The sequence below is a fragment of the Fundulus heteroclitus genome, chromosome 5 (genome assembly GCF_011125445.2).
Source record: "Fundulus heteroclitus isolate FHET01 chromosome 5, MU-UCD_Fhet_4.1, whole genome shotgun sequence".
NCBI classification, from domain to species: domain Eukaryota; kingdom Metazoa; phylum Chordata; class Actinopteri; order Cyprinodontiformes; family Fundulidae; genus Fundulus; species Fundulus heteroclitus.
Window position 1 is genome coordinate 30,033,671 of NC_046365.1, and position 144,179 is coordinate 30,177,849.

General features: G+C 39.1%; 5 protein-coding genes and 1 long non-coding RNA gene across 9 annotated transcripts; 3 read left to right on the forward strand and 3 right to left on the reverse strand.

Annotated features, from left to right (window-relative positions):
- Positions 1-9,721: 9,721 nt before the first annotated feature.
- LOC118563204 lies at positions 9,722-11,034 on the reverse strand. The gene is made up of 6 exons (XR_004931098.1): positions 10,961-11,034; positions 10,728-10,850; positions 10,587-10,652; positions 10,244-10,332; positions 9,806-9,911; positions 9,722-9,734 (listed from the first exon to the last, which is right to left on the reverse strand). It is a non-coding gene; the product is annotated as an uncharacterized LOC118563204 (long non-coding RNA).
- A 6,381-nt stretch (positions 11,035-17,415) lies between these two features.
- On the forward strand, positions 17,416-29,874 carry LOC105921020 (85/88 kDa calcium-independent phospholipase A2). Its single transcript, XM_036137379.1, has 7 exons — positions 17,416-17,532; positions 24,979-25,100; positions 26,286-26,440; positions 26,535-26,586; positions 26,894-27,009; positions 27,177-27,250; positions 29,575-29,874. The coding sequence occupies exons 3-6, from the start codon at positions 26,345-26,347 to the stop codon at positions 27,222-27,224; spliced, it is 312 nt and encodes a 103-aa protein (XP_035993272.1). The 5' UTR covers positions 17,416-17,532; positions 24,979-25,100; positions 26,286-26,344; the 3' UTR covers positions 27,225-27,250; positions 29,575-29,874.
- Positions 29,875-34,679: 4,805 nt separating this feature from the next.
- LOC105924886 lies at positions 34,680-37,777 on the reverse strand. The gene is made up of 8 exons (XM_036136668.1): positions 37,712-37,777; positions 37,402-37,635; positions 37,222-37,326; positions 36,807-37,022; positions 36,316-36,657; positions 35,663-35,996; positions 35,509-35,566; positions 34,680-35,337 (listed from the first exon to the last, which is right to left on the reverse strand). The coding sequence occupies exons 2-8, from the start codon at positions 37,583-37,585 to the stop codon at positions 35,158-35,160; spliced, it is 1,419 nt and encodes a 472-aa protein (XP_035992561.1). The 5' UTR covers positions 37,586-37,635; positions 37,712-37,777; the 3' UTR covers positions 34,680-35,157.
- Positions 37,778-62,497: 24,720 nt separating this feature from the next.
- On the forward strand, positions 62,498-75,619 carry LOC105921022 (platelet-derived growth factor subunit A). Of its 2 annotated transcripts, none has more exons than XM_021313031.2 (6): positions 62,498-62,854; positions 63,137-63,233; positions 69,805-69,912; positions 70,000-70,193; positions 74,307-74,457; positions 75,097-75,619. In XM_021313031.2, the coding sequence occupies exons 1-6, from the start codon at positions 62,792-62,794 to the stop codon at positions 75,105-75,107; spliced, it is 624 nt and encodes a 207-aa protein (XP_021168706.2). In that variant the 5' UTR covers positions 62,498-62,791; the 3' UTR covers positions 75,108-75,619. The 2 variants fall into 2 exon arrangements, with proteins under 2 accessions (XP_021168706.2, XP_012712154.2); XM_012856700.3 differs by having other exon boundaries at positions 74,307-74,433.
- A 23,898-nt stretch (positions 75,620-99,517) lies between these two features.
- Positions 99,518-107,901, forward strand: LOC105921024 (dnaJ homolog subfamily A member 3, mitochondrial). Of its 3 annotated transcripts, none has more exons than XM_036137380.1 (12): positions 99,518-99,792; positions 100,864-101,000; positions 101,130-101,213; positions 101,329-101,538; positions 103,218-103,370; positions 103,461-103,608; positions 103,813-103,877; positions 104,613-104,741; positions 104,924-105,039; positions 105,845-105,939; positions 106,952-107,083; positions 107,211-107,901. In XM_036137380.1, exons 1-11 carry the CDS (start codon positions 99,555-99,557, stop codon positions 107,068-107,070), a joined length of 1,494 nt encoding a protein of 497 aa, XP_035993273.1. In that variant the 5' UTR covers positions 99,518-99,554; the 3' UTR covers positions 107,071-107,083; positions 107,211-107,901. The 3 variants fall into 3 exon arrangements, with proteins under 3 accessions (XP_035993273.1, XP_035993274.1, XP_035993275.1); XM_036137381.1 differs by having other exon boundaries at positions 106,955-107,083; XM_036137382.1 differs by having other exon boundaries at positions 99,518-99,762.
- A 163-nt stretch (positions 107,902-108,064) lies between these two features.
- tmem187 (transmembrane protein 187) lies at positions 108,065-109,299 on the reverse strand. Its single transcript, XM_012856702.3, has one exon. It carries the CDS (start codon positions 109,182-109,184, stop codon positions 108,399-108,401), a length of 786 nt encoding a protein of 261 aa, XP_012712156.2. The 5' UTR covers positions 109,185-109,299; the 3' UTR covers positions 108,065-108,398.
- Between the last annotated feature and the right edge of the window lie 34,880 nt (positions 109,300-144,179).

The window sequence follows — 144,179 nt, forward strand, 5'->3', positions numbered from 1 at the left end:
CCAGTTCAGTCTGAATGAGGTTTTTCACAAAGTTTATCATGGAGGTGCCCTCGGCTCCTTCCTTTATGCCGTAGATCCTTATATTATTACGGCGGGAGTGCCCCTCGAGTTCGGTTAATTTCGATTTCAGTTGGAGTTAAGTTTTCTGCATTTGGTTTAAAACTTCGTTTACTTCCGTATTGAATGTCTCCACCTCTCCTACCCGTTCCTCAGCTTCCCCCAGTCTCTGCGACACCGCTTCAATTTTCTTCACGGTCTCCTCCATCTTCAGATTAATATCCGTTCTCATTTCGCCAAGTTGTTTTTTAATGTCCTCTTGAATATTACTCCGGAAGTCTGAAAACTGTTGAGAAATATTGTTCTCCAGCTCAGATGTAGCACTACCCATGGCTTCACCTATAACGTTACGGATGGAGGCTAATGAGACCGTCTCGCCTAGCATAGCCTCGTCGCTGCCACCCGTGTTTTCCATGTCAGTGTCCTTTTTTTTGCTCCTTAACGACATACTTGGGCCCCGTTCGTCTCCCCCCGACATTAGTATCAACTATTGAAATTTTGCTAAGCAAATCTCCTGGGATGTATGGGGGTTTATGGCAGTTTGGTCAGGAGAGAAGTTTTCACGCAGCCATCGCCACCCTCGTGCCGCCGGAAGTCCCCGATTTAGGGTGTCCTGATCGGTCTGATTTGAAAATTGTGTTGTTAAATCTGTTCCTTACCCAGTGCAGCTGTTTGAAGAATCCACCCTGACCTCTGGCCTTTGGTGTCTTTAGAGGCCTACCTCAGCACGGACGAGGAAATCCCTCAGGTTTTTATTTCTTTTGTAGGCCGCAATTATCCTGTGGTTTGGTAGCAAAGATGTGTCAGATTGGAATTTAGTGAAATTCTGTTTGACACCATGAACAAAGCGTCCTGCTGAGGAGGAGAATTGAGTGATCAGGGGGATCATCGGTGATGAATCGGGGGGCTCTTCCTGCATGCTCTCAGGAAGGATCTGGAATATCCTCTCTTATAAAGCGCTGAAAAGAGCGTCCTAGCTGCCTCCTCAAAGTCTGATTTTTGTGTGCAAATTCTGTGAAATCGGAAGAGCTGGGATTTAATAAGGCCCGCATATGTGTGTTTTGGATGGTAACTGGTTTTGAATAAAAGAGCATGTGTGTCTGTGGGTTTAAAGAAAACCTTTAAATCTAATTTATGTGTTGTATCAAATTGTTCTCCTTTGTATGTGGTGGTGTCCAGGAAGTCGACCGCTTTAACGCTGGTGGTGGACTTAACCTTGATGGATGGATTGTAAGTGTTTAGGTGATGGAGGAATTCTTGAGATTCTGCTTCCGAATGGGTCCAGACTCCCCAGATGTCATCCAGGTACCTGTAGTAATGCAGGGGGGCCTTCCTGCAAGACTTCAGGGCCCCGGCCTCCCACTCGGCCATGAAGATGTTTGCGTAGGCTGGTGCAAACTTTTTGCCCATGGCAGTACCCTTGATTTGGAGGAAAAATTGGCCATCGAATATAAAGTCATTTCTTTTTAAATTAATCTCTAACAATTGAATGAGTTCTCTGTCTGGCCTCCTCGAATTGGGATATTTTAAAAATGTTTTTAATGCAGCCAATTCCTTCATCTATATCGATATTTGTGTACAAACTGTCGATGTCAATGGTAAATAGAATAGAGTCCTGAGGTAACGAGATTGATTTGATTTTTTCCACAAAATCATAGGTGTCTTTGATATAACTTTGGTGCCGAATTGAGAGGGGATACAAATAATAATCAATAAACTCCGCTGTGTGATATGATTCACTATTACAGTCGGAAACTATAGGCCTCCCAGGAGGGATCTGAAATGGTTTGCTCCTCTTTTCAGGTTCCTTATGGATCTTAGGGAGCAGATAGAACCTCCTTGCCCTGGGTTCAGAGGAGCCACGCAGGTAAGATTTCTGCTTTGCATTAATGAATTTCTTTTTGTGCAGGGTCTCCAGGATTTTATCAATTAGTGGGGGTGTATCTATATAAATAGGGGTGTCTAATTTCTTATAATATGTCTAATTATATAACTGTTTGTATCCCTCCCACAGATATTGCTCTCTGTCCATAACAATGGCGCTGCCTTTATCAGCAGGTTTAATCACAATCTCATTATTGTTCATCAGTTCTTTAAGAGCTTTAGTTTCTTCTATGGTTAGGTTAGGTATAGTTTTAATAAATTTAAATTCTTTATCCAAATATTTCAGGTCTTGGGAAATCAATTTCTCCACCTCAGGAGGGAGAGAGTTAATTGGAGGAGACCAGTCTGACTCCGGCATAAAAGGTAAGTATTCATTTTTATTATTATCAACATCATCTTTATAATAAATGGCCAATTTAACCCTTCTGTGGTATTTCTGCAGGTCATACCTCATTAATGTTTTAATTTTCTCCCTGTTGTTGTTACCCTGGGTGGGAATAAATGTTAAACCCCTGTTCAGAAGGGAACACTGTGCATCACTGAGGGCAAAGCTTTTAGACAGGTTACATACATTTTTATTTACAATATTGGAATGCCCCTCTTGCCTTTGCAGGCTCTCGGGGCCATCTAATTTAGCCACTCACTCCAGTGTTTAAGCATGCGGGTCGCGGTGGCCTTGGACCAGTGGACGTTGTCACCGGTAACCGTGAAGGCCTTCTTCTCCAGCGCAGGGATGTGGCAGTTACGCTGTGAGATGCGGCTGTTCATGTAGGTGAGGTTCACCTGTTCCTGGAGGGGTAGCTGTGGGGAGAAGTTAATGACAGGCACAAAGACCTCTGCATTAGAGCACGTGACCCTTGCTGCCCTCAGTGCTGCCCTCATCTCCTTCACAGCTCCCTTCTTGTCCCTCTGGGTCCTGTGGTTGATGCCCAGGGAGAGGATCATCCGTTCCACGTCCTCAGCCACCGGCGTCCTCTCCAGCAGGTGGGTCAGGTGCCTCCACTTGGCACCAGGGAAGCTGTCCACCTGCACGTCAGGTGCAGGTGGACATTAGAGTCCCCCACAACCACAAACTTTTTGTGCAGGCTTAGGGACCAGTCCCGGGTTTTATTTATTGTCCCTATGTGTTTGGCTGCAGCCATTACCTGAGCATCTGATGGAGCCGCGGGCTCACCGGTGGAGGAAACTGCGGCTGGGACTGAGGTCCACACCCTGGAGCCGAAAGTGAGTCTCCGCTGGGTGCTGATCTGCAGCCTCCGGTGCAGGGCAGTCGTCCTCGGTCCCAATAAAGACCCCCTCTTGAATTCTGCAGAGCTGGAGGTCTGCGACTGTGCAGGCTGTGGCTGCATCTGCAGCCTCCTGGCTGCTCAACTCCCCCTGGTGAACATCAGAGGTGCTGCAGAGGTCCCCGTCAGCTGTGGGGGACGCTGTCGTCCCAGGAGGAAGAGGAGGAGCCGTCTGCGGTGTCCCCGGAGCAGGGCAGGCTCTTCTGCATGAGCGGCAGGATCTCTGTTGGCGCTGAGGAAGAGGAGTGCCTTCATTAGTGGGTGGTGGAGGGGGTCGATCGCTGCTGGCGGGGTCCAGCCGCTGTGAGGAGGCGTCGCCATGGCCGCTGGGGTGGTCATCACGGGGCTGGGAGGTGCAGGAGGGTCGTGCGCCTCAGCGGATGGAGGAGATGAGCGCGGTGGAGGCTGTGAGTGGTGCGGTGATCCGTCCTGGTCCTCCTCGCTGTCCACATCATGGTCCCGCGGTTCCATCCGGTGTGCTGAGGGCGTGCTGGAGGAAGAGGAGGGAGGCGGCGATGGGGCGACGTGGGCGGCAGGGGAAGCAACAGGCAACCGCGAGGAGGATGATGGAGAAGCTGCCCTCTGCTCCTCCTCAACCAGGAACAACTGGACCTCAGCCGTCCCCAGGTTGAATCTCCTGCCCAGGTTCCACTGTGGCCATCTAACAGCCACTTCCAGCGGAGCCAGGAGGTCACCACCGATGCTCAGGAGCGTCTTCTTCTCCGCAGCGCGGACCTCCGCATAATGGTCCCTCAGGATGGTGATAGTGTTAAACGCCCAGTTCCTGGCGTTTCCCTGGATCAAATCGAGGGTTTTTTGGCTGGGATGAGCTGGCTTGATGGTGGAAGCCAGACTGTCCGTGATCCGCTGGAGGCCGGGCGGGTCACGGTCATCCCGCGACACATTGTTTAAATGATGTGTCGCCTTCAGCAGTCTGTGCAAGGCTCGGACCTTTTCGTTAAAGTTCGGGTCCACAGACTGCCGGTAATTATTACGGTATGAGCCGTAATTCTGTCCCCGGGGCACGTACCGGTTCCACTGCTGTCGCCGCTGCTGTTGCTGGTACCGCCCCCTCCGTGGTGCCGAGTTCCAGTTCTGGCTGCGGGAGCGTGGGCGGGGCTGCCGGTGTTACGTCAATCCGCGTTTCCCCATCAGATACGGGCCGTTTCTCAATTCACAAGAACGCGAGTCCGTACTCGCGTTCTCGTGAAGTCTGTTCTCGGTAAGAACACAGGAAGATCGGACTTGACGAGAACGCGAGCACGCAGCACGTATTGTGCATTGGAACAGAAGTATACTCGTGACGTCATCACAACCACAGCGCTTGAGCATTCCTTTAACGTTCAAAACTATTTATACACTACACCATCATATCTTATTGAAAACGTTTTTTATTTAAATTAATTTCTAAAAAGTATAAAAAATATCTAAAATAATTACAGAACTGTGGGTATAAAATCAGCAATAGCGTGAATTTCATGTGGGGAGTTGTAATTGTTGTAGTTGTAGAGGCGATTGAATCTTCTTTAAAAATCAGCACTTTGTAGAAGCAAAATGAGCGATACGAGCAATATTGCTGTTGCTTCGGTCGTTGGTCAGCTTTACCAGCAGGCTGAAGAGGAGGTGATGCAGTTGAGGAGGCAAATCTGAGCAAGGAGAAGATTGATGCGGCAGAGGAGGCTCAGAAGGCAGGCTTTGCTAACCCATCTATTGCCAACTGGTAGGCATTTTAAGATTGACAGCCTATTTCCTACTTTTATCTTTAAAAAAACATTGAGGATGGTATCAAAAACGTGATCAGGTTGAAATTGTGACTATTTTTCCTATATTAATAAAAATGAAGACCCAATTTTAACATTAGTAACAGTAGGGTTAAGCTACTTTATTGCACCTCCTGACTTTCACAGCACTGATCATTAAGAAAGGAAAAAAAAACATTTTTATGTCTGTCCACCTTTACAGTGATTAATCTATAAATTATGTGCAGTTAGTTCAGCCCATTTTTTCAGTGAAATGGTAAAAATACCAGAGAAGGGAAGCCATTTGTTACATTTACTATACATTTTACCTTTTCTTTCTTGAGAACTATAATAATCTGCATGTTAAACAGGTATAGTTTTATGCATAGAAAAGGTGACAAAAACAATTATGGTAACATTTGGCATTTTTTATTTACAGGAAGAAACAGAAACAAAATATGTGAGGATAAACACCTCTGTGCCGATCCTCCAAATATTTTTTAATGAAGGAGACCTGAAACTAGCTTTCTAGCTAAACAGGGCCACCATCGTCCTCCTCCTTCAGCTGCTGCCCATCCAGGAGGTCCATGGATGGCCACAGGAGATAGAGGTGCTGGTGACCCTCTGCTGGCTGGCCTGTGGTGCATCCTATAGGGAAACAGCTTGCCAGTAAGATCTCTTACCTTCTTGTCCTTAAATAGAGCCAGCAATGACACACAACTGATACATAGATTATATTAATTGGATAGAAGATTAAGACAAATCAGCATATTACCTAAATTACAAGTTAATTTTATATTTGGTACAGGTCTAGTGGAGGCACGCTACAACAGGCACCACGCCAAGGCTCATTAACATCACTGAGCGTTCCTTTGGTGGTCTGAAGACACGATGGCGTTTCATCTTAAGGGTGCTGGAGGTCCGCCCGACGTTTGCCCCAAAAGTAATCGCTGCCTGCTGCATCCTCCACAATATTAGTATAGAGGCAGGTGACCAGCTGGACGTGGAGGATGAGGAGGTGGACCCAGAGGAGGATATCCAGCGGCTGAAACCAGGGAGCTGCTCCAGCTGGCTGCATGTTTAAGTAAACATGACTACACCTGACCTAATGTAGATCAGTTCTAGTCATGTTCACATGCTGCTTCATTTCTTTTTTTCACCACCTGTGAAAAAACATTAAATAATCATTAAATAATTTCCATTCCAACTATTTTTAATTGTAAGTTTATAGGCATTGTCTATTTGTATAAGATCTTAATCTGAGTTATTTCTTTTTTTAAACCATGTTAGTAACTGTTAATAATTTGTTGAATATATTACACCTTCATTCTGTTCCAAAGATTAAACATTTGTATAAAATAAATGTCTGTTTTTTCATATACTATTATTGCTATTGTTTTCTTTCCCTCTTTCTCCTCTCAATTATTCATGTCCTGACTCAGAAGAAACTCACTTAGATAGGAAAAACATTTATAGAATGTATTTATTTATTTATTTTATATGCTGCTGTCGTCCTAGGGAGACATTTACAATTTATTCCAGCAAGTATTGAGTTAATAAAGCAACACACGTCAGTCAGATAAACACAAAATAAATAAATCATAACCAGCGGTATTATGCACACTACTTTTTTTAATTACGCACTAACTCTGTAAACAGGCCACATAGGGAAGCTTAAAAGTATAATGTTCTCGCCTCAAACGATCTTAAAACGTACTTTTGAACAACAACAGCAGCAGAAAAGGGAATTTTTTACTTACCGCTGTGAGCTCTGTTTGCGCTGTCTCAAATCAAGCTGCGGCCGCGGTGCATTCTGGGCAAGCGGTCAGTCTGAAGAACGCACAAGTCTGTTCTGATGCATGCTCGATAAAGAGGGCGGGCGAGAACAACATCCGGGGAATTCGGCGCGTTCTCGATTTATAGATAGATAGATAGCATAATGCTATATGAATTAAAAACAAGGCAATGCAATTTAATGCTCAATATTACCCATCAGATACCGTTTTCCCTGTTTTACAGTGGGGGAACGCTATCTGATGGCCATAAATCTCCCTTCAGATACCGTTTCCTCTGTCTTAAAGTGGGGGAACGCTATCTGATGGCCATATTTCACCCATCAGATACCGTTTCCCCTGTTTTAAAGTGGGGGAACGGTATCTGTTGGCCATAAATTTCACATCAGATAACGTTCCCCCTGTTTTACAGTGGGGGAACGGTATCTGATGGAGACATTTCACCCATCAGATAGCGTTCCCCCTGTTTTACAGTGGGGGAACGCTATCTGATGGCCATAAATCTCCCATCACATACCGTTTCCTGTTTTACAGTGGGGGAACACTATCTGATGGAGACATTTCACCCATCAGATAGCGTTCCCCCTGGGGGAACGGTATCTCCGTTCTTTCAAGAGCACTCCAGTGAACCTGGAAAGACTCACCAATACACCCACAAGGGTACAATACCTGAAACCCACAGTATTCCTCCTTCCCAGTGAAACCTACCTGCACCCTAGTGAGATCAGTTCCTCTCACCTTGCAGGTTTCAATTTTCCTGTAACCTCAAACTAACCATCTCTCTGTCATCTTCTCAGTGTGCATTCAAGCCTGTGAGCTCTTTTCTGAGCTCAGATCCTTACTCCCATTCCCTATTACTGTTTCAAAATAAACACAATTTATCTTATTTCTGTTCTCCTGTGGTTGTGTTCTGCATGTTGGTCAAGAACCTCACATTCACCATGTGACCATTGTTGTCGCCAATCTCATGTTTATTCTCCTTCTTTTCGAAATGAATGACCAGTTCAGTATCATTTTTAAGCATGATCTATATTTCCAACATAAGAAAAACAAAGGAACACAAACAGATAATTGTTAGGATAATATCAAAATTTAACAATGTATTAACTATTTACAAAAGTACAATATTTATTTAACATTAGTTTAAAACTGAACAGATAGTGTGAACATTTCTGTAACTGGTATAAACATAGGTTTTACAAGTGAAATTAAGAAATCATACAAACATGTTTATTTGAAAATGTAAAATAAATCAAATAATAAGTGCTGCACAGTACAAATGCAAAGCTATGAAAGAAAAGGTGTACTACTACGGTAATGTTTCATGTTTAGGCTCCTAACAGGCTTCACAAGTAAAAGTTGATGATGTGTCTGGACATCCCAAGCAAGCATGGTGAAACCACCTCGCGCACACATCACAGGATATTTGCAGAGCACAAAAGTTTAGATTCACTGTAATATTTCATGTGTCATGTTGACAGCATATATCAAGTTTGAAGTACAATTTTTCACATAATATTTTCAAATTTTAACACGTAAAAGTTTATAAATATCATTCTTGGGACATATATGGCAGATTAAGAGTATTTAATAATCTCAAATTCTATTCTAATTATAGTATTAATGGATACAGATTTCAAATGCAATTAAAATGACAGTGTCATTCTTAAGTTGCTATTATACCCCTACACTGTAGGATACCTTTGTTTTGCTCTTCCACCAGGGTCGCTATTCTTATTTGTAAATCTAAAACTTTTTTGAATTGATATGTAATAACGGGTGAATCACTAGAACTGAGTCATCCGTTTACTGTTTTATTCAAGCAAAAGAGATTCAATAAATGCACAACATCACAGTCTATTTAACTGCTTACTATGATACACCTTCAGGTCTTGTACATCTATAATGCTTGAACACAGACAAACATTGTTCTGTGCCAAGTCAAAAAATGCTTTGTGGGTCAACATATCCAAAAATATTTCAGAATCATCTGCCTTCTGTCCATTAACTCTAAATATATGTTGTTGTATTAAAACAAACATAGAAGTTGATGTTTGTGTTTTGTGCCATCTGACATAAGGTCAGTCTCACTAACTGACAATCCCAAAGAATGTCTTAATGTGTGGTTCAGTCACAAATGTGGGCTCAAATTGCCAGTAAAGCTTTGTGGAACTCCTTAGCCAGCACAGTCTGTAGACCATGAGCTACACATAGCTGTTTTCTTGTGCCTCTGATATCTTATTTAAATGTTTATTAATCGTATGTGTAATAGATTTTTTCATTGTAAATATTGATCCTAAAGTGTCAACATTTTCTAAAACACTATATTTGTAACTGTGTTTACCCAAATAATGGTCTTATTATCTTGGGAGTCATCCACCTCTTCATGTCCACAGATGCAGCAGATAGATGTCAAGTCATCTGTAAGGGTGAAAATGTTTAGAAAATAATTGACCACTTTGTGAACATTGGTACAGTCAAGACTGAAGTTGGGTATGTACTGAAGTCAATACACTGAGGTACAAATGTGTGCTTTTGTACACATTTGTAAAATTTTGTACAAATGTGTACAATACTCTTCAGCATTTCTTCCTGTTTGCTAAAATTAAACCTGTAGAGACTCAGACTGTTATAGCCTGATTTCAGAGTCTCGGATGGACTGGCGCTGGACACTGCAATCACTTTAGAGATCAGTTCTTTGGAATTCTTTACAAACGCAGCCATGTCAAGCTCCTCCATGCTGCTCTCCACGCTTGACAACAGCTTTCTGTTGGCCTCCATGCTATCGCCATAGCAACGCATCAGCATATGGGTGTGGTTAAACTGTAAAGCACAGATTTTTTTTTATATTTCTTATAAAAGCTACTTTTGTTAATCACCTGAGGCCTCCAAGAGAATGACTGCAATCTGCCAACGTAGTATTTCCACATCCTTGGGTCCAGCAGGAAAAACAGGCTGTTGTCTTTTTCAACAAACTGAAATACAAGCAACAAACACATAATGCAAGACATATCTCAGGATGATATAAGAGTAAATTTTTTAATACCTTTATGGCAAACACTCCACAGGAATTTGAGTCAGGTTGCAGGGGATGTGGAAGTGTGGTGCATTCCCATCTTGACACATTCATTCCCTGATTCCTCATAAAAGCTCTAAAGACATCAAGGTATTAGCACTTAGCTACTTTAAAAAAATGCTTTACTCCTGTTAAGTTCATGAAAAAGGGTGTGCTCACTTTGACATAAGTTTTTAAAAGAAAATTATTTTGATATTGCGTTCCTTTCCAACTTCCCACAAAGATAAGCATACATCATAGACATTTACTTGTGAATAGGATTTTGGCAATTAGAAAAATTTATTGTTATTGGCTTATATGATATTGAGTCACTGATATAAAATTAAGAAAATATAACAATTACGTCTTTCTCAACAAAAAACAGAAGAAGAATATAGTTTTCTTATAAAAATAAAATATAACGCATACCTTGATATATCTTGGCATTTCCTCAACTTCTGACTACCTTCCCCAAGCGAGTCCAGAAGAAGAGATTTTCTCTGTTTTGGATATATAATCTTGAAAGACAACAGCAGATATGATTAGTTTAACAGCCTTGTACTGCTGTAAAGTAACATGAATGTATGGTACTTGAATTGAAAAATTCAACACATATGATGTGGAGTCACATGTATTGAAAATTTAATCAAAGTTTCAATACACTTTAGATTGTATATTTAAACTTAGATTAAAAAGTTTAATTTTTATAAACTTAGATTAAAGCAAAGGGATTGGAGATGAAATGCATATTCAATGGTATGTAAACACTTACAACAGCAAACCAGTGATGGTTGTCATTAACAATGCCGTATAAAGTTTTGAAGTCTGTGGGATCCCACTGAAGGAATAGAAGTATTGATATCAGAATCTTGCCACCTTTCAAGGCTGCTGTCAGACATTTAAAACTACAAACCTTGAAGCGTGGAAATTTCTTATGCCACACATCAGTCATGGCAAAAGAGTCAATACACATGACTTTCTCAGCAGAGGATGTATTAAGTTTTTTCTCCAAAAGCTTCATGTAGGCATTGATCACCTGGATGAATGGATTGTTGCTTGTTAACCAGCTGAATAATTTGATTGTCATAATATCCATCCAGTGAAGTAAGATTTCATAGGGGGGTAGCTAGGACAATTATGTCTTACCTCGCTCTCCAGTTCCCTTCCTGGTGCTGTTCGACATATGTCCGAGTAAAATAATTTATTAGGACCTATTTTGGACAGAATTATACCTGCTGTAGTGCCATCCCAGGCTTTCCGAATATCTAAAATAAGACATGAAAGAATTATACTTTTACATCTGAAAGTCTTCTGATAAACATGCACATATTAGTTTCTTAAAAATGTGTACAAAAGCATACATTGTTCTACTTTCGCACAGCCAGATAGTGTTCTCACACCAGGATCCATAGCTGCTTCCATAAATTCAGAGGCAGAGTAAGGATCCACAACAGGTGGAATGGTGGAGGCAGGATCTTCTGCAGGCTGGGTGGTGACGTCTGGATCCACAACAGGTGGAATGGTGGAGGCAGGATCTTCTGCAGGCTGGGTGGTGACGTCTGGATCCACAACAGGTGGAATGGTGGAGGCAGGATCTTCTGCAGGCTGGGTGGTGACGTCTGGATCCACAACAGGTGGAATGTTGGTGATGTCCTGTTTTTCTGTTTTTTTAAAGTTATGTAGAATTTTGGGTTCTGATTCCAGGAATATTTTCAGTTGGTCTGTGCTGATTTTTGGCAAAAAAGCTGTTTTTGATTGGAGGTCTGCACTTTTGTTGTTTATTTTTACTATTGTATAAGGACCGGTCCAGTTTTGTTCCAACTTCCCACCCTTTCGCTGTTGGCTCCTTACATTTTTTCGTAAGACTCTGTCTCCAACCTTGAATAGTCCTGATGTGTCTGTTGCTGTTGACTTGTATTTGTTTTGAACTGTTTTGATGTTATGGTGTACTAATTTGAAGATTTCATCCCTTTTTTGGATGGACTCCAACACAGACTCCTCATCTAGACTCTCTTCAATTTTGCTGTCAATCTGAGTTGAAAAAAAAAAAAAAAAGCATATATATGAAGGATTCAGAGACATTTGCAAGGTGTCTACTGTGTAACATTAGATATGTTAGATATGAAAACATACCTGGGAGAGAAATATTTACAAAAAACTTTGATATGGTTTTAATCCCTAACTAAAATAATCAGAAAAACATTTCATGTGTTTAAAAACCAAATAAAATGAAAATGTTGGACGAACTTTGTACATGGAATGTGAATTATCTGAACTTTCACTTTATTTTTTACAAAACTGTATATTATAATTACTTTTTTGTTGACACTTTGGGTAGATAAACAGTGCATTGTATTATGAAAGAAAGACCACCACAGTTATCACTTTACTTCATTCAGAAATAATTTTGATTAAAGAGTTAAAAGTAAATGTGACCTAAAATATTTTCTTTAAATCTAGGACACTGAATGTAGTATATAATACTGAGCGATGAAGTCATGTCTCACCAGAATATTGTCTGGAACCTCGCATGGGAGCCGAGCCTCGGTTCCAAATAGGACAAAGAATGGTGAAAACTTTGTTGTTGATTGTTTTTTGGTTCTGAGACCAAACATCACAGCTCCAAATATTTGTCCCATGTGTTCGGCCTCTCTTTGACAAGTTTGCACAGTGATCTAAAAAGCAGAATGTTATAATTTGATAGCAAAAGTAACTGAATGAGAACCAATCCAGTAGCTACTAGCGCGAAAAGGGATTCCTCTCCTACAGGCAACTGAAGGAGAGACAAAGATCATGCTAACATGAACAATTTTTAACTTCAAAATAAATAATTGCATCAACAGTTTATGGAGAGGACTGTAAGGGTAGTTGATCTATTTTTTATGTAATAGCTGACATCTGCATATAACCACATTGCCAAAGAGGACACAGTCTGTACATAATGTTCATACAGAATATAAAAAAGCCTGCACTAAAGTAAAAAAGAAAAATAAGTAAGAGCAATAAAGTGATATTATAACAATTTAATTACCTTTGAATGGTCCCATTTAGTTTTTCATCTAAACCATTTGTTTGTGGGTGATACGGAGCACAAAGGCTCCGCTCAATGCCCAGAGTTCTGCATAGCTCTTTGTTCAGCTGATGGGAAAAAATAAGAAACAATTTAAAAGTTTTCCATTAACAATAAATAATTTTGATCAATAAATAAACATAACTAAATTTTGCTTAAAAAGATATTGCATCCCACACCAATACAGTTCACTATAAAGTATTTAGCAACACACCTCATTAACAAATTCCTTCCCTTGATCAGTGAGGATTCGCTTTGGAGCCCCAAAGCGATAAAAGAACTTAATAATGCACTGGGCAACATCAGCTGCTGACTTTGATGTCAAAGGATAAGCCTCCGGCCATTTAGTAAAATAATCAACCATCACGGCAATGTATTGATTATTATCATCGGTTTTCACAACCTTCCCAATAAGGTCCATACCAATGAGTTCAAATGGTTTACTCACCTAAAAAAGGAAAATAAAATACAGAATTACACATTTGAACAGGGATAATAAAAAAAAGTTCATGTTGTCTTTTTTAATTTATGTAAATTACTTCAATCGGGATTTGGCGTTTTTCCTGCTTTATTGTCAGCGCACCATGCTGGCACTCTGCACACTCTCTGACCTGAAGAACAAACCTTTGTTTTATTAAAATGAACATTATAAAAAATCTGTAATAAGCTAACAAAATACTTACATAATCTCAGACACTACATAGATTAATATGCAAATAAACATAGCTGTTAAAAAATTTCTTTGAAAAATGTCTTTTTTTAAAAATCTTATTGTTTGTTATTAAAACTACAAAGAACTACTTTCCGCTACAACCTATTGCATTATGTTGAACACCATTTTCTAACTTCTATATGTGTCGTATTAATGACAATGTACTCGTCTATGTGAAAAAGTAGTGTAAAAATTAAGTTAAATTTAAACATACTTAATCATACTTTTATTATGCATAATGACAAGTATATTTCAAGTATACTTAGAATTAGTTTACTTAAAGTGTGACATTTTAGAAATACTTATTTTGTGTTTAATGTGTTTAAGTTTGATGTAATTAGTATTTAAGCACTATTTAAAGCATACTTCAACTTAGTTTTTTCGGACACACTTCAGTAGAAGTAGAGTGTACTTTAAGTGTGCTGTTTTAAATGTACTTAAAACGCGATTTATTATTATATTTTCATTTTAGTATTTTTGTTATTGAATTAGATTTAAGAAATAATTTGAATGTATTTTAAGTATATTGTAAATACATATTTAACATATTAGTGGTGTGATTACAGTATGCTACAAATACCAACACATTCTCTAAACAAGTACACTTTGTAGTTAGTTAATATCTTTGATTATTCTGCTTTGCCACGTTCTACATTACATGCTTCACAAACATCAGTACTGAGAACATATCAGGTATCATAACGCAGAAAGGTCCATTTACAACACTTTAAAGGTGAAACTAATTACATTTTGCTTTCAATATATTACCATATCGGTAACACTCAATTTGAAGGGATGTGCATAATACTGACATGACACTATCATAAACACAACCCCTTTTCATTCAACTTTTAAAGCAAATTCTCATTAAGTGTCATTATTTACTGAATGACAGTTCAAGATATGTTCTTACCAGTTGTTATCTCATGTTTATGGCAGTATCATATCAGTCTTATGCACATCCCATCAACTAAAGTCTTAGAAAAACATATACAAATACAAATACTTTTTTTTCACCTGGGCTGTAAAGCAGTGTGCTATAGTAATAAACCTGTCATCATATTGTCATTGTGAGACTTGTTTTATATAAAAAAATACATACCCATTTTTCAATATCTTTGGTCATGCCAGGCCAGTAGAACCTCTTGGTGATCTCGTGTCTTGTTTTAACAATGCCACAGTGGGCACCGAAAGGACTGGCATGGAACTCTTTAAATATTTGTTCCGCTTCCTCTGTTAAGGTCACTACCTTGCGTTTTGAATCACCGCATCCTTTGCAGTAATACAAGACTCCATCTGTAGAAATATCACATGTTAAAACACACACAAGCACGTGCGCGCGCACACACACGCACCCACCACCACCACCACACGCACACACACATAGTGCCAGTTCTCCTGGCTAACTAGCAGATCAGCCAAAAGACGGTTTGCTGACAAATAAAGTTGAAATTTTAAAATAAAATTGGAAAGGTAACTAAGTCGATATACAAAGCTTGTCTCAATGCACAATAATTTGCCCTAATTTTTCGATAAATAATACTATTACTTTGACTACAATTTCAAGTTATATATTGGTAATGGGCTACTTGAAAAATGTTAATGGAAATGGTCTCAAAGAAGGTAGTTGTCTCAAATTAGGTCAGGAAAAGATTAAAGACTTTTTTCCCCGCTTGTGCATGCGAGGACTGAGGAAAACGTGGAGGACTATGGCAAACGATCCAAGTTTTACGGGTGTGGGTCGGTTGGACCTCATTTGTAAAAAAAAAAATTGATTTAATTTTTGAAAATGTAATTACCGTGAACTGCGAAGTCAACTGCCCGACGCCTTATCTTGTATTTTTGAGTTTTAGACGAGCCTTCAGGGTATCTTCCAAAGGATAGATATTGTAAAACATTGCCAAACATTAACGGGTCCATTTCTTGCAACTTTTCTCAATGTCGCGCAATTTTCGAAGAAATTGGTCACAAAGACAGTATGCAGCTGTGCCAGTGTCAATCGATGTGAATGCACGTGGTTAATTAACCAATTTACACGTGAGAAAGATTTTGACGCAATCGCACGTAGTTTCATTTGCCGCGCCCCAGGGGATTGACATGTAACAGCACCAGGACAATCCTAAACATTATTTGGAATCAGTCTAATCAACGTAATATCCAATGAAGAAAAACAATAAAAATATATATCTAAAAAGAACATTTTTAAAACTTTATATAATTCCATATGATGACATATATAAATAGTTTTATGTCAAGCGCTATACAGCCTCCATTATAGTAATACTCATAAAAACAAACTGATGCTGACCTGCTGAAAGTTTCAATTGTGCTGTGTTCTGCTACTCAAAGGCTAAAGCACACTTCATACGGTGATGGTAAAACATCAATTAGTTAGTTACTTTTGCTTGGGCCCCCAAATAAATTCCTTAAGAGTAAGCGCGAAAATGTTCATAGTTTGTAGCAAAGGTTGCGCAAGATTATTTTTTTGTTGTACGTAAAATAAAAAAATTAAAAAAATTGTAATTTATGGTTATCAAACAAAACCTGTTGTATTTCTCTGCGAGAAAATTTTTGAAATCAGGTAACATTCCACTAAATGATGTGATTAGAACACGGCAGAACTCTGATCCTGATCCCACACACACTTCCCCTTGGTGTGAGAAAAATCTCACTGAAGCGGATCAACTGCTGGACGCTCAAAGGCCTGGTCCGTTAAAGGGTAAGAACAATTTCTCTGACAGAAATTGTTCTTAGTATGATTAATAGCGATCTCCGGTATGTTCTATGTGCGTAGTTGAAGCTGTAACTTGGAACTGTCTGCGCGCCTAGATGCGGGGGGGGGGGGGGGGGGGGTTCGTTATCTAATGGGTAACGTTATCTGATGGGTGAAATATGTCCATCAGATAGTGTTCCCCCACTGTAAGACAGGGGGAACGCTATCTGATGGGTGATTTTAACATAGGGGGAACGCTATCTGATGGGTGAAATGTCTCCATCAGATACCGTTCCCCCACTGTAAAACAGGGGGAACGTTATCTGATGTGAAATTTATGGCCATCAGATAGCGTTCCCCCACTTTAAAACAGGGGAAACGGTATCTGAAAGGAGATTTATGGCCATCAGATAGCGTTCCCCCAATGTAAAACAGGGAAAACGGTATCTGATGGGTAATATTGAGCATTAAATTGCATTGCCCTGTTTTTAATTCATATAGCATTATGCTATCTATCTATCTATTATAATTACAATATATACAACATATTATAATTATAATATATACAACATATATATATTATAATTATAACTATAACATATATTATGTATAATTATAATATATATATATATATATATATATATATATATAACATATATTATGTATTATAATTATAATATATGTATAAAATATATATTATTTATTATAATCATAATATGTATAACATATATATTTATTATATTTATTATAATTATTAGTATTATTACTATTAGTTTCCCGCAAAAACGTGAAGAAAGTGTGACAACTTTGCCGAAACATGTTGTTTGAGCTTTCACAGTGTCCGTAGTTCCTCAGACAAGCGCGCCGAACAAGCGCGTGCTTTCTCAGTGCTCATCACGAGCACGCGCCTATTTTGCCGCGTGGGCGGGGCGGAGCGGCAAGAAGACGAAGGGGGAACCGTATCTGATGGGGAAACGCGGATTGACGTAACACCGGTGCGGCTGGTAGCGGTTCCGCGGTGGACGAAAGCTTCTGCTGCGGCTTGCAGGGCGGCCCCGGGTCACGGAAGCGTAGCTTCGCCTCCAGTGCTGCGGTGGAGGACGTCTCTGCGGCCGTGGCGTTCACGGTCTGCTGGCTGCCATCGGCGCTGTCTGCCCCGGCGGTGCTGGACGGTGGTCCACCCCTCGTCTGGATCCGGGTAGCGGTCCCAGGCCATCCCGAAGGTGAACTCATTAAATAAACTATATAATTACCTAGGCTGACTGTTACTGACTGCTATATAAGTTAATAAAAAAATTGATAAATGAGGACTCAGCTTCTTTTTCGGCTGTTTGCCGAAACAGTCCACGATTGGTCAGAAAAATAAACAATTTGATGGCCTGCGCAGTGACCACTACAGTCTGGACAACTGGTTCTGCTTGGACACTGCTGCTGCCATCTAGCGACCATTTCAGGGACTACAACAACAAGCACTTGTTGTAGTCCATTGCACCAAGATGTCGGAAAAACAGCCGTAAACATTCGCGACAATGTCGGAAACAATAGACTATGTACAGTATTTACAGACTTTACAATATTTACAAGTATGTACAATAAAAATAGGCTATGAGTCGCCCTTATGACATTTTTTGCTGTAGTGATGCACATTAAAAAGTGTATATATTAATTTATTTATGTATATTTGTACATTGTTTATTTATTTATTTAAATGTACAGTATTTATTTATTATAAAAATCCAGGCATAGGCTGGATCAATAGGGTTCAGGGTGAGGCCTTTAACAGGTGAAATTAGGTTTAGACAAGGACTCCTAGGTTGAGTTTAGGCATCCCAACCCTAGGAAGTTGGGTTTAGGCCAGTACCCCCTATGAAGTTAGGTTTAGGCAAGTACCCCCACTGAGGTTAGGGTTAGTGAAAGGCCCTTGGGTAGGGGCAACAGATGAGGGGTCAAAGTAAGACCTGCTGGGGGTAGAGGGTTGGTTTGAGGCATACCACAGAAGTTTAACCACAGGCTGGAGGAACCCACATTAAGAGGTAAGTGAGGGGAGATGATAATAACCCGTTCTTTTCTTCCTTTTGACAGGAGCTGGACCACCATGAAGGTCGTCCAAGAGGGGGAGGGTTAGGGTTAGGGTTAGGAAAGAAGGGACGAGCCTGTCCCCAAAGGGGAACAGGGGCTGCGCGGTCCTTCCTCCAAAACGTTCCCATACCTCACAACCTGCCAGCTGTCACCTGGCCACATATTTTATTTTTTTATTTTTTCTGTTGCACAATTTGCAGTCAGCTTTGTTATATAGCCAATAACGTGTTTTAGGTGTGTTTGTAGGAAATATTTGTATATATCAATCTGTTTTTTTATGTTTTTTTGTTTTTTCAGAAAAAAATGGATGAAAAAATTTTTTTTTAAAAATAAAAAATGCTTTCTTTTTTATGAAATTAATGTGTGCCAAATCCGCAACGTTTTGACCCCTCTCTTTTTTTTTATACATTTGGATTTTTAGTGTTTAACCAATATATCCACCTTCTTTTCCATTTTTCCTTTCAGTATCGGTCCATAATGGGTTGCTTTGAAGGCCTGAAATTCTGACTGAATGCCAATTGTGTTTAATGAAATGTATTATATTTGTGTTGCCAAATTTGTGTAGCTAATGTGTTTTTTGTTTCTCCAATATATTGCTTTCCACATTTTGAACAAATAATGATGTATACACAATTTTTTGATTGGGGATAAAATGTCTGTTTAATTTGGAATATTGTTTTATTTGTATGGTTTTTTACAAAATTTATATTTTTGAATATGTTTTCTAGTATTTTGGGCTTTGTTGTAGTGGTTCGAGCTTTGCTCTTACTAATATGTCTTTCAAATTTTTATTTCGCCTATATGCCAAGATAATGTTGAAATCTTTTAACAATTCATGTTGTTCAATGTGTTCTCGGTAGTTGTTTTTAATATGAGATTTATTTTTTTATTCAATGTGGAATAATGAATTACAATTGATTTGTTTTTGTGTCTTTTGTCCTTTTTCATTAAATGTTTTAAGACATTGTCATAAAAATGTCCTAGAATAACCTATATTTCTTAATGATTGAAAAAGAATTTTAACTCCATTCCTGAAATCTTTTTCTGTTGTACAAATCCTATGAAACCTAATTAGTTGTGATTTAACTAATCATTTGAAAGTATGTTTAGGGTGAAAACTTGTTTTGAATAAAAGTGCATGAGTGTCCCTTTCATTGAAGAAAACTTTGATATCAAGTTTCTGGTTTGTCATGAAATTTGCTCCCTTATATATTGTTGTGTCTAAAAAATCAATAGATTGTTTGTCAATAACATATTTTATTTTGATTGACGGGTCGTGTCCATTTAAAATTTCTACAAATTCTTCAAAGTCTTTTATGGTGAAAGTCCAAATACCTAAAATATCATCTAAATATCGTAGGTAGTGAAGAGGTTTCTTAAAAAAAATTTTAGTGCTTCCTTTTCCCAATTTGCCATGAAAATGTTTGCGTATGCTGGAGCAAATTTTTTACCCATAGCTGTTCCCTTTATTTGTAAAAAATAGTCCCCATTGAATTCAAAAACATTTCTTTTTAGATTTATTTCAAGTAATTCTAAAATTGCTTTGTCTGGTCTTTTGGAATCTGGGTATTGTATTAATATTTTTTTAACACATTCAATACCAGCCTCAATGTCAATGTTTGTATATAGACTGCCAATGTCCATTGAAAAGAAAAATTCATTGTGTGGAATTTTAAGTTGTTTGACCAAATTTATGAAATAAGTGTCTTTGATATGTGATGGGTGTTTGGTGGAAAGGGGGTTCACAAAATAATAAATAAATTCAGCAGTTTGATACGTTTCGCTACCACAGTGTGAAACAATTGGTCTCCCCGGTGGTTTTTTATATGGGATTGTCCATTTTTGTGGGTCTTTGTGAATTTTTGGTAAAAATTTAGAATCTCCTTGGTCTTGGTGTTGTCTCTCCTTTTAATGTATTTTTTTTGTTTTGCATTTATGAATTTTTCTTTGTGTAGTCTGTCCAAAATTTTATGAACTAGGGGGACTGTGTTTAAATATATGGGCTGTTTGAGTTTTTTATAATAATTTGTGTCATTTAATTGTCTGTTTACCTCTTTGATATATTGTTGTCTGTTTAAAATTACAACTGTACTTCCCTTGTCTGCTGGTTTTATGATTATGTGTTTGTTGTTAATCAGTTGTCTTAATGCTTTTACTTCTTGTTTTGATAAATTGTGTTTTTCTTTGTAGGGTCTGAATTCTTTTTTAATATCTTCATTGTCTTTATTTATCAATTTAGTGACTATTTGTGCTAATTTATCCAAAGTGGAGACCAATTAGACGGACCAATAAATGGTATTTGTTCTTCAAGATTAGTATATTTGTAATAAAATGCCAATTTGATTTTTCTATGATAATTTTGGATATCTAATTGGAGTTTTGTTTTGAAATTTTGTTCCTTATTAATTGTAGGGACAAAAGTCAAGCCCCGGTTCAAAATGTGCATCTGGGGTTTCGTTACCGTATTTTCCCGACTATAAGCCGCTACTTTTTCCCCACGCTTCGAACCATGCGGTTTATAATGTGGTGCGGCTTTTCTGTGGATTTTTCATAACCCGCCAGGGGGCGCTTTAGCAGAAAGTTAAAAAAAACGAGACGGTAGGGAAGTCAAAGTTGGAAATCAAAGAAGAAGATAGCGCTAATTTTTATTTAGCACTTGTAAGCAGCAGACACGACGGAGAATTTTATTCAAAACCATACCCACTCATCATGGAAACAGCACGAAGAAGTTCTTATGATGCCGCTTTTAAGTTGAAGGCCATCGATCTGGCAGTACAGGAAGGGAATAGAGCTGCCGCACGTAAACTTGACGTGAATGAATCCATGGTTCGGCGCTGGAGACGGCAGCGGGAAGAACTCATCCAATGTAAAAAAACCAGAAAGGCTTTCAGAGGACATAAAAGCAGGTGGCCTGAACTTGAAAATGTTCTTGAGGACTGGGTTAACACTCAGAGAGCAGGTGGCCGAGGTGTATCCACCGTGCAAATCCGCCTGAAAGCCAAATCAGTCGCCCGCGAAATGAATATTGAGGATTTCAACGGAGGACCGTCTTGGTGTTTCAGATTCATGAGAAGAAAGAACCTGTCCATTAGGGCGCGAACAACTCTCTGTCAGCAACTCCCCCCAGACTACCAGGAAAAAGTAGCAAATTTCCGACAATTTGTTAAAACAAAAATTGCGGAGAACGCCATAGGACCAGACGATATTATAAATATGGATGAAGTGCCATTAACATTTGATCTGCCGCTGACCAGGACCGTGAACAAGACAGGTGCGTCATCCATTATGGTGAAAACCACCGGTCATGAGAGAACTCATTTCACCTGCGTCCTGGGCTGCACCGGCTCTGGAAAGAAGCTTCCCCCGATGGTGATTTTTAAGCGCAAAACTATGCCGAAAGACCAACTCCCGAAGGACATAGTGGTTAAAGTCAACCAGAAAGGATGGATGGTTGAAAGTCTGATGAAGGACTGGTTAACGGAGTGCTACGGAAAGCGCCCAGGAGGATTTTTTCACCGTAAAAAGGCGCTTCTTGTTTTGGACAGTATGAGGGCCCACATCACCGACTCAGTGAAAGCTGTCATCAAGAGAACCAACTCAATTCCTGCTGTGATTCCTGGTGGCACGACAAAGTTTTTGCAACCTCTGGACATCAGTGTGAATCGAGCGTTTAAAGCAGCACTCCGGAGTGAATGGGAGGCTTGGATGACGAGCGGCGAAAAATCCTTCACAAAAACTGGCCGCATGCGAAGAGCATCATTTTCTGATGTCTGTCAGTGGATCCTAACAGCGTGGAGCAGCGTGAAGGAATCTACGATCACCAACGGGTTCCGAAAGGCCGGACTGCTGCGTGAAGAGGGCACCGCAGCTTCAGAGCCAGCTTCCCCCCGGGATGACAGCGACACGGAGAGCAACTCTGATATTCACACAGAGAAGGTATGTGAAGAAGCTCTTCTGATGCTGTTCAAGTCCGACACTGAAGAAGAAGACTTCAGTGGTTTCAGTGCGCAGGAGGACGATGAATAAATAAATCAATAACTTTTCTGTTCTGTTTGATCAGCACTTTTACTTTTGTGCTACAGTCTGTTCAGTTGTGTTCTGTTAAACGAGGTACCGGTAACCATTTCAGTTGTTATCAGCGGCTTTTACCCCGGTGCGGCTTTTATATGTACTTTTCTAGGTTTTTTTTAAAACTTAGTGGGTGCGGCTTATATAGAGGTGAGCTCTATAGTCGGGAAAATACGGTAATTTGAAATCTTTTGCCAGAACCATTACATTTTGAAAAGAAAAGGGCTGAGTCGCCCCATTCCCCTCCTTTTCCAGGTTTACAGGGCTGTGCAGTTTAAAACCCTCTCCCAATGCTCCATTTCTTTTGCCGTATTCCTTTGTCCAATGAATATGGTAATTTTCAGTTTTAAACTTTGATCAATCCAGTAGCGGAATGAATGACATATTTTTTTCAATGTGTGCGTTGAGAATTTGTAGCATCTCCTGTTCTTTTGTTTGAAGGTTTGAGGAAATGTTAATAAGGGGAATCCAGAGTTCCGCAAATGGAAATGCTCTTTTTGCTGTTCTGAGTGTTGATTGCATTTCTTTTACCGCTGTCTCCTTCGCCCTTTGTTCTCTACTGTTTATGCCAAATGAAAGTATGACTTTCTCCACCCCACTGTTTTTTATGACCGCTTTTTCCAAGATCGCTCGCGCATGGCGAAAATTTGCCCCTGAATAGCTCACTATTTGTAGATTTTGAATGGAATGATCTGGCATCCTCACGATGTTAGAATCTCCTATGATTAACCACTTTTCTTTCACTTCCAATTTCCACTTAGTCATCTTGTGGTCTGTCTGTGTTTGTTCACACTGAACATTTTTGTTGTTTGGGACAATGGACTCTGTCTTAGATCCCCTTCCTTGTCCTGGTCAGTAGTTTCTAGTGAGATATGTGGTTGTTCTTGACTGTCCTGTGTCAAAGGAGTTCTATCCTGAGAGCGGATCGGAGAAAGAGGAGGTGTCTCATCTTGATGTACATCTGTCATTTCCAGATCAAAAGAAATTTGGGGGAAAAAAGTATTTTTGGTTGAGAAAGTTGTTCCTCTTCAATTTTTAAGAGAGGGTGATCTTCCTATATTGTGCATGGGTTTTGTCCCATAAGTTGTGGTCTTTATCTCTGCTCCTTAGGAGTTTGGTCGTTTTGAGCAGTATCATGTGGCTTATTTGGTCCCTCTTTTTCATTCTCAGTCATTGTAGACACTGAAACCCTACAACCAGGTCTGTCTGAAATGGCTTCCACCATAACTCTATGGCGTAATCCTGCTTGTTTCTGTGTTTGTACAGTTTGTGTTTGTTCCGTATTGTGTATCTGTACAACTGTCTGATTTTTCAGTACATGTTGCTTGTTCTGTTGTTTGTGTGACTTCAATGTCTGTTTGTTCCAAAGAACATGGGTTAACTCCCCCGGGACGTTCCCGTGCTGTGAGCAAAACTTCTGCATGGTCAATGGAGTCTTGGCTGATTCGGGGAAGATTTTTCTTAGCCCATCTTGTAGCCACTCCAAAAGCCACTCTCCAATCCTCAGGAAGATCTTGCCTGAGATCTGTAAGAATATTGTTCAAAGTAGCTGTGTAGTGATCTTCCAAAATCACTATGGTGGTATGTCTCCAGTTTTTGGCATTACCCACTATCATTTCCATAGTATTTTCTGTAGGGAAAGCTGGCTTGATCATGGAAGATAGTGTATAAAACATCCGTGAGATCATTGCTGGATCATCTTTGTCAGGTCTCGGAGTCACACTCCGCAAGTGATGGACAGTTTTGATCAGAGAATAGAGCTTTCAAATTGTCTGCCCAAATTTTTGGTCAGCCGGTTTCTGATAAACCTGACGTCTGTCTGTGTTGTGTTGTTTGGGAAAAAAATCTAACTGATTGACTGGTGTTGTTCCCCCGAACCACCGATGCATACGTTCTGGTTTGGGGTCTGACAAAATTGGTGGAACGTGAAGGAGGAGGCACAGGCCGGTTAGGAAAGAAGGGACGAGCCTGTCCCCAAAAGGGAACAGGGGCTGCGCGGTCCTACCTCCAAAACGTTCCATCTGCTCCTGCACGAGGATGAGGACGCTCTCTGCGTCTTTTCCCATACCTCACAACCTGCCAGCTGTCATCTAGCCACATATTTTCTTTTTTTGTTGCACAATTTGCAGTCAGCTTTGTTATATAGTCAATGTGTTTTAGGTGTGTTTGTATGAAATATTTGTATATATCAATCTGTTTTTTTATTTTTTCATAAAAAATGGATGAAAAAAAAAATGAAAATATAAAAAAATGCTTTATTTTTTATGAAATTAATGTGTGCCAAATCCGCAACGTTTCGACCCCTCTGGGACTTCTTCAGGCAAGGGACACTAAAATAGAGAGGTCTGTTCACTTCGGCTGTCAGACTAACCCTAACATTTAGGGTTAGTCTGAATGTCCATCAACAACAGATCTCACTTAAGAGATCTGTTGTCATAATTAAACATGTCCTTCTTCTGTAGAATCTGCCAGCATTTAAACCTGTTTTCTCTTTTCTGTCTGTCTGGGGTCATGGTGACCAGTGTGCTAGCGGACAGACATCCAGGCGAGCTCCATATCTTCAGGAACTGTAAACCACCATCTCTGAAGAGGGAGCCCGCATACTCCACCTCCGCAACCTTCAAGTCTCTGACCATCCCACAGGGTACTCATTGGACTTTTAAAATGGCTTACCACTCTTGCGCAGACTTTTAACACCACTAGATGGTAGCAGAGTGAGCGGTTCTCCCACTGAATATGGTTTTGAAATCTTCTCCATCAAACCGCTCTCATGTTCTCAGTTCCTTGTAGCAAGGAAGCCAAGAATAGGATTGTTGCAAAACCCCAAAATTTCTGTGCCATGTTAAATGAACGGACAAGTCCAGTTGTGCTGTTTGAGTGCGAGCCGTGTTGTTGTTGCAGGATGGGAGGATGAGGAAGTGTTGGTAGTAGGATACACAGAGGAGCCGCCCACAAAGCGTAGGAAGGTTACAGACGAAGGTGTGTGGAGAAATAAGCACGAGAAAGTTGAGTTATGAAATCTTCCACAACGAAGACCCTAAAATGTTTTGAAATGTTACTCGTCTCGGTCATGATGTCAGTTTACTGACTTTTTAAACATCTGAGTTTTGCTTTTTACATCTGTAAACTAAATTGGTGTTACTCAAATGGTAATCTGTGTCTAAATAAGTTTATTCCTTTCCTCACACGTATCAAACTTGCAGGAAGTTGCTTCTGTTTGAGGTGACTTGTATAAAACTGTAACGCTGCTATAAGGTTGTTCAACACACTCATTTCACACCAATGAGTCCAGGTTGGATTACTAAAGACGTTTATGTAAATCTAAAATAGAGAAGTGGTATCATTATAAAGGAGGTTTTACAGTTTTGTTTCCTCTTATTTTTATGATTTTGTTAGGGTTAACTTTCTGCACTAAGAATACATCAGAGTACTCAACAGTTCCTAAATGTATTGTGTTCGGCGAGGCATCCATGCTGCACATTTATAATAATAACAACAATAATCCCAATGGGAAAAAAACATTAAAGCACTTTTTAAAATGGCCTGCTAGCCAAGAAGTCAAACTGCAGCAGTGAGATGTTGCACGATACTGTGATCGGCACGGTGCAACCTCCCCATCCCATCATGTTCTTTTGATCTCAGAGGAAACCCCGTTATGGCTGCTGAAACCACAAAAGTGGTTCTTTAGACCCTGTTACACGTTGACTGTTTCTGAGCTGTGGTAGCCGATGTACGAAGAGGACATTTCGTTATCTAGATCTACAGATTCATAAAAAAAACTATGCTGAACTTCTTTTGTCTTAATGTGATCTTTGTCTTTGTGTGTCAGAACAACTCGTCTGGAGAGCTGCCCGCTCCAGCGGTGCTGCCCCCACCTATTTCCGACCGATGGGCTGGTTCCTGGATGGAGGGCTGTTGACCAACAACCCGACACTCAACGCCATGACAGAAATCCACCAGTTTAACAAGTCTTTAAAGGCGGAGGTAGCGGAGTTGCCTGCTGTGTGTTGCTGACTGAGCTTTATGCGTAAAAACGTATTGAGCTGGACTACAGGTGCCTTTTTCTTGTCCCTCTCAGGGCCGTGAGATGGACGTCAAGAAGCTGGGTATAGTTGTTTCTCTGGGAACAGGTGGGTCAAACTGAAAACGGCAAAATATGTGGCTGAAGGCTCGCTTTGTGACGCTGAAACTTTTATTTGTATCCATCATGAATATCTGCAAATTATGATATTATTATTATATCTGATTTAGTAAGACCGTAGCTGCCTGTGCAGCAGCTGCTCTAGAGTGGGATGTACTTTTTTACATTATACAATTAAAGCTGAAAATCAGTTTTTGTTTTCAGGAAGGGAGACCTACTTTCACTTCCTTTTTAATAACCATAAAAACCTAGTTTTTGCGGTTTCATTTGTCATTTGTGCTCTTGTGTGTTTCCAGGTAAGCCCCCTCAGGAGGTGGTGACATCTGTGGATGTTTTCCGGCCCTCCAACCCTCTGGAGCTGGCCAAGACATTCGTAGGCTCCAAGGAGCTGGGCAAGATGTTGGTGGACTGTGTGAGTGCACCACTCTTTATGCTCATTTCTCATCTTCTTTTTGCTTTTAGGATTTTCTTCTTTACCTTCTTTTGAGACCAGTCATCTGATAGTGCGGTTAATTGATAACCAGAACCCTCTGAATAGTTTGTTCTTGTCCCTAATTTGAAATCTCTCTAAATGTGCAGCGTAGGGACTCTGGTAGATGGTGTCGATCATCTCACACCAGGCTCTAGCCCTGTCCACTGCGCAACCATCAAAGGTCAGCTGATCATGAATATGCTGATTTTCTTTTCTTTTTTTTTTTCTTGCATTACCGAGCTCCATCAGATGAAGGTTTAGGTTCTGTACTCAGGATAATTAGGCCGTGGGCCAGAATCTGTACGGTGACTTTTCGTATGAACTGTCAGGGGGCAACTTTCTTCCACCGGGAAAAGTTGCTACACATAGCAGTGATCTCAAAACACCAATGTTCCCACGTTTTCACTTGCACATTAATAAGTTATAGCCAATAAAAAATCTAAACTGTGGCGCTCCGGTCCAGGAGGTCACGTGATTCAATTTTTGCTGCTCAGCCAATCAGATCGCTGTATTGTCAGCTGAGCAAGTTTACTATGTCATCATGGCTGCGCCCGTAAGATGTTTGTATGCATCTGTTTCCAGACGAAGAAAGCCCAATAATAGCATTTTCTGGCGCCAGCTGGCAGAGATCTTGATGGCAAGAAAAAAGAAATAGCCCAGAACATCCATCCATCCATCCATCCATCCATCCATCCATCTTCTAACACGCTTATCCCTGCGTTCGTGAGGTGCCGGTCTCTATAATGGAATTTTTGTAGTAGCGTTATGTGTGAATGCAGTGTGACACATAGTTTGGACTATGTAGCAGCCAGAGTCTGTAACCCAAATCAAATTTCCCTTTTGGACAATAAAGTTAATCTATCTATCTATCTCCAGCTGTCAATGGGCAAGAGGCGTTGTATAAACTGGACAGGTCGCCAGTCCATCGCAGGGCAGAAATAGTCCAGACTTTTGCCCAATTTACTGTGATATCACCAAGACCTGCTGCGCCAGAATAGCACAGGTATTGTGCCAAACGACTTATCCCCGCCAGAATTTGTATCCCCTGCATCAGGAGTGCATTCAACTGGAAGAATGAATCCAGTCAACTCCGCCTCATCTAACCTATTAGGCGTGGAAATGAAGATGTTTTACTTTTCTTAACGAAATATAGCAATGGTGTCGTTACATTATCGTTCAGTTAGTGTGAAAAAAATGAAAATGTAACACTTGTTAGTGCGATCATAAAGGATTGCTAAGTCGGTTAAAACTCGATTGATCACTCTATATAACACGTTATGAGAAAGAAAACGGCTCTGTGGTCATTTCCACATGTGTCACGAAAATATTAGCTTTATGTCATTAGATTATCGCATGTCTGTCTGCTTAAACCAAAAATCCACCTTCCTGAGTTCATCACAGCCGTCTACTGGTTCTCTTTTTTCTTTTTCTTTTCTTTTTGACCCGCATGAATAGATCATATAGAGCGGATTTCACGTGTGATCAAATGAACACTGAATAAAGGTACTGCCAAAATTATCAGATTTAATAAGATTTTAATTGAACCAAGAACATATAGAGATATTAACCATATTAAGAAAAGGAGATATGTCGCTTTTAAAAATAGAACAATGTATTAGGAGTTTAAAAAAAATCTATTTCATTTTATTAGAATGTGATTTAAAATATTTAGACTTCACAAAGCTGGAGGTTAAAACTTTTATTGATTTCAAAAATACAATACAAAATTCTACAAATTCCGAAGGGGCCCATTGACAGCTGGAGATAGACACCGGCACCTCGCGAACCCAACGGGGATAAGCGTGTTAGAAAACGAATGATGGATGTTCTGGGCTTTTTCTTTTTTCTTGCCATCAAGATCTCTGCCAGCTGGTGCCAGAAAATGCTATTATTGGGCTTTCTTCGTCTGGAAACAGATGCATACAAACATCTTACGAGCGCAGCCATGATGAACTGGTGAACGCGCACAGCTGACAATACAGCGATCGGATTGGCTGAGCAGCAAAAATCGAATCACGTGACCTCTTGGACCGGAGCGCCACAGTTTAGATTTTTTTATTGGCTATAACTTATTAATGTGCAAGTGAAAACGTGGGAACATTGGTGTTTTGAGTTCACTGCTATGTGTAGCAACTTTTCCCGGTGCAAGAAAGTTGCCCCCTGACAGTTCATACGAAACTTCTTAAGGAAGCGTCCTACAGATTCTGGCCCACGGACTAAATAGCGATGATGATGTTGAATAAATTGCCCTCGATGTCCTTTGCTTTTAAGTGACACCTCACATGAGACTGCATTTCATAATTAGAAACATATTTTTTTTAAAGACTAACTTTAATGAAGTATAATAAAACCACAAGTAGATTATAGACATAAAAATAACTTGAGTTACAATTAAGCTGCAAATAAAAGGACTTAAACGACACTCTTGCTCCAAAGACTGACAGTTTTATCTGGATATGACAAGAATCTTGCAATTATGAATTTTTGTTGTCCTTTGTTGTGCAGACTGAGCCCCCAGCTCTCTCAGGAGGTGATGCTGGATGAAGTGAGCGACGAAGTTATGGTGAACATGCTGTGGGAAACTCAGATGTACCTGTTTGAAAAAAGAGAAGTCCTCCTGTCTCGTGCAAAAATGCTGCAGCGAGGCCGAAAAGAGAAGGAAACCATAAAGAGGGCCCACAAGCAAAGTCTAAAAATATTCAAGAGTCTACAAAAACTAGCACTGTTCAGAGAAAAATACACAGGAACTGTGGGGCTTCCTGAAGGGTCAGCGATAGTGAGAAATAAAACCACTGTTCTAACGTTTTTCTGACTCGTTACTTCCACAATTCTACTGACATGAATGCAAACGAAGAGACGTTTTAAACCTGACAGAAAACTTAACACTGATCTGTCAAGAAGAAAGACATGCATCATCATTTGACCTAATCACTGACCACGTTCTCCTCTTTACCAGGTTTACAGGTTTTCTATGAACTAATGAAGAGGCGTTTGTACTTTTGTTTGCGTGTGAATACACACAGAGGGTGAAATGTTCACCCAAACACTTAAAATGTTCACCCAAACACCTAAAACACACTCCTTATACTTTTTCCCTCCATACCAATATGATCAAAAGTGACTCTGTTATACCACTGGAGGTTTTCTAGACCATCCCACAGAGCAGCTGTGATCATTTACCAGTTCTGCCTTACGTGTCGGTAACCTTCTCTTTCCACATATTCCCCATTGTATTCACACATTTATAAGGTTATGCAATTAACTTTAGACAAATTATTAAAGCAACCTCCAGAGCGAAGACCAAACTTACTACCTGTTTCCAAATGTTTTTTGTCCTGATCGAACATATGTGAAGTAAAAACCTTTGCAGAAGTAAACTGACCTAAATGTAACAGAACGTAGAACTTGCAAAACATACAAGTATAACAAAGTCGAATAAGTGTTTTTTTTTTCTATCAAATAATGACGTAATTACTTATGTGCTAATAAATTATATTACTACTGACTTAAGTTGTGTTACTAACTGATTTTGTATTAAAATCTTTATTTTGTTAAGAGTTTTCTCTACATTTTGAAACCTGTGACCATAAAGGCATATCAATTGAATGGTTGGAGCACCAAACCACCCTATGGGATATGCTTCTCCATTTTCAGATGATGGATTGAACAGGATTCCCTGAGATGTTCAAAGCTTAGAATATGGTTTTATCACATAACCATGCTTTGACGAGCTCCACAACTTTATCGCCACGCTGTCATCTATGTTTCTTGGTCTTAATTATGTTTGTTCATTAATTTTCTCTAAGGAACCTCTGAGGTCTTCTCACAGAACAGCTAAGTTTATACTGACGTTAAATTACACTCATGTTGACTGTTATTTGCTAATTAGGTAACTTCTAAAGGCAATTGTTTGGACTGGATTTTATTTAGGAGTATCAGAGTAAATGGGTTAAATAGAAAAGTATGCAAAGCTTTTTAATATTTTTTATTTGCAAAAGAATTAAAAGCCAATATTTCATCATAATCAAGCACTATTTTATTTAGTATACTGCGCCATCCATAATGAGATGACAGCATTAAGTTACTCAGTAAAATTTGACAGTATCTTATAAATGATACCTACCTCTACAGTGATTATGTTACTGGAGACAATAATTATATTCAAGTAAGAAATATTGTACATATTGAACATATTGAAAATGTATTTTATCTTCTTTGATTAGCCTTAAAATGTCTGAAAGAGCCCCTTAAAGGAGAAGTCCGGTCAAAATCAGAATTTAAACTGCTGAAAGTACTTTAAATATAAAAGTACTACATACTGTGCAAAAAAATATACGTTTTTTTAATTATGAATAATTTTCATTTAATCATGTTTATGTGGAGGAATCCATCTTGGTCAAGAATAGTACTGTCACCTCCCATTTTTTGACGTCACTCGGCGGACCCGCAGTTGAGCAAGTTTCAACGCTCTGTTTGTCACGGCGCACTATTTTCCAACATGGTGACGACTGGTGCTCTGTACGAAGCAGAGAGCGATGAAGTACTTAGTGACAGTGATGAGAGTTCCGTGAAGCTATTATCATCTGATAGCGATATGGATTTTTTTAGAAGAGTTTCTTGACAGAAACCGGACTTTTGACGGAATCCAGCGTACCTATTTCCAGTGCAAACTCAGTCGGGTCCTACAGTATATATGTATACACGCGTGTGTGTGTGTGTGTGTGTGTGTGTGTGCGCGCTCTGCCGCAGCACGGCTTTGCCGGCGCTGCAGCGGAGCGCACACAACCACACACACACAGCGGAGGAGAGATCGCTGAAGTGACTTAAGTTATATATTGGCCCACTAGTAAAAAGGGCAGGTGGTCATTATTGTATAAATATTAAAATATAAGAGCGTTCCAGCACATGCTGGGGCGGAGGGATACCACATCACATGTGGTATCCCTCCGCCCCTCTGCTCGGTGACCATCCCCGCAAATTCTAAATAAAAAATTCTAAAATAAAAAATAACTTACCGAAAATCCTCGCTCTCGTGTCATGTTCAAAACATTCTTCTTTGAAATGGTCACTGCATATGACGTGTTTTCTCTCTGGCCAGAAGTTAGATGGCGAATCCGCTCTCTTCAAGTTGGCAATCCAGCACCGAGCCCGGTGGCTCATGATTTGGGAAGTTGAAATAAGCAATGTTTTTTTCTACTTTTACCAGATGTGTTGGAACATCCGATGGCCATGCACGTGGGCATTGTTGCTGTAACAATAGCTCTTTGGAATGTCAGCGGTGAAGTCCTCTGGAAATCCGAAAAAATTATTGATGATCGCAGCTGTGTAGAACGGCTCCTATTGACTTTGCATGGAAAGCGTAGAGAAATGCTGTCGCCGCTTCCGCTTTTCCACGCCCCAGGGTGTGATGTCAAACGCCCCTTACTGCCCAAATATGGGCAAATGTCAGCCCCCATACACAGTGATTCAGACGACAATTTATGTTTTTATTTTCTTATTGATTAAAGATAAGTTCATTAAATAACCACACACGTATTAGTTTTAGTTATAGCTAATGATACCCTGATTTTTCCTTGTTGACCGGACTTCCCCTTTAAAGGTCGCTGACAGAGAGTTAAATATGCAGCCAGTGTCCATTCAGTGTTTTCATCCCTGCGCTTGGTCAGGCTTCAAGACTCATTCAGTAAGTGCTAAACACGATCATTAATTAAAAAGACAATTGCACAAAATATTAGGTTTAATTCAGTATATTTGAATCTAACTTGTTTTGTACAGTTTCTGGATGTGCACAACACGTTGTGGCTTACTGTGAGAGACATCGCTATTTTCTGAGATCAGAAAGAAGCAACAAAAAACATCTTTGTTCAGCCTGTCTCAATATCCAAACATTTAGAAAATAAGGTTACCATTTATAAGTTACATAAATGTTAGCCCTCTATGGCATGATTTTTTATTTTTGGAGAAAGAAAATATTTCACCCTAGTTTTTGAGAGCGTGGGTATTCCTTATAACATATCAGTCATAACATGTGTCCCCCTCTGCCCCCCCTACCAGATTTTGCTTTGTTGCCTCAGGTCAACAACATGCTATAAGAGTACTAAAACCGCAAGTTTTTCTATATTTCCATATAAGTGAAATGAAGAACAAACAAGCCATAAATGCATTAGAAGAAGTTTTATTTCAACAAGGATCAGCAACAAATGGTTTATAAGTCACTGGGTTGGAGATTAGCTACAGTGTGTGTTTATGTTTATGAATATATGTGTTCCTGTGGGGAAGTTTGAATCGCTTTCTCTTTTCTTACAAAGCACAGTCTGTATTATTCTGCATGGAACCTCAAGAAGCAGTTGCTGGTGGATGTGAAACAGAGGTGGACATCACATTTTTGGCACTTGGCTTTAGGTGTACCTTTGCATCCTGGTACCTTGCATCTCTCTTTCTCTTCATCCATGACCATCCAGTGGGATGTGACGTACCAGATGCACATCGGGGACCGGAATGGGTGTAATGGGTCTTCTTCTCTTCTTTTCTTCATACTCCCCAGCAATTGTGGAACTGGTACGACCTCTCTTACGCTCCAGATTCTTGCCACTTCTGCACAAGCTTTCTGCAATATACGACTTGAACGTATAAAGCTTTATCTGTTCCTTTTTTGTCATGCCATTGGTGTTGCAGTCTCTCTTGTAGAGCAGCCAGGCAGTCACGATCATCATGCCAATAAAGTGGAACATCAGCCGGTGATACCACTTCTTCAACCTTATTTTGTTGCAGTACAGTGCAATGAGAGAGTCCAGCAGGTCCACCCCACCCATATTCTTATTGTACTCTCTCACCACAGCAGGACAGGGGACTTTGATTATTTTCTTTTGCTTGCCATCCCACCTATCAACCTTGGTGACTAGGTGTGCTCCATTGAAATTACTGAGAAGACTGACTGAACGCATGCAAGGATGTTTCTCCAACCTTGGCCGTCTTCAGTTCAAAAGATCCACGTCCAGCTTTCTTCAACTAAGCGTCACACATCAAGTTGACACCTGGTAATCTGTTGCTACGAACAGTACCAGGACAGTGAATTCCCTGCTGAGCAAGTGTGAGTATGAGAAGGACACGCGTGAACAAGTCGTCAAAGAACACCTTGTAGTTTTGCTGCTTGAGAATTGGCTGGGCCAGGCAAAGGACAACGTTGCCACTTGCTCCTACATCTGGCAGTTCAGGGTGTTAGACAACTCTACCTGTGTAGATCTCAAAATTGTGTGGGACACCATCAGAACTAACCAAGACAAGCATCTTGTAGCCCTATTTCTTTAGTTTTGATGGCAGGTATTGTTTCTGTCTATTTTTTATGAGTAATAGTAGATAGTACAGCAAAAAAAATATATTTTGGTCATGACTATGCATCTCTGCACTTCTCCATCCATGAGAATGTCATTGTTCAAACCAAAGTGGTCTAACTGCACAATGTTGCCCTGAGGCAATGAATGAAAAACTACCATTTTAGTAAATAAAGACAAAAAGTGCCTTTTCTCAATCAAATATGCTTATTCACATATTAATGTACATCACAGATATTATTTATACAAAGTTAAATAAATTTAAAAATGTTAAAAAAGTGAAATATATCTTAACTTCTGCTAGCAGTATGTCCAAGCCGGCTATGGTTCCAAAAAGGACTGTTTCACCCCCAGAGGAAAGGTCAAAGCCACGCCCACCTCAAATTTCATTGGTCACAGACTTATCACCAGACTTCTAAAGTAATATTTTATTAAAAAAAATTAAAGGGGCAGTGTGAGGGCAAAAATAGTGGTTTGTTGCCTGACGGCAACACCATGCCATATTTTCATATTTTAATTATCAAAGTGTGTTCCTGATTCATAATAGGCTTTAAATCCCAAAGCTGGGGCATTTTGAGCCTAACTCAGAAAAACAAAATCTTTAGCGTGGGGTAGTGAACAGTCGGTGGCAGTCACTAAAATATTTTTTGTAGTTTATCCGTAAAACTGTCCTTTCAATATGAACAAAATTTGAATATCTGTCACATTAAAAAACATTGTTAGACCTAAAATTGTTGTTTTGTCATCAATGTCTTATTTAATCTGAATTTGAGTTTGTTCCTATTTTGACCTCAGCATAGGGGGTATGCTCTTGTTCCTGGTGCTGTTGAATACTGGAGTAAAGAGGATTTGATTTTTCTATTGCTAATTGGCTGTAATGAAGTTCCTTTTCTGCTGGATGAGTTGAAATCTCTTCATACGTATGTCCCAGGTTTATCTGATGACAAAAAAAAAAAATGGTACATTTTTTAACAAAAGTAAAAATCTCATTGTTCTTAAAAAAGTGGTATTAATGCATAGTTAGGGTAAACTCTTATGTGAAAATGAACATCTTTATGTTAATGTGAGGATATGTGGATTTGGACAGAAGCAGAATTATGCACTTTACCTCATCTGTATTGTTGACGGATTCATTTGTAGAAGACTGATGAGAAGTTTTATATTTCCTGGTTGGTGAATTAGAAAAAAAAGACAAATAATGATTTTAAAGTTTATAGTGAGCATGGAATGTTGCTGATCAGACATAACAGTGTAATAATCACCATATCATGAAAACAATGAGAGGAATAAAAACCAGGAGAGCAGCAGAAGCTCCTGCAGCTGCTGCTCCCCAGTTTGCTGTTCTTCTCTGGACAGTCAGAGTCTTTGCAGCTGAGCTGATCGTTTCAACAGCACAGGAGTAGTTTCCTTCATCCTGACTGCTGACTGCATCTATAGTCAGCTGTTTGTTGTGTGTTTTTGTCAGACGCAGAGGCTGGCTGTTCAAGTACCAAATGTACTTTGTGTTTTCACTGAGAGGACAGCTGGTGCTGCAGGTTAATGTGACTCTCTGACCCTCAGTCACCTCTGCAGCAGGTCTCAGATCCACCCGCAGCTCTGGAAGAGAGTTGGATATGAATAAATAACATTTAGCAAGTAGTTCTGGTAAGATTGGATCTAGACATGAAACTGGAGTTAGGTTTAGTTATTCTATTATTAGATACATAGAGCGATAGGACCGGTTTATCTGTGCCTTGTTGAAGATGTTAACTGTTATTAATGAACAGTACAAATGTTGTTTAAAATGAAGATTTCAGACTTGGGTTTTAAAGTTTGTAACATTAACATTTTCACAACGTGAAGACGTTTGATCACATGGATTTTACTGAGAAAATGTTTGCTGAGAACCTGTTGCAGATAAAAATACATTATTTACCTGTTACGATCAGAGTAACTCCTGGATAAACATACTTTTCCAGGTCATAATCCTTTAGTTCCACTCTGAACTTGTATTCTCCTGAGTCCTTCGGATCCAGGTTGTTTAATCTGAGGATGTGTTTGTTCCCCATGTTATCCTGATACTTTACATCACCTTTATCCTCCACCAGCTGTTCGACTTCCTGCTTTGCATTTCTCTTCATTTTATACCAGCGTTTAGCCTGTACCTGCATGTTTTCAGGAAGTGAGTATTTGCTGGAGATGTTCACTGATGAACCTTTCAGGCCACAGATTCTCCTGCTCACATAGTTCACAGTCCAGCAGTTGGAACCATTAAGACCTGAAATATGGTGGAATGACAGATGAAAATTATTACTGCAAAGATTTAAAACAGGTTTAAAAATATATTTTCTCTGGGGTAAATTTCAATGATAATTTCACTTTTTAGCAATACATTAACATTAACTGCCTAAATTAATTCATACTCACAAACTTGATCAGAAAGCAGATAATCAGGATTCTTCACAGAACAGAAAAAAATCTCTATGGATGAGCTGGTAAATACAGTGGTTTGATCAGCTTTCTGTAGACCATCTTGTGTGTTTCTATACAACTGAAGGACTTGAAAGTCAGTCTGAGAACAGCTGGAGTTACAGATCATCTTGAAATGGTCAGGAGCTGAGTCCTTTGTTTCAACATAAAGTTCTGTTGGGAGATGAGGAACATTTTTCAGACATTTATCTCAACAACATAAAATGTGTTTAGTTTTATGATGATCAGAAAAAATATTGAATTTACAAAAAATAAAGATTTCAGATAGTTTGAGCAAAAAGTTCAAAGAGAATGAAAATTTGCTTCACAGAGATGAGAGTTGATGTAAAACAGCAGATTAATGTAACATCACCTGTAGGAAATGTGATGGAGCAGGGCTGCTCCTCTGACGTCTGGCTGTAGGAACACATTGTGCCTCCAGCGTAGGTCACACTGAAGCAGCTCCGTGTGACAGAATCTGAACAAAACCAGAGATCAGTGAGAGTCTCACCATTGGTGACATAAAATGATAAAAAGCTCTTCATCGTCTCACCCACTGAGACCTCAGGAGCTCTGATATCCTCGTAGCCTTTGATAGCACAGGAGTATCTGACTGCCGGATCACTGGTGACCAGTTCTTGGTACCAGGGGGACCAGTCCTCATAGAGGAACTCGCTGTTCTGGTACCAGATGATAGCTGCAGGGCTTTCAGTCCCATAACAGCTGGTTGAACACATCAGAGTTACTTTCTGTCCCTCTGTGGCAGGAAACACTTTTACCTGAAGGTCTGATAAAGTGTTAAATCTAAATTAATTCACAGCTTTTATTTACATGGTTACTGATTCTATATCCAGCATTTCTACCTGTAACCTGGAGCTGAATCCTGGTCTGAAGGCAGCTGTCTGTTTGAACTGATGTATCTTTTGGAGTGGTTTCACGGCAGCAGTAAAATTTCTCATCAAACTTTGTTACATCTCTGATTGTCAGAGTTAAGCCTGAAATGCTGAACTTCAAAGGATTTCCATCTGCAGAAACATCTTGATAATTAGCTCCATTATTATCGTTTGCTTTGTACCATTTCACGTTGGCAGCTGAAGCCGAGCAGCTCAGATTCACTGATGAACCTTTCAAAGCACAGATGCTGGTTGGATTCCCTTCGATACCTGAAGACAAAAGATTTGTTGAACTTAGATTTGCTTTGTGTGATAGTTTTTCTTAAATAAACTAACAAATTATCATCACACTGTCATAGTCAAGTCAGTCTCTGCCAGCAACACCTGATCAAGTCAGTCTATGCCTACATTGTCTGGTCAAGCCCGGTTCTGTGAACAACACCTACCAGCACTACCTGTTCAAGTCAATCTTCACCTGTATTGTCTGTAATGCCCAGTCCTGCCTGCCTGTCTTATTTGCCACCATTCACCTCTTTAAAATAAACTTTTAACACTACTCTGTTGGTTTGAACATCGGGTTTTCCACGTTCTGCATTAGATTAGTTTAAAATGTTTAACAAGTCCAATTTATGCTTCATCCGACAGGATAACAAAACCCACTTGAAAAAGGAGAGAAAAGTAGTTCTTCATACCTGAGACGTAGAGAATATAAACCATCAACACACATCCAGCTTCTGACAAGTAGAAAATCATTGTTATTGACGTCTGTTAAAAATAATAGTGTAGTTGATTTATTTCCCAGCCGTAGATTAGTGAAACATTGGTAAAAAAAAGTCTACGGAAGAACAGTTAAACTCAGCAGCAGTCTACTAAAGCTGATTCATGGCAATTTGTCTGACAACCAGACCACAGCTTCAGAGACGTGATAGTCACTTCCTTCTTTGTCATTTTCCCTTCACAGAGAAGAGACCTCTAGTGAAAAACCTGAGATGCTGCAACTATTACTGCTGTTACTGAGCTATCAATAAAGTTCAGACAACGTAAAAACATACTTTAATTGATTTATACTTAATAGCCTATTATGTTATTTTATGTTGCATTTCAGGTTGCACAAACAAACAATCAATCAGAAAGCCCAATTAAAATTGCCTAACTAAAATTTCAACATTAATGGGTTTTTGGTATCTTGGGGTATAATTTCAGAGGACTTGATTGTTATTTCTGATTATTTACACAATTTATTTCCATCCATCACTTTAAATCATGAGATTTGGCCACATTTTATTCACAAACCTCCAGAAACATCGGGTGTTTCTACAGTACTGAACTCTGTGGCTTTAAAAACATGAGATTCCCCTCACAGTGTTCCTCTGTGTCCTTTTAAATGGGTCCTGTTGTGTTTAAATTGAATCTGGACTCATTATGATGGAAGCTGAGATGTATTTGTTGTGAAATTATGAATTTGTAGACTTCTAGGAATGAGCAGTGGTCTAGCTGGCAGGTAGTGCTGCAGGTCGGCTCCATGTTCTCAGAATCTATGACCTCCCCAGAAAACACCTGCATGTCAACACCTCCGCCTTCAAGTCCCTCACCTTCCATTCAGGTAGATGGGCTGGAGGTGAGGGGGGTGTAGCCGTAGGGAAATAGACAGCACTCACTCCCAATGACAGTTAAGAGTTACTAATTGGCTCAGCAGTTAGGATTTAGCTGTTAGGAAGGAAGCCGGCGTACATGGAGAAACATTCAACCTGCATGTAGAAAGACTCTAGGCTGGGATTCAAACCTAGGACCTTACTGCTGTACGGCAACAGTAATGATAACTAGTGCACCACTGTCTACCACCATTAAACTCCCAGAGAGGAGTTATTGAAAATAAAGTTTCTACATTACTGTTTATGTCCTTGTTTATGTGGGCTTTTCAACAAGCAGGTGATCCCAACGTTGAGCAAGTATTGTGTTCTTCTTTCATCCTCACAGATGTGCCAAAAATATTCTGAATAAACATTCAAACTAAATTACTTCTGGATTTTTGTAATAATATTCATGATTTATTACAGTTGTCTACACAGTCTAAGAAATGTCTATAAATATTTTCTCTTGGGTTCACTCCCAGCAGACACACATCAAGGAGAACATCTCATCAGCTTTCTGATTGGCTGTTTACATTGCATCTGTTAACTTAAACTTGTATTGGATGTCATGAATTATTAAAAGATATTTGACACTAAATACTGGATGAGATTTGATTATCTGAAGGCTGAACGAACTTTAGTTTCTGCTCTGCAGGTCTGCTTGTTCCAACGTATAACTTGTCAGCAGTCAACTATCCGACAATCACATCTATGAGCATTTTTCAGCATTTCCTGTTTAATGTCATAAATGCAGTTTTTTTTCCAAGTCTTTGTGTTTGGGACGATATATTATCACGGTGATGATTTTACATAATTCATCCGTCAGTTTTGTAGATGTTCTGTTGACCACGTTTCTGTTGAGTAAAAGTGAGACACTGAGCTTCACGCAATGACTAAAGTGGTTTTATCTGATTTCCGTTCTTTATTTAGAGTCCTGTGATGGTTAACACCATGTCTGAGTTTAAACCTCACCTGCTGCCTGTCTGTGTTGAGTTCTCACAGTTTTTGTTTTCACTCATTATAATTTGTCCAAAGTGGTTAAATGTATGTAGCTTTTTATCAACATGATCTGTACTGCACACATCTCACTAAACTAGAAGATCATCAAAAATTCATTTCAGTAATTAATCTTAAAAGTCAAATTTGTGTATAGATTTGTTACACACAGAATGGTACATTTGAAGTTTTGCTTGCTGTTCCTTTTTCAGGATTATTGCTCACAACTAATGAGAACCCAAAAATGCAGGTTCTTACATAGGATAATTTAAAATATTTTATAAAGAATTACTGGCCTAAGTCTGTCCATTCAGTGTTCATTATATGTACTCTGTACTGTACGGCATGGAGGCTAGCAGCATGTAGCAGCTGGTCTACGTTGCTGGTTCCAGTGTCTCTCATCTTCCTGTTCACAGTACTTCCCGGTAGACAGCTGTGCTAAGTCTAGAATTGATAAACACAATGATACCAACACCAGCAGATGATGTGGCGGCCCAAATCATCACTGGCTGTGAAGACTTCACAGACCTTTAGCAATGTGGATTCTGTGACTTTGTGCTCTTCCTAAAACTTCTGGGATCTTGATTTCTTAATGAAATGTGAAATTATTTTCATTTGTAACGAGGACTTTTGACCACTGAGCGATGTCTTAGGTCTCGGGTTCAGGAGTGTCTACAAGAGAAGAAATGTTGGAGCCCACATCCTGGATTTTTCTGTCTGTGGTCACTGGAAGCTCTGACTCAAGCTATAGTCCACACCTTGTGACTCTCCTCCAAGCTGTTTAATGCATCTAAATTCTCTCAAGGTTTGATGTTTCTACAACACTTTTTCCTTTCACTCGACCGTTCTTTAAAAGCACTTGGACCCAGCACTCTTTGAACAGGCGGTTGCTTTACTAATGACCGTGTAGGGTCATAAAATAACATTTCTGTATCAAAATCCTTATCTTCCGTTAGTGCTATGAAAATAAAAAAATTCTAAAACATAAAAAATAGGTGTTTTTATTCGCTGTAAGCAACAGTCTACAGAATCAACTGAAATAAATACTTCAAATATGTCAGCATGTGGGTAATGAATCTATAAAATAAGGCTTTGACTTAAAAATTCTTAAAAGAAAAGAAACAACAGCAAAAAGACACTAAGTTAGAGGTGTACAAACACTTTTCCATGGAAGCTAAAAATGTCAAGTAAGAGTACTCAGGAGCAGTAAATATGAGCAAAAGAGCCACACTTTAGATATCCCTGCACTAAAGTCTTAATTCATTCACAATCAAAAATAAATAAATAAATAAAATTACCTTTAAAAGTCACAGTTACTTGGTGTTTTTGAATCATTAGATAAAATTGGGTTTTATCAAATGAAAGAGAAACTTCATGTCCACTTATTGATCTTTAAGGGAGTTCAGGTTCTAATCTAGAGGAGACATCACTCAGAACATAGATATTATAAGCAGAGATTCACCAATATGTTTTTTTTTAAAGAGAGTTATACATTATGTTCAGATTTCAACATGACACATGAACACATGGTTGGTTTATGGGATAAAACCCACCAACTGTGCTTATTCAAGTAACCAATGAAAGAAATATAACTACATACTATCACACAAGATCACTTTTAGCATGGAGTCGTCTTAGTTTCAAGGCTGAGGGTGACGTGAAGAACATGTTCCTCTTCTCACTACTGAAGTGGTTGGACGCTGGAGTGGAGCAGGTCGACGGAAGAACACTTAAACTTAGCAGCAGTCTACTAAAGCTGATTCATGGCAATCTGTTTGAAAAACAGACCACAGCTTCAGAGACGTCATAGTCACTTCCTTCTTTGTCATTTTCCCTTCACAGAGAAGAGACCTCTAGTGAAAAACCTGAGATGCTGCAACTATTACTGCTGGTACTGATCTAAGCTACAGTAAAGATCATACAACATAAAAACATCAACCATCAACCTCGTGGCTGATGTCTTGAGATGTAATAAGTACGGGATAGTGCCAGACGAGGCGTCCATTATCAGAAATTAATGGACTTTGTGGAAGCAGTCATCCGACACGAAATGGAGGATGGTTAATTTCTCTGCATCTTCCATTGATTTCTGATAATGGACACTTCGAAGGGCATTATCCCGCTTATACCATTGTCACTTCGGAAATATTAAATAAATTAATACTTAATTTTTTTCACAAGCAACATCTGAGAGAACTATTTAATCTGTCGTTTTTGACTATATGCCAAGATAACCAGCATCAGCTGTCTTACTGTTTTCAGCTAACGTTTGAACCTGTGCTAAAATTTAGACCAATCAGGCTATTTGACCAAAACTTTTTTTTATAGGTGTCCTATAACACTTTTTAACGGTCAACCAGCAGCTAGTCAGAATCGAGTATTCACCCATACCATTGGATACTTTTCATTTTTTTACTATAGATGTAGTCTATTCTGTGACATGCACCAGTTCCTCCTTCATCAATTCACCACAACATAAAGCAGTCCTCACCGTACTTCCTGGTTTTAGTTTAATCAGACCACAGGACATGTCTGCAAAGATAAGATTTTTGTCCTCGGTTACATGTGTAAACTATTATCCACTTTTTATATCGTTTTTAGAGTGGTAGCTTATTCTGCTTTCAGCCCATGCTTTTGCAGGACTCAGTTCATGGTGGATAACGGACGACTTTTCTTTCCTCTGGAGTCTGTATGCAGATCTTTCCTTAAAACTCGTTAATCTCAAGGACAACCAACCCGTTTGCTTTCTGAACTGTAGGATGACTAAATATTTCAGTGGTGTTTATACTTGGGTGTAATTGTCTAAACAAATTAACATAGTTATTTTAAAATTGTACCTAAGCATGAACCACACCTATGGAGATCCTCCACCACCTTCCTGATATCTTGACTGATTATTTAGATTTTTCCATGTATACAGGTGTGCCTCCAGTTAACCTATCAAAAGCTCTCAAAGCTCTGATATCATCATCTGGCATTCAGCAAACAGAAATTAGATTTATTGTCAGACAGCAAGGGGAAAAAGTTTAATGAATCTACAGTACAAGACCCATGCTCCGAGCTAAATGTGGGGGGGAAAAACTGCACATCATTTAAATAATCAGACGCTGTATCTGTGTGTGTGAAAAGCATATCAAGGTTACAGCCTGGCTCTGTGACTGTCCAGACAAAACATTGGTGAAGAGTTGGGAATCCATTGCCAGGAGGACAAGGTCAAGCTCTTTGTGTTTGATCTGAATTGTTTTAAAAGCGCATATGTGAGTCAAACATCAGGACACGTCTGAATCTGCATCAAATGCTTTTTAAAACTTGTTGACTGTAAAAGAGGAGGTTTGTAACTTGCGTTATAACAGTGACACCTAGGTGCAAAAAAAGCAGACACCCACACATTTTAAAGTGTCTTACTAGCTGCGAAGTTTAACCACCATGACTGATCAGCACTGAATGCTTCGTTCTGCCACGTTTCAAGAAAGTAAAGACCAGAAAAAACACGTCAGGACACAAGGAAACACCAATGAAAGACGAGGAGCAATCCCTGGTCAGACCCTGAAATCTAAGATGTACTCTGACTTACACTAGTTACTGGAAATGTGCAGTTACTGAGAGACTAAACTGTTGTTTTAAAGTCATTGGAGTGGATAAAGAAAGCACATTAATGTTTAACTAATAAAATCCCAAAAAATTTTAAACTGAATCCAGGTATTTGCAAAAATGCTTCACCGTTGTATATTTATTATTTTACTGAGACTCCTTTTATTAGTGATCAAATATATTGTACAATGGTGCTGATCCTTGTATCCAAGGCAATTGTATCTAATAAAGATACAATTGACTTTGACTGTTCTTTCAGCAGACAGAATTAGTGGATAAACCCTTTGAAGACATCGGTTCAACTGATCAAGTGAAGCAGTTGTGAAGAAACAGATCAGCTGACTTTACACACACTAAACAAATCAAAAAAATGGTTTGATTGAAACATGAGGGCATATTTAGGTTCTGATTCTGACACAGCAAAATTATTATAAATGCTTTGAGCTTTTATTGAGATAAAACCTCCAATACACATCCAAAAAATGACTGTGAAGTTGTAATGTTGAACATGTTTTTACTTTTATAAATTACCTGCAAGAAGCAATGTGAATCATTTTACCTGACCACAACAGACCAAAAGCAGCTTTCCCATTTTCTTAAAGGCATGTAAAGGTTTTCCATCACCATTAAGAATCGCATCCTGTTATGGATGGTGCAGAAAACCAGGATGAAATTATTTTTGAGAAAGCAGAATTATGATGAACCTCCAGAAGATGGAGACTTAGATTCACTTTCTTCACTAACTTCAGTTAAGCAAAGATTTGGAGTTATTCTCAAAGTGGAGAGAGAACATGTAGAAATAAATAAAGTGTGAGTATCAGATGATGCCAGACGTGCTTTTCTAAAACACAAAGAATGTAATTTAGATTTTTCTAGTAGGTAGGAGAACCAGTAGCCATTATAGAATCAGCAGTTCATCATTAGTTTGGCCTCTAGGTGACAGCAACACGCATATCTAAAAATAAAACAGACCATTTAACATATCGTCCAAAAGATCAGCAGTTACCTCTTCCTGTTTTGTCCTTTATCTTTTTGTATTTTGACTACTTGATGAATCAAATTACAGCATACAGACTGGTGAACTGTCTGCTTGAGAGCAAAATGTTACAATCATAATTGTTTATTTCATCAATAGAATTTTTTTATTGTCATTTTATTCCACTCAACTGTACAGGACAATAAGAAAAGAGTAGAAACTAATAGACAAAGTGGTAAGTTTATTTAAAACATATTGTAGTGTTTATTATCAAAGGGGTCTAGTCAGGAATCTTGAGGCTTAGGGTATACACAATGTCGGTTGACCTGGTTGCATGGTCTTTTTATATGCACAAAAGTGCTTTGTTTATTAACAAGTAGAGTAAAAACAAAGTGTAAAATACAGAAATAAAATATAACATGCCGACAGGGCTCATTAATGTAAATGCAATAACTTTATATGCAACCAGAGAGAACTACTGGTGTAGAAATTTATAGTCATAGTATGTGACTGTGCCTTTAACAATGGGTTGTAAAGTAAGTCCAATCACTGTATATAAAAAATTATCAGTGCCATTAGTCCTGTGTTTAATGTATCGGCACTAAATTATGTTTTATTACAACAGCTCCAACAGCTCCCTCTCACTCAAGCCAGGAATATTCAAGGCTGTAGCACAGATGACAAACCCTGGTGTTCCTATTGAGGGTAAACTGTATCATTGATCTGGTATAATAAATCAAATGTGACAAAAATAATGAGAATAAAAATTGTATAGAGTTTTTGTACTTTCTTCACATTCAGAACTTTGTATTTACTAACATTACTATGCTTTTAAACAATTTGGGAAAACCCATGTGATGATGATATGGCTTTGAAAGGTTTGAACTTGAGGCCAACATTGATGAATTGTAAAGCGACGCCTCAGACGCACTGATTCCTCGTGTTACTTTAAATTAACCTCCACAAAACTGGTTGTTTTATTTCATGCTTGGGTTCAATCCCCAGATCCCGAAAGTTGCCTTGCACTGCCAACGTTGCTGAACTTTTATAATCCATTTAAATTTAAAAGTACACAACTGAAAGTTTACTGCGTTTTTGCACCATTATTATTTTGCACTGCCAACATTGTACTTTTCAGATTAATGCCTTTTTTGCACCATTATCTTGCACTATAAACATTGTTGAGCATTCTTCTGCACACGTTTTTCTCCTGCACTGTTACATTCTTATCACTGCTGTACTCTATATTGTAATGTTATTTTTATTCCAATTGCAATCTCATTACATTGTCGTAAGTTGCATGCAACAAAAATTCGTTTTCTATGCACTCTGTGCATATTTGCTGTCTAAAATAATCCGAAGTATTTGGACGAATGCACACCAAAAGCTCCGATCTTCTTCATCCTGTAGAAAACCTGTTGGCAGAGCTGGAAAAATCTGTAGCTGATGATAAACTGAACCAGAGTGAGTAAACTCACCAAACCATTCAGTAGTGTATTTTAAAACCCTAACACAAAGCTGAAGCAGCATCAGTTTTCATGGCTTCCACATTTTAAGTTGATCCCATGCATATTCAGCCCTTCAAGCTGTGTCTTGTTCGGAGCTTGAGTTGAACTTTTCAAGCCTTCATCAGTTATATCGTGGTTGATAATGACGTCTGGTGAAAAGCAGAGCGCAGCCAGGTCGCAAGTCTGAACACAGGAGAGAATTTCTGTCTTACTGCTGCCACATGCTGGCGAACAGGTAATGACAAGACTTGTATAACTGACTCATAAACATACGCAGGGATGCTTCAGATGGGTTCTCCATGCCAAAATAAATGAAGTTTGGCAATGGTTTAGGATTTTTTAAACATGAAATTACAGGGATCATCCTGCCACATTAAATAAAAACCATTAGAGGTAGGTGTCAGGATCCCCAGGTGTTTGGATTCTGATTTTCTTCTGCATTTATATTTTGACTATTTCTTTGCTCATTGTGTTTCCCTCGATCGTGCTTTCTTTAGTTATTCCCTTATGCTTATTGTTCTTAGGTGTTTGAGTTTTGGAGTTTCTGTTTTTCCTCTTTATAATGTTCTATTTGCTCCCATCCGTTCATACGTTTGTGGATTAGTGGGTAATTTTGTTCTTCATTCTCTAAACATTTTGCGGTCTCAGCTGTTCCCCATCTCCTCCTGATTTCCTCCCCTACTATATATGCTCCCTGATTCTCTCTATTCCTCGCTGGTTTCTTTTGGTGACTTCATGCGTCCTGAATCTCTGTCGCTCTGCCAGGTCTTTTCCTGTTGCTCCTCCTTGTTGTTTGTTTTCCTGCTCGATTCTTTTTTGATATCAAAAACCCACACATTACCCAGTTTGTCTGCATTTGGGTCCTTCGTCAACCCACAAAATGACAGCAGGTTTATTTTACGGACGTTATGTTAACAGTGTATACACAGTCCTGACAGGGGAATATGATTGTACATTGCATGAGAAGCTGTGCACCACGATTCTTCTGCCTGACAGATTGTATCTTTTCAGTTTGTCTGCTTTTCTGCTGGCTGCTTCCTATGATATGTTTTCATTAATGTCAAGAAGAGTGTGCTCCCTGTTAAATTAATATTTTAAATATTTGTTTTCCTGAAACTCACGCTTGATTTTAGGTTCATGTGGTGCTTCTCACTAAAATTAAACTTAGGCTCCTCTCTTGTGAAACCAGCTGTGTTCTCGTGAGGCAGACACCCTCTTGTTTTTTTTTAAGACTTGATTTAAAATGTTTTTGATATAGTTGGGGTGGCTCAGGTTAACCAGGGTTATCTCAATAGTTGTAGAGCTAGAGGCTCCATCCCCCTGGAGGAATTACTGATAACGTCCTGTTGGTTGTCTGCCCTTGGTTTGTGTTCTGTCCATCTTTCCTCTCCATAGAAAGTACACCTGGTCCAGTGTTCCTGTGTTTAAATATGATAAGATAAGATAAGATAAGATAGACTTTATTGATCTCACAGTGGAGAAATTTAAGTGTCACTTCAGCTCAATAATCAAAAGAAGGTGCCAAAAGGAGGAAAAGGTGCATGAGGTATATACAGTACAGTGTGTCCACATATATACAGTGGATCGAGAAAAAATAAAATAAATAAAACAGAGATTTAAGATGACTTCTGTACATTTAAGGTGACTTATATGCATTTGGATTTGACGTTGTACATTAAAGTGGTACCAGGTAAAGAACAACAGTGAGGTAGTGAGATAACTATAACAGCTGAAGTCTCTTATTTAACAGGATTATTGCACAGGTTATTGCAGTTATAGTGCAGCATTGTAATGTGTACATTAAATTGTTAAATCAACAGCCACTCTCTCCAATGATCAGATTAAATTATGGCTCATGTAACTGAACTCAAAATGTTTTGGTGTATGTTTAATTTTAATTCCACCTCATGTATCCTGCTGCTCATTCCAATTGCATAAAGCGATTGTGATCCTCATTTAAAGTTGATACGACACTTCCTCTTTTATTTGGAAGCTATCGTTGCCTCCAGAGTGATACCATGATGTCACCTCACTGATACTGTGTGTGTGTGTGTGTGTGTGTGTGTGTGTGTGCGTGTGTGTGTCACCCAGAGGGGCAAAACACCACCTCCTCTGCTTCCGTCTGTTAGCCCTCTGCAGACAGCGCTGCATTGTATCTGAGCCAAAGTTAGCAGATCAGCAGCCCTTCACATCCTTCGCTCCCAAACTGGCCACAATGTGGGAGAAATCCTTCTTTTGGAGGAAGAGGACAGTCGGATTTCCTCTCTGTCCAGTTCCCAGTGTGGTGACACCTGCCGTGAGAGCTTTACTAATTGGCCTCCTGATCTTGTGAATCAGGAGGGAAAGAAGCTGAATCTTGTACGAGCCTTTGCTTATCTACCTCATTATTTATGTAACTGAGCTTATTTTTGCACTACATCATATGAGAAAGTATGTGCGGATTTGCTTGTTTTGGAGCATTTGTGGGTTATGCATGTGCTTTCAGTTTGCTTTCATGAGTTTGTGCGGTGCGTGTGGTCAGGAGGGGTCTACTAAAACTTCCTGATGATTCATCATTGGAAAACACAATTAACTCCCTCACTGCCTCCCAATTATTTCCGCAGAGGAAATTAAAGTCTCCCGAGTGAAACGATGAACAATCGAGGACCGACGAACGCAGCGCTCATATGTTCCACAGCGATGCCCACTTTACCGTTCTGGAGTCATAGCTCCCTTATGGATCAAAAAGCAGAGCCTCTTCTGTTTTTTTTTTCTCCTTGTTTTGTTATTTCTTTATGACTCAGACACAGCTGTGTTGATTGCCGTTATCAAAAACAATCAAATGGCTTGAAATGAAGGTGAAGGTGGCAGAATGGGAGGAAGTGGAAAGAGGAAAAGGTGTTGTCGTTCTAGCTGCGGCTGGAAAAGGGTCTGGCTCAAGACCCAAAACCAGACGGATAAAAAAACTAAACAGCTTTTTTACTTAAACTTAACATTAACTGGGTTTTTAACCGCCAGTAAATATTTAGCAGACCAGTATAAAAATTCTGCAGTGCCTTTATTCGTGAAAACCTAAATGACTGGTACAGCATTTTACTATCCTGTTCAATCTGGTTCTTAATCCTTTATGTATTTATTTTAACGATTTTTTATGATTGCTAATAAAGACAAAAAAAATATTCCACAGTCAGTAAAACCTTTCAGTCAAGGAGAAAAATACCAAACCTGGACTATTGTATAAACATGACAACATTCAATTCAGTTTGTTTATGTTGCACCAATTCACACCAAGCGTCATCTTGAGGCATTTTTACAACACAGTCAGTTTCAATTTATCTACAGAATCAAACAAACAGATACATTTATATTCAGCTGCATATCAATTAAAAAAGTTATAATTCATTGCAGTCAAGTTCAGTGTATTGTGCTGGTTGGTGAAATGTTTTAAAAAGTCATCAATGTTATTTAATTGTCTTTGTGTTGGTTATCACATTCCCTTCAAACAAATTTAGATAGTTAATGTTAATTTAATTAAGGAGATACTGGGTTCTTGTTATCTTATTCTTTGATATAGATCTATTTGGAGTAGCGACATTTTATTTTAATTATGTTTATTATTATCATTATGATTATTATTTTTTTGGTGATCAATGCCGTTAATTGTAAAATATGTATTAAATGTTGTGTAAATGTCCTTTGCATATAGTTTGTAATTTGATGTAATAAATTGTATTGCCACATGGAAGATTGGAGGACCCTAGGAAGAATAGCTTTTAGCTTATGCTGAAGCTAATGGGGATCCAAATAAAACAAACGAACAAACAAACATGTTGATCATTCAGGGTTGTTGGTTGTTGTCTTTAAAGGGCACATATCATGATTTTCAGTTCTTCCTTTTCACATTAAAATAATTCAGTTGTAGTCTTTATAAAGTGGAACTGCAACTGGTCTAAATTCCTCATTATTGTTGCCACACAGCTCCTCTTTTACCCCTGCTCCGAGGTGCGTCTGAAAGCAATTTTGAAGCAGTCTCTTTAAATCTAAAGGCGGCACTTCACAGCCCGCCCCCCTCCAGGTCGCAGAGTATTCCACTCCACCCTGTTCAGCCATTTTTGCATTATGCTGGGGCCAGCATAATTTCTGCACGAGTCTGAGCATACTCCAGCACCCCTAAACCACATGAAAAAAAGAGAGGGAAAGGAGTTTATTTTGCCGTTCTAAGTCTTAATAATATTGTCCAATCAGCTACTTGAATATCGCTGTGACGTTCAGCTGCCACGTCCAACCAGAAGCCACGCCCCTTGGAACGTCCCAGGCGCTCCATACGTAATCATGTTGAGTCTTTTTTTTTTTTCGGACACAGCAATTCATTACTATTGGCTCTGGGAGGGCTTGCCTCTGTTGCAGAACTAAATTTATTGTGTTTCAGAATTTAACTCATTAGCTGTACAAAAGTACAGAACAGTATGTACAATTCATGTCTAGTGGCTGAAAAAGAAACAAAATTAAACATTTCAACATAACAGTGTAAAGTTAGCTATCTGACTGTTATTCATTAGTAATTTACCAATTGAACGGGTCATCTTAGCATTCATAACATTTGACCCCAACTTTTGTTGTGCTCATCTTGGTTCCACTTCCTATTCTCCTAATGTTTAACCTGCGAGTTTTCCTCTGTTTTATTAAATCCTACAAATCATCTTGTTCCTCCAGAGTTTTTGTCTGTGTTTTGGTCCAGCACAAAAACACCCGCAGTAACAATAATATCAATAAAAACGTCAAAACATCCCATACAGTTTTCTCCTTCTACTGCCTCCTCTTTGATAACACCAATTGTCCAGTTGGTTGGTTTTCATCCCTTGGCTGTCCAAACATTACATATACAAACATTTCATAGAAAGAGACATCACCTTTTACATTAAATCAGACTAAACTTTTTTTTAAGTTCGAGGTCAGTTAAGATTACTAATACACAATTGGTTGAATGTAAGAATAAAAAGAGAGATATGTTTAGGTCATTTTGAATTGTTTCCTCAAATTTTTTCCTCAAATTCAGAAGTTTACGTACACTCATTCTAAAAAGCCTTTAAGCAATTTGGTAAAGCCCAGATGATGTCATGGCTTTGTAAGCTTCTAACAACTAAATTCACAACTGTGTTAAATCGAGCCGCAGCTGAATGCATAAAAATAATACAAATGCAAACAGAGGCAAACACCTTTATTTTTGGAGATGCCCTGTGATGTAATGAAATTTAAATGGAGGCGTTTGGTCATAATGACCATCCCAACTGTGCGGTGGGGGCATCATGCTGTGGGCTGCTTGCTGCAAGGGGGCCTGGTGCGCTTCATAAAATAGATGGCATCATGAATATAGAACATTATGTGGAAACATTTAAACAATAACTCAAGATGTCCGCCAGGAAAGTAAAGCTTGGGCACAAACGGGTTTCCCAAATGGACCAACAGATTAGTAACAAAGTGTCTTGTTGACAATAAGGTCAATGTTTTGGAATGAGCACAACAACCTGATCTCAGTCCCAAAGGAAATCGTAAAGTTCTGCTGCATGTTCCTCCTTTCCTCAAATGGATTCGATGGGACTGATAATGTGCAGAACATTATCAGTCTGGGTTGCCAGATCAGGTCTTAGAGAAAGCTCATGAAACAGAAAAAAAACATACTCAGGAGGGTTCTTTAAAATATTAGTGTGAAATATTGTCTATAATAACAAATTTTGTTTCTGCTGTTTTGGTTCTCTTAACAGAAGTCAGAGGCAGATTCAGTTGAACGTTATTGTGAAATATGTTCCTACAGAGAGGCCACGTTGTTGCAGGAAGAATCACACTAATGTCTGTTTTGATCCTCCATCCTGAGATTCACAGAAGGTTTTCTGGGCCACAAAGGCTTACAAAGGGATCATTGTTTAATGTTTTATTTATTTTTTTCAAAGGATTTACATCAATCCAAACCTAAAGATTAGTGAGACTTGAATGCACTTGGAGAATGCCAAGCCCTCCCTACACAATGTTGTATTGTTTCACATTAAGGAGATGAGCGCAAAGCCCATCATAGATACCTGGATATTTCCTTTTCAAACAGCACTAAACTGTAGGGGAGATTATCTTTTGTCAGTCTTATTCTTTCTCTCTTTTTGTCACCTAATATAATAAATATAGGGGCTGCAATTTTTGGAAAATCCTACTGGCAAAATAAACATTTTCTTAAAAGGGATTTGAAAGATATGGTTGCACTTGCAACCATTTTGAATGCGGTGAAACTTGGAATGGTCACATAAAGTACTGATTATTTATTTTTACTTGATTCAATTAATATCACACATGGTTTGTTCTTGCAAATCAACCATATTTCTGTTATATAGGAAGTGAGATCCAATCTTTTAGGTACCATTTGGTGGTCAACTTGGAATGTCCCTCTGGCAACCAGTTATTTTCATGATCAAACAGATTTATTTATATAAAACTAAAACGCATGGGAAGTGAGAGATTGTAATGCTGGAAAGAAAAACAAAAAGCATAACATTACACCCCAACATTGCCTCTTCAGTAAATATTACTGAAGGGGCAACCAAGGTATGTTTTCCACAATTTGTCACTTTACAGCCACACACAAAATTTTATTTTGTGATGTTTCATGACAGACCAAAACAAAATAATTTCTAATTGTGAACTTGGGGGAAAATTATACATTTCCAAATTGTTTTTATAAATGGAAATGTGAAAAGTGGGGTATTAAGCTGTGTTCAGCCCCTCTAATTCAATAGAACCACATGTAACAGCAATTACAGCCACCAGCCTTTCAGGGGGATGTCTCTAACACATTTCCATTTGACAAATAGCTGAAGTCCCGCCAGATTGGATTCTCAGTTTGATTTAGGTCGTTACTGGGACCTGAATATGCTTTGATATCAACCATTTAGTTACAGCTCAGATTGGATCATTATCAAAGGTGAGCAATAGTTTAAAATCCTTATCAGCCTCCAACAGGTTTTCTTCCAGCATGACCCTGGATTCAGCTCCAATCGCCTTCCCTGTCCCAGCTGAATAAAAGCAACCCCACCATGATACTGCCACCATCTTTCAGGTTGGAAGTGTTCATTGTGATGCGCAGAGTTACTTTTCCACCTCACATATTGTAGGTCTGAAAGTGATATTGTCATAAGGGGTCTGTGTGCAGGTTTGGGATGCTCTGTCTTCTCCATCTCCACTAATTAGAGGGCCTTCATAATTAGAGGGCGTCAGTTTGTCATCGCTTCCAGCGTGGTACCAGACCGTCTTCCAAGCCTCGATTTCCTTGTAAAAGTTCTCAGCTCGAGTGGATACTCACCCTCCTGTGTGTTTTTCCTTTTGCCCAGATCCTCTGGTTCTGACCCAAGCGTCTCAGTGCTGGCTCTGGATAACCCCGCTGCAGAGATGCGTCTCTGACCGGACTCAGCAGCTGCTTTCCAACAGCCTCTGAAGTGAATCCTCAGACGCTGGAGCTGCACCTGCATGTCCAACATCCGCCGTTACCCAGATTCCATCGTAGCCACGCCCAGTGACAGAAAGTCATGTCAGACCAGCACCAAGCCTGCCAGACTCAGTCCCCGTGGGTTCTCGCCCTTCCTTGGAGGAAACTACAGCTACCAACCATAAGCAAGCCTCCTTTCTCACATTTCCCCATCGGCTCTCTGTCGTTTCTTTGTTAACTTCTGTCTCTTCCTCCGCAGAGCAACCATCCCAGACCTGCAACCCAGTTCATCTTTTGCCTTAAATAAATAATTTGACTGATCCATTGATCAATTCTGTCTGTGGTTGTTGCCTAACTGAGTCTTTTAAAGCGGCATGACAGATATTTCAAGCTTATCTGACCTTCTTCAGCGCCTTCTTCCTCATGTTTACTGTGTTGGCTGCAAACAGGACCTTTGTTTGTTTTTTTACCGTTGGCTTTCTTCTTGCCAGTCTTCAGTTAAGGTCAGCTTTGGTTCCACCTGAGCTCTGGCCTACTGCAGCTCAGCCACTGTTACCATAGGTGCCTTTGCTGCTCTGGTTGACGTTCCTTCTTGTCCAGTCTGTCTGCTCCTCTTTTGGAGGATGGATTCAACAGAGCTCTGTGAACTGTTCAAAGCTTTATGTTCTAGCCCTAGCCCTGATCTAAACTTCTCCACAGCTTTCTCCCTGACCTGCCTGCTGTCTTCCTTGGTACTTCCTGACGTTTTTTTCGCCAATGTTCTCTAACTAAGCTCTCAGGCCTTCACAGAAAGGCTGGATTCACACTGTGATTACATGACATACAGCAGGTGGATCTTATTTACTAATCAGGTAACTTCTGAAGGCTTGTTTTATTTAAGGGTATCAGAACAAAGAGAACAGAATGTGAATGTACACCAACTTTTTCATCTTCCTATTTAGAAAAACTGTAAATAAAGAAACTGTTTGGTCCCTTTTTAATAATGAGCAGCTTTATATTGGTCTCTCATATAAAATACTAGTATATCTCTCTGAGGTTCGTGGCCGTAACATGAACGAATGAAATTCGGAAATAGTTCCCGAAGCATACAGCAAGTGAAAACAGCCTTTTGGTTTTACCGTCTGCAGCGAGAAACAAGGACTGCAGAAACAAAAGCCGGGCAGGAAGCACTCATTCAAGCAATGTTTGGTCTCACAGGTCTGATAAGACGGCAAGGTTGTGTCTGTCGCACAGCAGAAACATTCCTGAGGCCACTTCCCACATGGATGCTTTCTTCTATTTTAATGTTCACCTGTGCCTGTTATGTGAAAGTAATCTTTAGAACCCTTACTAATACGGTTATGCCTTATTATTTTTCAGATTTAATAAAGCCATGTCAGGAATATTAGATCACATTTTCTTTCAAAATAAATCTGTTGCGCACTGTAATCCACTCTGTGCCCAGTGCGCAGATTTCCATACCATCACTGGCATCTTAATCCAAATACATTTGTGATATTAAACATGTATAAATATTTATATTGTCATCATTAAAGGAATTAAAAAGCTTTGTGGCCGTAGAGGCCCTTTTCCGTTGAGAGCTTTCAAGTTTAGTTAGTAAATCGGACTCAGACTGGTGGGAGGTCCAGCGCTGACTGTGTGCCTCCTCCAGTTAAGCAGCCTTTCTGTCTTCATGACTCGGAGTTCATTCAGCACAAGGGCTCTGTGTTTTCACTTCCCCAAACAGAACTTCACATAAACCTTTTCTCAGAGCCTGGGATGAACAGACGGGTGGGTTGGTGGGTTGGGGGAGATGGCGGGAGGGGGGCGAAGCATGTAGGTAAATCCCAGCATGTTTTAGATGGTAATCCCACCATAAATCCCCACTTGGCTCATGACCAGACATTCATTCATGCTCTGCACAACTGGTTTTGGCAGGTGTCCAGCTGTGGACTAATTCTGGGTACAACAGCAAAATATGGCCAGACTTCTTCTTATGTTGGCTGAACAAGCGAGGGAGGGAAAGTTTCTTAAAGTGTTAATTTTTTTTTTTCTCTTCTGCCACCATAAAGAGATTTGGGGATAGCCCTCTAACCACCACAGTGCTCGTAAAAATGTTTTTTATGCTTTAGTGGATTAACTTTAATTCCCTCTGAGTTTCCTAAACACTCATTTTACCCAAATCTGCTGCAGCCTCCTCTTAAAAGTTGCCTGTAATTTTTATGTTTCTTCATCTTGCCTTCATTGAGAGAGCGAATGGAAAACGCTGACTCTGTCATGTGTACCGGCCAGCTGCTTGGTTCTTTTGCCTTGCAGCAAGAAACTCCAGCACCCCTACAACCATGCAAAGATAAGCAGGCATAGGCAATGGATGGAATGTGATGTGTACAGATAGATTTAATAAGGATACGCTTCTACTCTCTCGTATCAAAAACGTAAAGTAAAACAACAAACATGGGCTGGTATATGTGCATATTTCACTTTTTTGCTCTCATTATTATTATTTTTGTTTTTGCTTTCCCTTACATCTGAGTTTGACAAAATACATAAATTAGTTTTTTAAATCTTTGTTTTAGAAAGTCATATAAATTAAATTATCTTAGTTTTACTATTCCATTTCCATTAAAGTAAATTAGATAAATAAAACGGTGATACAATTTGTCTTAACTTTTGACTGGAAATAAACAAGTGTGAGAAAACCTGTCATAGCTGTCATAAGGCCCACCGATGAGAAAAAAGTCTGAAAATAAATTCATCTTATGTTTTACTTAAGTAGTCTGAAAGCGCAATAAAAAAATATAACCTTTAACTTTAGTAAATTAATTCAGTTGGGAAAAATCCCATGTTTAGCAGTAATTATTTGTCATAAAATGAACAGTGGCAAAACACCTCCTATTCCTGCTGTTCATGCTGATTATTTTGTTTCTGTTAAATAGTTTCTGTGCTGGTTTGGCCAGATGTTTTAGATCTATTTTAATTTCTATGCACCCAATTCTTGGTTGGAGCATTTTCTGCATGAAATACTGCATCAATGCGGTGCGGCATGCAGGAGGTCGGCCTATGAGCTGTTCAGGAAGTCTACGTTGCTTTAACAGCGGCCTTCAGGTCATCTGCATTGATGGATCTGGTGTCTTTCATCTTCCTCTTCACAAACTCAACAGATTTTCTGTGTGGTTGAGCTCAGATCACTGATGAAGAACGAATACCTAAATGTTAATTAAATTAAATGATTAACTAATTGTGGAAACTCTCAGCATTTATCTTGGTAAAAACAGAGTTTGTGACAGAGGCATTTAAAGATTTTTTGTTTGCCTAGAAGATGAGACAACCCGCATTAAAACACATTTCAACTGTAGCGTGACTCTGATGCCCAGTTTTCCTGTGCATCTTTTTGAAAAGCAATGTTATAAAATAAAAGGTTTTCACATCTGAAGGTCCTGTCTTATTTCTGATGCCAGGAGTCCTGCTGGCCCAAACAACATTGGTTGAACCAAAAACACTTGGAAGCACCGGACTTCAAAGAAGCTGCTGTTGAGAGGAAGTGACAGGGTCACAGCTCTGGCGATGCCATTCAAGATCCGTTTCGGTTCTGACCCATTTACCCTCCATCTTTCCGGTTCTTTGTCCTCCTCCTCTCCCTCTGTCTCTTTTTCTGTGTGTATTTTGCGCCGAAGCCTTTTATGGCTGCATGGAAGTTCAGCGACAGCGATGGACTTTTGTGTTGGTGGTATGAAGCTCTGTTGGACTAACTGGGTTTTAATTGGGGGAAAGTTTGGTCCAACAAAAGCTGGTATTTATCAAATAACTCTTCTTTCTTTCTTCTAAATCTGCCTCGTCTCGAATCTAACAAGCTTATCTCCTCACTACCATCATTGGCCAGGAGTTTTCTTCTTTTTATTCCCCTCATTAAAACTTGGATAATAATCAAAGTAAATGACTCCAAATGCCCAAATTAGGTTAAGTTCTTCTGTTATCAGACACGGTTAGTCAAAAACATACCCGAAATGTTTCCACGGCCTAAACGAGTGTGTGTGAGATCAGGGACAATGAAGCAGACAAGAACGAGAAGCACACAGAAGGGGTATAAATGTGTAAGTGCATGTTGGAAAGCTTGAGGCTGGGTTTTTAGATTCCAGCTTCTCTTTATAAAGCATCAGCTCAGAAAAAAGCCCTAAGCCCTTTATAATTTCTTCACGCCCTGACCAAAAGAACCACTGCTTTCCAATTCACTTATTCTCATTTGATACACAGTGTCAGAAGTAGTCTCTTTAATTAAATGACACATTCCAGCAAAGGATTTAATCTCTGTTCATTTAGAGCAAAGACCTGAAAGATAATCACTTTGATTTGGCATTAACAGCATGTGAGGAGATCATGCCGAGTTTGATCTTGTTGGCTCACTATAACGCTGATTAAATCCACAAAAGGTCATTAATACTAAGTGAATTGCTCCTTAAATAAGGTCAACACGAACAAGGCTGCAGGTCCAGACCTGGTGTCGGGTCAAACGCTAAAATCATGTGCTGGAGGTTTTCTGGACATCTTTAACCTCTCTCAGCAGCTCTCCATGGCCCCTTCCTGCCTGAAGTCCTCATCATTGTGCTCATTCCCAAGAAAACAAACATCACCTGCCTGAACGACTACCGTCCTGTTGCTCTGACCCCTGTCATCATAACGTGCTTTGAAAGGATCCTCCTAAAGTACATCAAAGAAGCCATCCATGCAGTTCGCCTACAGGGAGAATCGCTCTACAGAGGAAGCTGTCTCATTAGCACACAGCTCTGACTCATCTGCAGCATCCTAACACCTATGTTAGGATGCTATTTGTGAATTTCAGCTCAGCCTTGAACACCATGCTCCCAGACATGCTGTCCCTGAAGCTCCAAAACCGTGGATTATCTTCACCTGGATCAGTGGCTTCCTCACCAACTGGCCCCAGGTGGTGGAGATCAGGAAAGACACATCTGCCCCATTGATCCTCAGCACAGGCACGCCGCAAGGCTGTGTCCTCAGCCCTGCTCTCTTCACCCTACAACTGCTCTGCTATCCACCCAACAAACACGGTTGCGAAGTTCGCGGCAGTACCACTGTGGTGGGTCTCATATCTAACAATGATGAGACCTACTACAGAGATGAGGTGCATAATCTGACACAGTCGTGCTCCAGGAACAACCTGATCCTGAACACCAGCAAGTAGACTGCAGGAGGTCCAGGAAGACTGAACATGTTCTGCTTTGCATACAGGGCGAGGGGGTGCGGCATGTAGACGGCATAAAGTTCCTTGGCATTCACATCTGCTCTGACCTCTCCTGGACGGTGAACACCTCCCTCTTGGTGAAGAAGGCCCAACAACGACTCTTCTTCCTCAGTAAACTGAAATGGACTGGATTCTCCGCTAAGCTGTTAAAAAACTTTCATAGAGCTACAATAGAAATTGTTTTATGTATCAGTGTAACAATGTGGTAGGGGAGCTGAACAATGCACAAGAGGATGGATTTGGCACAGGCGGTGAGAACAGTAAGCACAGGGGATTGTGGGATGTCGTCTACAAGAGCTGAACACGGTTTATGCTGCACGAGTCCAGAAAAAAGCCTAGACACATTGCCACTTACCCCACTCCCCCAGGCAATGTACTTTTTGACCCACTTTCAAATGGTAAACACTTCAGAAGCATTAAATCCATAACTAATAGACTCAAAAACAGCTTATTTTCCAAAAGCTGTGATGGCTATTGGCCCATGCTAAGAAGTTGGTGGTCTGTTATGTGTTACAAACACACATTGGTTAATGCCTGGTTGCACACTTCAATTTCTCAGGGAAAGTCTGATTGCACAGTTCTGTAGCTGAAGGCTTAGAAACTATTGCGCATATTGAGGAGCGTTGATTGATTAATTCATGCAATAACACAGCAACTTATATCGTTCGCACAGAAACTGATATCAGACTTTCTTGACCCGTATACGAGTCTTTTCAGACCCTAAAGACTATTTGCATGCTTTAAGCTTCTCAGGAAGCATGCTGGTCAGTGCAATCATCAGATTTGATTTATTAAAAGAAAAAAGTGTGGAAATGTTACGCCTTGTGTCTCCGTGTTTTATGTTATATGTTATGAGCAAGTGTCTGTCTCAAAAAGAAAATTCACTATGGTAACATATGGTGACAATAAAGACTATTGATTCTAAAAAGATTCATTTTATCTAAAACACCTTTTCAAATTAATCTGTTCAGAGAAAAATCCTTATCATTATCGTATATTTATCTATCAGAATGTTGTTTCTGATTTCTGATCTCTGGCTTTGTCTGAGGTTGTTGCTTAATTATTATTTATATGTAGTTATATGTGTGTTCATTGATTGTTTCTATTAGCTAAAGGGGGAGGCAGGGTTTAACCAATATGTTTTAAGTCAAAATTATCACAAAGCATAAATATTAAACTATGTTTAGCATCTTATTTGAGCAAATATAGCAGCTGACATTAAGGACTGTACAAAACTTACATGTATATTACCTGGTGAATATAGATCTTTACCTTAACTCTGAGATTTCGGAAATGCTGCCAACGTGTTAATGTCTGGCAAGTTTTATGACAGAGTTTCATAGCTCAGTTTGATAAATCATGTTCAGCCTTACTGTCATTCTCTTAATGTCTTGCTCTGTTGCAGCCTGGATGAAATTCAAATGTTACCTTTAACACACATTCTAACACCTCTGGGCTTTCTCTGACTTAATTTTCAAATATTTTACAGACAGCAAGTACTGTAAGTAAATTTCCATGAACTACAGACATATTTAGCATTTTAAATCAAAAATGTGATCAAAATCAGGTTTCTTTTAAGTATTGTGTTCCAGGGTTGCATTATTTTACTTGGGACATAATTATGGGTTTTCTACTTGAGAAGTGGATTGGAAGAAATATATATATATATCCATCCATCCATTTTCTGATCCGCTTTATCCCTCATGGGGTCGCGGGGTGCTGGTGCCTATCTCCAGCGTACACTGGGTGAGAGGCGGGGTATATATATATATATATATATATATATATATATATATATATAATCCAGTTTTTCTGATCATGTTGGCTCCAGTGATTCCAACATTTGTAAACTTTTTGATGCTTTACTAAAAGTCTTTGCAACTTTGCCTGTTTGATGGATCATCGGAGCAAGAAATGAGAGCAGAGTTTTTATTCCTGTTCGCAGCCAGTGTTGTCGCAGCCTGACCAATCATTAATGAGCCTCATTTCACGGCAGGTAAATATCTTACACGGTCACTTATTTGTCTTACATGCACTCCTGCTTCACTCTCTCAATGTTTGGGTGTCTGTATTGTCACACATGCAAACCTGTTTCCAGATGTGTTATACGGGCTCTGAAAGAAATATAGACAAATTATTGAATAGGTCATGAATCAGATTCCATGTAATGAAAATCACTTCAGTAAATTAAAGTCATCAATCTGTTGGTTTTGTTTGTGCAGCTGTTGCTGAATAATGGTGTTTTAGTTCAACATTAAAGAATGGCGATATGGATTTTAAAACAAAGACCTTTTAAGTTTTCTTTACATCACAACATTACTTCTCTCATAGATTTATTTATTTTTTTTTTTTTTTGGGGGGGGGGGGTAGCTAAATGGGCTAAAATACAGTACTAAACCACAACATCTTAAAACAACTGAAGCAACACCAGCGACATGCTTATGTGTACAACCAAATGAATCATTATTTAAAACAGTTGCATTCAGATATTTTAGTATTCAACTTGGAATATATATATATATATATATATATATATATATATATATATATATATATATATATATATATATATATATTCATAGACACATTAATTGATAAGTTACAGAGGCCAGGGTCTGATTGTAGTGCATGCAAAAGGAAGAGAAAACGAGAAATGATGGATGGATGGATGGATGGATGGATGGACGGACGAGTGGGATGAATGGATCAAGGAAGAAAGGAAGGAAGGATAAGGAACCAAAGAATGACGCTGAATGGATGGACTTTAGATACAAAGTCTGGAGATGGAAACATTGTTTCCAAACTCTTATTTTCTTTTCCATCCATGAACCGGTCAAACAAAATGCAATGCCTGCCCAAATCTCTCCAATCTGGGACCCTGCTGGATCGATACTTGATCGGAAAGCTCAGCTGTAGCAGCCAAAAACTTGGAGGAGTCCAGGTTATTCGTTTCCACAAATGGTTATGGAAAGCGCGCTCACGACTGTGCTACGAGAACGCGCCGAGTTATATCCTGTTACTGAAGCATCCCATATTCATTCACCCCGGAGATCAGCCACGCTGGGAGCTCACTGCCAACTCCTCGGGGCTGCGCTGTGGATTTTCGGGCATTTTCCCCTTGTTTCATTCTGGCTGCCAAGTGTTTTGCATTTGGTGTGGCTCTTTCCACCAAAATGCTGAGAGGATCAAACGGTGCAGGTGGACCAAGTGTGTGAATTTGGACCGGATCCCGTTGTGAACAAAACTGGATTTGTAGATGCGTGTAAAAAAAAATATCTTGATGAAAGTATTTCTTCGCTTGCGTCAGCGCCTGCAAATCTGACGCAAAGATCTCCTGGAAATCTACTTTGCGTTAGTTAGGCTTATTTGCGTTATTTGCGTTTTTATACATTGCATTTATTTTCTTATAGGGATATCTCTTGGAATACTCAGGCTTTTATCGCCAAATGTGACTTTTATTGTTCATCAGGCCACACTCCACGTTTGATTTCTTTTAAGATCTTGAATATATATATTTAAATATTGAATTTAAATCGCCTTAACCAAAGTTTTGGAGGCAGCCTATTCTTCCGAGGGATGGTTCAAAGCTGTGAAGATCAGGGAGCGACAGTCCGGCTCCTGCACTGGAGTTTCGCCTCTGCGTGCTCATGCAGCGGATCTGAGAGGAGATGAAAGCCGCGGTCTACCACCTCCTGGCCGGCTATTTTTGCCTATTACGCACCGCTGCCGAGGTGAGCATTATGACCCGATTTACCAATTTACATGCAGCTTTTAGTCACCGTAAATCATCGTCGTTTTTTTCTTCGTTTGTTTCGATATAGTTGTGTTGGTTTGTCTTGCTTGTAACAAATTAAATCCAAGCTGCGTAAAGACGCACATTTACTGCTATAAGAGCGCAACAGAGGCTGCGTGGAGACTTTTAAGGACGCTCGATGTTTGCATGGTGAATATTTTTGTTCCAGTTTGCACTTGCATATTTTAATCTAAATTAATCTGTTAAAATGAATCACCAGGAGTCTCCTCTCCCTCGGGAGCTGCTGGAGCGGCTCTCTCGCAGCGAGATCCGCAGCATCAGCGACCTCCAGCGGCTGCTAGAAATAGACTCCGTAGGTAAAGCACTTTATTACAATTTATTACAGCACGTCTCCCTCTTCCAAATCTCAAACAGTTCTTAAAAAATTGGATATTCCGGGGTGTTTCAGCGTAAAATCCAGTTTAAATTATTTAAATCGTAATACGAACGAGACACGGGTTTTTGAGGCCATCCATCCTAAGCACACTTGTAGGCCTACAGAAAAAAAAAACTCCTGGGTTTTTCCCTTTTTCTAACCCAGTCCTGGTTTTATATTGATTGATCCTTTGTTGATTTATTAATACAACAGGGATGCTGTGAGTTTGATCCAACATACTGAGTAGGGTTTATTCTTCAAAATATGGGTCAAAGTAACTGCCTGACATTAATACCACCAAAAAGTGAACTGAAAAGAATAACACTTAAAATGGATCAAATCAGTAGCTTATATTCTGGTCTGAAGGAAACTAGCCGTTTTTAACATGGGCCACATGGGCAGTTATACAAGTTTCCTGATGCTTTTATGCATGTGTAGTATGTGGGGAGTTGGTCCACAGCACCATCTCTCTGGAGGAAACAAGATGCAAAGTGATTATATGTTCATTTGGACCTGAACAATATAAAAAACAGTTATAGATCTGATGCTGCTGATGTCATTTAAAGAGAGTAGATGGGCTACACAGGGACTGGTTGCACTGGACTAATGTACTGGTTTCATTGAATGGACCCACTGCTTCCAGTCCAATAGCAGCAAGATGCCAATTTAAACCAGTCTTCCAAATGTTCATGTTAGCTTTAAATCTGAATGGCAACGGTTCATCGGGACAGACTGAACTAATCGAGTGGAAAATGGATACTCCGGACTTCTACTTATAAACACTTGAATTTTAAAGTTATATAGCCATGTAATATGCTTAAAAAAGACCAAAAACCATTCAATCATGGTAAAATATGGTTATATACACCAAGCCTCCATCTTGATAGTATCTTGATGGTCCTTTTTAAGACAAACAATAATCCTCTCTCGGGCTTGATCAGACAATTATAAACAGAAGTGGCGACATCTAATGACAGTATCGCTCTCAAAATGCCGGTTTCCTTAATTTATAAATAACTTATAGATAGACAGACAGACAGACAGACAGACAGACAGACAGACAGACAGACAGATAGATTTTTTTCACTGGCTCTTGGACCATTCTTCAATGTTTCGCTGGGAAATGATAATAGCTGTTAGCCACTTCCTTTGTTTTAACCACTCCTGCACATGCGCAGTACTTCCGTTAATATTATAAATAAACACGGCAGGCTTTGTTTACTAACAAACTGAGCAAAAACAAAGCATGAAACACCAAATAAGAACTACTATGCCAGCAGGACATGATAATCTTTCATAAAAACATTGTAAGCAACCACAGTGATCTACTGATAAATAAAAAATAAATAAAAAAAGCCAAATAACGTTGCTATGTACCTTTAATACCAAAATTCAAGTCTGTTATTTAACATTGCATAAGATATTACCTGTGTACCGACTTGTTTGGTCAAATTATTTATCATAACAATTTGCTTTACATACTTAGGATAAAAGCCGATGTTAGCTTAAAGGCGCAACAACGTTCTCCAGAATTAAAATCCTTAACACAAACAACTGACATTAATATTATAATACAAGGGAAGCTGGCCATCTTTGCCAACATCTCTTATTTTATCCTGTAAAATAGGTCTTTTTTTATTGTTGTTTTTTTTGCAAATGATCATCTATGAAGAATGATAAGGCTTCCTCTTGCCGCTTCATAATCCAACATAGGTCATAGTTTTTTGACCCAATGTTTGGTAAAACTCCCTAACTTCTATCTGAATAAATACAAAGCTTGTGACAATAATTCCTAAGAAAAAATTTAAAAGACAATCAAGATGAATAACAATTTGCTATGTAATCATAGGGCCTTAACCGTAAATGTAGCATTTAAGTAGAGGTCACAAACACTGAGAGCAGTTTGACACCCTTATTTCTTCAGACAAGTTATTTCCCTGCCCCGGGGCACTGATGGTGAAGGTATCTGAATTGCTTCTCCTTCTTGAAGGAGGAACAATGAGAGGATAAGTATTTTAGGGTCTCAAATAGCTGGAGGACAAGGGAGGCCGTGCACACAGACAAAACCTTTCTGAGCTTCAAAAGCAGGGTTGGTGTTGTTGGCAAGCCTTGATAACAAAACTGAAATGTAATTAACATTTTCCCCTTGTTTTCAACTTTTAAACTTTGAACACCTATTCGTTAGCAAATAAAAAAGGACATTTTTTTAGAGATGGAATCTGCACTAGGCATGGGGTTTGCATAAAAGAGTGTGTGTTTCAGTGTGTTTTTGTTATGGGATTAAACCCTTCTTCATTGGCTCACTGTAGGGGTCCCACAAAGCTCCAGTCTTGGACCACTGTTGATTAAACTTTTTATTAACAGATTTTTTTTACACAGTAATTTAAAATCAACCCACATACCATGTTTTATTAGATTTTTTTTTTAAATAACAAGAATAAGATCTATTGTTGCTTAAATATAAAAAAATATATTGATAATTGTTATTATATAGGCCAGCAACTTTATCTACACAATCAATTAATTTTGACAAAGATAGAGTGTACACTGTTTTTTCCTTCTGCTTGTTTATAGATTATCACTGGGAGTATAACATGCTGATATTAGCTGGTTGATTTATGAAAGAAAAATGTGGTTGACTTTTTTCAGCAATGGTTGGGTTGCAGCCTGAGAAAAAACTGTCTAGGTTGATTAAAATTGCTTTAAAGTATAGAAACATTAAGTCTCAAACCTTAGCAGATTTGAAACCACAAGTTTTTAAAATCTTGATTTACCTTTTTACGTTCTAGACGTTCTCTAGAATTAAAGTCCTTAAGACAAACAACTGACATTAATATTATAATACAATGGAAAGTGGCCATCTTCACCAACATCTCTTATTTTATCCTGTAAAATAGGTCTTTTAATTAAAATTGCTTTAAAGTATAGAAACATTAAGTCTCAAACCTTTAGCGGTTTTGTAACCACGAGTTTTTAAAATCTTGGTTTACCTTTTTACAATAAGGGGCCAAGGCCCAGAAGAAAGAAATCCAAAATTAGTTTACTAGTTCCGACGTCTTAGGCACTTGGAGCTTGCATGTGGCCTTTGGGGTTCTGCCTTAAGACCTGCTCCTCAAAAGACTCTGAAGTATTATTTGCATGTGCTCCATGGCGGAATAAGACAACACTGAGCCATGTCATTACTGGGAGGCCTCCCCAGATGTTGCTAGAAGCAAAGCCTTCGTTTTTTGAAATCAATTTTTGGTTTCTTTTCAGCTTGTTAGCTGAAAAGAAACAGTTCGTTGTGCTCCTACCTGCAAGTAGGAGCACAAAGAACATCTACTTTATTTTCATGCAGTGAAATAGTAAATCACAGCTGATTTGGTTAGTGAGATGAGAGAAAAGGAGAAAATTGTAAAATAAAGCTCACCTTCGCAAGTACTTTGAAATGTTGTGCATCTTACAATGTTTTTTTTTTTCTTCTTCTTCTGAGACATAGCCAAATCTTTTTTTAATGTCTTTCGGTGAAGACCGGTGCCACCATTAATCCTGGCATCATTGAGATGCAAATTTAGAGTGTGACAGCTCCCCAGGCTCAGTGGGGGTCAAGTGGCTCACTTCATTATACTGTTGTCATGCTGCCCATTATTAGTTTGAGAGCAGGACTCGCTGCAAGGCTGCTGTGTTGCTATGTATAATTCATGCTGAAATTCCTGCATGTCAGGCCACAAGGAGGAGGGCCTTGCAGATGGAGAGATGGAGCGGGCCGAGTTGAACTTTGTTGTGTCAACCAGCACATTGTGTCAGGCGTGCACTTGTGAATGTGTGCACACAAAAAAAAAAAAATGCACTGTCACAGAAAGAGAAATGGCTGAACGTTTTAGGTCACAACCGCAAGGGGTTCTAAGCGACAGATTCTTTGTTAATGTACGTTTTCAAAATTGCTTTGAGGATGTTCTTTATGTGGAAATTATTACTTGCAAAATCAAAGTTTGCATAGTTGTAGGCCATGATTTTTCCTAACATGCTGTTTTGTATAAAATCATATCAATCAAATCAATTACATCTGTCACACAGATGTAATCGTTTTGATGGAATCAAAGCTTCCTACCTTTACTGCCCTAAAGTGGTCCCACAAGGCTCTGTTCTTGGACTGGTTGGGTTTACACTTTTTTTGACAATGATTTACTACTATTTACTATTTATAGACAAATATATGCAGATGACACATTTGTTTTAGCACTTGCAAAAATTATTCAAAGAACATCTTAAATGCAGGAATCTCAAGAGACTTAAACTTAGAATAGATCTGGTCTTGCAACAACAGCTCTGGAGCTAAAATAAACAAGAGAAAACGTTTAAATGTAGCAAAAGCAAGTTATGTTTTTAAAATACTAAATAGGACACACAAGTGAACGCATCCCAAATCAAAGTTAAAAACATATTCCATAAAAACTGACAATTCTGGCTAAAAAGAAGAGAGGAATTGGCGTTCCAGATCCAGGCAGGGATTCCAGAGCACTGAGGCCTGCATCTCATTCTGCATGACTAGAGAACCTGCTGCAAGCAAAGTGTTTTTGGGCAGTGATGAGCTGCATTATGTTAAGTGGAGTTCACCTGGGGTTAGGAGATTTAAAAGTAATTAGTCAAACTTTGAATTAATTTTTTTTATTAACAAGCAGCCAGTAAAAAGAAGCCAACAAAGGAAAAATGTGAGTTCTTGTGGGCATGCATGTGTGGGCTGGCTGCTGCATTTTGTACCTGTAATTTAATTTTAATTAAATTTTTTTGGCACAAGGCTAAAAATGTACTGCAGCATTTCATCTTATGAGGAATAAAAGCAAGAATATTTTTTTCCACAATCTTATTTTGATATGAACAGGATGGAAAATAGCTTCAAAATTGTTTATTAACTAGAGCTCAAGAGAAACCAAGAGTTTTTATAACAACGACTTTCGTTTCACCTGACTTGAATAAGGCACGCCTGTTGCTTCAGCAGATGATTAGTCTCACATGGATTAATGGATAGCAACAACTGTATCATCAGCAATAAAATGGAAAGAATTGTGCATTTCCTGATAATATCTCTGCCAGAGGGAACATGCATTGGGAGCAAAGAGTTGGAACTACAGCAGACGCCTGAGGGATACCAACATGTGCTATAGAAGGAGATTAGGAGGTAATATATCCTTGTATAAACTTTAATCTGTCAGATAAATCAGACTTGAAACAGCTCAGAGCAGCTGCACTCAGATCAAGCAAGCGATCAGGCCGTTATCAGTGGCCATAAGAGTTAGATTTCTAACTTTAACTACAGTTAAAGTCTTCAGAGGCCATTCATGATTACCATGCTGGTTATGTAAAACACAAGATTAAAAGAATCCAAAATTACAACAACCTGTGAAAGCTCTTTGTGGTTATTTTCTTTCCTACAAACCTATTTTTTTTTAAATTGCTCTCCCTAGAATGATAAAAACCAGTTTCAGTTCAGATTATTTATGTAGCACCAATTCACAACCAAAGGACATTTCAAAGCACTTTAGAGGTATTTTATATTTCTAATTATGTACAAATACACAATAAATCAAATTCACATCAATATAATTCAGTCAAAGAGCCTAATCTGTGTCACACAGTATAATGCGATCCTAAATGTGCCACAGTACACTGATTTATTCACTGTCACATAAAAAAGCAGAAGTTTCTCGATGCAATTCAAGCTGCAGACTATAGCCTGGAACTCAATGTGCATTGAACGGTCTGATGGTTCCAAAGGTAAACTAACACCAGAATCATAACTGTCTGATGTAATGTTTCTGATGGCCAAAATAGAATCAGTTTTTAGGACTATAATCCAGTGATTTAATTATAAGAGATCAGAAGGACGACAACTAGCCATCTATGTCAGTAATGAAGAGAAGTTTGCTGTTCTTTATTAGCTTAATGTTTCAAACAGAGACTCAGCAAAACATTTCCTCCTCTGCCGACCTCCGGGTGACCCGAAACAGCTCCAGATGCAGCGGGCCTGATCCTTTAAACTTAATTTAAAATCACCTTTACACCCCGACAGGTTGTTTTTCCTCTGATGAAATTCACATGGAGAAAACTCAGTAACTTGTCGACACATATAAACATCATAACTCGGTTAGAATAACCACGTTAGACCCCTGCTCTGATCAGGAGAAACTTAATGAATGTGTTTGGACCGAGTCGCTGAAAGCATTCGGCTTTTTCCCACATTTCGCTTATCATTCATTAACCCTTTGGTAAAAAAACAAAAACAAAAAAAAAAACCATTTATGCCTTGGTGGTTTTTCTTTGAATCTTATAAGACCGGTATAGTTGATATGAATGTACTCATTTTCATAACTCTTAAAGAATGAGTTTTAAAAAGTGCAGACTGGGGCAGGAGGGGGAAAAAACTGAAGTTTCTCAAAGGTCACTGGAGTTGTAAGATGAGCTTCAGTAGATGTGTTTCACCAAAGGATCTGTGCTCCTGACAGTACAATGTGTCCTATTTTGTCTCCATCCAGAGAATGAGGTGATTGAGGAGACCAAACACAGCCACCACAAGGACTTCTCTCACGTCGTACCTACTCACAAGAAAGCACATTCCCACACGAGACAAAAAAGAAGCACCGGTGAGACCCACTCAGATGGCTCGGTGTGCAAAATTGTTCTGTCTGTGAAAACTGTGTGAAAGCGTTGAACGTCTTTTCCCCCTGCAGTGGTGGAAGAAGCCGTGCCGGCCGTGTGCAAAGTGCGCACAACCATTTATGAAATCCCCAGGAGTCAGGTGGACCCCACTTCAGCCAACTTCATCATCTGGCCTCCCTGCGTGGAAGTGAAACGCTGCACAGGCTGCTGCAACACAAACAACATAAGGTGCCAGGCGGCGCGCAAACACCACCGCACTGTCAAGGTAAAAGAAAAAAAGTTAAATCCCTTCTCCCCGTGTGCATTACTACGGACATCCAGCTTTGATTCAGCTCTTCACGAAGATGCCAGTAAAAACATCTGGTATCCAGAATTCCTGCTCTGTACAAGATCAGCTCATACGATCCTTTAAAACCTTCCGCTCTGAACTTCAATTCGATTCAAGTCGATTCAGATTACAAATTACATGGATTTGAATCGTAATTCTGAGCAGCTTTAGAGATGACAACATTAAATCAGTAAAGTACATAAGGCAAAGTTCTGCCCACATTAATTGTGCATCCAAATACTGTATTCCACTACTACAGGGCTACAGCCGAAGGGAAACATGTGAGACTCTACATAGAAAGGGAGACTCACAAACAGTAGCCAACAATGAATATACGCATACACTGCAAAAACAGAACTAAAAATAAGTTAAAATTTGTACTTTATTTGAGCAGGTAAATAAGATAATCTGCCAATAAAATAAGATTTTTGCACTTAAAATAGGAACAACTCATCTCCATCGTCTTGTTTTAAGTGCAGTTTATCTAAATATCTTATTTTAGGGGTAAAAATACTTATTCCATTGGCAGATAATCTCATTTAGCTGCTCAAATCAAGGACAAATACACTCATTTAGAGAAAATTTTACTTATTTTTAGTTCTGTTTTTGCAGTAAATTCTTTGTAGACACTCATAATTTCTCTACTGACATGTAAAAAAGGATTTCTGCCGTTCATCTGGTGAACGGCAGACGAAGAAATGAACAATCTTACTGGGGGTAAACACTCCCAATCTGCCAAAACTAATTACTGTCATCACCTGAACCACTGTCTGTGTGTGTGTGTGTGTGTGTGTGTGTGTGTGTGTGTGTGTGTGTGTGTGTGTGTGCGTTTCAGTGAGATTATGAGTGTGTCTTGAGCTTCTGCCAGCACGTTTGTTTATGAATATGGTAGCTTTCAGACCAGGTTAACCAGGTGTTCAAACGGGCCCATTTAAAAATGTGTGGTTCAGGAAGAGAATCAATAGGTCATGTTTTGAACATACGTGGGAGATAAATCCAAATCTTTTTTGTTTTCTTTTGAACTACTTGATGAAAAAATTAGGCTGGAAGGCAGGTTTTGAGTGTTTGAGAGTAGCCAGAGGTTGAGCGAGACAAAGAAGAGAAGGAGAATTTTCTGTGCTTTGGAAGCCCAATCTCAGATGAAAGGACTCGTTCTTTGTCTGCTTACAGAGGAAATCAAAAATAAAGTCACTCACATGTGTTGAGATTCAGTGTTCGGAGGGTAAACGGTCACCACCGCATCCCCTCTCACACACAGCCGAAGGGAAAATGGGAGAACTCAGTTTGTCCACATGGAAGAAAAGCATAGGAGAAATATCTATCTATCTATCTATCTATCTATCTATCTATCTATCTATCTATCTATCTATCTATCTATCTATCTATCTATCTATCTATCTATCTATCTATCTATCTATCTATCTATCTATCTATCTATCTATCTATCTATCTATCTATCTATCTATCTATCTATCTATCTATCTATCTAGCTATCTATCTAGCTATCTATCTAGCTATCTATCTGTAACTCAAGTTCAAGGCTCAAAGTATTCTCAGATGACTTGTTCAAGCTTGATGAGATTGAACAACTTTCCTCTCCTGAGCTCAGACCTCTTTTTCTTCATGCAGTGATCTACTTTCAGACATTTCTTTCAATCTTAGATATTGAAATTCATTAGATCTTCAGTCAAACCCTTTTATTTTCATACCTAATTGCAAATAAAGTGTTGTTTTTTTTTGTCTAGAATCTTCAACAGATTTGTGCAACAAGTTAATAAATAGACAAAGACACAAAACAGAAACTTGGAATAAGTACAATCATGTGAAACGCACAATCTTTAACCGCCTGCCAGACTTTTTTACTAACAGCTCGGGGCAGAAAGCTGTGCAGCGTTTGATGTTGCTGCATGATTTGTTTGATAGCATCACTTCATACGGCTCCTGGAGAAGGTGTGAGGACTCCCTGGAAATGTTCAGAGCCTCGTTCCTGCTGATCCTGGACAGAGGCTACAGACCTCATCGCTGATTATCACGTGGTCTGCTATGTTTTCAAATAGAGCGCCCTGCTGAGAAGCAGTTTTTCTTATTTGCATGTCATCCTAAGACTTAAATAGCACATACTCGTACTCAATTGAAAAACCATTATAACTTAATTGAGCACATTTTCCTCTCTTTCAGACTTTCACTGTCTATGCTTGCAAAGCCTTGCAGGGTCCTGGGTTGGGTGTCTCGGTCTACACAATCGCTTTGACATTTAGTAACATTTTAGATGACATTCAGACATCTCTAATTCGTTCTGGCAACTCCAGACAGACGTACACTGTGCTACTGAAGATAAACTACATAAATACTAAACAAGCACAAGCCTGCCAATGTAAACTTTAAACAGCAATTATTTTTTTTCTTCTCTTCTTTACAAAGATCAATTTTTTTTATCTATCTAAACCTTGAGGGTGTTGTGCAAGTTTTAATTCCTGCCCTTAATTTCATATTTGGTTCCAACACTTAAAAAAAGAAAAAGATTAGCAATAAAGGAGCAACATCATTATCCGCTCTGCTGCTGCCGTAGGCGGTGGTGGGCGTCTTGCATTAATGCTGCTCGGGGCGAGCCCCTCCTTCAGCTGGCCAAGGCTCAGCTCACTACGCTTTTGACATGTCATAAATTCTTCATACCGTTCTCAATAATCAACGAAAAATCCCTATTACAGCTGCATGGACCTACCACAGGCTGCAGCTTGAGCCCCGATGACAAAACAGGCATTTTGTAGACTAGAAACACAGTTTGCCGATGCAGCTTTTCAACTTTGCCTCGGAATCCTGCAGCTTCCAACTTGTTTTTTTTTTTTTTTCTTTCTGTTTTTAAGGCCATTCTCTGCGAAATACCAGGGCTTACCTTTCAACAGCGTCTCTCTCCTGCACAGCTTCTCACCGCAGCTGAACCTTTTTTTGTCCCTCCTCCAAGCCTCAGCTCGGCTGCTTGCGAATTTGTTCAGACTTGAAACGGAGATGCTTTAGCGATCAGACCTAAAGCTCCAGCAATTTGGGGATGTGAGGATGAAGCGGGCATGTTTTATGCAACTGCTGCATAACTAGATTAACGTGCACACGTGTTGAGGAGCCACTGTTTCAGCTGCCGTGCTGAGACATTAACTGTGGTGTCTGTGTTTTTGTTGGCACTGAAATCAAGCCTCTTGTCCTCGCGAATGCAATTCATTGATCCAAGCAAGAGGAGGCACACCCGTCTGCTTACACCGTGTTGTGTGTTTTAAAAGAGTTAAGGCTCATTTGTAAGTTCAGGAAGTGTCTCTAGGTAACGTGTTTTAGTTCAGGTCAGAATCCTAACATGTAAATAGCAGAAATGATGATTCCCCTGCAAGTTAATGGGCTTTAACTGATGCAGTCTAGTTTTTCATGCAGCATCTGTTATGATTTCCATTGGTTGGCACAAGATGATCGGTTCAGAATATGGAACAGAAGCCTGCCACAAGTATCATGTTTGTACAAAGATGTTTCCCCAAAAATTGCAGAATTACTCCATGAATTTAGGAGTTTATGTAGGTTTATGTTTTAAAAATATCCTTTTTAGGTCCATAGATTGGGAACCAATAAATATGATATGCATGAATTGACAAGTTCTGTCAATGCGCGTATAGGTAGCTGACTTGTAGTGGACTACACTGCAAAAACTGAATTTAAAATAAGTAAAATGTTCTTAAAATTAGTGTATTTGTCCTTGATTTGAGCAGGTAAATAAGATGATTTGCCAGTGGAATAAGATTTTTGCACTTAAAATAGGAACAACTCATCTCCATCATCTTATTTGAAGTGCAGGATGTCTAATCATCTTATTTTAGGGGTCAAAATACTCATTCAATTGGCAAATAATCTTATTTACCTGCTCAAATCAGGACAAATACACTAACTTTAAGAACATTTCCTTATTTTTAGATCCGTTTTTGCAGTGTACTTAATGAATTTTCACATGATGCATTAACAATGTTTTGTTTTCTAGTTTGAAGACAGATTTCTTCAAATCTCTGTTTGTTTCAGGTGGCGAAGGTGGAGTACGTACGGCGACGGCCAAAACTGAGGGAGGTGGAGGTGACGTTGGAGGACCACTTGGAGTGCACGTGCAGCAACAAACGGCCCATCGGCCAAAACCAGGACAGAGATAATGGTGAACAAGCAGCTTTACGTGAATGTGTGTTTTCATTCCTCCAGTTGCTAATTTTTAAGTCTTAATATATGGCAATGAAACTAACAGCAACCAATGAAGGATATGAGGGGCTCTATTTATCCTCCAGGCCTCTCCAGTAAACATTCTACGAAATGCGCTTGTGGCTAAAACAAAAACACCCTGAAAACATTCCCCACCTTACCTGATGAGGCATGGTTTAAACCACATGTGCAATGTTTATTTAACTTTCTTTTTTTTTTACATCAGCTTTAGGACTTCCTTTAAACTAACCTATCTCATCTATCTGAAAACCACACTGGCGTGATCTGAGAGAAATAAATAAGTGGTGGCAACCTGCTTACTCAAATCTGAACTTTAAAAGCACACGGCCACCTTAGAGTAAAATAACATTATATAGAAATAATGGCACCACTATTAAAATTTATTTAAATAAATATTGCATTTCATCACAAGGCCAGTAATTGAAAAAAATTACAGAATTTACTTGAACGTTGGGGTAATATACTGCAATAAGCTCCGATGAACAACACGGCCAGGAATGGTTGCTTCTTTTTTTTTTTTAGCTTGTACTGAGTAAAGAATTGTGCCAATAATAGTTGATTTAATCCGTTCTCATATTAACAAAGTCTTTTCTCTGAGCAGGTATCAGGTGAGGCGAGACAGGTAGAGGATGCAGTGGAGGACGCAGCAAACGGCACCTGTAACATGGCCTCCGCCTGCTGTGAAAGGACATGTTTTATAGAACCGTTGTGGGATGTGCGATGGCGAATACGTGACTCATTTCAACCTGAGGGGCACGCTCAGGAGTTTGTTATAAAAAGCGAATCCTCCAAACCCAGGGAAGCGCCTCAGACAGAATGAACTTTTCTCAGTGAAGAGGAGAAACGTTTGGATATTTGAACATCCGAGAACTTGTTTCTGCTCCTTCGCCTGAGTGATCACAACTCATCTTCTGGTTGGGATATATTGTTCTGCAAACAGTGACTGGGAGGAGGTTTCATACGCCAAGATTTGCTCTTCCTCTGGTAAAACATTCATGTGTATCCCCTGATGATTTTTATAACATTTTTTTTAATGCTGTTTGTTTTCTACGTCTGGTACATTTTATCCATAGAAAAATGGAAGCAGTATTTTACTGAATCAAATAAAATATTTATACAAAACACAGTTGGTGTTGTTGCATGAAAAAACAAACCCTGGACTAACACGGTTTGTTTCAAAGCGCCTGCAAAGCAACTGAGGGGTTCGAAAACAGTGGCTGGGAGATGAGGACATCTTTTAAGGTGTGTAGCATCAGGATTTTCACTCCGAAAAGGTATAGTCAATACGTTTATTCTATTGGTAAAGTTGCACAATAAATTTGTTTGCAATAATCCTCGTGATATCAATGTTTGCAATATCGAAGTTACTATAGTAGGATGAATATCATATTTTAAATGCCATGCAGTCTGATGCTACATATTAATAATATATTTAGGCTAATGGTGCAAAAATGGTGCCCTTTATGACCACCTTTTTTAGTGGCTAAAGTTTGCAGAAATTGGTAGGGACATTATTGGTATCAAAGAAAGAAAAGAGGCTGGAAAATGTGGATTACTTGTAACCTACACTGTCACCGCAATATTTAGCTGTAGGAGCCTGCAGCCCTATTTATTGGTAACATATATAAACTGATGTTAGATCTGAATCAAAATGATTCAGAAAAATGCCTAAAAACATTTTTTTTTCTTTTTTTAAATGTTTCTGTTATTTGTAGAAACAACACTAAGTGCTCCCTTTAACTTAGGAGCATTGCTGTGACCCCAGTTTGCTCTTTAGCTAATTTCCTACTGATTCGCATTGCTGTTTACACTTTCCTACTTCCATTTCGTGTCCGTAAACTAACCATGTCATAACAATAAACTTAAACCATACCCATTTATGTAAACAACGGGGTACCAAGTATTTTTCATAATTTATAGAATTATACGATCAAGGAAATGTGGAGATTACATTTATTTCTGTCCAAATGTTATATTGTGCTCTATTTTCATTAACTGTGTCTTGAATCTCCATGTGGGCAAGTTGATTCTTGTGGAAAATCACATAATACCCTGATGAAACAAAGGTACCTCAAATTGACTGTCATTAATTGGAGACAAATAACCACATGTCCTTTCCGCGGGCCTTGAGAAGGATAGTGAAAAATATGTTAAATCGTCAGCTGTAAAAGTGGGTACAACACTTCCCTCTGGAGGGTATGAATTGATGAGTAAAAGACATCTGGATAGCGACAAAAACGCCCAAGGTGTGAAAGAGCAGCTAATTTTCATACCAGAGGGAATCATATGCCAGAGCTGAATGGCTTGAACTGCTTCATTAAAGGCAGTCAGGTACAATGACTGACAAAGAGCATATAAAAGAGTCAAAGTAAAACTTTGAAAAACTTTAAAAGCTTGAACAGACATTCCTTAAGAGAACCTGAGGAAGCAAACTACAGAAATGAGTTTGATGACTCCAAACTGTTATGCCGAGCTCACCTGAACTTTTTGTGTAAAACAAAACATTTTTCACTATTTATTTACCTGGAAGAAAGTCTTCCAACCAAAGCTTGGGGTTGAGCAACATCAACGCCAGAGGTTGACTGATAGGTTTTTCTATGGCCAACATTTAAGTCAGTACAAGTGATCGCCAGTATCCCAGGCTGATGATTATAACTTTGTTTGGCCACATTTATCTTTTTATTAGTTAGTTTTGTATTGAATTGGATCAAGATTTTGCCAGTTTCTTCAATTATGAAACATCTAACATTTTGTGAAATAAACAGACAAGAAGATTGTTGTCCTCTGTCTAAATAATGCAACATATAGTTAAAAAGTAAAAGGGGAAAAGATGTTTACATAAAGACAAGAGAAAAATATCCCCAAGTTTTTGGGTTTAAACAAGTGAGCTCTCCAAGCTGGAGTTTAAACATCATCGTTGAGGCAACATTTGACTTTGAACTGACTTCTAGAGTCAAAACTTTCCATTTTTGCCATATAATAATTTAATCAAATAGAGATTTTTGGAGGGTCATTCATTATAAGAAAGAAATGAGCCTGTTGAAGCAATGGCTGCTTTCTCCTTCTGTCCCTCTATAAATCTGGTGATGGAGACTTTCGGCAACTCACATGGATCTTGTTCACATATCTGCTCCATCTCAAACAAGAGTGAAGAAAAGAGATTCCCCATTCCAGAAAATACTCTTGAAACTTCTGCTGGTTGGTACTCTTCACTCCGTAAGCCCGACTGAATTTGATCTATTAATCTAGCTCCGATCGGAGACTGGTGCCCATCTAAGCATACTTTGGGATATGTTAGGGCATTGGCCATTATTTGGAAAGTGGTAACTAGCGGCCATATTTGTCAGTCTGTTGCAATTTTGGCATAGCTCCTGTCAGAACCATAACTGTGTAAGACGTATCTGCAGCTGTGACTTTATTAAATGCAAAAAAAAAAGTTTTGAGTATTCAAACTTTATTATGAGCGTTTAGAAAAACCCAAATTTGGCGCCCAAACCTCGGCTCTTGGTCAAACCTTGCAGTCTCTGTAGTTTGGGATTGAATCTACTTCCTTACAGCTCGTAGCCACCTCTAATAGCTGTTTCAGGCATTACTTTCCATAACACGCGTCAGTGGGTGAATAGATTGACTTTCAATAGAGGACATCTCAAGTACTTATTGGTAGAGTGGTGAAAACTTACATAACTTTGCTGGCGCATTGCTCTTGGAGGACGCTAACCATATAGAAACACTGGCCAGCGGTGTAACCAGACTGGATCGGTGGCGTAAATACATAAATTTCATGATTTAGTGGTTAGTGTGAGCTGAACAAAGAGGATACTGTTTAACCTTTAAAAACACGTTTTTAAAGGGTTTGGGTTTGCTGCCTGTTCTGCTGTTTCCCCATTTTGTTAAAGTAAACGCAAAAACCAGAGAGTATCATGTGAACACGAAGCACCAAAGCGACTCGTTTTTCACGAAGCACTGACAGATGGGGATAAGACTGTAACAGGGTCTGAAAGGTGAGAGGGAGGAAATGAAAACAGACAGAATGGACTACAGTGAGCGTGTGTGTGTGACAGACCTTAAAACAGTGTTAGTGTGTCTATGTGTGGGTGAGACGGGATAAAGAGCAGGTGTGTGTGTGTGTGTGTGTGTGTGTGTGTGTGTGTGTGTGTGTGTGTGTGTGTGTGTGTGTGTGTGTGTGTGTGTGTGATACAGAGAGAAACTCCATCTCTCTAAAGCTCCGATAAGCAGATTAACAACCAGCTAGCTAAAATGCCAAATGCTCCGCGGGTCAAACACAACCTGATATAGACTGAAAAACTTCCAGCTCAACCATTTTTTTTTCTTTAGCACAGCTTTCGGATCAGAAAACAAAACTTTCATAACTTCATGACCTTGGCAGCTTTTAAGACGCTGAAGGTAACTTTGATCAGAGGTCAAGGGGGTTTTTCTGAATAGAAATACTCATGTAGATAGAGATACTCAAACAGGTTCAAAGGGATAGTCGGAAATATCTGCACAAACTTTCATACAAGAATTTATTTCTTAAGATTAAAGCTATAGTTGGTAATCCCGTTCAGAAACACCTTTTGTTCTACTGGGTGAAATGGCGCTTCCATCCTGAAAGTAGTGAATATATTATGTATTCACAAAAAGGAGGTTAAAAAATCTGATCTCTGGGAGCTGAAAGCCTGGAAAAACTGACCAATCACTGGACGAAGAGCAAGGATTGGTCATAATTTTGATTCTGCCCTCACCCCCCTCTGTCCCTGAAGTTCTGGTGGTATCACCATATCTATTGGCTGTTCCACATGCCAAACATTCTGACGCACTCACGTCAATGTGCATGCTCGTTCCTTGGTAGTTTCCGCTTGCTTGCTGCCATGCGCACTTCTAGTGTTTATATATCTGGTTAGCGGTTAGCTTAGTGGTTAGCTTCGGTGTTAGCTGTATTCATTGTAGCTCTGCTGCTCTCACCGTATACTTTGAGAATGGCTGAGAGTCACCAGAAGAGAACCGCGTTCAAGTTTATGAGAAGAACTCATGGCCCCTTGACCTAATTACTACCAGACTTGTACAATAGAAATCAATCATACTGACGCTGTTTGACAACATGAAGTAGGTCAAAAAGAAACACATCATGTTTCACTCCAAAGACATGGATAATAGAATGAATAACAAGCAATGTCAAAGCCTTTTCTGAAGCACTTGGACTTGAGTGTGCTGCAGTGAGCCATTATCCACACGTTGAGAAACCATAGAACATAGTTGGACACTCCCAGGATTGGCCGGCCAACCAAAACCACTCCAGAAAGGTGGTGACAACTCTCCCAGGAGGCCTCCGAGAAGAACCCAGAACAACATATAAAGCACTGCAGGCCTCTTTTTAAGGGTCATGATTCAATAATAAGAAAATAGCCTCTATTTGAGTTTTCCAAGATAAAAACCACTGCTGATGTAAAAGAACAAAAAGATTGTGTCACATTGGCCAAAGACATCCTGATGATTTATGAGGCTCTGGGGAAAATAAGCTGTGGACTGATGAGGCAAAAATTAATCTTTTTGGAAGGTGTGTGTTTTGTAGCATCTGGAATCACACAGAAAGTCAAATGGCAGAGACATGGTCTGGGGCCATACTTTACCTCACCATCAATTCTGCTTTCTATCATAAAATCCTGAGAACATATGTTTGATCTTAAGCTCAAGAGCACCAGAGTTATGCAGCAAGAATACGACAGAAAGCATTTAAGCAACTGCACCTCTGAATGGATTTGGTGGTATTTGGGTGCATACTCAACAGATTTTCAATTGTGTTCTGTCTGTTTTATTCATTTCAAAACAATTATTTTTTTAGTTTGGTTTAATTATCCTCCAATTAATTTCAAAATTTGACAGTTTATTTAATTTTATCTAACCAACCTGTTGATTTGAAGTTAAACTATAGTCTTTGAAGGAAGTTGTATTATGCAACTAACTTTGTGCAATGCATCAGCATCACTGACACCACTATGACCCACAGGATGATGCTGCCACAGCTAGGTTTGACATCTGGTCAATTTTGACATGTTTCTTATGTCTCTATTTCTCCAAACTATGGCCAGGTAACTAAACCTTTGTCTCGTAAGACTATCAAACTCTCCTCAGGGCATTTAGCATCTTCATATGGCACACATGTAAGGTGGGATGGATTATATCAGCAAAGGAGAAGTGCTCACTATCACAGATTTAGACTGGTTTGTGAACAATATTTGAGGGAAATGGTGATATTGTGTATGTGGAAAAAGTTTTAGATCTTTGAGTTCATCTCATAAAAAATGGGAGCAAAACCAAGAGTGTTGCGTTTATATTTTTGTTTAGTGTAAAATAGGATATTGATCCGTAACTTTAAAACTGGTTTTTGATTTGATGAAACTGGCTAATATCAAGCCTCGGAAATAGCTTTTCCAAAAAGATGACCCTACTGAAAACATGATTGCATTTTTGTTCAATTTCATTCAATCATATTTATATAGCACCAATTCTTAACACATGTCATGTCAAGGCACTTTACAAAGTCAAATTCAATCAGATTATACAGATTGGTCAAAAGGTTTCCTATCTAAGGAAACCCAGCAGGTTGCATCGAGTTAACAAGCAGCATTCACTCCTCATGAAAGAGCGTAGAGCCACAGTGAAAGTCGTCTACATTGTCCATGGCTTTGCAGCAATCCCTCATACTGAGCATGCATGAAGCGACAGTGGAGAGGAAAAATCCCCTGTAACATGGAGGAAAACCTACAGCAGAACCAGGCTCAGTGTGAACGGATATCTGCCTCGACCGACTGGGGGTTAGAGAAGACAGAGCAGAGACACAAAAAGCGCAGAAGCACACATTGATCCAGGAATCCTTTCTATGTTATATGATGATAGCGGATGATCTGTCTCCCTTTAATGCTGTCACAGCTAACAGAACGCCAGAGCAGCTGTACCTACTATGAAGAAAAAAAAAATGATAGAGAACAAAAAGTACAAAATTTAAATAACAACAAACAATGCAAATTGGAGAACAGTAGGAGAACTCAGCACAGTGAGGAAAATAGGCCCTGCTGTCCTCCTGCAGCCTAAGCCTATAGCAGCATAACTACAGAGGTAGCTCAGGGTAACATGAGACTACCTGAGAGCTATAGCTTGGTCTGTGAAATAAAAAAGTGGAGACATTTCAGGGCAGAATTATAGTAGAAACCTGTTGACTTCTTACTGTAAACTAGTTTGAGGTTGAGATGAAACTTGCTAAGATACAACTAATATTTACCTAAATATTAGTGAAGCTTGCCTTCTCAGTTATCCGGGTCAACGCAATAGCAAACAGGCTTACATTGGTGGCAATCAGACTTTCGCTCAGTTTTTCTGAAAACGTTTTGACAACGTTTTGACAAAGAACCCTGGATAGGTGTCAAAATGTTTTCAGAAAAACTGAGCGAAAATCTGGTTGCCACCGATTTAGGCCTGTTTGCTGATAAGTGAGGCTATTCAAATGTATGTACTTGTGCATATTTTTCACATCTGGATTACAAAAACATGCCCTAAAATTAAAACATGTCCTTTTTTTTTTAAATCCTCGAGATCTTTTGTTCTATAATCATTTGACCGCCAAAAAAGAATGGTTGAAAAACTTGTCATCAAAAGGCCAAAATCAAAATGAGAGCCCTAAACAATTAGTCACCTGTCTTCTGCCTTGTAGAAATTAAACTCTTTATCCCAGTCTGTTTTCCTCCTTGAGCTGCTGCTTGTTATTTCCATGAGTCAGAGCTTTTTTCCCAGAGAAACATGTCCACCTCCCACCACCAGACTCGTTCCCACCACTGGATACAGCAGGAATGGAGAACTGGACAACTCTGGCTGAGGTTTGGCATTCTACAGTGGGATTATGTTTTACTGCTGGCTGATGTTTTAGTGCTGGATCCTGTGTACATAGATCTTATTTCCAGAGAATAGTGATGTGAACAGGAAGAAAAGACATTTCTAGAATTACCAGATTAACTGGTGACATTTCTAAATTATCCATCTGTGTCCCACATGTTCATAATGAAAACTGTTTCTCCTACAGTCACCTCAGCCACCCACCAAACATCCCTTGAGCTCTTTTCTCATAATATAAGAGATGCAAACTGACAGTTTGTTTACCTTCTTTTGTGTTTTAATAGAGCGTAGCAAAATCCATTTCCACATGTTGGTCAGACCCATTTCCTCGATGTATCAAATTCCTCTGGTTTTAGTTAGGCCCTTCAGGTAGACACATAAATAACATCAGAGACTGACAGACAGTCCTGCAGCAGACATTCACAAAGATCCAGCTGCTGGATCTGTCAGCGAAATCAACGTAATCTTATAAAGTAAATGTTGAATTTCAAATATTTGATGTAAATCTAAGGAAAAATGGTAGAGACAAATCTAATCTTTTCTGTTCTATTTTATGGTCACAAAGACTGATTGGTTAAATGTTAACCCCGTATACAGAGGTGTCCAAAGACGGCAGCAGTATCACTTTGAATGTTGTGAGTAAAACTTTACTCCATTTTACTAGCTATACCAACGTAGCATCTCCAGACCTTCTGCGTTACATTAACGCACAGTCTACTGTGTATATAGCTCTAGATTCTATATATATATATATATATATATATATATATATGTATTGTCTGCACCATCAACACCAAGTCAAATTCCTTGTAAGTGCAAACCTACTTGGCAATAAACTTGATTCTGATTCCTGTTCCAAGCTTGTTTCCATTTTATTCAGTCTCCCTATGTAGAGAAAATTCATAACACCTGGAGTCACGACAAACCATAAAATATAAAAGTCACTTCAATCGATTCATACAGACAGACTGTAAGTCAGATTAATTCCAACTGATTGTAGTTATCACATAATGCAGTCAAGTTCAGTTTATTATTCAAATTGGTCAAAAAGTTTTCTGTCTAAGGAAACCCAGTAGATTGCATTGAGTCAATGTCTTGCAGAATTAATTTCTCCTGAAAGAGCATGCAGCCACAGTGCACAGTCGTCTGCACTGTGACTTTTCAGCAATCCCTCACACCGGGCATGCACGTAGGGACAGTGGAGAGGAAATCTCCCCTGTAACAGGAAGAAAACTCCAGCAGAACCAGGCTCAGTGTGAACAAACATCTGCAACAACCAGCTGGGGGTTTGAGAAGACAGAGTAGAGACGTCAACAGAACACAGAAGCACTGATCAGGATTACTTTTATGTTAGCAAACAGTAAAAGGGTAATGGAAGTACTAGCACCATAGTTGGCTTTATTTAGGAGAGACACACAGCTAAGCAGATCAGCTCTGAGCCAGTTTTCAAATATAGAGAATAAAGGAGAGCACATACAGTTAGTTGTAGTAAAAGCTCAGCCACTAGATATCCACGAGAGAAACAGAGTTAAACACTGAAAGACAGGGCCAACTGTGTGATCTATAGACCCATCTACAGCCTACATCATCAGGAGGTTGTGCATGCTTTAAGGGAACAAAAGACTAGCCTACGGATAGCGTATACACATTGTTTGCCCAACATAAGAGGACTAAATCAAACGCCAAACAATTATCCCCACTAGCATCAATATGTCAGGTTGTTGTGTTTATGGTTGTACAAACCAATATTCTGAGAAAAGACATAAGCTCTCCCCCATACCAAGAGGTAATCGACCGTTTCAGAGCTACCGAAGTAGCTTTAGCTTTAATATTTGTCATATTTCTCATGTACATTGTATCTTTGGGTTTTGGTGATGTTCAAAAATAAATAGAAAGTTAGAAGAAAAAAAAAGAAGTCTTTTTTTGTTGTCAAATGTATAAAACAGAAGTTGTTTTTTTTAACTATACACATTTGTCTTTGTTAAATATCTAGGATTTCCTTGAGCTTAATAAAAACCATTTTGTCACCGGGTTTAGTTCCAACATGAATTAAGAAGGTGACTGCAGGTCTTCATCATTATCCGTCCTCGGGGAACACAGCTGTCTGATCATGATCAAATATTCAAACACCCGCTTCAAATATATGTAACCGCACCCCCTCCTTCCTTTTTCTGCTGTTCACCGCTCGACTTAAACCCAGCTTTTTAAAAACGCGAGCCTCTTTCACCCACACACAAACACTGTGGAAAAAAAAGCTGTCCTGCTGTCTACCACTTCAAATCACTCAGCTAAAGGAGCCCCCCCTCTCAGCTTCCTCCTCTCCGTCTCCATCTCCTGCGGCTCATCGATTGTCTTATTTTTGGGGCCGAGCGAAAGGCCTGCTGCTGCCACTGAGTGACACAAAGAGCAAAGCGATGATGTGACTGAGCAAGAAAATAAACAGGGCAGGGGAATGACTTTGAGAGGGGTTTAGACGTGTTTTTTAAAGCTTTACTGTATTAAAGAGCTGAATCCAAATCAGATAAATGCGATCTGTTGGGTAGACTGCAGGGGGGGGGGGGGGGGGGGGGGGGGGGTCTTAAAGACATGAAAACCAGGATGGCTTTCTATTTTCTGCTTTTAAATTCAGACAAGAAAGAAGTTGATGTCTCTTGAAAGGAGTCTTATTCTGCTTAGTTAATCATTTAATCTGGATGGCATTAAGTTCGCCTCTGGTAATAAAGTAACAAATCTTGGTGTTATTTTTGACCAAAACATGTAATTTAAAACCAATATTAAACAGGTTTCCAGGGTTTCCTTTTTTCACCTCCGGAATATTTCCAAAAGTAGAAATATTTTGTCCAAGAGTTACTTCAAGGCTGGACTATTGTAATTCTTTACTATCAGGAAGTCCACAAAATGCAGTTCAAAGTCTTCAGCTGATTCAAAATGCTGCGGCAAGAGTTCTGATGAAAATCAACAAGAGGGATCATATATCTCCTATTTTAGCTTCCCTTCATTGGCCTCCTGTAAATCAGGAATGTAATTTAAAATTCTCTCTCTAACGTATAAAGCCCTTAATAATCAAGCTCCATCATATATCAGAGCTCTGATTACCCCGTATGTTCCTAACAGAGCACTTCGCTCTCAGACTGCAGGTCTGCTGGTGGTTCCTAGAGTCTCTAAAAGTAGAATGGGAGGCAGATCCTTTAGCTATCAGGCTCCTCTCCTGTGGAACCAACTCCCAGTTTTGGTCCATGAGGCAGACACCCTGTCTACTTTTAAGACTAATGCTTAAAACTTTCCTTTTTGACAAAGCTTATAGTTAGAGTGGCTCATGTTACCCTGAGCTACCTCTATAGTTATGCTGCTATAGGCTTAGGCTACTGGAGGACATCAGGGCCTATTTTTCTCACTCTGCTGAGTTCTCCTACTGTTCTCCATTTTGCATTGTCTGTTATTTGAACTTTTAACTTTTTGTTCTTTGTCTTTTTTCTCTTCATAGAAGGTACACCTGGTCTGGCGTTCTGTTAGCTGTGACAGGGGAGACAGATCACCTGCGATCATCATATAACATAGAAAGGATTCCTGGATCAATGTGTGCTTCTGTGCTTTTTGTGTCTCTGCTCTGTCTTCTCTAACCCCCAGTCGGTTGAGGCAGATGAGCGTTCACACTGAGGCTGGTTCTGCTGGAGGTTTTACTCCCTGTTAAAGGGGAGTTTTCCTCTCCACTGTCACTTCATGCATGCTGTTTTTTCCTATTACATAAATAGATGCTGTGTAGTTTGTGGATAGATGATTGCATTTTTTATGCACCTTTTCTACTCCTTCACATCACCCTACTCAGTTGCACATTGTATTTAATTTGAGAATGTTATTTTTAGAAACTAAACTGATTTTCCTTCTTCTGTTGAAAACTTTTGCCTTACTTTCACCTGATACACCTAAAGGTGCCCACCATGGGATAATAAAGGATTATTCTATTCTATTCTAATTGCCGCTATGTACTGTATTTGTGAGATTTCTTAGTTCCTCTGTGTCAAACTTATTTCATGTGATCCAGGACTGTTGCACAACAGCGAGACACGTTGCATTAATGTTTTTACATCCACAATTTAAAGTTTTCACATTATATTACATATATAACCTATTTTACAGGAATGCAATTGTGGAGATTAAACTGGATGCCACATGTGATGCAGCTGAACATAAAATCAGTCTATTGTAGTTATTTTTGTGCCTGCCATGTTTTCTCTCTCTAATCCCCCTGTGATTACGTTCTCATTTAAAACAAAGCTATTATGAGCCACTCTTAAACCAGAGGATCATCAGAGCATCAGCAGGGAATAATAACATGATGTTTTGTCTACTTTGATTTAATCTACACTTGGGAATATTATTCCCTTGAACTTCATTACATTTTGTCCATTTTTAACCCAAGAATAAATTGGACTAATATATTTGTTTTACCTGTCAGTCTATGTTTTTTACAAGAGAAGGCTGTTTGTTCCAGGGAGGTTTTAAAGTTAGCCGTCTTACAAGCGGGACTAAAAGGTCACTCGGCATTCAGGGAATCTTACCACATAACTATTTGAAATACTATGTTTGACATCTGAACACTAAACATAATTATCAAAGACTATTATGTTTAAGTTCTTATTAAAGTGATACGGATTGGCTTGATTGCTGTAGGTGCTGCCTAACCAAGAGGTTACATGGCAAATAAAATTAAAAAAATATAACTGAGTGCTGCAAAATGTATGAAATCTACTTATCTTTTCATGGTTTTCATGTTAGTCAAATTGTAAGGAGAATCCAAGATTAAACCAAGTTATTTTATGTATGAGACTTTTTTGATCATTTGGAAAATCCTTTCTATATAAATTTAAAAGAACTTGGCCAAGAACTGAACCTTGAGGTAAACCTGCATTAGTTGAATCTTAAAGTCTTTTAAAGTTCCGTGAGATAGTGTTTATTGGAAACTGACACTAAATAAATTGGCTAAATAGATTTGAATACTGAAAATAGTTGAAAAATAATCTGTTATGGACTAGCAACCTGTCCTGACTGTATCTGACTTCTGACCCAATGAGCTCTGGAGAGCTCGTAAAACCTCTGTGAATAAAATAAACAGAAGTATGTTGGAAGCCAGGTTTTCAGATTTATCTATATGTCCAATGCGTAGTTTTTACATGTTTATCTAAATGTTTACCTATATCTTAAATGCCACTGCACTGGGGTCTTAAATGTGACCTGAATTTATAGTGAATAATTCTAAATGTCAAGTCAACCCCCAGAAAACAGTCCATCTGTGCATCAGAGTTGAATTCTCTTGAATTATGGACCTCTGTGTGAAGACACTTAAACCTCTGTCAGACGGAGAGAAAGGAGAAAAAAGGCTTTCCCCTTTTAGTGAAGTTAAAACACGTCTCAGAGAGGGATGGAAGCAGACAAGGGGAGGGGGGGGGCATGAACAGAATAGATGCTTTAGTGAAGGGAGCTTTCACAAGCAAGCTGGTAAAGTTTGTGTTCAAACATTATGCTGCCTGACTAAAAAAAAACTTTTGAAGATTTGTGAAGCTTGTGCAATGTATGTTTTAATATACATGTTATGTTAACATATTTAATTTTCAAACACAGATCAAATAGTTGACGAGAAAAAATACTTTTTAAATGAGATATGATAGACCAACACAACACTATATCTACTGCTGGTTTTGTTGCTTGTGGGAGACAGCATTAAAACTGAATGAATGACCCTCACATGACCAAAGGCAGTAAATGTGCCGCATTCAAGTCTTCATGAAGGGGGTCTGACTTCAGAGAGACCGCCACACAGTGACCCGTCCGGCCTAACAATGACTTGCCTCTTTATAACCCACAAACCTTGTTATTTGGTTCCCTGAAAGTGGAGCACAGCACTTTTTATTCTACACCAGCATAATCACATTTGGCATTCACAGTTTATAGAGTTAGTGTTCTGTGTGTGCAGCTGAAAAGTTCAAAAATACACGCTTATAAACATTATACAGTGCACGCTTTTTGGTGAGAATCATCAGCCTTCCGGTTTTCATTTCGTTGCATTTTGTTTAACAACACAGATTATAGGAAACCTCCTGCCGGTACATATTTTTATGTAATTTGGTCATGTTATAACCACATGAGCTTCAATGTACAGTACTTTATTTGGATTTTATGTGACAGACCAACATAAAGCAGCACATAACTGTGAAAGCATAACAATGCATGGGTTCTTATAAATAACATCTGAAAAGTGTGGCGTGCATTTGTATTCAGTGCTACAGAGCCAATATTTAGACATTTTTGTCCATTCCTTTAAACGAAATAGCTCAGGCCAAATCAGACTGGATGAAATATTGTGATAAACAACAATATTCAAGTCAAAGTCTGAAATATCTTTCTTTACTGGATATTTAAACCGCTTGGTGTAATTTCACGAATGTAATCCTAACAACATTGCTGTCTTCAAGCACACGTTGCTGTTTGAAAATGGAAACACAGCACTGCTAATTGTAGCCGTTTTTCCCCTGTTGTCTGGTGTGGGATTATATAACACCAGGGATTGTCAGCAGTGTGTGCAGACCGAGCTTGCATGGTTATAGCTGAAACCAGTTATCTAATTTGTTTACTGTCTGACTTTAAAATAGACTAAGTCTACCCTGTTTCAGGTCAGTTAGGATTAGCATAAATATTTCCATTCATTAGATGCGTGAATAAGGACAGAAGCATATTTCACCAATATTTTTTTAATTTTTCAGCTTTGCCCACATATTTTCCAAGGGTCTGACATCAGGGCTTTGTGATGAGCACTCCAAAACACTGGCTTTGACTCATAAACATGATGCGCCCACCCCCATACTTCATAGTTGGGAATACATCTTCAAAAATAAGCTCCTTGTCCCTACTTGCAATTGAAAGCTGTAATCAAGCCTTTATGTTGCTTTTAGAGTAATCTTCTACTCTGAATGGCCTTTCAGTCTATGTTGGTAAAGGAACCATGTGGACAATGACTCTCTTATGACATTATGACTCTTATGACTTATTACCAGCTGTAGTCTTTTTTATCATAGTTTTGGGGATGATACTCACGTTTCTCCCAGCAACAGATATTTCTCTAGGACACAAAATATACTATTAATAATTGTGTCGATAGTTTGAACAGAGGAAATTGGCACCTTTCTTTTGCTATTGCTATGATTTCACACGTTTGAGATGTTGGCTTAAAATACATTATATTGTGCCTCCATCTCACCCAAATTTGTGAATTGTTCATAAGCTATCATCTCCATCATCATATACATTTTAAAGATGTTTTTGATTGTCTGTATACTTTAGATTTTTAAGAAAATAATACATAAACAAACATTCCCTTCCACATTATTCTTGTATTTAGCAAACAAAAATAAAACAAGAAACATTTAGTCTGGTTTCATAAAAAAAAAATTATGGGAGAGGATTTAACTGTACCATCCCAACCTGTGTCAGCACAAACACGGAATATTTATTCATTAACACAGTCTGAGCAAATCTTTCTGTTTGAGGACTTTTGGAAATAATAGCATATCTTTGGTTTAACTTGATCTATTCTGTCAATGACCTTTGGGAACCATCAGTATATGGATGTAAATTAATTATCTAACCTTTAGCTGAAGATTTCTCTTCTCAAAATTTCTTAAATTCAAAACTGAAAAAAAAGAGATTAACAATTTGATAACCCCTTTATATATTTTGTTAATGAATAATGTTCTAATAATAATATTTTGGATGAGATAGAGGCACAACTATGAATGTATTTTAAGACAACATCTCAAACGTGTGAAATCATAATTTGCATTCAATGATTGTAACTCTCTAATGTAATGAGATTGGGTGGGCAGTTGCAGTTATGAAAATTCGGTCAAACTATTTAAAAAACAAAAAATTTTCAGATACAGATAGCAGCTAAAAGAACTTGCACACATTATCAGGCATGAAGCCTCGGAAAAAAAAAAAAAGAGCAACTCTGCTTCCTGCCAAGGCGTTACACAGAACGAGACAAAACGGTCTGAGGTGTTTTACTGCCTCTTTTTCACTTCAGCGTCAGGCTTCTGTCGACCCTTGACACCTGACCTCTTGACCTCTGCTTTGTCAAGACGTCAGGTGCCAGCTTGCTGTCTGCAAAGATCAGGACCGCTTCAAGATGCTCTCATTTGAGGGGGTATAGTATTGTCCGCCTGGACAAAGAAAAGACAAAAAAATCACCGGCTGCGCACCCACAAACAAAGCTGCACATGTATGCCCAACACAGTTTGCCTTTATCCAAAATTGTTTTTTTGTCGCTTTTTTTTCCAAAAGTCATGCAATTTCTTTCGTAGTTTAATAAGTGAAGTAATTCCTAGGGAATTCCTGACACGCATCACATGAAGAAACATAAAATCGTTCAGTTTTCTTTCTGTCTTAGAGTTTGTTCAAATATAGGCAAAGAGCTCAAAGTACAACCTTTTATTAAAAAACATATGTTTTCCTGAAGAACATTTTGATCCTTTGATAAGAGCGTCCGTCTCCAACATGGATTCACATTAAACCTCTCTCCCCTTGTTGTCTCCATGGAGAGGCGCATGCAAACGTGACAAAAAGTAGTTTAGAGCTTGAAAAACAACCCAGACTTCAAAACCTAAAGTTATCTGTCTAGTAGTGACGAATGTTTGTTTCAATCTTATCCTTTGTTCTTTGTCCCCTCTGTCTTATGTTTTATTTATTTGTCCCACCTCGCTCTCTCAGCCAGTCTTGAGTCAAAATATGAGGAGATCAAACAGTAGGACAGCGAGGAGCAAAGTCCCTTTGTGTGTCTCCTGAGTCCATGGGAGGAAGAGTAAGTCCAGGAGAGGATTGAGGAGCCGTCATAAAGTTTGTTGATACCTGTTGGGTAAGGAAAGTCGGGTTTATATTAGCTCTGTGCACTTGATAGTCATAAAATTTCTGTTGACAATTTTTGGTTTGTGGACATGTTATGAACAGTCAGAATCATCGATTTGCTTATATTATCTTTTTAAACCTAGACGCTGTAAGTAAAAATCACATCTGACCTCACCGACAGGATCTATGCACCTCCAGTGAATGGTGGTTTACAAATACCAACAAAACACACACCTTAAATGTTGCCTATCCCTTGTTTTAGCAGCTCTTTCTTCTTAAAATCTAAAGTAATACATCAACATCCTGTTATTTAAGATCTCACAGCCATTTTACATATATTATATATATATATATATATATATATATATATATATATATATATATATATATATATATATATATAGTCATTGCTGCTTTGTGAGCTGTGCATTACATAAAGTTAGCCTTAAAGGTGAATGAAAAACATATATTATGAAAATCCCATCATTTTAAATCACCATAGAAGCTGACAAGGCAAAATCTTAAACCAGAGAGTTCATAAAAATCAAGCGGCACTCAAGATGTTCTTTAAAGATGACAGGTCATTTAATGGAGGACTTTGGGAGGATTTCCTGCCTTCTCCGTCAAAGAAATATGATGATATGGGGTTATCGCTTGTCATAACATTCCTGGCAGAGTAAGTCCTCAAGATCAGATGCATCTGAAAAGCTCCCCTCAGTGATCTTTGCTTTATTGTTTTGCCTCTGGACACAAAGGTGGCAGATCGGTGTGCAGCAGGTGTGAAGTGACAGGCAGTTGTTCCAGCCCATCATTGTGAAATGTTAGCATCCGACCTTGTAGCGTGTACTACTCTCAACCTTTAAGACGGCCTAACACCAGACATTCCAGTGAGATTACACTGAAAATAAACCGTGTAATGCTCAGATATTACAAATCCAGACAGCGTTAATCTCAGCATTCAAATCTTTCAGCTGGCATGGTATAAGTTCACATTTATGACAGAGCGACTAGAATAAAGTTTTGTGGTATATAGTGCCGCACATTTATACTAGTTAAACCCAAAAGGGTTGGGCAATAATGGCAGTGTGAAAGGGATGTACATCTTAAACTGATTTTTTATTCTATTTTTTATTTGGTTGATCAATAGAAGGTCCTGAACTGGAATGTCATACAACACATCATGGCAGGCAAGAACAAATATGGCTTATTTGAAAGAACTGCCAGTAGAAATCTTACAAAATTGACAACAAGGCTCGGATTTACAGAGCTAGATCTTCTTTTGACCAACCTGTCTATATGATGTGATTGAATACATTTTGTAAAGTGCCTTGAGATGACGTGTTGTGAATTGGCGCTATATAAATAAAATTCTATTGGATTTAATTGAATAATTTGTCAAATTAAAAGTATCTTTTGAAATAAAAACCTTTAAGCCAGTTTTAAACATACTTTTCATAAAGCCCCCATTTCTGTGAGAAAAATTTTGCTTTTTATTGATCTGATGCAATATTCTAATCCTAAAGTCTATGTTTTTTTTATACGCTGAAGGAAAAAAAATCTGATTTAACAGAAATAATATCTTTAAAACATCATCAGTCTGCAACGTCGGTCTGTGTTAATCTACTGTGTTTCTCTTAGTGAAGATAGTTACTGAAATAAATACAAATTTCAAAAAAATTCTAATTTCTCAAATATGACTGTACATATTTATTTCAGTATTTGATTACTTTATAATTTGTGCGTTACAGTCTATTTTGAAAAAAAAAATGGCATTTCACTAAATCTAAATGATTTCATACACAATAGTTATTTCACAGCTTCAATGCCGTGTGAAGTTATTCAGGTAGATTTTAAATTTGCAAAGTAAGGATTATTTCTTTGATCATTTTAACCATGTTTTCAACAACACTTGAGTCGGCCCCCTTTTTTTTTGTGTGTGTGTGTGTGTCAAACATTAGGATTTGTAGGTTTGACTTTGTTTTAAATTTGTCACACAAGCTTTTAAAACTAGCAGAGAAAAACAGCCAGATCAACACTCAATTGTCTGGCTTGACAACTTCCTTTTCTTTACTTTTTTTCTTTATGTGTCCACTCTTCACGGTGTCTGAGGAGCGGGGCGAAGGCTTTGACAGAAGCAAAGGGTGCAATTACATCTTCTGGCGTTGACAAAACAGCACAGAGAAAGTAACATCCTGCCAGCTCATGTGTTTCCAACCGTGGTTGCCCTCCCACCTCCCTGCCCTCTGCAAACATCTTTCAGCCCTCCCCTCCATCGGCCGTGTTAATGGAGCTCTGCTTGATTCGGGGTGAGGCCTAAGTGAAATTGTCAATGTCTTGTCAAAGATGAAAGGAGCCACTGTCTTTGGTGGTCCCAGGTTGAGTCTGGAAATGGGACGAGAAGAGTAAAGCAAAGAAAAGAAAACAGAGGGAATGGGCAAGAAACACTAACTTACCTCAACACTGCACTTTTGGTGCAGTTTGCCTGTTAACTCTTTTTGGATTTTGCGACTGTTGGTCAAATCTGACAGGTGACTGAGTATATCTAAAGCTCTGAATCATTCAACAGTGGCCTAAGGGGAGGAAATGTCAGGGAAAAAAGAGATGTGCTGGGGCAGGTTGCAATGGTAAGACACCACACCACTCTTAGCTTCAGGCAAGACTTTAGTGTCAGCAACAAGCAGACCTCTTTGTTTCAGGGCTGAAGAGGCAGACATGAACTTCCTGGGAAATAGACAGTTCGACGTACATGAGGGACATCTTTTTTTGCAAATTAGGGACGCACACACACACACACACACGGTTTTGCAAATTAGACTGGCTGGTTGACCCTCGCGTAACACTACCGGCGGCAGATACTCAGAAGGAACTGGGTCAAGCCAACACTGGGGCTTTATGCAGAAAACATTTAAACAAGAGAAATGCTTCTGTGGCTGCACCAGATCCAATAATAATGTCATTGTATGCACGATGTACTGTGCAGGTCAGAGAGCAAGAAACATTTATAGTCTGGTGATCATTCAACCGGCCGACGGGTTCCATGAAAATGAGGGCAGAACAATGTCCTCATAATACAAAACAAATAAAAAAAAGTTCAGTAAAAAAAAAAAAAAGATGTGTGACTTGCTATAAGAAAGGATGCGTCTATCTGTGAATAAATTATGCACCATGCAGTTTAATCCTATTGGTGGGGTCTTACTGCCTATCCCAGCAGCACACAGACATGTAGTGCAAACTAAGTGGTGATTGTTCTTAAATGATTTAAGCAAAGTAGTTAATAATTCTAGCTGTAATTGCAAAATAAGTGCTGGTTCTACATTGGACTTAAACCAATCAGTAACATTGGATTTATTTATTTTTTGGGGGGTATTTTTGTCATCTTTCACAATCCAAGAGATAATTTTCTGTAAGAATAACTTCTGAGTAAGTTTCCCATTAAAATAAATAAAAAAAATTTTTTTTGTTTGTTTATTTATTATAGAACATACAATGCTGTTTAGCTGTATTCACACACCTAGATCCCTTATACCATTTATCACGTTACATTAAGCTGCGACTGTGGCTTGGTGGGTTGAGTAGTCGTCTGGCAATCAGAAGGTTGTGGGTTTGATTCCAGCTTCCCCTTGCCACATGTCGATGTGCCCCTGGGCAAGGCACTTAACCCCAAATTGCCTACCGAGCTGCGTCTCGGTGTATGGGGAGTGTATAGAGCAGTGTGTTTGCACTCAGAGAAGGATGCAAGTTCGATCCCCAGCGCCTGCACTCTGGGTCCCTGAGCAAGACCCTTAACCCCTGATTGCTCCCCCAGCGCCGCACATGGCAGCCCACTGCTCCCCAAGGGTTATGGGTTAAAAGCAGAGAACAAGTTTCGTTTCAATGTATGTTTCAATGACAATAAAGATGATATTACTATTAACAATAGGAGTTTGACCACTTCTGTTATTCCACTCACCTGCCTGCCCGCCCTCCCACTCATCTCCAACCTTAAAAGAAAAAAGGGACAGAACATCAACTAAACACCAAACTCCTGTCAACCTCAGCTCTGCGGATGGACTCGTCTCCCCCTGGAAATCCAATCAACCCCGCATCGGTAAGCCCCTTGCACAAATAGCTGCTCTTTTCTCATCATCTAACCGCTTACCTCTCCTCCTAAGGTCATCCTGAAACCCGGTTCCAATTCGTAGAAACACCTTGTTCTGCAAATGGAAAGATCAGAACTGGCCTGGGTAGATTTGGCCTGCTGTGTAGGAGGAAGCCTGGGAACAAACCAGCACACAGTTTCTGAGTGGGTGGCCTCATTCATGGTTTGATACTCTATACACATCTCTTCAACACATCAAGGTACCATGACATGTATTACAAATAGAGAAAATATAAACACGGCGTGCTCAGCTAATCAAAAGCCTCTGTATGACATGCTTCCCCTGTGAAAGCAACGGAAGGGCCAACCTCAAAAATCCCCAAATCAGACAAAAACAAACCTACAAACTGTTTAAGCGGTCAGCCACAGAATGTCTGTGGACCATTTAAATTTTTAGAGCTTAGATTTGTGAAAGGATAAAGTCTGGCAAGTGCATAGAACCCATTTAAAAGGAAAGAGATGTGTACTGGAGTTGTCGTGCACAATCGTCTGTTGGGTTTTAGAGACAACGGTTTGAAAAAGGGAAAGAATTGAATTGAATTAGATTATAAAAAATCTTTATTAGTCCTAAAGTAAAATTAAATGTTGTTGTAACTCATATTATACAAGTTACTTTAAGGAGTTGTTGTAGATGCTGATGGCAGTGGGCAGGGAGGATCTTCTGTAGTCACCTGTATATAGCAGTGTTGTAGTCAAGTCACTATGCCTCGAGTCCGAGTCCAGGTTCGAGTCTCCAGTGTTCAAGTCCAAGTCAAGTCCAAGTCATTAAAAAAAAATCTGAGTCGAGTCCGAGTCAAGTCCACTACTCATCCGAGTCAAGTCCGAGTCGAGTCACTATTGATCAAGTTGTGTCCAAGTTCTGCACTAAAGTAAGCATAGCCTACATGTTTTTAAACTAAAAAAAAATCCACACTCCACCACATTGCACTAATAATTTAGATATTCAAATCATACACCAAATAATATTCTAATGACATATTAAAATTATAGCCTAATGATATAAAAAAAAACAGTCAGAATGATCTGAATGTAGGAGTCCGGGTCCAAGTTCGAGTCATCAGTGCTCAAGTCCAAGTCAAGTCACGAGTCTCTAAATTTAGCTAATGACTCGGACTCGAGTTCGAGTCTCGGACTCGAGTCCTACAACACTGGTATATAGGAAATCGGAAGAAGACGCTGCGTTGTGCGAGATACAAAGACAATTCCTTGTTGTAGGAAGACAAGTTTTAAATGAGAGAGAGACAGCAGCAGCTGAAACAACTGCTCACCACCAAGGTATGCAGAAGACCAAACCAGGAGTTCTTCTAAAAGCTAGGAACAGAAAACTATAGTAGCAGGTGAGACTTACAGACACAGTGGAGACAGTTGAAAAGGTTTTATTGTTTAATATGCGCGTAAATAAAGTTCTGCTGATTTTGTGACCAGGTTCTGAGTAGGAGAAGAGGTAGGTTGTTAGTAACAGTTAGGGAGATAATGAATAATAATCAAATTTAAAGGGAAGCAGATGAAGGTAAGTCAATCCACAGACCTGAGATTTGGTGAGAGACTGGTGAATGGTGCAGTGAGACACGCTGGGCAAATGCCCATATGTCCCATGTCAAAAACCGCTAACAGTTGGGTAGAAATAGAAACACTTTTACGGAAACAATGCCTAAAGAGAGAAGATATCTTGGCGTAGCAGCTTAACTTGTTTATGAAGCACAGCTTTTCCAGAGCTAACTGGAACAGCTTCAAAGCACTTAAAACCATCTCAACTCTTACGTACACTATCATCCTTATGTCACGATTCCATGCTGTGTTTCAAAACATGATGTCATCTTTGAATATCATCACATTTTGGGCTTAGATGACCAAATGAATACAATCTGAGTGGTTGTGCAATCCCAGTATTCCCAGAGTGAGGAGACCCATTATGCTGCATTGGTTATATAATTAGGAATCAGACCACCTACATGTAACCAGGAAGATAGAGTAATTCATTTCACTGGTGGGAAACATGTACATTCATAAAAGGTACACTGGCATATGCTGAAATAGAAAGAATATCATCTCTTTTTTCATTTTTTTTTTCACAAGGGAATGATATGAAGTATTAACGTATGAAACATTACTTTAAGGACTTCAAAAAGGAGACAATTTTTTTTAATACTGAAAACCTAGAGGGTATAAAACTGCTTTTGACGTCATTTAAATGGTTTGGATTTGGTTACGACACCCATCAGTTTCACAGTACTTCTTTTGTGAGACTGCTATGAACTTATTTCCTTTTATTTTACAACTCATTTTATATGTTAATATCCATTTAAGAAAATTGAATTAAAAAAAACCAGTGACTTTTACTAGAAATCAGAAACAATTGCTTTCTTTCATGTCAGTTTTTGCAAACCTTAAGAGTCTGATATATCGACCTTGTTAGTTTAAAAAATAAATAAAAGAAAGTAAAAAACATTTCAAAAGTAGCTCTTCACAGAACTTCATTTAAAGGGGTTTTCACTCCAAGTTTTGCACAAACATTCAGCATCCCAATCCCCAAAAGTTGTTGATTACGCCTCGCCAAGTAGGACGGATGAATGCAGTAATTCAGAGAGGGAGTTCAGCAATACAGTAGCTCAGTCTGTTGCCACAACAGTCAGATCATCTCCACAACAGAGAGGAGTGTGGAGTGTCACGCTGGACATGGTTTGACATTTGCTCCCTCTCGCTGATGATATGTGCTCTGCCCTGGAGTTATTTCACCAGCTGTGTGTTTCTGAATGCAAGATGCTCAGTTTCCACTGTCTGTGAGAGGACTTTCTTGTTGTCACATGGTTGTACACACACAAAAAGAACTTAGATAAAGAGTAAAAGAAAGCATGTGTTCTCCTTTCTTTTGATACTTCTGTGTGACATATTTATGGATGTCACAGTGGTTGTGGGGTAGTACGGTCCTCATCAGTGGGACATCTTGTGATTCTTCGACCACAATTCAAAAACTGCAGCCGCAGGGCCTTTCAAAATTATTGCTTCCCTGGGAGAACGTGTGTAAAAAAGTCTTTTAAATAGGTACTTTTTACAAAATCAGCAGTGCAAAATCATAGTGACGTCAATTCAACACTTCCTTTTAAACTGTCCAGACATTTTTCTTAGTTTTTGTCTGTCATACCAACCACCTGCTGCATGAAATGATAGCTTCCTTGTGATGTTAAGCATTGTGGAATACATCAGAGTTACATTTATCTTGTTTTTTCTTCTGTTGTAAAGCCAATATTATCACACTCACATCTACAGATTTTATTGTATTTATTTAAATTAAATGCATGGCTGCATCTATGTATGAAGCTACTCTCAGTGAATGTGTTTTTTCTTTCTCAACAGATGCTCTAAAGCCCTTTTGTTGAGCATTAGACTCTCTATGCTTGAATTAACACTTTTGTATTTAGTTCCTCTTTTGCTATATCAATCATATAATACATTTTTTTATTAAAAAGCAATCCTCAGTAACAACAGAAATTGTTTCAACATGAGATATACTTTTAAAAGCAGCATCACACTGTCGCTTAAATTATATTTAAATTATTGAATAATATATGAACATGGCTCTGCGCTGACATATTTCTAATGCACGCATTCCATCAGCCTTTGAGGAGTTTTGAACCTTCACACGAGCAAACACAAGAGCCACTTTGCTGCTGGATGCCATGCTGGATCCTAAGCCAGTAGTAATGCATCAAATCGCCTGTGAGTTCAACACTGCCCTCTAGTGCTTTTTAGAAGGCAGTGTTTTTTTCAAAGTAAGACCTTGCAAAAGTTCTACATTTACAACTTAATCGGACTTCTTCAGTTAACCGAAAATCAATTAGAATATATTTTACACAATTCACCGTGAACATAACAATAATTAAAATGTCCAAAAGTCCCAAACCTATGCAAACCAAGCCCACGTTTTAGCAAACAATGACTAGCCTTCATATCTGATTTGACGTTAAAAAAAGCTATTTTTCTAAATAATAAAACTCCGCAAATTTTAATGTGTGCTCATGAACAGGAAAAAAACAAAAATGGTTTATTGCTTACTGTTTATTTAGTTTTAAAAACGTCATTTCCGCTTTAAACCTGCCACGCATGCGCACTCCTGCAAACCAGCAGTCGTAGTGACAACAAAAATGGCGTGCTCCACTGGCCGGTTCACAACACGCCTGCTCGGAGCCTCGGTTCCTGCCGGTCCTTTCGGCGGCCGCCTCCTCCTCGTTGCTCCGTGCAGACATGGAGGAGTTCTCCGAGCGGCCGTCCGCCAGCCTCACCGGGGAGGGACAGCGGCCGGCCTGAGCTCCTGGGCTCCCCGTAACGTGCTGACATTGAGGGCACCGTCAGGTGAGAGGAGTTATCCAACGGGAAGCACACGTGAGTCTGACAGCAGCGCGTCTTTGGTTGTTCATAAAAGCTGCAGGTTGCTGTGATGCCCGGGTGTCTTGGCGTGAAAAAAATAAATAAAAAATAGCGATGCGGTGTTTAGCTGCGTTTCTATGGTGGGCTAACCTTGGTGCAGGGATGACGCAACCGCTGTTGAGAAAGTTTTGCGGACAGAAAACCCAAAAAGGGTCCCGCACCATCTCTGGTCGGGGTCGTCTAAACAGATTATAAAGAGATTTAATCTGGTAAAGCTAAATGTGATTTATAGTAGCCATCTATGCAGAGAAATCTAGCACCTCCCTTTTATTTTGAAACAATTCAGGTCTTTGTGGCTTGAGATCCACTGGGATACTGGAAAGCTGCTTTTTACGTGTCTGAAAATACCACTGTTTATGTTTCCATACTATTTTTATGGAACCATTTGCGTTGGCAGCACAGAGATGCTTGTAATAAACATAAAGCAATAAAAGCGGTGTGAAAAGTGCCTAAATTAATGTATAAACGATGGTTAGACTAATTTCTGCCATACTGTTGAAAGTGCATTATTGATTAAATTTTTCAGTTTTATTTATTCATTTTAAATAAAAACCAGTGTGTTTTCGGAAGTTGGTTTGACTTCTATTCCTGGGGTCAGGCTGGGCATTATATCTCCATGAAAAAAAAGAGAGATATAAAAAGAGACTGTATTGTTTAAATCGAGATGGGCTATGTTGTGTTTGAATTAAACTTTTATGTATTCCATTAGGTTATTTTTAAGCTCTTTCTCATATTTATCTACAGCTGTTGAGATAAAGCTTTGATCCATATATGCCTTTTTAGGATTACTTTATGGAAAGAAAATCATATGGATAAATACCGTATATATCGGCATTCAGCCTAAACTTGTGATATTACTTTTGGTCCATACTGCCCAGTCCTATCCTGATGGCAGTCACATCACTTTTTTAATACGGATTTGTGCTGGAATAAGAGCATGTGCTGTTTTCTTTAAATATACACCACAAAATAGCAAACATATAGAGAGCTTTCTAATATTCTAGTTCTTTTTTTTTTTTTCTACAGGGGCGACATGTCTGCATGGCAGCAGCTGTAACTCTTTCCACTCCAGCTGCCAACTCCCAAACAAGCAGGACTTCTACGAGATCCTGGGTGTCGCCCGCACCGCTTCGCAGAAAGAAATAAAGAAGGCTTACTATCAGGTCGAAGACGCATTTTGGACGTTTGTCCAACCCACAACTAACCTTTTATTGCTAAATCTACTGCATTTAAAAGTCTTTTTTGTTTCCCTCCATCACTTTACGTCTGACACGTTTAACCTTTTTTTCCAGTTGGCAAAAAAGTACCATCCAGACACAAACCCAGATGATCCGGAGGCAAAAGAGAAGTTTGCCAAGCTGGCTGAAGCCTACGAGGTAAATGAGTGTCATTTTTCCAGTTGTTTAGAAATGATGTTGTGGAACTTCAGTTATTCAGAGGGGAGCGGTCTGCACCACGTCGCTGCTCAGTTAATTCACCTGCTTCCTGTAGGTGCTGAGTGACGAGGTGAAGAGAAAGCAGTACGATACGTACGGAGCTGCAGGCTTTGACCCCAGCCGAACTGGGCCGGGCAGTCAGCAGTACTACAGGGCAGGGGGGGCCACCATAGACCCCGAGGAGCTCTTCAGGAAGATTTTCGGGGAGTTTGCTGGGGGCATGGGCTTTGGAGACATCAACAACATGTTTGACCAAAGGCCTGAGGTGAGTGAGGATCTGGAATCAAATGCCTGGATTCAGTGGCTCTCAAAAGTGTCCACACCCCTGTTAAAGGTGTGTGATGGTGACATAAAAAAAATGAGACCCATGATGCATTTATTTGAAACTTTTTCCAGCTTTTTAAATTTGGCACATATACCCTCCATGATTATTGGTAAGATTCTGTCAGCGCACAACATCTTGCCTTGGCATAGTCTTAAAGTTATTTTGTTTAAAGCGGTGTCACCAGGTCGAGCTTGACTTGGCAATATTTATCTTGTCTACATTGCAGAAGTCCTCCAAATCTATGTGAGGACATCTGTTGTCCACAGACGTCTTCAGGAGACCCCACAGGTTCTGCGTCTAGCTTAGTGTTGGACTTTCTAGCATCTGATGATTTTTTTTTTGGGTCTAAGCTGTCAGCCGCTCTGATCGCCTATATTTTTCTTTAGCAATTTTGGACAATCAGCCGGGTTTTGTAATGCCTCTTTTTAACTACATTTCCTCTAAATATTTATGATCATCTTCACGTTGTTCCATTGTTTATTAAATGCTGTTGAAATGCATTTTATACGCTTCTCTTGACTGATGAAAACAGTGAGATTGTTTCGATTCTTTACCTGTCTGGACACTACGGATGAACTTTAAAGGTGCACAGTCACGTTATTTCACTTCTTTTAATTTATGTGTCAGTAGCTCTCTGGTTGCATACAAAGGTTTTATGAAAGATTATCATGTCCTGCTGGCGTATTAGTTGTTATTTTGGTGTTTTATGCTTTGTTTTTGCTCAGAAGTTTTTTTTTTTTAATGGAAGTACGTACTGCCCATACACAGCAGGGGTTAAAACATGGAAGCAGCTAATGGCTATTAGCATCTCCCAGAAAAACGACGAAGAAAGGTCCAGTGGGAAAAAAGCACAAAAAAATGATTCCAAATGGGAAAAGACCGTAATGTTGCTGGGAATACAGTATGAATGTTGGTGTTCACTGAAGCGGACGCTAAAGCTGTCGATTGCTCAGATGTGACGCAGAGTTGATTGATGTGAGTGAATGTTCTGATATGAGGCTCTTAAAGTTGCTGTATATCAGTGTATTTAATTAATAACGGCTGGTCTTCGATCACATCGAGCTGCCGCTTTACTGCGAGGCATTGCAGAGGGTCAGGCTTGGTCCGGCATTATTTAATACTGCTTTATTAATTAAGCAAACCGGCATTATGATAGTTCTGCGATACTGTCGCTAGATGTTGCCACGTCTGTTTATATCTGGTTATCGCGCCTAGTGACAACGCACTATTGCCAGGATGGAGGCTTGGTGTATTTAACCTTATTTTATCATGAAACGGGTTTTGGTCTTTTTTTTTATAACCATATAATGTGAATATATATACAGTACCTTTTTAAAGGTACTGTGTATATATATCCTGTTGATTTAAACCCAAATTAAACCCAAAAAGAGTTGGGTTTAGTTTAAATTTACAGGATGTGTTATAAATAACTACTTTTTGAATCTATTTTTATCTTGATTCATTTTTGGTACATACCTTTTGGATCCACTGTATCTGTCTTTAAAGCCAAACTTACACACGAAAAGCCTTTTTTTTTTTTTGTAACATGTTTTGAAACATTAAATGTAGGAAATGTTTGAAAATATGTGCTTGACCGTGAATCCACTGTTCTTCTCCAGTATGTGATGGAGCTCACCTTTTCGGAGGCAGCGAAGGGTGCAAGTAAGCAGCTGAGTGTGAACCTCGACGAGAACTGTCCCAGATGTGCTGGGAGGGGCAACGAGCCGGGCACCCGGGTGTCTCAGTGTCACTACTGCAACGGAACCGGAATGGTTAGTTTTAGCCTACTGCGCCGTCCAGCGCCTCAGACTGGGCCGTCACTGAGGATTCAGAATATTTCCGTCTGTCACTCCACCCTGCAGGAGTCGATCAGCACCGGTCCTTTCATGATGCGCAGCACGTGTCGGCGGTGCGGTGGGAAAGGCAGCATCATAAACACACCCTGCGCTCTGTGTCGAGGATCGGGCCAAACCAAAAAGAAACAGACCGTGACGGTGCCGGTGCCTGCAGGTGGGTTTTCGCATTCTGAAGATCGGTAGATATAACATTTGAAAATATGGGGTTCGTGTTGTTGGCAACTGCTTCTAAAATCGGTAATCTCTGGAGATTCTTGGCCTGGTTGACATGATACAAGCTGCCTGCTGTTAAAGTGGCTTTCAGGTTGGCTCACGTTAATTTTGACGCCCTTCATGCTCATGTTTGTTTGTTTTTCAGGTGTGGAAAATGGTCAGACAGTCCGTATGGCAGTTGGGACAAAAGAAATCCTTATAACATTTAGGGTAAGCTATGGATGTTAAAGGGAGATCTAATCCTGCCATCATATATTTTTCCTTTAAAATATGTTGTATTAAATATTATTTAGATGCTATAAGAACCCAGGATTTGTACACCAATCTTTCCGGATTATTTCTGTTTTTGTTTTCTTTGATACCATCCACCCCCATCAGGTTGGTATCTTTTTGATTTAAAGAAGGCCATCTCACCATTGAGTGTTGGTAATATTAAAGCAGATCAATTTAGTATCAATGTAAATACATAAAGACACATAAAATAGTCTTAAACAACTGAGCAAAACAGCTAATGAAAAATAAAACAGATGTCATGTTTAAGTAGCAAATACTTGTATTGTTAAATTTCACTAATTTCTTCTCAGAAAGTGAGCCCTATTCCAAAGGGTTTTAAGGATTTAATTTGTGAGACGTCATTTATGAAAGGTTCTGCAGTTTTTATTGCACCTGTTGTATGTTTTAATCTGTCATTTTATTGGACATGCTTGATGACATTTAAAAATGTTCACGTAAAAAGGTTTAAAACTGGTTTCCTTCAGCTGTAGACTCTGCATGCCCATTAATATTATAGTGATGAACTGAAGCAGTGATGACGTATTAAGAGTTTAATGAACGATTTGCATAAAAACAGCATGGCGTATCAAAATCAGCCCTTAGCGATTACAGATCGGTAGACCTTATTCCTATTTGTATGTTTTATGGGTTTGATATGTTTCAAACTTACAGGTCCAGAAAAGCCCGGTATTTAGACGGAATGGAACCGACATCCACTCAGACGCTTTCATCTCTATAGCCCAGGCCATCCTTGGAGGCACAGCCACAACACAGGGCCTGTATGATACCATCAGTATAGTGGTGAGTAAACGACAGCGCCGGATCTCACAGATGGCTTTTTAGAAACTATCAGTTTCATCTACTCGTAGATTTTTGGATTCTTTCACATACTGGATATTTATGTGCCAGTTAAATTGTCTTTGATTTTACTTTTTAATAAATGCTTCAATGCTCTGATCTCTCACATTTCATCGCTTTCTCAGATCCCTTCAGGGTGTCAGGCCGATCAGGTGATCCGGTTACAGGGGAAAGGCATTCGGAGGATGAACAGCTACGGTTATGGAGATCATTATGTTCATATCAAGATTAAAGTGCCTATGTAAGACCCACACATGTTTTTTTTTTTTTTTACCCCCTGTTTAGTATTGTCCTGGTCCTGGAATTGCTTTTTCAAGCAAACATAATCAGGCAGCGGTTTTTGAATTTGAGGAAAAATGTAATTGAAACTTTGCCGTCTTTAAATTCATACGGTTAAGCCTAAAATTATTAATACATTTGGCAGATTTAGGCTTAAATTAATCGTTTAATTTTACCAAGATGTTTCTTGTGAGTGGAAATAATTGTAACATTTTGAGGCCTTTTTTGGAGTCTTGACTTGAATCTGATAGAGAATATGTGAAAGGAGCTTAAAGAGAGTGATGGAAAGGATGCCTTTAAATCTCAAAACTTGGAGCTCATTATCAAAGATAAATCATTAAAATAGCAGTGGAAACATGCATGAAGCAGATTATTGAGAAGAGGAAATATAATTTGTCCACATGCCATTTATTTATTTTTTATTATCTTTTGAGTCACATTTCACATCAGGAAGAAGCTTCTTGGTTGAAGTCTAAATCTGCCAGGGTATGAATACTTTAGATATTAACTGTTCAAGTATATATGTTTTACGGTTAATCACAAATTCCCCATGTTCAAATGTTTCCAGAATAAATATATACAAATGATCTACAAGAACTTTGGAATGATTAAATTCAGTACTAAGATAAAATATTGAATCATTATTGTCTGTAAAGAATGAAAAATAAATTTGTCACTAACACCCAGTTCTTGTTTAAAGACATCATGCTGTGAATTTAATTCATGTAGCGTATACGGTCTCCTTATATGGTCTTGTTTCACTCCAGGAAGTTGACCCGAAGGCAGCGTTCTCTGTTGCTCAGCTATGCAGAGGAGGAGACGGACGTTCAGGGGTCTGTCAACGGTGTCAACCCTTCAGCAGGTCAGGATGACGGTTCTGAACCATCTTTCTAGATACAGCTGCATCATGGCAACTCAAACCTAAAATCACTTTTATCTGATTAATAGAGGTGAATTCAAATATCCAATTACGTAGTCTATTGCAGAATCGTCACGCCCCCTTTGGTGGAACGTAGTATTATTTGAGGGGGAATCATCTGGGGTGTTACATGCAATAAAAGCTTTAGATAAGCAAGCCACTGGATTTTCTGAGTGTTAGGTGCTTGGATGTCATGACAGACTAGTTCAACAATAATATGCCTCTTTGTGCTGATTTTCCCTATTACCATTTAAAACATTAAAATAATGGGCCAAAGTCTGTCATTTCGGCCTGCCCAATGAAGATCCCTTTCCATTAGCAGCCACGTCTGGTAATAGTTTGTCTTGTCTGGCACAATATTCAAACACCTAAAATTTACACAACACACCTGTTTGATAGTTTTAGCAGGTATGGTAATTTAGGAGAAGGAGATCTCCATTTATTGGCTTGCCCTTGCTGAAAATTTTATAAAACTATGTGTAAAGACAAAAAGGTGTAGTGGAGAAGCCGAGCTTTGTGCGTCTGTGCCATTCCAAAATGTTTTGTGTTTTTTTTTTTTTCACTCTAAACCAAAGGAAATATCTTTTTTTTAATGTTCTATTTTCTATCTACATTTTATTCCTACTTGCTTTTATTCTGTTTTATTTTGCTATATTTTAATCATGTAAAGCACTTTGCATTGTCTTTGTACTGAATTGTGCTATATAAATAAATTTGCCTTGCCTTACTAACCAGTAATGTATGACAATGAACGAACTGACCTAATTTGGCTGTTTGTTTGTTTTTAGATTTATTTAAGTTTAAGTTTGGCTGTTTTTTATTTATTTATTTTTTCATATCATTTAAATATTAAAGTAAAGTCGTTGATCCAAATCAAGATTTACTGTGTCTGCATAAGATGTGTCATCTCTGTGTTGACTGTTCTCTCACCTCTTAAAATACCTTCTTTATCCAGGAGGGGGCAGCAGCACCTCAAGCTCCAGCACAAAGTCGACTTCATCTGAGGAGGAGACGCAGGAAAAACAGAAGGAGGAAGGAGGTTTCTTTTCCAGACTAAAGAAAATGTTTAGCTAACACTCAATGCCAGGTCAGACATTTTACCTCCTAATTCCTCTCCTGACAGATGATTGATGTCAAGAGTATTATTCTATCTAACATTAGCGACACAGATTTAAGTCTGCTTTATTCTTATGTTGTGCTTTCTAAATTTGCAGCAATAGAAGAAAGGAAATCTACATCTGTCGACTGGACCTCCATGTCACCTTCTGGGAGAATTATGCAAAGGAAGAGCTAGCCATTGTGGCTTTTGTTGTTGAGGATCCACATACTGTTATATTTAATGTAGAGGTTTATTCACACAACCATTCACCCATCACTACAGACTGAAGGTCGCTGAGGAACTCCAGGTCTGCTCAAAGAAACTGTTGTGCTATGAGTTTTCTCTATGAAGCAGTTGGATATTTGGATATAGTCTATTACAACCATCTAAATCTCAGCAAGCAAAGGCAATAACAACTGATGGAATCTGGAATAAGAATAAACCATATATGTGGGAAGCATATTAAAACCTGACCTTTTCATTTATTTCTGTGGCAAGTTTTATGTTCTAAGGTAGCCATGATTAGATACAATTAAATTATTAAGTACAAAACATCTATATTTAGGTCTGAAGCAACATTCAATCCACAGAAGGCTTTTACATGTATAGAAAATGTTAAAAATGTGGAGGTTTGATAAATATGTGGCAGAAGACTGTTTTATATGCAAAGTACAACCCTCGACTGGTCAGAGCGTCTTTTCTTGTCTTTGTGTCAAATCTCGTCACTTTTCCACAAAAGCCAGATTTGTGGACTGCTTTTAATAAAAGTTGTTCGTTCCAACAGATTCTTCTGTCTGAGCTGCTAATCTCTGTCGCTCTGTTATTTACATCTTTAGCTGCTTGTCCAGGTTTGCAGGTGTGTTGCACGCTTAATTATTTGTACGGACACAAAACTTTAAATTACTATTTGATTATTATTTACTATGTAAACTAATAATACATTTAAAGAATAGCCTCTTACACAGTGACAATTTCACATTAAAACTTTATTAGAATTAAGGATCTCCTCAGATTAATGAAATTAGCCAGATGTGGGTTTTACAGGTATACTAAGTTTTGACACCACTTGAGATATTTACATTTATACATCATGTTTTTGCAGAAATATGACCCAAAGCAGAATTTGGCTGGCATGTGTGAACCTAAGCTAGATGCACCAGAATGGATGGCTTATTTAGTCTTTACCATGTTTAGATTCCAGCTACATTTGCTAGCTGTTGATCTGTGTACTCTATGATTACAAATTGATCTACTGGAATCGCTGAGCTGCTGTAGATCCTCTGAAACACATCCGTTGTCCTGATCACTCCTGCTTTGCCGCAGGTTTGTTCTGGGCCTCGTCTGTTAATGCAGTCAGGAAGCAAAAGCTGTAGTGGAACTGCAGCACGTCGCACACTTTGGACCAGAAGTGTCCAGTGAGTCTCTGGAAGATCCAGTGCCGAGCGAGCCAGTGATCCAGCAGCTTCAGCGCCACGAATCCCGCACAGGACAGCGCAGCCAGCAGGAGGTACCCCGCTGTGCGGCTGTCCCCGCGCCTCAGCTGCACGCGGACACCTCTGTACAGCGCCAGCGCCACGTGACACCCCAAAGCCACCTCAAAGCCTCGTTCGTGCGCGAGCGCCAGGCCGTAACTGGCGACGGAGCACAGTTCGAGTATTGCCGCGTGCGACGCGCGCCACTTCCCCGGTGCGCTTTCTATGAAGTCAATCCAGACAGGAACCCACGCGAAGATCGGCAAGGTGAACCATTGGTCTAGCACGGCGGGGGCGCGCCCCAGTGTTGCCAGGCGCGTCCACTGTACCGGTGCGTAAAAGACAGCCATGAGAGCGAAGACCTCCCTCATGTAGCAGCTTTGCTTCGTTTCCTTAACGCCTCTGTGCCAGAGCAGCCAGTACAGTCCCATGAAGATATAGGCCAAATTAACCAGACAGTTAAATGGCATTGCCAAGAACGCAGGCATGTTTTCGTCTCTTTTTTCTGCGTAATGGTCGTAAGTCAAGTCCACTTCCACGTCACTGAACATGTTAGTGTTCGACAAAGCAACGCAGAATATGAAAACCACTGTAACATGAAGCAGAGCCGACCTCATTCTGCTGATAGACACTTTTTTTATACCCGACTAGAACGAAAAAGCACGCAGAGTTAATGGTGTTTGTGGTGGCGCGTTTAGTAGCAAGCAAGACCAAACGTCAGTGCGTTGTTTATTTCCGGGTTTCAAAATCACGTGTTTTTGATGGAGGTTTTAGATTGGCTGCCTTCGCACTCGTGCTGCCCTACCCCCTTTTCTCCGCCACAGGGATTTGTTGAGTCAGCAAACAAATGATTAATTCAGTCATTTGTCTCTTATTTATACAAAATCCGAGAGAAAAGAGTGCCTACTGGTTAAAAAAAAACATGATAAAAAAACATCATGATATAAACTTTATTATTTAACAACTTTTTTAATGAGCATACAGTATAAACCAATTCTCCAAAGAATTTCATTAAAAAAATAATTCATGTTATTTTAACAGTCCAAACGTCCCTCTTTAGTAAAATGATTGGTTGCAGTAATAATGTGTAGCTCACTCTGATTGGCTACAACCATATTTAGAAAACCGGTCAAGTGGTGCACTCTGATTAGGAATTACGTAGAAAGACAAACCTACATAGAAAGACAACCTATTTTATGATCTCACCATTTTTGAGCAAAGAGACAATGCTGACTGGCTCAGAGCAGGTCCTTTGGTATTCAATTTAGACATTAACACAAATTCATCAGTGCACAACTGATCATATCATATCCCCAAAACCTCAGAAAAATGAAATTGGTTGTCATGGCCTCCTTAAAGAAATGCAATGCTTTACCAGAGTTCAATGGAGAAAGATTTGATATAAGACAAAAATGGGGGAAAATTAAAAGCATTCAAGAGCAAAAACTCACAAACGTAAAATTAGATGAAAAGGTTTATGAAATGTGAAAGAATGTTTATTTTTAAGATATTCAGATATATCGAGTATGACTGGAATACAAACACGTGCTCATACAATAAACAAGTGATTATTTTGTTTTGAATACATTTAGTATACTTATCTGTTAGACATTTTCCCTATTCTACCAATTTAGGAGAATTTGAGAATTTAGAAATACTCCAATCAAGCACGATGACCCATCAAAGCTTGGACTCCTAGTCTAGGCCTCTGACGGTCTCACATCAGGAATGTGATTTAGGAATCCAAAATCAATATCTCAAGCTTGTTGTGCACTTCAAAACCTTTGTTGAACCATTGTTGTTTTTTGGCAATTAATCTGCCGAGCAAGGCCACAGCCATTGAAGACTACTGATTTTGTAGAAAATGTGAACATGGTCCCACACAATGCTAGGTGATACTTGTTAAAGTAACATCACCACAGAAGGCAGGACGTAATATTTCCCAGCAGAACATTGGTCAAAGTACCACACTGCCTCCACAGTCTTGCTTTCCTCCCCTGGTTTCGCTATTCCCCCATGTAAGCAAAGCCACACGCACAGAGCCATCAAGACGATGTAAAAGAAAATACTGAATATGTCGCATCAGATGAAGTCACTATTTATCATTGTTGTCGGATACTATCCAAACATGCAGTAGCTTGCCTGTCTGATGGAGCCACTCTTTGTTCCTCATGTGCATGAAGGAGCCATGATGCCAGTTCACCACTGTTCCTTCCTGAGACGAGTTTTGACATCAACTCATCACTGCATGCGCATGATACCCCAAGAGAGCTGCAGTCTTGCCATTGCTAAATGGCCCGTGTAAAACCCAGTCACATCCCTATGCTTGTCATTTTGTCTGCTTCTAACACATCAGCTTTGGGGACAAACTGGGTACTTGCTGTCTCATATTTCCCGCCCATTAACAGGAGCAATGAGTAAGTGATTATTAGTGTCCGCACTTCACCTGTTAGTAGCCATAATGTTGTGCCCGATAGGGAATATATTAACTGAATAAAGCATGAGGAGTAAAAGAAAAGCCAAAAAATGTACGTTGTAATACTAGGATGTGTCAACAGGTGGCAGCAGTTAGTCAGCTATCGCTTGACTTAATTAATTACTGCAGCAACGCTGACCAATTTGCTGACACAAACAAGCTGAAGCTCTCTGTTTTATGTGTTTAACCAACCACTTGGTTACCGCGCACAGCCTGACCACAGCTTGAGCTTTATGAAAACATTTAGGCAACGTTGATTCGTTTATGCACACAGTAAAAATACAGTATTGAAGCTATCATTTCGCACTTTACTCCAGTGGATGTTTCAGTAAAATACACTTTCAATCACTTGATGATATTTTTCTTCCAGACACATTCCTTACCTTATCAAGATAGAACAAGACACGCATATTGGAATAAAATACAACCTTTTGTCATGAAGCAACTACGAAAAAGGTTTGTACATTGAGAACATTTTAATTTTGCAATAGTTTATACAATGTGGTGCTACAATATATCAAATGTCACTGAATGCTGAAGAAATCAACTGTTTAGTAGCATTGGCATCACTCACTAACCTAATGACATTCCTCATTTCTAAAGTTTGTTTGAGGCGTTCTCAAAAAACAAACTTAAATCTGTTGACGTTTAAATCAAATAGACCTGCGAAAGAGTTTCTGGAAGCAGCTGAGCCATTATGAGTCATAACGGCTGAACAATGTGGCTTTGACTACACAAGTGCAGAAATAAACATTGAGATGAACTTCTATGTATTGTTCATATTTGATAGATATCTGAGCGTACCAACACATGACTTGCTGCAAGCAAGAAACACTCCAGCTGTGTCACATGACGACAAGCTGACATGTGGTGTTAATCATGATTGAATTTCGCTTTGCTCCTTTTGTAAATCAGAGACGGTTTATTTTTCCAATCAGCATCTTAAATCTTGTCGGCCAGTCAAAGTTCTCCACCCAAAGAGCTTAAGCAGACGCACATGTGGAAGCCGAGTAGCCAGTGTGTCAAAAGCTCAGACACTTTAAATGCTTTGGAAAGCTCTCTGTCGTACTCTCTGAACCACACAACACAGAGAGGCCAATGGTAGATATTTTCTCTGTCAGTACATGGTCAAAAGTAAAAATCCAGTTAAAGCTAAGGAAAACAACAATGATGACTCCTAATGACCTCACTTCAGACAGTAAATTAGCAGTTCAAGTAGAGCTGCTCGTATGTCCTTTCCTTATAAGGACTTTAAGATGGTGCACTCTACCACTATTCCCAGTTACTATGATGTCATAATTGCCATGAATCAATCTTGCTTACTGTTTGCAGTATATCATAATGAATGTCTTACTACACACTGTGGTATTTTCTCGATCCTTTGTATTTTTTTATTGAGTAAAAATCTGGCTGTTTTAGTACTGCACAGTTATTTTCCCTCTGACCTCTGGTTTCAAGAAAAAGTAGATAAAATGGAGATTTGAGAGATTATTATTATTATTATTATTATTATTATTATTATTACATGAATAAAAATCTCATAATGCTGAAATCTAAAAGTTATTTAGCGCAATAGTTTAGTTAAATGTCAGGTTCATTTAAAGTTGAAATGTACTCTAGAATAACATTTAGAAATGTAAACATAATTTTTTTTTGAAAATGTAAAAAATATTATATAATCATTCAGAAGATTTAGTCATATTTGACTTCAGTTATCCCCCCCAATGAATTCGTATCAATTTCTCATCGGTTTGGTTTTCAGTCATGTAGTTTTCAGAATGCAATGCAATGTATCTTCTCGTATATATATATATATATTTGTGTTGTGAATTTAACCAGTGCTATAATATGATAGATAAAATACAATGAAAGCATGACATGCAATCCAACTTTTCAATTATCACTGACTGGGTGAATTTAGGAATTTTGCTGGCCTTTTTTTTCCTTTAGAAATTATTTTACTTTAGAAACAACTATTTCAACAAAATGATATAAATACTAATGCTATAAGCAAATCCGTCAAAATGTAGTTTTTCTTGTTTTTTTTAATCACCTATCTACATCTAGAACCTCAGTTCTAGAAGTGAGCGACTGTGGCGCAAGAGTTTGAGAGATTATCCTATAGCTGGCGGGTTGCTAGTTTGATCCCCTGCTTTGAGCCGTGGTGTCCTTGGCCATTGCCTGCTAGCGGTGGTCAGAGGGCCTCACTTCTATCAGTCTGCCACAGGGCTGTGGGTATTAACAGCTCACCATCGTCAGGGTTTGTGTAAAGCGGTTTGGGGTGGTCGTACTTGATAAAGCACCATACAAGCCATTTATCATTTAGATTATAAATAGGAAATTCAGGTTCACCAGCGCCAAAGTGACAGATTCACAGATTATAAATAAATAAATAAATAATAAAAGCCGCATTTATGAATAAAGTAAAGATCATTTTGCATGAAAAGAAAAAAAATGCAGTTATTAAAGATGGCCTACTCAGATTATTTTAAAATGTGCATTTTTATTTTTATTTCTTATTTAACCTCCAAGATTTGATTTTCAAGAGAGACCTGTTTGATACAATAAAACAGCAAGAAAAGAAAAGAAAAACAGTTTACAAACAAATCTCAAGAGTTGTGGGGACATTGTCATGATAGAAAAAAGCTCAACAAATTATTGGACAATCCCAATTTATCTTATCACCATAAATAGTGTCACAAGTTTAAGTTTACTTACTATTATGAAGTTGTAGGAACCAGGTTGGAGGCTGCATTTTTAGGATTGTATGGTGGCTCATCGTCCTTCATTTACCCCTAATATTGATATCCATTTCAGCATTTTCTGAATTAGTATATTTCCTTTTTACATATTTTCAAAATTACATTCATTTTATATTAAATATATATTCCATTAGGACACAAAGACAGTAGTGTTGAATTTAGTTTTGTTAGGTAGCTTAATTCTTATGCTTTTTCTTTTTCTTTTCAGCTTCCAGTATTCAATCAAGTAGATCAGCCCTCTGAGTGGGGAACAAGTCCATGACCTTTTTGAACATTATGTAGAAGAGTTCTGCTAAGCAAGGCCAAAAGTTAAGTATTCACTAAGCAGCATGGTTTTCAAATTCACATACTTTAAACACGGAAAAAGAAAATGGAAGAAAAAGAACTAAACCCTTTGCAAAATCAGAAAGAGGATGATTTTTTTTCCAAGACTGCAAGACTGCACCAAAGTCAATAAAAGCCAATTAAACTCTGGCCAGAGCAAGAAACTTAAAGACCTCATTTAACCTTGTCTTGCAATTAATGCCAAAAGTTTAACAACCTTTCAGCTATACAAACAACAAAAAGGCTCCTGTCTGCCAATCAAGTGTAACTGACGTGTGGTTGCTGGGAGTAACTGGGAAACCTAAAATGGCATCATGGGGAGGTCTAATTGATTTTTTTTCTCTCGAGCCATGCAAGAAAAGGAACCTCACATCTTCTCACGGGTCAATACAAAAGGTTAAAAACAGTGTGCATCATGTAATTGGACTTGTAGGGTACTCCCGTGCCACTATTGCAGGCTCATAGATAATTATTTTTGGGAATTTGAACACAGAAAAAGAAAAGGAATGAGTGCACAATATAGCTGGCAATTTATGACAGGAAGCGCTGTCCGCATTTATGCCAATAGATGTTTAGGATGGACTGACAATGTCTGACATTTTAGGGGCCGCCGGGCTTAAAAGCAACATATTCTAACAGCAAGTCTATTTTACCATGGCTGTTGCTTAGCTGCTATTTTGACGGATAAGTGGATTTTGTTTTTTTGTGGAGAGCATTAAGTTGTTTTTTTTACTTCCTCAGTAGCCCTCCTTGTATTTTAATGAAGACCTTTGACATTGAAAGCATAAAAGTTTGGAGTCAATCTGGTACAAAGGAAACGGCAGGTGATCAGGGTGGGATTTAGGAGACAGTGGCCCCCTGAGCCAGAGTGGCTTTTGGTGTCTCACAACTTTTTTGTCCCCTTTTTTTAATGCTTGCTAGTTAACTGAAACACCACTAGTTTTTTTATCTACATTTTATTCCTACTTGCTTTTATTCTGTTTTATTCTGCTATATTTTAATCATGTAAAGTACTTTGCATTGTCTATGTACTGAATTGTGCTATATAAATAAATTTGCCTTGCCTTGCAAATTACATGTATAATAAATTAGGTACACATTGGTTTTAAGGCTTATAACCTTTGTCCACAGTCTTCCGAAACTGGAACTGTATTTGTCCCTTCAAAAACCATTCCCGGCAGTAAGCCGGACTCGTTTCCAGTGAGAGTTGGACTCCGCCAAGGTTGCCCTTTGTCACCGATTCTGTTCATAACTTTTATGGACAGAATTTCTAGGCGCAGCCAAGGTGTTGAGGGGATCTGTTTTGGTGGCCTTAGGATTGCGTCTCTGCTATTTGCGGATGACGTGGTCCAAGTGGCTTCATCATGGCGTGATCTACAGCTCTCGCTGGTGCGGTTCGCAGCCGAGTGCGAAGTGGCCGGGATGACAATCAGTGCCTCCAAATCCGAGACCATGGTCTTGAACCGGAAAAGGGTAGAGTGCCTTCTCCGGGTTCGGGAGGATGTGCTGCCCCTAGTGGAGGAGTCCAAGTATCTTGGGGAGTCATCAGGGGAGGACTCAGAGAAGAGCCGCTGCTCCTCCACGTCGAGAGGAGCCAGTTGAGGTGGCTCGGGCATCTGGTTAGGATGCCTCCTGGTCGCCTCCCTGGTGAGGTGTTCCCAGGGGAAGACCCAGGACACGCTGGAGGGACTATGTCTCCCGGCTGGCCTGGGAACGCCTTGGGATTCCTCCTGAGGAGCTGGCCCAAGTGGCTGGGGAGAGGGACGTCTGGGCCTCCCTACTGAAGCTGCTACCCCCGCGACCCGACCTCGGATAAGCGGAAGAAGACGGACGGACGGACGGACGGACGGACAAAAACCATTCCCCATAAACAAGGTCCAAACTGTTAATGTAGCTGTGCAACACCTGTACACCCATTTAACAAAAACTGTACATTGGAAACAAACTGGGCAACATGGAGCATGTGCCTAGAGTCTGAAATCCAATTGGGAAAGTTGGTGTTCCTTCAGCAGTCTCAAGTTCAATATTCATAATATTTGGATTTTTATGGTGGGAATTAATCATTTATTGGGAAGCGGGCCGAGGATGGTTACCTAGCACAAGTAACCCATAAAGACACCCTGGAAACATGCTAATGCGCCCTTCTCAAAAGAACGTTCCTTCTTCATCAAGGACATTATAACCTAAGCTCAGACTATGACAACTAATTCAGAAAACATACTGTCCTTTCTAGCATTTGTTCAAGATGAGCATGCATTAGATCCGTTCATCGTTATGTACTGATTTACAAATCGGTTTTTCCCTTTAACTGCTCAGATATATTTCTATCCTGATTGAAACTCTGCATACCCGCGTACAATAGCTTAAAGTCAGATGTAAGTGGATGTGTTGGTTGGTTTTCATTATAAATAAATATTGCCAGAGTAAGAAGTCAATCTGTTCATTGTGACTGACTTATAATTGGCTTTTGCTGTACAATATTTGTGTTAAAATACCAATAGTTGACATTTGTGTTCTACCTTATCAAAAAAAGTGACATGTGGTTTGTTGTCTGAAATGTTTTAATTTCATTATGTACAGTAGGCTATAAATGTGTACCATGGTATGTGCTTGTTGTTATCTTGGTTATCTATGGTATTAATCTTGCTTTAAATCAACTTTAAATCTGGTCTATCTCTGACTGAGGTTCCTGTTTAGTTTTTTCCAAGCGGATTTGTCATTTTCAGTGTTTAACACTATCTGCAATAACAGATAGAGTAGTTTATCTGTATAATATCTAAAAAGGAAAAGTTTAACAATTTTGTAGAAGTTTTTTTTATTTTTATGACTGAGTTTTTTGCTGGAGGTTGAGGCGGGAGTTTGGCTTGTCTTAGAACATTCTCACCACCAGGTTTACATTTGGTGCCTTGGGAAAGTATTCACACTCACTTTTCAGTAGGCTGGTCACAACCACAAACATTGATTTATTTCATTGGGAGTTTATGGGATCAGACCAACATGAACCATTCCATATTTGAAAATAAAGATTCTTAAAGAAATACACTGCACGTCAAAGGACTGGAAACGTTTCGCACAGTAAGTGGATTGAATGGACAAGTGATACTGACCACTCAAAACACTTTACACTAGAGCCACATTTACCTAGTCACACAAACAAACACACACTGATACACAGACCGGCAGGCGAGTTGAGGTTAAGTTCCCTGCCCAAGGGCACATGAAAATGTGACAAAAGAAGCTGGAATTGAGCCCACAACCTTCCATTTGCCACAAGACAACGTTACCAAATTAGCCACAGATGCCCAAAGAAGCGGTGTGCAAACATTTGACTGGTAGTGTAGATTTGAAATGAAAATATTATGATGTGCATTTTTATTCAGCTCCTCTGAGAGTTCTTTGTAGCAAAACATGAAAAACAGTAAATGTGTGGAAAACTCACCCCTCTGATCACATCATCTTTACAGGGAAACAGTATCATCAACATAATACTGTGGGGAGGCTTTGTGTTCCACAGAGACAGTGAAGCTGTTCAGAGTGGATGGGATGATAGAGCCAGATGCACGATAATCCAGGAAGAAAATATGTTTTTAATAATAAACATCCAGCCAAGGTTATAATTGGATGGTTCACATTACGTCATAGAACACACCAGACAAAGTGACAAGACTTAAAATCTGCTTTTCACAGACACTCTCCACTCAGTGGCACTGAGCTTGAGTTATTTTGCAACACGGAGCCTTTTAAATATCTCAATGCAAAGCTGCAAATCTCAAAACTGTAAAACAATGTCATTATCCTTCCACATGGCAGTTATGTACTGTTTTATTTTGGTTTATCACATAAAATCCTGAAGAAAAAAAAAATTCAAGTATACAGTCCATGCATTTGTTGATTTAAGGCGTGACTATTGTAATTCTTTACTACCAGGAAGTCCACAAAATTCTGTTCACAGCTTTCAGCTGATCCAAAACACTCCAGCAAGAGTACTGATGAAATTGAAAAAAGGGAGGCCTGTTAAATAAACAATACAGTTTAAAATGTTCCTTTTTACATATAAAGCCCTTAATAATCAAGCTCCATCATATATCAGAGAACTGATTGCCCCATATCCTCCTAAAAGAGCACTTTCTCTCAGACTTCAGGTACATCTTGTTTGGCATTCTGTTTAGCTGTGACACCATTTTGGGGGGCAGATCATCTGCTATTATCCTCTCTAACATAGAAAGTAATCCTGGATCAGTGCTTCTGTGACTCTTTTATGCGTCTCTGCTATGTCTTCTCAAACTCCCATTCGGTCGAGACAGATGTCAGTTCACACTGAGTCTGGTTCAGGTGGAGGTTTCTTCCTGTTAGAGGGAAGTTTTTTTCTCCACTGTCGCTACATGCCTGTTAAGTATGAAGGGATTGCTGAAAGTCAACTACATTGCAGATACCCGTCCACTCGCTCTTCCAGGAGGAGTGAAATCTGTGACTTGATGCAATCTGCTGGGTTTCCTTAGAAAACTTTTTGACCAATCTGTCTGTGCGATTTGATTGAATTGCCTTTGTCACGGGTAAGGTATACTTCAGCAAGAACATTGTTACGGATTATGAGATTACAGAGACTGGGCTGTGAAATGTATATCATTATCATTATATCATTATCTGTCATATTACACCAAAGAAGAATTGTTTGTCTGTCCAAAACCAAAGAGTTAAAAAGGGAAGTCACTTCTCATCTAACTTAATACATAATGTGCCATGTTTTTCATAGTGTAACTAAATGTTTCATTTTGGAGTGTTTTATTTTTTTTTGTATGACCTAATTGTAGGTCTCATATTATATAATTATTAAAAACAAAAAGTTAACAAAACTTAATCCTCCCATTCCAATTCTCCCAAACCCAAAAGTCTCCCATCCAAATAAATAGATAACCTAGAGCAAAATTCATTTTCCTGAGATACATAAAGGCACCATCATACAATGATTGAATGTTTTTGTAAGACCTGAGTCTGGATTTTGTCATTACCTGAGACAAGGCCTTTTAAACATTCATCTGAGATTTTAAAGTCTGACCTTCTTATAAATAGTAATCCCCCAGAAACTTTTCATCTACCAAACTCAAAGAACCAGGCATGATGACAACTTGTCTGTGTGGTTTAGAAGCAAAGGTAAAAATGAGTAATCCAGATCAGATTAGGCTATGATTCACTCTGTAATTACAGCTTCCAAACTGCATCTTTTTATATGCTGAAGCAGAATGGAGACCATAATCACAAGGGATAGATCTGCTCCAAGCGGCAGGCCAACTCTGATATTTCATTCCAGTTCAGTACGTTTTAGTGGCAGGGTGCGCATATATGTGGAAGGCTAAAGGGTGACACTGGTTTGAGCCTGTTTCCCATTTCCCCTCAATCAGGGGAACCTCTCATCCAATTTCAGCCCTTCCCCTTCCTTCCACCCCCATTTTCAGCTAATTGTGTTTCCAGATCACTACCACATGCATGTAGGCTGACACCGACAAGCGTGTTCATGTCTCTGTGTGTGTTTATGTACATGGATGTGTATTTACTCTCATCTCAAGGGGTCAAGGAGATGTTCTTTACCTCTTCAGCTATTAAAATGTTGACCCCAGATTTAGTATCAGATCACCAGATTGCCAAATGTTTTCCACATGGTCTTTCCATATCATTCCACAGTCCTCCTCCTCTCACCCTGCTACAGAAATACAATGACAGAGTGCACACAAATGAATGACCTCATGACTGGCAATGTTTTTCAGATTTCCCTCGGATGTGTCACACAGACTTAGGAGCCTGTTAGCTTTCAGCCAAGCTACCAATTGGCCTTCCTGCGACAAGGTTTGAGGTTTTTTTTTGGGCTGATTTATGGCCCTCTTGTGAAAAAAATAGGATATCTGGCTGAAATCAATGCTGTGTGAATGATTATTGTGGAGGCCAACCTTCCTGTGAGAGAAAAAAAGAAAAAGTGAGCAGAAATGAATATTAACTGGACCACCACAATTACATGCTCATTTGGTATATGCAAACAATTTTTGTTCACAATTTTTAACAGGTATAATGTTTCAATGCGACAAGTTTCTATAGCTTGACCCTTTACAATATTTATGATTCATACTGTTATCAATGGAGTTTTTTTTACTAGTGTGGACAAAATCAGGCTTTTTGCCTATTACAAGATAGAATACTGCAGAATGCCCTGGTTCAAATATGGGCCAAACTAGCTCTAGGTGATTCATTATACTAGATTAGGTTTTCATCCCAATGGGTTGATGTACACAATTATGGCTACCAAAGGTTAAAAATAACAAACCATAACCTGTATTACAAAAGTATGATTATGGGGTTAAATTAAGGATACTTCTTTTACTTAAAGGTACAGTGGACAATTTTTCCCGAATTGTAGGTAAGAATCACCTGAGTCCCTTTTTGAATAACCATCTTACCTGCTCTTCTACTCCTCAGGGGACGTTGTGTAAAATTTCCCAAATACAATCTGGTCTTGTCTCAGTTTTCTGAGGCCTTTCTTTTCTTCTCATATACTTGTAAGACAGTTTGCGTCTTGCAAATCTCAGCCATTTTGAAAGTATACTGTGAGAGTAGCAGAGCTACAATGAATGGCTAACACCTAAGCTAACTGGATACATAAACACTAGAAGTGCGCATCCAGCAATCAGAAAATAAGGAGAGTGCATGCAGACTGGCATTATGTGAGCACTTCACAATGATTGACATTTGAGACAACCAAGATGATCCCCTTCAGAACTCGAAACCGAAAGCAATTGTGCACTATACTTTTAATTCATTACAAAAATTCTGATCAATCAGTCAAAGGAGAAATAAGTGAAATTTCACCACTAGGTGGGCTGTTGAGCACTGTCTGTAGAGCAAAACAAGATGTGTGATTGCCACGACTCTACCTCCACTTCAGCTGCAAAGCCCCTGATTTTATGATCGGTCAAGTCTGATCAGCTGGTTGTAAAATTCAAAATGGCTCATAATGAGGCTCCTTCTAGTCTCTACATTCAAGTCAAATCTATTTGTCAAGCACATTTCAGCAGCAAGGCTGTTCAAAGTGCTTTACATCATGAAAACATCATAAACACATTGAAACGGTCACTGGTTGTGAGACCATTAACAAACATTATGTTGTATCCGGTGAAAACATCAATGCACATCAGAAATGTTGGTCAATGGTCCTGTTATTATGGGTCGAAAGTAACAACAAGTGGGTTTTCAGTCTTAATTTAAAATAAATCAGTGTTTTGGGTGATTTGCAGTTTTCTGGAAGTTTGTTCCAGATTTGTGGAGCATAGAAGCTGAATGTTGCTTCTCCATGTTGGGTTCTGGGAGTGCAGAGTAGTAATGTATGTTGGTGCTATGCCATTCAGTGCTTTATAAACTAACAAAAGCATTTTAAAATCTATTTTCTGAACTACAGGGAGCTAGTGTAAGGACTTCAGAACTGGGATGGTGTGCTTCAGCTTCCTGGTTTTAGTGAGAATGTCAGCAGCAGCGTTCTGGATCAGCTGCAGTTGTCTGATTGATTTTCTTCGGCAGACCTGTGAAGACACTGTTGCAGTAATCAATGCAACTAAAGATAAACATGGATGAGTTTCTCTAGATCTTGTTGGGACTCTAATCCTTTAATCCTGGAAAATGTTCTTCAGGTGATAGAAAGCTGACTTGGTGACTGTTTTTATGTGTCCTTGTAGGTTCAGGTCTAAGTTAATCATTACACCCAGAGTTCGGGCCTAATCACTAGTTTATAGTTAATTATGGTAACTAATCTTGTTTCTTGTTATAACCTCAGCTAGTGGGAGCATATAGATAATGAATAGAAGGGGTCCCAGGATTGAACCTTGGAGTACCCCACACGTCTGGCTTTTGTTCAACAACAAAATGTGGCAAAATTTTGACCTGTTAGGTAAAATCAACTTCTGTCCCAACAACAAAGAAATAAGATTCCCATTTAGAGCAACTTAATTTATGTTCATGTAGACTATTTGTTTTTTATTTTACCTTTATTGACCAAATTATTGATATATTATTTCTTAATAAATCAATGAAGGCCACTGAATGTTGCATATATCTGAAAGGTTTAATGGCTTTAAACAGTAGATTACATAGTATGCATAGAGTAATCTATGAACTGGGAGCATTCTTTATGTGAATAAACACGGGCATGGATGGCTCTACTTTTACACATCTGTATGTCATGACCCAAACACCATGCTCTGAGAGAAGAACACCAGGGTCCATTAAACTGCACACACTAATCATAAAATCCCCCCTACTGTCTCTCCCACTCACTTTCTCTCACAGTCAGGCTCCTCTGGTGGGTTTTACAGGCCTCAAGGCAAACAATGCAAACTGGAAACTACAACATGTTGACAGCAAAGTCTGCCGCAATCAAAGCAGAAGATAATATTACTAATTGTTGCCACTTATAGTAAATCAAGGGATTCAAATTGGTGTTGGAAGATGGGCTGGCTGTAATTATGAGGACATAAAATGATCATACATGACCACCTGCCTAATAATGACTAGGTTCAACTGCTGCCTTTAAAACAGCTTTTAGTTATGAGGTAACTGATGAAGAACATCTGCTTTGCTACTACAATGGAGGGGTGTGATTGGTCTGCAGAACTGTTTAGGTAACATCCATGAGAATATCTCCATGAAGGTTTTCCCAGCAGACATCGAGATGCTGCCCCTGCCACAAGCAGTGTTAGTCTTGTTAGCTACATAACAGTATGGGTTACTGGTTATATTGGTTGCATTGTTGTAGCTGTAATGAATTGCATACTTTTTTTTTGGCCTAATCGAGCTCCTTTTAACTGTTTTTAAAGGTAGAACGGATGACACAGGAATATCGACCGAGCATTTTAAAACAAATGGCAAATATTTCTTCCAGTTTGAAGGCCTAAAACCACAGCTGTTTTTAAAAAAAAACACTTACCAGTCTTTTACAAGTCGATTATACAAATTAGAGGTTAGAGATTTCTATTTATTTGCTGTGGACACAATGGGTGTTGCTTTTTTTTTTTAAAGCACAGGATCATTGCAGTCACAGATTCTCTACATTATCAAAATGTCTCTTGGAAAACAGTTTATATCACTGAAAAGGAAGAATGAGTGCAAAGGAAATGATGTAAGTGCCTAAATGGATGGGATCAAAATGATTTCTCATTTATGCATCAAGCCAAAACTGTTCTTTTAGAGCAGAAATTCAACCCCACCCACTTTGATTGTTCCCATGCTGTGGGTGTGCTCCTTTTTTATTGTATGTTTTTTTTATATAGTTTGTTATGTTTAACTGCCATTTATCTATCTGGAACAATTGATTAAGGATTATTTCTAAAGTAATGAATGGGAAAAACCAAACAGTCTTAGCCAAAAGCTTAACATTTAACAGATACACAGAAAGGGAAATTTTGCTAAGGCATGAAGAATACTCTGGCATTTTGACACAGAAAACAGAATCCATCAAAAAGAAGCTCGATCCACTAAAACACAGCCAATAGAAACAGAGGACATGCAGAGACATGTACTCATTTGTTGAAAAATAAATGTAGGCCTATTTATTTTAAGAAATTTGATGGATAAGGTGGATTCTTTTCTTTTGTACCTTCATGATTTTTTTGACAGTGAGGTGAAGTAGAAACCTTAGGAGTTTCTAGACTTCTCCATGATCCTAATATAATTGTAGTTGTGCAAAGTGACTATTATTGTCTATGTTTGTTGAGGCACAACGAATGTGAATTATGTGCTTTAATATAATTGGAAGAAATGCAGTTTTGATTTGATATATTTGACTGTACATAAATTATATTACAGTGATAAAGAATACCTAATTATAACTTTTTTAAATATATTCAGCCATAATAAATGTTTAAAATCTAAACATGTATTATAAAGTTTTCCTGGTTTCTCTACATCATTTAAAAAGAGGGCTTGTGAAAGGCTTGAGCTGGGAACTTTTGGGAGAGAAAAAAAAAAATAAATTAGGAGCAACATCAGTTTCGAAGATGCCTGGACACGTTAGTTTTCTCACCTCGGAAAATAATCTGAAAAAAAGTGTCCACTTTGAGAGTCTGCAATCGGGTTGTTTGCTCACTCACAGAACCAAACTTTTGGTGCAGGGGCTCCTGAAGTTCCGCTTCTCCGTCCGGCCGATGTCACAAAAGCTGTTGGTCCGGCCTGTAGAAGCTAGCTTTGCCTAAAATCAATTTGGATTTGAAGAAAAGCATCTTTAAAGGAAAGAACCTGAGCGATGCTGAGCACGTAAGCAAACAATGAGGAAATTTGATGCTAATGTTTTTTTCTGCCCCATTCTTTTTGCTCGGAGTGAACAACCTATCATGGTTGATAAAATATTTCCTGCCTGGAGCTGCTCCACATTCTTAAAGTTTCCAACTTGTAATCATTCTACTGAAGAAATACTCAGGTTTCATTGCCACAATGTACCACATTCATCTCTCTTTAAGATTAATTTATCAGGATTATTTTAAAATCCTTCTGAATCCATAAATCAGGAAAATAACACTATTCAAACAGAATATACTAGACACAGAGATCCTTCTTCCATGAACACAATCATATGTACATTATAACCATAAAATCTAAGATAAGGATAACTTCTTGCTTTTTCTGCATTTTGTACTTTGTTTCATACTTTTGCTATACAAAATACACATAACTGACAATGGACATATATATAATAAAGGGCAATTGGGATTGGCCAATCTGCCATTTGACTATTTAACCTAATAACTGATATTTGGGCAAAGGAAGAAAGCTGGAGGACATGTGAGGAGAAAAGATGCAAAAAGGCTTTAAATCTGTTAATCTTTGCAAGGTGCTTCCATATTTCTGAGACATTTATTTTTATTTAACTACAGTCATCACATAATAAGACATTTAAATACACTTTGAAAAGAGAAGATATGGGACAGAGCAATGATAATACAAAATATAATTTTGCATTAATTATGATGTTGACCTCACAGGATGGGGCAATTAAGATATCTACAGAACTTAAGGATTGGTGATGAGGAAGGGTAATGTTATAAGGGTAGCATTTAATATATGTCATCCACGTAATGTCACAGTGTTAAAATTATTCAGGCATGCCATGTAAATTAGTTGCACATTATGCAATGAGTACAGTCTCTCATTACTATAATAATAATTTTAATGGTTCTGAATCATGTTGTTGTTTCTTCAAGATGAAACTAGCAAACCAAGAAAGTATTGCCAAATTTTGAATGTGTAATCATTTTCCATGTGGATGTTTGCTGCTTTAAATGATAACTAAAACAAATCAAAATAGAAAAGCCAAGCAAGCCAAATAAAGATCTGTGTTGCTTTTTTCTTTGGAAAATAAAGTCTTTGTCTATTTCAGTATCTCCATCACTCTACTTTTGGCTTGTCTCTGCTTTCATGTGTAATGTGCCAGTCTTCCAGAGGCTTTGCTGCCTCGCTTTCAGACCGGATGGGAATCTTCCCCAATTTGCCCCCAAATTGTCCTTAATTACAGGAACCCACAAGCACGGAGAACCAAGTGGCCTGTAATTACTGCGACTGAAAATAGAGCCTGTTTGTGTTACTTTGAACAGATTACTTAAGACAAAGGTGTCAGACTGGAGCAGAAAACCAGCTTTGTGACTTCCTCATTTTGGAGTCTAAACTCTGTCATTTGGTGGCCAGCTCTGTATAAATGTTTAAGTTCCTTGCAGTGACACAAATCTTTCCTGTAAACTCAGGATATGATGAAAAATATCGGAACGTTTCTTTGCTGTGGATACACAGTCTCTGCCCTGCAGCATTCCTCATAACTTGCAAATAATTATTTTTTTCTTTTTTTTTGTTAACTTAATTAATCAACCTATTTATATCTTAATTAAAGAAAAATATTGTTTTCTCTCTGTCTAATATATTTTCGCATTAGAGGATACGAGTTGTACTGAACTTTAAACCATTCTTGTGGCTTTCTTCTCTCTCCTCCTCCATAAATGACAGATTTGTGGATTGCACAACTAATAGTTGTCCTGTCTACAGATCCTCCCACCTGAGCTGGGAATCTCTGCAGCTCCTCTTGAGTTACCAAGGGTCTGTTGGCTACTTCTCTGATTAATGCCACCCCAGCGCTGTCAGTTTTGTCCACAGCTATGTCTTGGACAATGAAACCTGGATACAAATTTTTTGAGCCTTGCTTTTTATAACAAGTAGCACCCCGTGATTCTGTTCCTGGGTTTTAATCTATATTGCCTGTTCTTAAGGTTGTATGTTTTGTTTTGTTCATCTCTGTATGTTTTTAAATTGTTTTTAGCTTTGGCTGTGGAAAGGGCTATATAAATAAAGGATTGATTGATTGATTGATTGATTGATTGGTTGGTTGATTGATTGATTGATTGGTTTGCAGCTGCGTCATGCTCCATTCTTTTACAGATGATGGATTAAACACTGTTCTGCGAGACTTTCAGAACTTGTGATATTATTCTATAACCTGATTATATCCTTGAACCTCGCTACAACTCTATAGTGACCTGTTAGCTGTGTTCTTGATGCTCTCCAACAAACCTCGGAGGCCTTTATAGAACTGTTGCATTTATACTGAGGTTAAATTGCACTCTCTCCACTTTTTTTGGTCACTTCTAAAGGCCGGTTCTGCACTGAATTTTATTTGGTTGGATCAGAGTAAAGGTGGTTGAATGCATATGCACACCAGACTTTTCAGTTTTTCATATACACTGTTGTATCAGATGCATAGCAATAGCTATGGTGTAGGTATCTTTGTGTACATTAGAAAGGCGGGGCAAAAACGCAATGAGTGAGCGAGCTATATGAAAACATTTTATCAATATGCTCAACTTTCCTGGAATCTACCACTACAATTTCCAACCCACTTTAGTAGAAATATCTTTTTGGTTTCTTCGTTTTGTCTCCCTGACTGTAGACTAAACTAAAGTTTACACCAATGAGTTAGTATTTTAAAAGCATTTTTTAAAAGCCTGCTTAATTAACATGCTGTGCTAAAGCAACTATACATGCATTGTTAGGGTTTTTGTGTTTTTTGTGTCCATTAAGGTATTGCTTATGTTGTAACGTGACTCCCGGTGGCAGTGAGTTACTATCACATAAAGTAGGCTAGAGGGTCCAACAGTACTTGTGGTTTCGCTCTGTAACATTGCGTGTGTGCATGTTTCCATTGACATTTTTGTCCTTTTCCTCCCTCGGTCTGTTTTAAAAGTCTCTGGCCTAAACGGAGGCTGCGAGTGTTTGAATGTGCCGTCATCCCTCTGCTGATTTCATGAGTGGCGTAAGTTGAGGTTAAGAGGGTCCTGCTCCCTTACTCCTCCTCTGTCATCACTACAACAGCTGTCTGCCTTCATCTGAGCCCTGCAGCACGTTCAGCACACATTTTTGTTTGGAATGAATGTACACAGATGTTTACATTGCAGTGTAAATGCAACGAGGCTGGGGAAGAGACAAAGAGGGGGATGCCTGAGAAAGGGAAAGCTCAGAAATGGGTTGTGTTCTGGTGAGTAAACACAGATGTTGACTTTTTTTCTTCAGAGTCTCTGCTAACTACTGTTGTGGTACCTATTATTATTATTATTATTATTATTATTATTATTATTATTATTATTATTATTATTATTATTATTATTATTATTATTATTATTATTATTATATTTTCTACATTATATTTCTAACAGGATGAAAAGCAACAGCAATATTTATTTCAACACTTACTCTTTGACTCTTGACTTTAATTTAGGAAAAAGCTACAAAAGCAGAAGAATGAGTGGAGATTTTATCGAAAATAGTGTCCCTCCTATCACTTTCATACATATAAATAATAATAATAATAAAAACTTGTTTCAAAACATCCATTTCTTGTATCTCAGGGATGTCTTCTTAGATTTCACTGTCTGCCACAATATTCTTGGGCTCTTACAATAAAATCATATGAAATATAAGTGACATTGGAAGCAGGAATATCCTTTGTTCTTAGCAATAGTTTTAATTTCTCAAAGGTTCATTTTTTTCTTGAGTTTTTCTGTACTTTAATCTTAAAGTCTTATTTCAACAAAGTTGAAAAATGTTTCTTTTTGATCAAACAAATTTTAATATGGTACAAAGACAACCGTATTAAACACCAAAAGAATCTTTAAAAGAAAGAATTCATTTGATAAGTGGAAAAACACACAATTCAAACCAACCCAACAATATCAGAAACAGTATTTGACTCCTAAATCTTGTTGTAAAGAACTGTCAATAACTCTTCAATATCACCGTGGAGAAGTTTTGGTCCACTCTTCTTTGCAGAATCGTTTGAATTCAGACGCTTTGAATGGCTTCTGAACACAAAAAGCCTGTTTAGGTCATTCCTCAGTATTTCAATCAGATTTAATTTTGGACTTTGACTAGGCCGTTCCAACATTTTTTTTTTTTTAGAGTCATCCAGAGCTAGATTTGATGGTGTGCTTTGGATCATTGCTGTATAACCCAAGTGCGTTAGAGCTGAGGGGAACAAAATGATAGTCAGGCATTCCTCTTCAGGTTTTTCTGCTAGACAGAAGAAATGAAATAATAAAAATAAATGTTTTCCTTTATAGTCCCACAGAGGGGAAAATTGTCTACGTGTTTTAACCCATCCCTTAGGGAACAGCGTACGGCCACACTGAGTGGCGCAAGGGGAGCTGACTGTGGTCAAGGGTCTTGCTCAGGGAGCCAGAGTGACAGACTTTGGCTCCCGGAACCAGCAACCTTTCCAGCCTCTCCAAGACACAATTACCCAACTCCCTAACCACTAGACACCCACTCCCATGTCTAGTGGTGGGAGTTTGTGGTAACATCAAGTACGCCAAGACGTCCAGGTCCTGATGCAGCAGCAGAGTCCTGGCCCGTCATGCTACTACTGGTTGGCTATTGGAATAATGTTCTTTAGCTGAGATGCTGTTAGTTTTTCTCTGGATGCAACACTTTCCTTGTATCATCACAGGATATTTTTGGAAAAACCATGGGAATTAAAAAATAGATTATCTTTTTTTAAATTATTTATTTATGTATTTTTTTCCTTGCTAACAAGAGATTGGCTTTTGTGCTTCTGTTTGGTCAGCATTGGGTTTTCCCTCCACACGCTCCTTTGGATGGTGTTTTTGCCCAGCCTATTTCCTATTGTATCCTGAACATGAACATGACCTTAAGTCAAGCAATTGAGAACTGCAGTGCTTTAGATGTTGTTCTTGGTTCTTTTTTGGAGACCTCCTTAACGAGTCATTCAAGTGCTCTTGGAGTAATTTTAGTTGGTTGACCACCCCTGGGAAGGCTGACCACTGTTTCACGTCGTCTGCATTTGTGGATAATGACTCTGTGGTTCGCTGGAGTCCAAAAGCCTTAGAAATGGCTCTGTAACTCTTTCCTGGCTGTAAGATGTGAGTCATCGCTTCTCATCTGTTCTTGAAATACTTTAGATCAGGACATGATCCGTTCCTCTTTTTTTTAGCTCTCCTAGGCTACTTCAGGTAGTCAGAAATGTTTTGTTTAAGGGACTTCTTTGTTCTACGGGCCAATCAATAATTGGCATTCAGCGTGGCTAGTAAAGTTAATCTTGGCTTTCCAAAGAACATGATCAATTACAGTTAATTAAAAGAGTAGAAGAGGGCCGAGCAATTACGTTTGCCACATAACTCAAGGTTGGGTTGGGGCCTTTTTGGTTTAAGAAATTAAAACAATCTCTTGTATTTATTTATCTTATTTTGTTTGCTGGGTATTATATTTGTTGGAATTAGTTTAATAATCTGGATTATTTAAGGGAGACAAAAACTGTTTTTTTTTTTACAGCACTATAAATTAAGGTAAATATCCATAATTTCTAATCACTAATTACTGAATGTTACTTTTAATGTTTTCAGGGGTTTTCAGTCCCACCCAGTCAGTAGAAACAACAACAGTGTTTAATTAAAGCCACTCTCACTGGCCCCTGCCATCGTCTTGTCTATATGTTTATTGTCTTTATTGATAATAATTTGACTGATAGTTGATCCGAGTGTTTTTAATGTATATTTTAGCTTTATAGCACTTTTACTAAATGTTTTATAATTTTATACATTGTTACATTGTTTTTTTCTTAGAGTTACTTTTATTATCTGTCTAGGGACTGCAGGTGAAAAATAGCCTTCTGGCAAACTCTGGCATATTGACAGAAATTACATTAATATGCATTGTTGATAAATTCACATTCATTGGTTCATTTATATTTCTGTATCTATTTGATCAGGTACAGATTTAACAACTCTGCTGGTTTCAGTTTATCCACATGTTTGGGATTGTTATTGTGGAAACCAGACTTATGCTATTATGTTATTTTCAGATCTGTATTCAATATGGTCTCTGCCTGCATGTAATTGTGGCATGAGTTTGGTTATCCTGACATGAGTGGTTGTGGACTGGGTCTGAGAATAATTTTTGTAACCTGAGTAACGTTTCAACATCTCTTCACTGTTTCGGTGCATTGGGGATTGTTGAGTAATAGACGAGAACGTGGAGTTAGGGAGGTACAGAAACATATGTGCAGAGTACAAAAGTTTCTAGTTGTGTTGAAATTAATGGATGAGGAAGAAGGAGTCAGAGAGAAAAATGTATTGTGCTGTTAAGAGAGCACCGTGTTTAACGTTATTTCAGAGAACAGCACAGACAAGAAAACCAAAGATACTTTTGATTGTCTCATCGCAATGAAATTTCCCAATAGGTAAAATAAGAGATATTAATAATTTTGTTGTTGCCTGAAAAAAACGAGCTAAGGTTTTATTCTTTTTGCTACTATGACATGTATTACAAACCTAGTCTGACAAGTGAAGATGTAACCAAAGGCAAAACATACCTGCAAACCGTTGTGCAGTATGTGATGCAGATTCATTTTATTCTATATTCATGTTTTTCTCTTTATAGATTTATAGTAGCAACTCAGTAATTCATAATATTCCCCTGCATTGTCAACATTGTTAAATTGTCTTACATCGTTTACATTTCTATTGTTTACATAAACTGCTGCTGCATCTGGATACGTGAATAGCACACTGTCTATTTCCCATGCATTGTTTACATCGTTACATTGTTTTTCATCTCAGTTGTTTACATAAATCACTGCTGCATCTTTATCCTGAAAAATAGTGCAATCTACTGTGATTTTTAGAGTGATTTCTAGAGTGATTTTTTTCAAGCTGTATGCAAACGAAATTTCGTTCTGTAGGCACTTTGTGCATAAAATATGACAATAATCTATTGGTTTGTTACGTTATGGCTTACACAATCACTGAGGTGACCGCTCACTTTAAAGTTGACCAGTAGATGGTCTTTCACATGCTCTATAAGGAGGGTAAGCCACACAAAAAAAAAATCATTGCTAAAAACAACCAGCTGCTTAGAGTGCTGTACTCAGGCATTTTAATGGAAAGTTGTGTGGAACGAAAAAGTGTGGTAGAAAAAAGTGCACAAGCAGCAGGAACAGCCACAGCTGTGAGAGGATAGTGTAGTAGCATATATAAAATGAATGCTCTCTCACCCACCCCTGACACTTATGAGCAGGGTGGGTGGCTCTGCATTTCTCAAGCTCAAGCTACCAGAGGCCTGGGAGCTTGAAGGTTCTTCTTAGGATCTTAGCTGTTCCTAAGATTGTGTTCTTCTGGACTGAGATGTCTGATGTTTCTCCAGGTATCCGTTGGAGCCACTTCTCCAGAGGGGGGGTTACTGTCTTGAGTGCTCCGATGATCACTAGAACCAGAACTAAACATGGAGAAGCAGCATTTAGTTCCTATGCTCCGCTTATCTGGAACAAACTTCCAGAAAACTGTAAAAGTGCGGAAAGCCTGAGTTCTTTTAAATCAAGATTAAAAACACATCTGTTTAAAATTGCCTTTGACTGTTCTGGTTAAACAGTTTTACTGTTTTTAATGTTCTTTTTTGTTACTACATTGTATCCCTACTTGCTTTTATTCTATTTTATATCTACATTTTATTATTTTGCTATATCTTAATCATGTAAAGCACTTTGTATTGTCTTGTACTGAATTGTGCTATATAAATAAATTTGCCTTGCCTTGCCTTGCCTTACTGTTGTCTTCACCTTCCAGGATCTTTCTAGTTCTTCCCTGAGCCCTTGGTATTTCCCCCACATTTCTCGCGCTCTTTTTTTCTGATGTTTCCATCACTCAGGATGGCCGCATTGATCTCAACAGCTCTCCTCTGCATCTTATCAGGGATGCCAATGTCCGGTTGGTTGGCCATTATCATTATGTCTATTTGTAGTCCCACAGGATCTTAGCTCTGTCATTCTCCACCACCTTGGGAGGGGACTCTCATTTTGACCTGGGGGTCTCCAGTTGGTAATCTGGTTGGTAAACTATACAGACAGAAAACCTCTAAAATTATCAATGTTGAATCGATCTTTTTGAAAGCACATCAAATCCTAAAAAATATGCATCAATTGCAAAGATATAGGGGACCATAAAAGACAAACACAAGGTTGTAGGAAAATACCTTTGCCCATGTTGAACCCAGAGGGTGTTAATTTCCCCTTCAGTTGTAGCAGCTGTAAATAAACAGGAAGAGAAGAACATTTTACTACATATTAAATTTTTTTTTAAAGGGCTGATGATCAGATTTTGACAGAAGGTGAGGACAGAAAAACCCTCAAACACACTCACGGGGAGGTTCTAATCTGTTTTACAGATTTGTGCACATTCCAGCATCTGTCAGCTATGAATGATTTTTGGCTCTGTAAACGCTGCGAGTCAGAGCCACATTTCCACTGCTTACCATAAAAAGAGAGTCAGGCAGGGAGTGATTGCAAACTCTGTCTCATGCTGATATGAAAATCTTTTCTGAACCTGGCTCACGCAGCGCAGGATGTTGCCAACTTCTGTTTTGACTCAAAAGTTTGTAAAGTTTTGGTTGCTGCAATCAAGAGCTGTGAACGTGAGCTGCCCTTGATGTTATAACAGATCGCTTTGGCAATACGGTTTACTTGCATTTTTATGCTTGAAAGGCAACAGGGCCGAAATGTTTACATCTCCGCTTTATTTTTTTTACGTACTTTTAAATCTGACTTGAATTTATTTAGCCAATTCCTAATTCCTTCCTGGCACATTCATAAGATGACAGACATTGTGTTTGACGTTTGAACCATACAAAGCCTGCAGTATCCATAGCTGTTCTTTGCGTGGTCTGAACCTCTGCACTCCTAAAACTCGGCCGATTTCAGACAAGTCGCTGTGTGCTTCTCTTTTATCTTTTTATTGAGGTTGAAAATGGTGTACACAAGGAGATCTCAGTGCTTGTTGCCACAGTAAGCAGCCAAACACATTTATGGCCCCGCCTTGTCCCTCTGTTTGTGGGATGACTGTCTGAGCTTCCTCTTTCCCCGTGCTGTAAACACCAGGACGCAGCAATTCTCACAGCTTTCAACTTTAGCCAAGCATGCTGACAAGTTTACAACGCCTCCTTTCTCTGTTGACCAGCCTGTCCCTGTTTGCTCTGAACACATAATTCAAGTTTCATTTGATTCAGGGCCGCATGCAGGTGGGTTTCACAGCAGGGCTCTAACCGAGGCTGTGTTAAGTGTCTGCGTTTACAGGCGATGCTTTATGGTTCTCTTCAGAGAACTTGCAGGTGTTTAGCACCGATGTGGCTAGTCAGGCACACAAAGACACAAACAGGAAGAAGCAGTGCTGATGGTCTATCATCTGGTGGGATGGTGAAAGTCTGAAAGAGGAACTAGTTTAAATAAAACTTCTCCCATCATATCATTTTTCTCTAAAGAGCAGTGTATCCTAGTAACGTCTGTAGAAAAGGCTCAAACACGCATTTTCTCTATTACTATATCATGCTTGCAGGTTTGATTTATTCAAAGTACATATTATCAATAAATTCTCTCTAGTAACGACTGTTATACAATTAATTTAACATACAAAATTTCAGCAAATGTTTTTTCGGAAGGTGCCTGCACGTTGGGGTTTTCCCCGGTGAACGAGAGGGTGGCCTCCCTCCGCATCCGTGTGGGGGGACGGGTTCTGACTGTTGTTTGCGCTTATGCGCCAAACAGCAGTTCAGATTACCCACCCTTTTTGGAGTCCTTGGAAGGGGTACTGGAGAGTGCCCCTCCTGGGGACTCCCTCGTTTTGCTGGGGGACTTCAACGCTCACGTGGGCAATGACAGTGGGACCTGGAGGGGCGTGGTTGGGAGGAATGGCCCACCTGATCTGAACTCGAGTGGTGTTTTGTTGTTGGACTTCTGTGCTCGTCATGGATTGTCCATCACAAACACCATGTTCAAGCATAAGGGTGTCCATATGTGCTCTTGGCACCAGGACACCCTAGGTCGCGGTTCAATGATCGACTTTGTTGTCGTTTCATCTGACCTGCGGCCGCATGTCTTGGACACTCGGGTGAAGAGAGGGGCGGAGCTCTCCACCGACCACTACCTGGTGGTGAGTTGGCTCCGATGGCGGGGGAGGAAGCCGGTCCGACCGGGCAGGCCCAAACGTACTGTGAGGGTTTGCTGGGAACGTCTGGCGGAGTCCCCTGTGAGGCGGAGCTTTAACTCCCACCTCCGGGAGAACTTTAAACACGTCCCGAGGGAGGCGGGGGACATTGAGTCTGAATGGACCATGTTCCACGCCTCTATTGCTGAGGCGGCTAGTCGGAGCTGTGGCCGCAAGGTTGTCGGTGCATGTCGTGGCGGCAACCCTCGAACCCGCTGGTGGACACCAGCGGTGAGGGAAGCCGTCAAGCTGAAGAAGGAGTCCTACCGGGCTTTTTTGGCCTGTGGGACTCCGGAAGCAGCTGATGTGTACCGGCAGTCGAAGCGGCAGGCGGCTCGGCTGGTCGCCGAGGCAAAAACTCGGGCGTGGGAAGAGTTCGGAGAGGCCATGGAGAAAGACTTCCGTACGGCTTCGAAGCGATTCTGGTCCACCATCCGGCGTCTCAGGAGGGGGAAGCAGTGCAGTACCAACACTGTTTACAGTGGGGGTGGTGTGCTGCTGACCTCGACTCGGGACGTCGTGCGTCGGTGGGCGGAATACTTCGAAGACCTCCTTAATCCCACCAACACGTCTTCCATTGAGGAAGCAGAGCCTGAGGACTCTGGGTCGGGTTCTCCCATCTCTGGTGCTGAGGTTGCCGAGGTTGTATAGGGTGAGGAGCTCAGTCATCCGGGGAGGACTCAGAGTAGAGCCGCTGCTCCTCCACGTCGAGAGGAGCCAGTTGAGGTGGCTCGGGCATCTGGTCAGGATGCCTCCTGGACGCCTCCCTGGAGAGGTGTTCCGGGCACGTCCCACCGGGAGGAGACCCAGGGGAAGACCCAGGACACGCTGGAGGGACTATGTCTCCCGGCTGGCCTGGGAACGCCTTGGGATTCCTCCTGAGGAGCTGGCCCAAGTGGCTGGGGAGAGGGACGTCTGGGCCTCCCTACTGAAGCTGCTGCCCCCGCGACCCGACCCCGGATAAGCGGAAGACAACGGACGGACGGACGGACGGACGGTTTTTTCGGAAGTTCCCCCAAGTCTCTTTTTGAATAAGTGCGCATGCGCAACACCGCCTTAGCTTGCGCTTCTGCTCCTCAAGGGGATCACGTGAATTTTTTTTCCCAAATCCACTCTGGTCTTATGTCTTTCCACTAAGGCCTTCCTCTTCTTCTCATAAACATGGACGCAGTTTGCTTCTTGCGACTCTCAGCCATGTTTAAAGTATACGGTGACAGCAGCGGAGCTACAATGAACGGCTAACACCGAAGCTAATCGCTAACCGGATACATAAACACTAGAAGTGCACAGCCAGCAAGTGGAGACTAACAAGGAACGAGTACGCACACTGCCGTTACGTGAGCGCGTCACAATGACTGGCATGTGTGACAACCAATCAATAAGGTAATACCCCCTGGATTTAGGGGGTATTTTTTTAACCTCCTTTTTCTGAATACATAATGTGTTGACTACTTTAAGTATGGAAGGACAATTTTACCCAGTATATGTTGTGGACTTCCTCATTCAAAGCATGTTGCTATCTAAAGTTTGTAATAAGGCTGTGTTAATTTATTTTTAGCTGGAATGTGCATTTTTATCACCTTTGTTATGTTTATCTTGATGTTGTTGTTGGTGTCTTACCAAGGTCCCGCATCTTTAGCTGGCAAGAGTTCTGCTTTTAAACAAAGAATGTATGTTAACTATAGGAATAACCCCCCAAATTAAACAATTGGTTAATTCTGTTTCTAAATAAAGGAGTGAAGTAACTTTTTACTAAATGGATCAAATTTAATCAATATCAGGATGTGAAATCTCAATTTATTCCCCAAAACTTCACACATCCATTTGTCGATTTGAATTTGTTAATATTAGCATCCCAATCAAAAAATACATCTGAAAGATGGCGGATAAATGTTGATTAACTTCCTTCTTTGGGTTTTTATCATAATCCATAAATGAATTAAAAGGTTCCACAGACTGCTTTTAACACCACACCCTAGGTCCTTATGTTTTACTCAAGTTTTTTTTAGCCTCCAGTAAATTAAAAATCTGCAAAAGGCCAAACGGACCCAATTCTACTGGACTTTGTCTAATCTGACTTTTCTTGAATCAGCCACTCAGTCACCAGCCAATTAGCCCAGATCAGTTCCACCTGCTGCCCGTAATGCAAACTTCAGTTTTTTATTGTTTTGTAATCTGCTGCCAACAGTCATTATGTCCTTTTCTGTCTTACTGAAGTGCTGTTAATATGAAGGACAAGGATCAGGGAAATGAATGATCCACAGCTCAGGCACAGCTTAATGCCCACATTCAGTATTATATGTTGTCATTGTAGTGTAGCCTTTGAGTGACAAACCCTTGCCTAAACTTTGTCAAGCATGGAGATATACTTACATAAAGTTTCCAGAAAATCTTTCAAAGTTAGTTAAACCCATTCATAATCATTCAAGGATAAGATATGCAACAAAATAAGGATGATGCAACACACAAGAGTTAAACAACCTTCTTCAATTCAAAACCTTAGCTGTGTGTCTCACTATCTGAATCGTACAAACCATGTGAGCTGGAGTTAAAAATGTTAAATCTCGTAGTCTACAAAATGCTGGTTTCTGCCGTTGGGAAAATGTGTTTGTTCTCAGCGGGTCAGACAACGTTCTTTGTGAGTTAAAAGCAGATGTACCAAAATGGCAGTTTCAACAAATCAGTGACAAAAGATGGGCTGTTTCAATTTGTGTTGTGCTGTTTACATCCTCCATGTCAGTCAGCGGTTTCCTTAACAAAGAGCTGAACTGTCACTAATGACTTTAATTAATTTGAGGACATTTGGTGCTTGTTGTGGTAATGTTTTGTGGTCTCAAACATGAGACCACCCGTTCTCTCTTTCTTTCATGTCCGCTTCAAATTGGTTTTGAAGTGGATTTTTTCCCCCTATGTATTTTCCTGTCCTTTTTTCATGATGTCTCACTTTAAATCAAGCTTCCTCCATTCTTTCTTTTTAGATGTTAATTAAGGGAATGTTATTTTTTTTTCACTCAATGTCTTTAGTATGCTAAAATTACAGATTCCCAGTCGTTATAACATTAGCACATCAAAATTGATAACGACATTAAAGAAATGAGTCATCTTTTGAGAAGACCAATTTGATAGCTCTTTTTCTTATTATTTTTTTGTCCTGGTGTTCATTTCTAAAAGGACACAAAGCTCACATGCATACTTGTATTATTAGTAACAGATCCCTCTTCAGGACAAACCTTAAATACTTTCCTGCTAAAAGCAAAGGAGTGATTCAGCAGCAAGAAACTGATGGTCTGCTGCAGCTCTCTGAGCCAACGTTTGAAAGACAACACTGGTGAGAAAACAGGTCTGGCTCAGACGGTGTATCTGCAGCGCAGACCACCCACCCCAGCCAGAAAGCCTGCTCCCATTCAAACAGTTTTTTTTTTTTTTTTTTTTTTTTTTAGAAGAGTAGTAAGAAGCAATAGGTAGATCTGGATGAGGCTTATCGGATGGCCTAATGTTATTTCCAGAGCTGATACAGGTCTGTGTGGCTGTTATTGCTTTCAGTTTATTGTTGTTTCAGGTTAAAATGACCCAACACATTAAAACCCAAGTAGTTACAATGTGATACTGATGAAGCTGATAACTTTTTAAGTCAAATAATAAATCAATTGTTGTGGTTAGCTTTTTTTAAAAAAAATACCGCTGTTTTCTATTTCTTGTGTTGCTAATCCTACATTTTCATACTTAAAACGGTGTCTAATGCTATCTTTGTCTTCTTTGTGATGTATCATTATAGTATATTTTTTAAGTAGTGTTGTTTCTCCAGACTTCTGGAGGAGTTTACTTATATAGACAATCAGTGAGACAAGCAAAGAGACATTTATTTTATGGCCCACCTCACAAACAGAAACTCATTTTGTCTCTAATCTTTCCCATTTTCCCTTCCAGAAATAACAAGACTCAATCCTTCCTGCCTTTTCTCTTCGTCTCCACCTAACGGGACTTTCCTTCACCCTCTTCCTTCACTCTGAAAACATTTGGATACATCTGGATGTTCCCTCTAGCAAAAACAACTCTTCTTACTTTTGACTATTTTATTATTATCATGGGTTTCTAAGCAATACTAACACATACATCTTTTGGGGATTTTTTGTTTCTTTCTGTATTTTTCTTTTGAATTTCCATCTTATTTTTTGAAGATACCATTCCACAAGAAAAAACTTTTTGTAGAGGTGTAAGTGTAAACTTTCACTTCATATGAAAACACTTGTTGGAGCTACAAATTAAGTTTTGTATGAATGATGGTGCAACAAGCAGTCATGTTAGTGCTTCTGGAAGTGTGTGATTATCAAGACAGTCAAAAGAAGAAATGTAACTAAACTGAAAATAAGTTACGTCAAAAGGTGCAGCTCCCTACATATGATTAGTTACCATAACAAACCGTTTTCCTGTTTTCCTACCAGACGTTACAAACCCACTTCTAAAAACACTGGTAAGAATGTCGACAGAGTGCATTACATTAATTTTAACTTGCTTGAATTTTTTTTTACACCTTTTCATACAACTGTAAACTTTATTGTATTTTATTGGGATTGTATGGAGAAGACCACACAACTGCACACCTACCAATCAGAATTCAGTTTTTTGACCAAGTAATGAAAAAGCGGTTTTGTCATGATCTTGGGTTTTTGTTTAGTTTTTGACTTTTTGGATTCACTATTTTACTCCATGCTCCACATTTCTCAGCCACTAGTCATTATCCAGCTTTGCTGTCTCTCAGCCACCTGATCAGCTCCACCTGTTACAATTAATTAGTGACAACTCTGCTCACCTGTTCCCTGGTCTACATATACCTGCCTCAGCCAACTCTTTCCTAGCAGAATGTCTCATCTTGTCTCCTGTGCACTGCCACCGTGTTTCTATCAGTTCTTGTGTTCGCTGCCAACTGGACTCTATTTTCCTGTTCTTGTTCAGCTCTCACTCATGTGTGCTTCCAGTGCCTGTGTGCTGCTCAAAATCTGCCCAGTTCCCCTGAGTTCCAGCTACTTTCTCAGCACCTTCTGGTGGTTCCTCGTCCGCATTATCTGTTCTGGTCATCTCCTGTTTTCATCTCTGGTTCTGGTCTACCACTGCCTGCTTCACATGTTCAGATCTGGATCTGCATGCCTGCCTAACATGTCAACCCCTATCAACTGTTAAGTCTGTTTCTGTCTGCGTGCATCATCAGCCACTAACCATCCACTTCAATAAACATTTTTAAAGCGAAACTCTGACTGAATTATCGGGTTCTCAGAACATTAGTCTTTACAGGTGTGCCTGAATCAAAGAAAGAGGTTTTTCTAATTTGATGGTCTAGAAAAAATGTTTTCATCTATTCCCAGCACCAAGAACGTTTCATAAATGTGTCAATCAAAATTTAACCATTCTTAAACTGTGGTCAAGAGCAACATAATTATTCCACAGAGCTGTCCAAAGTGTGAACCGCCCTGCCCAAAGTGATAAGGGCTTTTTTAAACTCTTAGGTTAATAAATCAGTGTTTCCAAAGAATTTAGTTGTTTGATTCAGTGAAGTACTTTTTTTTCCACTTGTACATTTGTATTTATGTGGCGCTTTATATTGTTATAAAGATATTGATTAGATCAGTGACCTAATAATAATAATAATATTAATGATAAAAGCTATACCTATGTTTAATGTACATTGCAACTTACAATCCTGGAGACTAAACACATTATGACCCTTTACATATTTGATATGGGGCTGATAAAGGATATTGTAGTAATTAATATTGCCATTATGTTTGCTACCATGCCACTGCAACCAAGTTAATCACCAAGTATTTAGTATACCATACACAGTACTGACAAGGTTTCATTTGTACATTATGACAGTATATTTAACTTTACCTTTGGTTCTCCCCCAAAGAAAGAGAAATCTCTGTGTTTACTGCCCCCCTCCCTCCCCCCAAGCACTTCAATTGAATTTGAGGTGTGGCATGAAAGGTGTTCATGTCATAGCTTTAAAACTATTTAGAAAAAAACAGATTGCACTACTTTTGTCATGATTTAGACAAGGGACGACTCAAGTGCAGTACGAAGTATTGTTAATTAAGTTTAATAATTAAAAAAACTAAGAAACTTATGTTCTTAACTACAAAAATCAAACAGTAAAAAGAGGAACGTGTAAGGCACAGAGGATTAAGGATGGCATTAGATCCCTGTAGAAGCAGATGCTCAATTCCAATTTTTGGCTTATATCAGTTTTTCTTTTTTTTTTGTGCGGCAGTTCATACTACTATTTAAATGCAATCAAACTTCTGCTTCAACGGTTTGCCACCCAAAAGCAACCTGCATGTGCAGAAGGAAGAAAGTAGATGAATGTGTGAATCCGCTGTCTTCTGTCAGGAGCGTGGGGATTTAATGTGTGTCTGGATGTGTGTTTATTACTGTCAATCTTGATGCTATGAGGGCTTTTCTGTTTGTACAATCAGTCGCTTCTTTTTGAGTAAGCAAACCATGATGTTGTGAATCATTTGGTTAGAGTGGCTGCATGGCTTAAAAGTTCAGGTTGGGGTCAGGCAAGTAGCTGTTATTGGAGACAAATATTACTGACACTGGTCCTCCCCTCTCCTCCCCTCTGACTGTCCATCCTCTTGGCTCCTGCTCAGAAAGATCGTGGGAAGATACCCACCGCCTGGAAGCAAAAGTAAATAGATAAATAAAATGAGATAAAGTAAATAAACCAGTAAAATAACGGCTCTCAAAGTCAATCCAGTTGGTACAGAGTGCAACTTTAGACCGGGAAAAGAAAAAGATTTGGCATTATGTGAAGCACAACATAGTCTTCTGGTTTATTGTACTTTTGCTTTTATAGCTTTCACCTAAACTTTAAGGCTAAAATATCCGTTTTGTGCCTATAATACATACATTTCTTCAAAGTGCTTTTTTGAGCTGATGTTTTTCCAAAGTACTTTGCTTGTAGTTGAATGTTTATTTATTTATTTATAATCCATTCTCACACTGACAACATGACTCTAAGATCAGCTATCTTCATGGATGATATTGTTCTTCTCTTTAAGGGCAGTTTTTAGATGTCATTAAAACATGACATTAAATATTAAAATAATACAACTGGCCAATAAAAATAATTTTTAATACAGAAATGTGAGCTTAATTAAAAGTATGTTTAATACCTGCTTACTTTTGTTGTTGTTATTTTCAGATGGTACTTTTGAGCTAACAAACAATCCATATCAGATCACAAACTCCAATTCACAGAGATATACTGTACCTGTGCTTCAAAGCACCATCCTGGCACAGCCACTTGAAGAGAAATATGATCCCTTTTGTTGATTTTCATCAGAACTCTTGCTGCAGCATTTTGGATCAGCCGAAGACTTTGAACTGCATTTTGTGGATTTCCTAACAGTCCACACACAATTAACCTAAGAGTCATGTTTTTTGGACTGTGGGAGGAAGCCGGAGTTCCTGGAGATAACCCATACATGCACTGGGAGAACATGCAAACTCCATGCAGAAAGACCGAGGGCAAGGGTAGGACTTGAACCCAGGACCACCTTGTTGCATGGCATAGCACTATCAAATGATGGTGGAGCTAAATTAACAAACATTATGTTTACAAATGAACCGTAGTTGCTTTTAATAGGGCCATAGCCGTAATGTTGCCCGGGAAGCTAATAGCGCAAATGCTAGTGGACATTTGGCGCTAATTTAAGAATACTCTCAAGTTCTATTTAGTCAAAATAAGCGGACCAGAAAACACAAACATTATTATCCCATCGGTGTATAAAACCAAACACATCAGCAAAGCTTGGTATCCAGAATGCTAGCGGGGCTAGCGTGTTAGCTCAGTCAAGCTTTAGAAACACAGTGAAAACACATTAAGTAAACCACTTTACATTCCCTGCCTAACTCTACCCAACCTGTCTGTGCTTGTGTCAGTTTGGTTGACTTTGGACATCCAGTTGGAAGAAGTTTCGGCCCGGGTGAAGGCTGGTTGTCTGAGCAGCAAGCAGACAGGGGAGGCCAGGCCTGGCTGTGCAAGCTGTACATGGCTCCGGGCAGGGTGTGAGCTCGGGCGGTGGATGCGGGGACCTCCGCACTGCCTTTCTGGCGTGGCTGCTTCTTGTGGGAGTTCCTGTGCAGGTTGCAGCAGGCGACTTCAGATTAGCTTTCCTCTTAGCTTGGCCTAGCCGTAGGAGAGAAGACCGCTCCGCGACATCTTGACTCAGCTTTCCTGCAACAGCTGAGAAGTCTGACATTTCAGTAGCTTTAAACTTTAGTTAGTTTCCTGATACCTTGATTGCACAACACCACCATCAGACTTCTGTCTGAGCGGATTAAGAGCCTGAAGTGACCTGCATACGCAGCTGCAGATATCGGTGTCTCTTTGGTATTAGAAAGATGTTGAGCAATGGGGGCTGACAATATTAAGACCACATCATAACAAGAAGAAGAAAGGTGAGAATAAAACCGCACAGTTATTAACAATAGGTTTTTGTGGAGCCGTGACTGGTACTGTTGTGTGGAGAAGCCTGTGTATAGTGAGAGCTAGGACAGTGACATACGCTGTCCTAGTTTGTCAATCCGTAAACCTTATTTGTTTAGGGATTAGCGTGACTGTGCCCACCACTGATACACCCAACAACCGAACACTTTAACTTATCCACTTGTAGCATTTGGCATCCTTCAGCTTGGACTACAAAATTGATCCGAGAAATAAAAATGCCACATTCACAAAATCAGCAAGCTGGAAATACATAACCTTGTTTCCCAGTTCCACAGTAAATACTGTAATGCATTTGTTAAAAAAAAACATAATAGAGAATAGAGTACCACTACTAAAGGTTGCAAGTATAAAACAAAATTCATTTAAGGGCTAAAACAGTGGATTTTTTGTATTCAATTAAATTAAATTTCATTTATATACCGCATGTTCACAACATGTCATTTCTAGGCACTTTACAATGTCAATTTCAATCAAATCCTCCAGACAGATTGGTTTCCTATCTAAAGCCTGGCATACACTGTACGAGTTTTTGCCCTTTTTGGGCCAATTATTTAGTCATACGAGAATTTTTTGGATCGGGCCGAGTTTCACCTTGATCGTGCGTCCTGCGTTGTGTAGTATACGGGGGTAACGAGGGGCGATTCGCCTCTCACGACTACCTCCCGATCAGGAATCGAACAGTTGGATAAAAATCAAACATGTTTGAAATTCAGTCGGCCCTCGTGTGATGATTGTGAGCGCGTCCTGCTGTTGTAGCAGAGCTACGAGCGTCTACGAGCCGCAAACAAGGAAATTCTTCTTCGTCTTCTCAAACGAAAACATAGGAGTGGAAAGAAGCATGGTGGCGGTACGTGTGACATGGAGTCAAACTACGGAGGAGCAACTCGTAGAATTGCCAAGGCAGCGCGTTTTGTTCTTGTGAGCCTCATATTTAACAGGGAGCCTTGACACTTCCGCCTTTTTCTTCTTCTACTGTTGACATTTTGCCT

Coding starts and splice junctions, on each gene's coding strand:
- LOC105921020 (XM_036137379.1), top strand. CDS start 26,345: ATGGGCTGGTTCCTGGATGGAGGGCTGTTGACCAACAACCCGACACTC. Junction 26,441..26,534: donor ACAAGTCTTTAAAGGCGGAG/GTAGCGGAGTTG, acceptor TGTCCCTCTCAG/GGCCGTGAGATGGACGTCAA. Junction 26,587..26,893: donor AGTTGTTTCTCTGGGAACAG/GTGGGTCAAACT, acceptor GTGTGTTTCCAG/GTAAGCCCCCTCAGGAGGTG.
- LOC105924886 (XM_036136668.1), bottom strand. CDS start 37,585: ATGTGTTCAACCAGCTGTTATGGGACTGAAAGCCCTGCAGCTATCATC. Junction 37,023..37,221: donor CTCCATCACATTTCCTACAG/GTGATGTTACAT, acceptor ATCTCCCAACAG/AACTTTATGTTGAAACAAAG. Junction 36,658..36,806: donor TCTGCTTTCTGATCAAGTTT/GTGAGTATGAAT, acceptor ACCATATTTCAG/GTCTTAATGGTTCCAACTGC.
- LOC105921022 (XM_021313031.2), top strand. CDS start 62,792: ATGAAAGCCGCGGTCTACCACCTCCTGGCCGGCTATTTTTGCCTATTA. Junction 62,855..63,136: donor TATTACGCACCGCTGCCGAG/GTGAGCATTATG, acceptor ATGAATCACCAG/GAGTCTCCTCTCCCTCGGGA. Junction 63,234..69,804: donor GCTAGAAATAGACTCCGTAG/GTAAAGCACTTT, acceptor GTCTCCATCCAG/AGAATGAGGTGATTGAGGAG.
- LOC105921024 (XM_036137380.1), top strand. CDS start 99,555: ATGGCGTGCTCCACTGGCCGGTTCACAACACGCCTGCTCGGAGCCTCG. Junction 103,371..103,460: donor ACTGCAACGGAACCGGAATG/GTTAGTTTTAGC, acceptor TCCACCCTGCAG/GAGTCGATCAGCACCGGTCC. Junction 105,040..105,844: donor ATCAAGATTAAAGTGCCTAT/GTAAGACCCACA, acceptor GTTTCACTCCAG/GAAGTTGACCCGAAGGCAGC.
- tmem187 (XM_012856702.3), bottom strand. CDS start 109,184: ATGAGGTCGGCTCTGCTTCATGTTACAGTGGTTTTCATATTCTGCGTT.